Source organism: Erithacus rubecula (genome assembly GCF_903797595.1).
Source record: "Erithacus rubecula genome assembly, chromosome: 26".
NCBI lineage: Eukaryota > Metazoa > Chordata > Aves > Passeriformes > Muscicapidae > Erithacus > Erithacus rubecula.
In genome coordinates, this window is record NC_136678.1 from 6,379,357 (window position 1) to 6,516,792 (window position 137,436).

A 137,436-nucleotide genomic window follows, 5' to 3' on the forward strand; every position below is an offset into this window, starting at 1 on the left:
GATCTCCTTACTGTTCCTGGGAAGAACTTGATGACTGGGAGGGTGTGGATTCAGGGCACCCGGAAGGCTGTGGGGGTGTTGGAGGCTTTTGACAACACTGTGAATGTGACCCTGAGCAGACACGATTACAAACCTGCAGGACTGAACAAAACACCAGAGCCCAGCCCCAGCACACATGGCTGGAAGAGCCAAAGGCTCAGCTCTGGCTCCCAGACAGACAGTGAGTGTCTGCAAAGGGGATGTCTGCACTTGGAGAGGTCCAGAACACAGGCACAGCAGCTGCTTGGCTGCTGCCCACCGGCAGCTGCAGAGTGGTAGTCCATTGGCCACCAAACCTGCAGACTGGGAGCCAGGAAGGAGATGGTGGCAGTGAGAGTGTTTCCCGTGCGTGCTCCAAGCAAGACCTGTGAGCCCTGGCCAGGCCCATGGCTGTTGCTCTTTGGGCTTTGTCACCCCTTTCAAGGGCAAAGTTCAAAGTTCAGTCCTGGTTTGTTGGCTGTGGGATGTGGGGAGGTTAGTGTCCTGCTCCTGGAGCAGGCGCACAGCAGACTGCTGCACTCCGGGGCTGTCTGGGAGAGGCAGCAGTGCCGCCTGGCACTCTTCCCTTCCTCCCAGGGAGTGCAGTGGCCTGGTTACCTGGGCCATGGCAGACACAGCCAGGATCGCCCATCTGCATCCTGTCCCTCAGGGCTCTGGGTGCAGACACCCTGGGAATGGACTGGAGGAGACAGGAATATTCTAAGAACCCCAGCCAGAGCCCGGTCATCTCTGTGCCATAAGGAGGGTCTGTGGGTGAAGGAGTCCTCCCCACAGTGCCAGTCCTCTCCAAAGCTTCACAGGCAAATCACTTCCATAGTTTTAAACATCTGGTTTAAACCATCACCTGAGCATCCCATACATCCCCAATCACTGCCCACACTCAGCATGGTACAAGGAAAGCTGTCTGGGGACACAATGCTGTCCCTCTCCTGCGCCACAGGGGAACCTGCTGCATCCGCCACCCCTGGACAGTCCGTAAATGCCCCCCCCCTCCTTATCTTTCCCTGAGCAGCAGGGTCTTGGCATCTCCTTAGCCCCTGTTTCCTCTCCCAGCTCCTGTTGACACAGTGGCCGTGGGAGAACAATGGGGCCAAGGGCAGCAGAGAGACAACCTGTCTGTTGCTCTGGCTGTCCGCTCACTTTCCTGGGCACAGCCAGGCCACAGGGCCCTGCGGTACAGCTGATGGGGTAGCAGCACCAGGGAGAAGCCAGGGCAGTGTGACCCCACAGCCTGAGCAGTCTGGTACTGCCCGATACCAGCACCGCAGCAATAGGCATCCCACAGCAGTAGGCCACCCTGCATTGCCTACTTGCTGGTGCAGATGTCCCAGTGATCAGGAAAGGGATGCAAAGGTACCTCTGTGTTGATGAGAACAGGGCTGAGAGGGCAGCAGGGGCAGATAGAAAAGTGGCTGTTCAGGGATTTGGGGAAGAGTTCCCATTGAGAGTTATTGGACAGGCTGGCACCCTCTGCCCTCCAGCAGTGCCATTGGCACGAAGAACAATATTAAATAAAGGGCTCGTTTCAGGCCGTGCTTGTCAAGGGCAGCAGGTTTAAATGCCTCCCTGAATTTGCAGACTGCGAGGAGCAGGGGCGTGAGCTCACCCTTATCTGGAGGGAGTGCTGGTGAGGAGGAAAACTGCTCTCCCGAGGAGCGGCCGGACGCGCACCGGAGGAGCGGCAGGCGCTGCTCGGCCACGCTCGGAGTCCCGCTCCGAGCCAGCACCGCCAGGGCTGAGGGAGCAAAGCCGGGGGGCTGCGAGCCCCGGAGCACCTGCCAGCCCCTCCCGGCGCCCCCAGCCCACCGGCGAGGCTCGCTCAGCACCCCGAGGCCGCCCCGGCTCCTCCGCTGCAGCTCGTGTGCCATCCAGCGGCGAAGACAGCTCCAGCACATCTGAGCCTTCCCACGCTGCTGCTCAGCCCCGGCAAGGAGGGAACCGTGCTGGGCTGGAGCCTGCGAAGCCTCTCGCCGTGGAGGGCCCGCCGTGGAGGCTGCAAACAGCAGTGGGATGCGCTGAAACCTCCATCGCGACCCAGCCGGGGAGGCATGCCCATGCCGACGATGCTCCTGGCTGGGCCGGGGGTCTCCTGCTGCTGTAGCAGAATCTCAGGCTTCCCCTCGGAATTCTCAGGGAAGCAATCCAGGTGCTGGGAGAGGAGAGCAGCTCGAGGGGATAATCAGGCTGGGCTCCAGCAAAGCCTCCTGCACCTACCCTAGGGATCTGGGACCCGCCTGGGCTGGAGAACGGGGAGATTCCTCATCTCAGGGAGCTGTTGGAGTCCTTCTATGGCAAGTCCCTGACCACTCCATCCGTCTTGTCCCAGCCAGGGACAGGAAAGGGATCGAGGGCCTCCTCCACACGGACACAGCTGGCTGGGCAGGAATTACCTCCAGCAGGGTCATTCCAGCTGTTCCCCCGGACATGTCACTGCTACCTGCTCTACCAGGGTTTGTGCCCACTTTAGCACGGTCAGCAGGGCTGGGCTTTGAAACACCTGTGGGCAATCCTGGGCACATGGGAGGTGTTCTGTGTATAGCACTAGTGCTGCCTGGGAAAATGGGTTCCAGAGCCTCCCCTTCCCCCGTGTGGGGACACAAACTGGGTCAGCTTGGTAAGGACAACAGTGGGTCATCTGACCCCTCCCATTGACAGAACAATTGTTATGGGGACTGGGTGGGGCCTGAGATCGCCCCACCCTCTCCTGGCCCTGCCCCTTACACCTTGAGACTTAAGGTGGGGGAGGGGCTTGTGGTGGCCCCGCCCGCTCTTCTCCCTGCAGGCCGAGGGTGTGATCCGGGGTGGTGGCCGTGTCTCTGCTCCTGCTAGCCCTTGCTAGCCCTTGCTAGCCCTTGCTAGCCCTGAGCCCGAGAGGACCCCGCGCTGCCGCCGGGGCGGGGCGGGGCGGGCGGGGCGGGGCTAGGGGTGGTGCCTCGCTGCTCTGGCTCCGCCCCTCGCTGCCTCCCAGCCGATTCTCCGCCCCGCGCGCGCCCAGCCCCGTCTGCCCCGCCTGCGGCCGGCGAGGCCCCGCCCCTCGCCGCCTGCGCGCTGCGGTGGCTCCGGGCGGGGCGGCGCGGCCGGGCCGGGATGCGGGGAGCGGGGCCGGCCGTGCGGGCCGCCCGCGGGGCGCTGCCGCGGGCCCGGCCGCTGGTGGTGCTGCTGGCGGCGGCAGCGGCGGCGCTGTGTGCGCGGGCGGGCGGCGCCGAGCTCTGCGCCGCGCCCTGCTCGTGCCCGCCGCGGCCTGCTGGACTGCAGCCGGCAGCGCCTGCCCGGCGGGCCGGGCCCGAGGAGGATTCCGCCGCTGCCCGCCGGCACCACGGGGCTGTGAGTGAGCGCGGCGGGGCCGCGGGGCTCGGCCGGGCGGGGGTCGCGGGCCCGGGGCCGGCAGCGGGGGCGGTGCGAGGCCGGGGCTGAGCGGGCTCGGGGCTCTCTCTGCATCTCCCGGACAGGAGGGTGCAGCCAGGTGGCGGTCGGGCTCTGGTCCCGGGTAACAAGCGATAAGACAAGAGGACATAGTCTTCAGCTGTGCCGGGGGTGTTCAGGTTCGATATCTGGAGGAATTTCTTGGTGGTCAGACATTGGAAGGGGCTGCCTAGGGAGGTGGCGAGTCCCAGTCTCTGGAGGTGCTCAGGAATCACTGGACGTGGCATTCGGTGCCATGGTGTGTGATTGACAAGGTGCTGTTTGGTCACAGATTGGACTCGGTGATCTTGGAGGTCTTTTCCAGCCCCGTTGATTCTGTGAGTTTGTGTGCGGGATATTCGTGCGGTGCCTGGCTCCCGGGGGCAGCGCCCTGGAGAGAAAGGAGAGAAGGAGGGTCTGGCGCCGAAGGCTCCGTGTGCCGGGGTCCCAGGGCGCAGTTCCACGCTTGTCTTGCCCTACTCTGTGATGGCAACAGCTGAGGGGGGGGTGGAGCACGGGCCAGTTGGAGTTAGTAAGTCACTTACTAATGCCATTTGGTCCAGAATTTCAAGTTATTTCTAGTTAGGCTTTAGGACATTATCGTTTAGGATGTGCTTGGAAGTGTTCCTCCAAGCACCAACCTCAGCTGTGTTGTGGTACTTCCTGTTGCTTCTGATTTCCTCTGCATCCCACTGGTGCTGTGCACCTCAGTGATACTCTCCTTTTCCTTTGTTGTGGACTCCTCGTGACATTTTCTGACATTGTTTTTCTAAAGAAATCCCAAAAATAATTCAGATCCACCCTTAGACTCTGCTCCAAGTGTTCAATAAGACAATGTGCTAAATAGTGTTCACACAGGTCAAGCCTTTGTCCTTCCTTGACTTCTGCTGTCACAGTCACCGTTGCTGTTGTCACTTTGGCTACAGCATATTTGGAAGGAAGAGATGCTGGGATACAGGGAGATCAAAACTTGCTTCTGTGCGCAGAGTTCTTAGTCCCTCTTGGAGTTCTCAGTCTTCCTAGTTGATAAAAATGACATTATTCCAGACCAAGAGAAAATCAAGCCTATTGGGAAGGTACTATAAACATACAGATCACTGGAGTTAGCTCCAGGAATTCCTTTAGCAGGACTCAAGAGTCTGACTGATCTGTGTTGAAAACTGGATGTGTCCAAGGAAGCTTGTCACCTTCTTGCCCCTCTTGTGACATTCTGTAGTTCTCTCCTTTTCCTGCACAATCAGCAACTGGAAATGTTTCAGAGAAAACATGTATTTCAGTGTAGAACTACAGCAACTTGTGTGTGAAACCTTTGGTGTTTAGGGAGGTACAAAGTTAGAACTTGTCGGGGAAGTTGTCAGTATCTTGGAAATGGAGTTAGCAGTTCATCAGGAGGCTAAGAAGCAAAATGATATCTGTGCTGTTTGAGGAGCAAGTTTTCAAGCTTCAGCAAATACTTGTATCTTTGTTCAAGCTGATAGAGCTTGGCACAGCATGCAGTGGGAAGAAGCACAGCTGACATCACGCTGTGTTGTGCAATCTGACACGCTGCAAACAATAATAAGGGGATCATAGACTGGTTTGGGTTGGAGGGGACCAAAGCTCATCTTGTTCCACCCCCTGCTGTGAGCAGGGGCACCTTCCACTAGAGCAGGTTGCTCCAAACTCTAACTTGCTATTGAACACTTTGAGGGATGGGGCAGCCACAGCTGTTCTGGGCACCTGTGCCAGAGCCTCAGCACCCTCACAGCCAGGAATCCCTTCCCAAAATCCCATCCAACCCTGCCCTCTGGCAGTGGGAAGCCATTCCCCCGTGTCCTGTCACTCCAGGCCATTGTCCTCAGTCCCTCTCCAGCTCTCTTGGAGCCTCTTTAGGTGCTGGAAGGGGATCTAAGGTCTCCCTGGAGCCTTTTTTCCACCCTCAGCTGCCCCAGCCTGGATCCAGAGCTGAGGGGCTCCAGCCCTTGGACCATCTCCATGGTCTCCTCTGGACTTGCTCCAGCAGCTCCATGTCCTCCTGATGTTGGGTTCCCCCAGGGTGGGAGGCAGCTCTGCAGGTGGGGTCTCAGCTGAGTGGGGCTGAGGGGCAGAATCCCCTACTGCCCTGCTTCTCCTGCTGGGGGATCAGCCCAGGGCTTGGGGCTTGTATTCTGGGCTGCAGATGCACCTTTCTGTTGAGCTGCTCATCCCCCAGCAGCCCCAGAATAGTTCTGCAATCAGCTGCAGTAGTTCTCTTCTCCAGCTTCTCTTGGTTCTATTTTTTAGTTTCCAGATCCATGCTGCTCTTTCTGTATAATTTGCATCTTGGTGTAATTGGCAGAATACATTAATAGCTGCCTGCCTTGCTGTGACACCCAGGATTTTAATAATTCATTGTTAGAACAGAATCTTTACACTGAACCTGAATGACAGTTAACAACTATAACTGTACTGTAGTCTTTCAATTGTCAGTCCATGTTGTCTCTTAGTAGGGTTTTTGGTCTTACAGATCAAAAATCGTCTGCCAGAGCTCAAGGAGTGTTTGGACTATGCTGTCAGGCATGTGGTTTTGGGGTTGACCTGTCTGGGCCAGGAATTGGACTTGGTGATTTTTGTAGGATCAAGTTTGGCCCTCGGTGCATTTGGAGTCAAGCACAGGCCCAAAGTTATTGCAGGAACAGAGGAGTGTGTGGGTGCTGTGCCTTGTCCAAACCTGGTTGTCAATGGAAATATTTTGCACTATACTCATTTACATTTTGATATTAATGGTTTTTGATTAAAACAGAGAAATAAAACTGTTTACACTTTTATTGTGTGTGACCACTAGAACAAGTGCTTTTCTTAAGTGAAGGAGCAGTTGTATAAAATACATAAATACAGTTTCAAACTTGAGATTGCATAAAGTATACATGGTTTGGGTTTGTTGAGGGTTTTTTATTATCATTCCAAGAGCTAAATAACCTTTTTCTCTATTCTCTAGGGATTTAAGTCATAATAATTTATTATCATCCAATTGGAGCATTGATTTGTCTGTCCATACTCTGCAAGAAGTGTAAGTTGTTTTTTATGAGGATAAAGTCTAAAGATATCCTACTTAAGTCTAATTACGTTTTATTGCATGTCAAGATACCTGGTCTGACTTGCAGAAGTATTCAGTGCAAGTTAGTTAAAAATGGATGCTCCATATTGACAGCACATTTTATGTATAAAACTTTTCTGTTCTGAGCAGAAATCTTTCCCATGAAAGATCGGAATACCAGTATTTTTAAAGAGAAATGAGGAGTAGTTGTTTTGGCTATAGCTGATTTTAAATGAAGGAGAAGTAATAGTATCCATGAAAATGAGAAAAGCTAGCATGTTTCACTGTTCAAATTGTTCAAATTTATTAGTGTTTAAGCTCTTGGGAAATCTTTTTTTGTCAACTACTAAGTATTAATAATACGGTAAAACTATGAAATGCATTGATATGAATTCTTTCTACTGTGTACAGAAGAAGTTTTCTCCTCTTTGAAGTGTCAGTAATTTTTTTTGCCCTCTGTTTAAGGAAAATGAATTACAATGAGCTAAGTGAAATTCCATATTTTGGAGAAACAACTTCCAATATAACTCTTCTCTCATTGTAAGTAATAGCTCATCTGCCTTTTTTTTGTTTAACAAATGGGAGAACTGTGTTAGAGTTCTGCTATCAAATTGTAGGAAAACATCTTTTTTCTTGAAGTACTGCTCGTGTAAAGAGCATCAGGGAATATGTAATCACTCTTTAAAGAAACCCAAATCAGACAATCCAGTCACCCTAATTACCAATAAAAGGCGGTCAGCCAAGGCAGGCAGCTTTGCAGGGGTGGGATTCAGGGCAGGGATGGACTTCCCACAGGAGCAGCTCAGCTCTGGGCCTGTTCCTATGTCACTGTCACAAGTGGCTCTGGTTGTAGTATTGCATTAGGGATTAATATTGCTTTAGGAATTAATGGGTTTGGAAGCATGTGATGCATGTGCCATTCGTGAAGCTCACTAGTACTGTTGATATGCAGAATCCTGTTGCTGTTTCAGCTGTGCAACTGGAAGGATGAGATGTTTTGATAATCATATTTATTGCTGGTCTTTTTCAGGGTGCACAATACCATTCCAGAAATAAATGCTGAGCAACTCCAGGTCTACCTTTCATTGGAAAATCTAGATCTTAGTTCTAATCTTATCTCTGAAATTAAAGCCTCTTCCTTTCCACGAATGCAACTGAAGTACCTGTAAGTATGAATGATCTACTGGGATTCCTGGCTCTGCAATGATAATGTTAGACACCACATTTACTCTTGAATTAGTGTCTTAAAGTCAGCATCCTTACACAACTTTGAACTGGTAGCAGTGCTTAATGGAGCTGCAGATGACCTTGAAATAAAATAGTTTTCTGACCAATCTGTATTGTATTTTTCAAATATGGAAAACAACAATTGCTGTTGTCAGAATGCAGGTACATCAGCCAGGGTATAATTTCTGCTCTGTTTGAGTAGGTCACTATGGACATTGTGTTAACCACTTCTAACCAAAGCATGGACGTGCAGGAAAAATTAAGCTCCTCACACTGATTCCTTTGAGAAAAAGGATTTAGCTTGGTATCCCAGAATTCAGATTTCTTGTGTGACTTCACAAGAGTCTTGGAATCTATTAATCAGTGGTTGCTCTGAGGTGCTTGTTCTATTGTGTTTATCAAATTCTCAATCTTCTGAAAGGCCTCTTTCCTTCTTTCCTTCCTTAGGAATCTGAGTAACAACAGAATAACTACTTTAGAAGCAGGTTGCCTTGATAACTTATCTAGCTCACTAATGGTGATAAAACTGAACAGAAATAGGATTAGTTTGATTCCACCAAAGATCTTCAGATTGCCTCATGTGCAGTTTCTGTAAGTAACAATCTTGAAAACATCAAAACAACATTTACAGCTGAGCTTTTAATCTCAGCATGTTCTTGACTTTCATTCATACTGTGGAGCTTGTTGCAAGGAGCCTTAATGTTTGAATGTCATCTTTATGAAAGGGAACTGAAAAGGAACCGGATTAAAATAGTGGAAAGTCTTACATTCCAAGGATTGGAGTCCTTGAAATCCTTGAAAATGCAGCGCAATGGGATAAGCAGACTAATGGATGGAGCATTCTTTGGCCTGGGTAATATAGAGGAATTGTGAGTATGCCTGGTTGTGGTATTTTTTTAGCAAAAAGAAAATGTCTTTGGAGAGTTGTGTCCTGTATGGTTTCCCTTACATGAAGGCTGTGCTGAAATATTGAGGAAATCATAGGAAAAAGAGTATTTTCCCATTATTTTTATGTCATGTCTGGTTACTTCAGAAGTAAAAGGGTACAGTTCCCTATTCCTGGAAGTTTTCAAGTCCAGGTGGAATAAGGCTGAATGGGTTGAATAAAGCAACCTGGTCTAGGGGAAGGTGTCCCTGCCCATGTCAGGGAATTGGAATTGGATAATCTTTGAGGTCTCTTCCAACACAAACCAGTCTTGTAATTCCTTATATTGGTCCTCTTTCCACCTTCATCCCACATGGTGATCAAGAACGTTTGCCTCTGTAGCTGCTTTTTGCTGGTTTTTGTTTGCAGTCCTATAACATGGGATTGTTCTTTCCTCTGTGGCTTTGACAGTGTGAACACAAGGATGTATGATTCAATGTTAGCAAAAGACTTCTTTTTCAAAAAGTTATTTTTGAGAATAGAGATTATAGTTTTGTTTCTGCCACTGGGTCCCTGAAGCTGATTGCTCAGTTGGTTGAATTACTCAGTTCTTCAGATACTTTAGTTAATTTTTAAAATTTCAATGGAATTTAAAGAATCATGCATTTTGTATTGTCTAAGACTTAAAGTTAGTAAATGATTTTAAGATCCACAAGGTGAAATTTTGTAAGTAGATGTTTCATTAATTATCTGTTTGTCTAATTCATTAGAGAACTGGAACACAATAACTTAACAGAAGTAAACAAGGGCTGGCTGTATGGGCTGCGGACACTGCAACAACTCTATGTCAGCCAGAATGCCATCACCAGGATCAGCCCAGATGCATGGGAATTCTGCCAAAGACTTGCTGAGCTGTAAGTCCTGGGCTGCTATTCACTGGGGACTTTTGGAACGTTGCAATGATTGACTGGCAAGAATAAATTACCAAAGTACTCCATTTCCTTGCTAAGCCCATGGTAATGATGTATTTTAATTATAACTATTCTGTTAGAGAAATTAGAACACAATAGTACATCAAGTCAGGCAGTATCTTAATAATTAATCCCCCTGCTTATCCTTAAAGTGTGTGTTGAATGTTTCCAGAGACTTGTCATACAATCAGCTCACTCGCCTCAAGGAATCTGCCTTTGTGGGACTGGGTTTATTGGAGAAGCTAAACCTGGGTGACAATCGCATTAATCACATTGCTGATGGTGTCTTCAGAGGTCTGACAAATCTTCAAACCTTGTAAGTACAGAAAGCTTCTAACAGAAATTTCAGTTTAATGCAGTATAAGCAGAGCTTTTGGAAGTAGAGACAGTGGATATTGCACCGTGGAAACCTGAGATCATCATTAGTGCTGCCTACAGGTGTGGTTGGATTGATAATCTCGTGGTTTGCTAAGATGGCAAAACTGAAACAAACCAACCACTCAGTTTTAGAGGTGGTAAGAAACAGTGACTTAGTGATGCTGAGTGCTCAGATGTGTGTCCTGCCAGTTCGGAGAGATGTCACTACTTTGTGTATCCAGTTGTGGAGAAATAGCCTGGAGCTCCTTATTCTAGAGGATTTCCTTAGGTTTGGAACCTCAGAAACCTCAGAAAGGATTGAACCCTTATGTGTTATAGAAGGTGTGGTTTAGCCTATCCTGCTCTTGTGCTGACCTTACAAATGTAACAGAGGTTGTGGAGTTGCTTCTTGCTGTTAAAGGCACAGCTTTGCACTTGCCATGACCTTTTGTGGCAGATCTTGGATATTTCTGAAAAAAACCCAGTCCTGTCCCAAATAGATCTGAACAGTTGTAATTATCCTAAACAGCAATACTCGAGAAAGGAGTGAAAATTTATAACCCCTCTGTCACTTCATTAAATAAATGCTTAAATAAGCAAACTCACCAGAGAGATTTATGTAAGCAGTCATATTCTGTTAACCTTAATGCAACCTTTTAATGAAATAATTAAGCCTAATTTTTTAGATTTAGAGTAGCATGAAAAAGAACAAGAGCAGATTAATTAGTAGGTTTTCCTGGGCTCTCAGGGGTGTCAACAGCGAGGGCCTGGCCCTTTGCTTTAGGGCTGGAATGTGCAGGATGGGGAGCAGTGGTGATTAACAGGGCTCCAAGCATTGGTGCCCAGCCAGGCATGAGGAACCAGCTCCTCTCTCACACAATGAGGGGCTTTTCTTTTGGGCTGCTCACTCGTTTTGCTGGATGGTCTGAGTAGTGGAGTGTAAAAAAACTTCAAAAACCAAGAGATCCCGTGTGGTTTTAGTTCCATTCTTGCTTGTGTGCTGGTTGGTTGGTGCTACAGCTGGTGCACATATTTCTGTATGTTCAGCTCCTGCCATTCTGCAATGTAGAAGAATAAACTGTAAAATGTACATTAACTGCAAGTTAGGATTACAAATGTATTTAACAATAGCACTGAAGTTTTGAAGTTTTATATACTATCACATTATTTACTTCATAATATTGTGAGCAGTTTGGCATTTGTATTCTCCAGTCTAACATTCTGAAGCAGATCTTGAGATAATTCTAGAAATGTTTTAAATCACAAGAATTAGCAACTTTGAAATAAAATTGGCATATTGTTCCTATAGTCTTTATTAGCTCAGCTCCATGTTGGGTACCTTAGCTTGAATAATTTTCAAAGAGAAAATGATTTAATGTGAGCAAGTTTCAAGGCCATATTTGTTCAGACCTTGTGATGCATGAAATACAAAATAGTTTTCTTTTTGTCCTAAACTTGGAAGTGTGTAAATACAAATTGTGAAAGTGACTGCTGTGTGTGATTTTTAAAATATTTCTATGCTTCAAAGTAAGGAAAGTGAGAAAATTTTATGTTACCACTTGTGTTATTCTGGATTCCAGTCTCTTCCACTAGGGTGTTCTGCACAGTTCACAGTCTCACATAATGGGAAAGTAGAGACTTCATTCCCCCCTCATTAGCACAGGGAAATAGGTGTTGGTATGAGTGATATATACGGCTGCCTGTGTGTGCAACTAGTTTTGTGTCAGTTGACTCACTTGGATGCTTCATCTAGTGTTGCATAGAATATCTGGTAAAACGCAGGGCAGACTTCTTTATTATTGTGATTTCCTTTAAATACATTCCTCTCTGTGCATGGTGGTATCAAAACAGATGCTCTTGGCTCAGTCCATGCCATTCAGGCTAAAAATGCAAGTGAATTTATTTCATCTTCTCTCTGAAGAGCATTTAATCTTCTCCAAAGTGTATTGCTCTATTGCTTTTGCTGTTTAGACCTCTCTTCTCCGTGAGGGGCTGAAGTGCTGTGCTGAGGTCAGTCAGAAATCCCATTAGCTGATAATGAGATTTGTGAGCAGAATATCAAGTTCACTTTGAAAATCCCCCATGGTGTGCCTGGCAGGCCCACACTGTAACCTGGGTGTAATCCCTGCATATGCTAATACTGGTATAAGCCTGTTTCTTGTGAAGATTCATGTTCCTGGTGTGTTGGTGAAATCCCTTACATGAACCAACTTGCTTCAGGAGCCTCTCCCAGCTCCTGGCAAATAGCTAATCACGTGAAAAGTGCTGCTCAGAGTGGGGCTTTCCTTAAATGCCACATCAAGAAGTTGTGCTGCAGAATTTGTTGTGCTGCTGACTGCAGCACTTACCATGAGGTTTTCCCTTTTGCCCCTCTGAAGTGAGAAATTCGTCTCCTGACAAAGTAAAAGATTTGTAAAAGATTTGAGACCTTCCAGGTGATGCTGTGCCAGAGCCCCATACCTAACCTGTCTTCCCCAGCTCAGCACTGGCCCTGGAAGTGAGGATGTTCCAAGGCTTGTTTCTAAGGAATGTCTTCTCTTGCAGGGACTTGCGGAACAATGAGATCTCCTGGGCCATAGAAGATGCAAATGAAGCTTTTGTGGGACTCGGCAGGCTGAATAAACTGTAAGTATTACAAATGAAGGGAACAACAGTGCTTCCCAGACATGCAGGGAGGGAGAGTGCAAAATCCTAAGTAGTTGTAAATCAATGACAGGAGGCAGAAAGCCTTTCTCACATTGTGCCACAACCTCTGGATGTAGTCCTGGGTTCCTTGTTCATGAGCACCAGATGCATGTAGCACTGCATTTCCTTACAGCGCCAGTTTGGTGAGATTAAGCATAAGTATGTATGCATTTATTATTAAATACCCCCCTCCCTCTATATGATGATTGTAATTTTTTTGCGCTTCTTTGATCTGGGTAAAAGTTACTTTGTGTTTTGGGGTTGTTTTTTTGATAAATAGTGTTTTTGAGCAAACTTGAAATGGCACTGCATTAACTACCTTGTTGATACTTAGGCTGTGCACTTTTCATCCAGTACCACGTGCTTTGTAGGAAAAGCTCCATTCTGTGGAGTTACATAAACGTTGCTTATAACAGGTAGCTTGGTATGAGGTTTGTTATTAGGAAGTCATTGCTTCACTCTGAAGTTCTACTTACTGCTGTTTCATCCTCTTGACTTAAATTATCTTCTGACACATTTCTATCCCAAATCTCTTATGTTGAAAATAGAAATGAAGCCCTGTTCTCAGGAAATTTAGTTGAGCCTGTAAGCTAAAAAGAATAGTATTTAGTCCTCTATCTCGGCTAGAATTAGGGAAAAAATTTAGTTAAGCATCATAAGGAGCTTCTTTTGGATCTTGTTTGTGAACTCATATTGACATTCAGACTGGTTTCTGGGCCTTTATTTTCAGAATCCTGCAAGGAAACCAAATTAAGTCAATTACCAAAAAAGCATTTTCTGGTCTTGAAGGACTTGAACATCTGTAAGTATTTTAATTTGTTGACTTCAGTCTTGTGTCCTCTGTGAGATTTTTCAAGAATTTAACTGAAGGCAGCATATGAAATCACACTGACTCATTATTTTGCTCTTTGCTTAACTTACAGAGATTTAAGCAACAATGCAATAATGTCCATCCAAGAAAATGCCTTTGCCCAGGCTCACCTGAAGGAGCTGTAAGTTCATGACAATTTTTTAGAGATTCTTTACAAGGCCTACCTTGGAAAGAATTCTTCAGCCATTATAGGCTTGTTTGAAGTTGTCTGAAGTGTGTCTGCTTTCATCATGAAATATTTGCAGCAATGCTGGTAAATTATCTATTCAAAGTTGGTAGCAGTATATTTAGATTTAAGGTTTGATTAAATCTTCACCTGCATTTTCGTTGTTGCAATTAGTAGGAGTTAACTTTTTCTTGCAGTACTGAACCATTAAGCTTTTCCTATCCTATGATTTTGCAGCAAGCTCAGCACTGCATGTAGGCAGTGAACAAAACAAATAATTTATCAGGAATCTCTCAGGGGGATTAGCAAACCCTGTGTTTTTTCTTCCTATTTTTGGGGACTAGGGAAAGGCTTTAAAATTCAGAGCTAGACGAGATTTTGTTTGTATTCAGCAGATGTTTAAGCTGATAGGGTCTCTTGTGATCTTCAGACATCTGAAGTAACATAATGTGAAGTGACCTTCACACCCAAGATTAATTGTACTGTAATGCAGTCCTTTCTGTGAGATAAAGTCTCTGACTGCTGTAATCTGGTCTAAAACTGTTATTCCATTAGTTAGCCTTGGCCAGATGGACTTAGTCTGCAAAATCTGCCACTGTGAGGAGACAATTCCAGGTGTTAAAGACTTCTATTGCCTTCTGTGATGTATTTTAAAAGTGATGAGTCGTTAATATGTACAGGCAAAGAGCAGGATGGAATCCTGGCTTGTTTGGGACCTCTTTTCTGCCATGGCTGCCTTCATCTTAGGGCAGATCACTTATTAAATGCTGGACTATCTCATGTCAGTCATGCTCATCCTGGAGTATGGCAAACAAAACTCAGCCCCCCCAGTCTTGAAGTCAGTTCAGAGGTGGCGTCTGGAATGAGTAACAGTCCTTGGGAACCTTTGAGAGCAGCTGGTGGTAAAAGAAGAGACCCATCATTGTTTCCTGTTGGTAGGTTTTCTGTGGAGCAGAGAAAACCAGCTGCAGTTGATACCTGTATGAAACAAAGCACTTTTGGCCTTAAATATTTGTCAGCTGGCATTAAAATGAGAGCTGAGCCTTCTACTCATTTCGTAATGACAGTTGTGTTAAGTTTGAAAGCAGCTCTGCAATGTTATGTTCCTTTCAATTGCTTTAAAAAGGAATGAGATAATTGTAAAGACAGGCCTAGTAGTTTTGGGATTGGTTTTTTTTGGAAGTTGAAGCTGAGTTTATATTCTTCAGGATTAAAATGAAATGTAAGGTTTTAATGCTGACATAGAGGGATTGATTCTAGCATAAATAGCTAAGATTTTATAATAAATACGCATACATATAAAATAATACTGTAAATTTGATGGCTTTGTGTGTGTACACTTTAAGTTGCTTTGCTGTCAGATCCCACGTATGCATAATAAATAAACTTCACTGACCCTTTTGCTTTGGCCCTTTTGTTTCTGCAGAGTGTTGAACACGAGCAGTTTGCTCTGTGACTGCCAGCTGAAGTGGCTGCCCCAGTGGCTCCGTGAGAGCCGTTTGCTGCAGGCTGGCACTGTCAGCTGTGCCCACCCTGAGTGGCTGGCAGGACAGAGCCTTCTCAGCGTGCACCCTGATGACTTTGTTTGTGGTTTGTATTTTTAGTGACTTTTGATACAGAAGCATGGTAACACAAGTCTTATAGCTGAAACCAAGCTGTAGTGCTGGGGAGGTACTTGGTCCTGGCTGTGGTGCCCATGTACATCACAGAGTCTGCTGTGAGTTTGGGGTTTAATTCTGCATCTCTTCACTCTGTTTTGTGGTGTTTGAGCACTGAAGTTAACCTCAGGGAGTAGTGCTGTTGGGCATTGTTTTTTACTTAGCTTACTTGTAAAAATTGTTTATGCTTCCATTCTCCCTGCTTAAGGCTACTTCTAACTTTGTAAAGTCTGTGGTCTGCTTGACACTTTCTTCCTGGTTCTTTCCCATACCAGCAGAATATCACAGAATTTTAAAATAGTTTGGGTTGGAGGGGACCTTAAAATATCCAGTTCTACCCCCTGCCATAGACAGGGACACATTCCACAAGAACAGGTTCTCTGGGCAAAAATTAGAGTAGTTCAGGCTGTGGCATATCTTCTGGTGCTCTATATCTGTGATGTTTATGGTGGTCTCAAACTCTGCCCAGAATCTGGGTCAAGTCTGTGGCAGGCTTGGAATTAGTCTGATGTTTCCTTTTCCTGATGAGTAATCTTGAAGCAGTTATTTGTGTATATGCAATTCTTTCATTGCTTTGGTGGCAAAGGCTACAGTAATGATCATGTAGGTGCACGCAGCCACTTTTCCACTCCAGTACCACTCGGGTGGGTGTCTATGAGTGTGTCTGCTGAAGTAATGGATGTGGAAATCACTTTCATTGAGTGGGATGAGATAGTGAACTGCCAGCTCCTTATGCTTTGTGCTTGTAGAGCTTCAAGGCTCTTTGGGATATTTAAACTATCTGAAAGTAAGTCTCACTCCTTCATAAAATGATCTGGCTCTTCAGCTGAGCAGGATTTTTGAGTTTGATCTAAGTATAGCATGTTTCAGACAGTTGCACAAAAGAAAAGGCTGCTCCGCACCGCTCTTGCACACTGATCGTATTCAATGCTGATTCTTCTGCCTCCTTCACAGCTTGATTTCCAACTCAAAACACCTAAATTTGTCAAGCAGGACATCTGTTCCCAAAGTTTTGGTTGTTCTTACATTGTCTTTTGAGTGAGTTTTCTTGCAATATTAATTCAAGCTTAGCAGGAAAGTAGCTAATCTTGGTGCTTTTCTTTTCAGATAATTTCCCTAAACCACAGATCAGAGTCCACCCAGAGAGCACGGTGGCCCTGCGAGGCACAAACGTGACCCTGGTGTGCAGTGCTGTGAGCAGCAGTGATTCACCCATGGCCACGGCCTGGCGCAAGGACAGCGAGGTCCTTTATGATGCAGAGGTTGAGAATTTTGCCAGGTACCAGCAGCAAAGTGGGGAGGTGCTGGAATACACCACTATCCTGCACCTCTCCAATGTGAATTTCACTGATGAAGGGAAATACCAGTGTATTGTCACCAATCACTTTGGCTCCAATTATTCCAACAAAGCCAAGCTGACTGTCAATGGTAAGTAATCATGGTAAAAAAGGAGAAACACTCTAAACCTAAAACTTAATTTAAGTAGCTACAAGTCTGTTTTTCACTAAAGGTGGCCCAAAATAGTCTTGTAAACATCAGTGGGATTTAGAAGTATCACACATAATTTTATAAAGCTGGAAATAAGTGAAATTTTTTTTTTTTTTTCGGTGAATGAAGAGCCCCTGTTCACTTTTTGGAAGTGTCAATTATCTCCTGTGCTTTATTATAGTACGATTATTGCAGGTGGAATTCTTTAAACTAAAAGTTCCCTCCACTGTCTCCTCCGAACTTGGCACCTTCCCACATATTTGTAAAACTTGGGGAGACTCATCTGAAAATAAGTGATAAAAACCCTGAAAAGTCAAAAGTAAAGTATTTTTATATATCCATCATGATTATTTTTATTTTGAGGGAAAGAGAGGTAGGAAGACAATGTTCACATCAGTCAGCAGACCACTGATCACCGCAGTACCTCAAAGCAGAGGTGATGAGATGGAAGTTTACCTTCCCTTTAGCAGGGAAGGAAAATGTGGCAAAAACTTTTCCCTGAATTCATCCTGTGAGAAATCATCATCGTCACATCATCTTAGAGGAATTTAATGGCTTTAAACTGAAGTAGAGTAGGCTTGCATTGGATATTAGGAAGAAATTTCTCCCCATGAGGGTGGCAAGGCCCTGTAGCTGTGGCTGCCCCATGCCTATAAGTGTTCAAGACCAGGCTGGATGGGGCTTGGAACACCCTGGGAGAGTTGGGGGTGTTCTTGCCCTTGGGCATGCATTGTCTTAAGGCTCCATTCCAACCTAAAGCATTCCATGATTCTATGAACAGTGTAGATACCATATTTAAATTTTAGGAGAAAGGCTCTTGGAAATAACCACTGAAATTTTGTGCAGTTCTTCAGAAGAATCTGTTCCTCTTGTCTTACGGAATGTTTCGGACATGTTTTCAAAATTTCTCTCTGCTGTGGAGCTTTTGCTGCATTTGACCTGATACTGCAAGTGCTGAATTGATGTCCCCTTTGATGCAGAGCTGCCCTCCTTCCTGAAAACTCCCATGGACCTGACGATCCGCGCCGGGGCCATGGCCCGCCTGGAGTGCGCTGCCGAGGGCCACCCCCCGCCCCAGATCTCCTGGCAGAAGGATGGTGGCACTGACTTCCCTGCTGCCAGAGAGAGGAGGATGCACGTCATGCCTGAGGACGACGTGTTCTTCATTGCCAATGTGAAGATGGAGGACATGGGGATCTACAGCTGCATGGCCCAGAACGTGGCAGGGGGACTCTCAGCCAATGCCACCCTGACTGTGCTGGGTGAGTGTGGCTGGCCTGTGCTGGCAGAAGGATCCCTGAACATCTGCACTGGAAGTGCAGCTTAGCTGTAAGCAGCAAGTTAAAATGGTGGAGAATGGAGTTAAAATGCAAAGGGCAATACAAGCATTGGTGTGATGTTTATGCAGTGAAGCTCTAGAAGCTGAGTTGCAGAGCTGCCTGGTGAAGCTGGAGTCAGTGTGATCTTTGCAGGTAGCTGAGGGTATATCTTAGTCCAGCAGTGTAGATTAGGCAAGTAATTTGTGTTGTCTTAGAGTAAATTTAGTTACAGATAAGAAACTTCCCAGGAAGAAGACCAGAGGACTCTTGGGATGCATGAGAGAGCATTGCCAGCAGGTCAGGGAGGTGATCCTGCCCCTCTGCTCAGCCCTAGTGAGGCACATCTGGAGTGCTGTGTCCAGTTCTGGGCTCCTCAGGACAAGAGAGATGCAGAGTTCCTGGAGCCAGTCCAGCAGAGGCCCCTGATGAGGGGAGCATCATTCTCACAAGGGAATGGTGAATGATTGGACTATCTCAGAGGCCTTTTCCAACCTAATTGGTTTCATGATTCTGTGAAAGGCTGAGGGAACTGGGCTTAACCCATTTTTTCAGCCTTGAAAAAAGACAGCCAAGAGGGGCCCTCATCAATGTGTGTCTGTGTCTGCAGGGAGGGCTCAGAGGGTGGACTTGGCTGTGCTTGGTGCTGCTCAGCAATGGGACAAGAGGCCATGGGCAGAAACTGATGCACAGCAAGTTCTGCATGAATGTGAGGAAGAACTTCTTTACTGTGCTGGAACAGGCTGCCCAGAGAGAGGGGTGTGGAGTCTTCCTCACTGGAGATGTTCCAGAACTGTCTGGATGTAATCCTGTCCTCTGTGCCCTGGGTCCTACCAGAGGCAGGACCAGGTGACCCACTATGGCCCTTCCAAGCTGACCTATCCTGGGAACTATGCTGACTGATAATGGAAGGTCAGTTCCTTCCAGAGTGCAGCATTTTTTTAAGACACTGACTTTTAACATTATGGCCAAATTTGAAATTGGACTGCCACAGATTTCTCAAAGCAACTGCGGCTGCCCCATCCCTGGAAGTGCTTGAGGCACTTGGATGGAGCTTGGAGCAACCTGGTCTAGTAGAAGATGTCCCTGTCTGTGGCAGGGGATGAGACAAGATGATCTTTAAGGTCCCTTCCAACCTAAACCATTATAGGATTCCATGAGTCTCTGAAGTTCTCTTACAATTCCACTTTTTGTCCCAGAAACTCCTTCCTTCATACGACCCCTGGAGGACAGGACAGTGACCCGAGGTGAAACTGCTGTCCTGCAGTGCATAGCTGGTGGCAGCCCTGCCCCTCGCCTCAACTGGACCAAGGACGACGGGCCCCTGGCAGTGACCGAGCGGCATTTCTTCGCTGCAGCGAACCAGCTGCTCATCATCGTGGACGCGGGGCTGGATGATGCTGGGAAGTACACGTGCATCATGTCCAACACCCTGGGCACGGAGCGGGGCCACATTTACCTGACCGTGCTGGCTTCCCCCAGCTGCGACTCCTCGCAGAGCGCGCTCGGCCACGAGGACGACGGCTGGACGACAGTCGGGATCGTCATCATCGTCGTCGTGTGCTGTGTGGTGGGAACTTCCTTGGTGTGGGTCATTGTCATCTATCACATGAGGAGGAGGAATGAAGATTACAGCATCACTAACACAGGTTAAGTGCAAAATCAACAGTCTCTGGTCCTGTTTTTAATTCAAAACACTTGGAATTTCTAGATTCGTTACAAATGGATAAGATTGAAGAACTGAAGATTTCCTTATAAAATCCCTTCAGGGATTTGCTCAAATTCCTCCATTTTTAAGAGGTTCTTTTAAATACCAGAAGTGTGCTACTTCTATTCCTTATACGTTAGGTTTGCCCAACACTGAGGGAAAACGGTAAAGTTTGGAAGTAAATATTTGAATAAACTTGGAAATGTTTTCAGGGCCTGTAATAATAGATGTAAATTTTCTTTCTGGCCCTGTCAGCATTGAACTGGCCATCTGAATTTGTAATTACTGGGGTAGAACCTATATGCGAGTTGAAATTTTGGATATTCTTGTTACTGTGGGAATAGGCCTGATAATGCCTTGAAATCCTCACACTGTTTAATGTTGTCAATGTTAATTCTGCCTTGCAGAGGAGATGAACCTACCTGCTGACATTCCCAGCTACCTGTCCTCCCAAGGAACACTGTCTGAGCCTCAGGAGGGCTACAGTAACTTGGAGGCAGGGAGCCATCAGCAACTGATGCCTCCAGTTGGCAGCTACATGCACAAAGGCACAGATGGTAAGCAAAGCCCTCAGGTGTGCTGCGGGATGTGAATGCATAGTCTCATCCTCACAGCTTAAGTGTCAAGGTAGATCTTTATCCTGTTTCTTTCCTTTGGCATCTCAAGAGCCCAGGCAGAAGAGTGGAAATAGATTTTGCTTGGAAGATGACTATCTGTGCCTCCTATCCTTGGTATAAAATTACTGCCTGTGCCAGACACCTGGTTGGCTTGTTACAATCTTAACTAAGGGGTCTGCACTATTTCCCTACCTTGTTTGGACAATTTTCCAGACGTTCATGTCATTGGGCTTACAGAGATGCTTTCTTTGCCATCGAAATGCTAAGGACTCATCACTCATTACATAGGCTGGCTTGAAAATTGATCCTCAGTGTAAGCTTTTCACACCTGTCCATGATCGCACTGCACTGAGTCTCAATCAGCAAGGAGTTGAGAAGCAGCTCATCTAAGTGACCGGTTTATCATCAGCTCTGATGTGTGTGGGCATGCAGGGGCAAGTCAGGTCTAAGGTGTGGATGTGGGCAGGTATCCTGGTTTAATCCTGTGTAAGGGTTAAATCCTGGTTTAAGACTGTGTCACCGTGCTGCCCAAGCTGGCTGGACCATGGAACTTTTTGCTCATGAAATAGGGGAACATGTCCATGGTTCCCCCTGGTCAGCTTCAGAAGGACACCTCTGTGGAGAATTTGGATGGGGGAATCTGAGGGTTTTCTCATGTGACCTCTCAAGCCAAGGAGTCTGTTACTCCCTTCAATTTGTGCTGCTGTAATAAATGATCATACAGGACATACAGCCTATGGAAATCTGGCATCCTCATCATTCTTGAGAGTATTTTATTTTGGCATTGTGTTTATCAGGTGGTGCAGCAGCATTAGTGATCTGCTCAGATTGTTACGACAATGCCAACGTGTACTCCCGGACCCGAGAGTTCTGTCCCTACGCCTTCATCGCCGAGGAGGAGTCCCTGGAGCAAACACTCCCCAGTCTCAGGGTGCAGGTGCCCAAGGAGATGTACACAGCGCACACCCAGAATGAAACCTGTACTCTGAGTAATCTCTTAGCAGACACAGATGTGCCTGTCTTCCTTACCAACCATGACAAAAAAAGTGATAAGAAAATCTCTTCCCAGCAGATTTTTGGTGAGTGTCCACTTTTCCTTTTATTGCTTTGTATTCCCTGATAGCTTTCATTATGCTGTCCTTCACTATTGACACACAGCTAATCCTTCAGGTGCCAGTAGTTTGTGGAATTACTCACATTTATTAACCACTTGTTCTCCAAATGCCCATGTTGCATCAGCAAACAGCTTCCATCCAGTACCTGAGATTGAAGAAGGTGATGTTAAAAAGATGGAACTTCTTAATTTGCAGGTTGAAGTTTGTGGAATGTGAGCCTTTGCTTATTTTTCAAGGACATGTATTAACCAAAAGTTTGAGCTTCACATAAGAAATTCAGACAGACTTTATGTTTGAGCTGGCCTGAAGTTCAAAGAACTCCCTAAATTGCTTGTTTTTCTGTTCACTTTCTTCCAGATCACCTTTTTAAAAATCTACACTGAAGCTCTGTGCATTTCTGGTTACTGTAAGAGATTACTGGAAAAGGAGAGCATCTAGTAAACTATACTCTCAAAACCAGAGAAAATCAGCTCAGAATGACTGTAATTGCCAAGTCACAGAGCTTAAATCTGTTTGAAATCTGAGTGTGATTGATCTCTGCTCTTTGTGAGCTGTGACAGCACCTGAGGGAAAGGGCTGGAGCTGTGTCAGGGATGGCTTGGATCAGGAAAAGGTTCTTCCTCCAGTGGGTGGTCAGGCACTGCCCAGGCTGCCCAGAGAATGCTCATGGCCCCAAGGCTGCTGGAGCTCCAAGGATGTTTGGACAATGCTCTCAGGGACAGAGTGGGCTTGTTGGGGTGTCTGTGCAGGGCTGGGAGTTGGGCTCCGTGTTCCTTGAGGGTCACTTCCAATATTCCCTTCCTTTGGATATTTGTTGATTCTGTGAACTTGCTCCTGTTCATCTTCTCATTTTTCTCCCTCAGAGCCCTTCCAGGTTCCTCTGTGGGGGGGCAGCAAAGCCCTGGCTTGCTCTCAGCCCCAGTTCCTGCCCCATCCTCTGGCCCCTGGGACCCCAAATGAGCGGGACCCGGCGTCACCCCCGCCCTGCCCCGGGCTGCCCGCGGAGAGCTCGGATTGCAGCAGGACACGGGGCAGCCACGGCCACAGTGCAACCACGTAAAACACTCCAGAGCCTCAAAGCAAATCTAGACTGACTGTGTTTACTACCTCAGCACCAACCCCAAGCCCAAAGATGTTCGTGCATGTGTCTGCAAGAACCTAACAGTCAGACTCTCTTGGAGGAGCTGGCACATGCCCTTCTTTCTGCAATTTCTCCACTGGAAAATGAGAATGTGCACCAGAGAACATGTGGACAATTAGTGCAGTCTACAAAAATAGCATTAAAACCTGGATTGTGTAATGCTGGAAGCAGCCTTTGTGGTGGTGCGTGCTTTGGGAAGCTCTCGAGAGCATGTGCAGCAATTTCACAGTGCTGTGTCTGCTTGGAAACAGCCAGCAGGGCTTCCTCGTCAAACTCTTGGCCAGCTTTTCCTTCCTTAGACTCATGGCAGGTGTCTGTTGCCAGTCTAAGTCTGGGGCTTGTTTTCTTCTATGAATAATGGACTCTAGTTGTAAATAAACTCACGTTTATAAATATTTTGTATACACTAAGCGTATAAATGTGTTGGCTGTAATGTAAATTATTTTTTATTATGCCAAAGTATATATCATACTGTTAGTCTTGACAGCTGCATATCAAGCCATATGGGGGGACTTAGGTGGACTGAAAACTTGTTTGTGAGGGAATAGAGCTGTCTTTGTTTTGAAAAGAAGTGCATTTACTTATAGATATGTGGTAGAACTTTGATACTGATGAATTTCATTGTTTCCAACAACTGTGTGCCTGGCTGACCTGACTGCAAGCTGATCCATTTCATTATATTAGCAGAATTTCAAGGTTTATCAAAGCTTTTATCTGTAAAAACCCCCTTTGTATTGTGTCTATTGAGAGGATCTCCATATGTTTCCTAGCCGACAGTTAAGTGGACTTTTGAAAAGAATGCAGTGATGAAAAACATGAGATAAATTGAGAGAGGACTTGATAAATACCTATTTCTTCTGCACAGCCAGAGGCATATGGAGTTTAAAACACTGGTCCATTTCTGTTGTAAAATATCAGGCTAAATTGTTGAACTAATAGTTCCCTTAGTGTGGTCAAAATGTTTAAATATTTGACAGGTGAGAAATTATACAATGTGGGGTGCTGAGAGAGTCGTCAGGGCTGGGTTTTCAGCAGGTGCTCTGTGCTCATGCCTTTAGAGTGAGGGGCTTCCTTCCTGGTCACTGCTGCCTGCTTTGGAGCCCTGGGATTTGTACCCAGATAAAACAATCTGTGTGAAGTTTTTATAAAGACACAAACCCCCTTTTGATCCAGCTGAGTTGTAGGTATTTGAGAATTCCCACTGATCCTGATTCCTGGACTGAAGGCTCTGTGACTCACTTGTCAGGTCCAGTCATGCAGAATCATAGCTGAATTTAGAGACTGTGTTGAATATTTGAGTAAATGAGTGGGGAAACACTGGGAATAATAATGCTTTTCCCATGGCTCTTTGGACGGGAATAATAGTCAAATCTTTGCAAATGAGCAGATATTTCAAGGGCTCTTCCCATGCTGTCAAAGCCAGCATGGCTGCTCTGGCAGACAGCATCTTTAGTGGGAAGGGAATCCAATTGTCCTTGACCTTTGGGTAAAATAGAAACATGGGTGTGTGAATTTTTGTACTCTGACAGGTCAAAAAAACCCACAAAACTGAAGTTAATTTCTTTCTGGTTTATTTCCTCCAGACTTTTACCTCCCAGACAACATTTAAGGCACAGTGCTTATTCTGAATCCAAAGTGATCACTGCTGCAGGGACCAGCACTGTCAGTTTAAATCCAGATGAGAAAGGTCACTCCATGAAACTACAGCAGTGGCATCTTATCCTCTTGGGCTGTTCCCTCAAACAGTCACCCAGGCTGCTGGGGCACAGGGCTACTGGCACGTGTGATTCCCAGGAGTGGGAGAACTCGTCCCTCCTGCTGCTTTCTCATCAGCATTTGGCAAATGCTTGTTCCTATTTTTCATTCCTCTCTCTTGGCAGGAGCTGAGGTCACAAAGATCTGTCACAGTGCAGCTGGCATTGTCCAGAACCTGGGACTGCTTGGGGTACAGCTCCCAAAAGCAAGGGAATTCCCTTTAGGTAGGTGAGACCTGCTTCAGCTGGACTGGGGCTTTAAAATCCCTGCTGTCTGGTCAGGAGTGTCAGAGACTGGCTGCTGGCTGTCAGAGAGTGCAGCTAAAGCTGCTCTGACTTCTGTGAGAGAGCGGCCTATAAAAGCTGAATCCTGAGTTAAGGCATTTACATCCTTCCGTGAGCATTTAAAGTCCATAAGCTGGTTGTAAATAGCTGATGCTTGTAAGTAGGTGACACTTTGCTGCACAGTGGAAAAACTTCTTTGGTAGACTTGGAGGAGAAAATTAAATGAATCTTCTTTCCCCTTTGCAGAGGGGACAGAGTGGCCTTTCTTTTTTCAGTAAAAATAAGCAATTGCCTCAATCAATGCCAAAGCACTACCAGTACAGGAACTGAGGGGTCAGAAGCGGCAAGAGCAAAGCTACTTCTGTTCCCTCTTGCTATTTCCTATTGCTTATTTATATTTTTTTCACATCAGAATGTATATTTTGTATAGCATATGTAATATATGTTTGTCCATTGTAACATATGTTCAGACAATAAAATGCTGTATACATCGAGTGTTCAGTGTAACTTTGTAAGTTTGCAAATCAATTCATTATATTTTGCCCTGTGGTATTTCAATTTTCCTAGGGGGAAAACAAAGAGTAAACTTTGCCAACTGGCCAGGGTCCTGGGACTCTGAGATTTGGGCAAGGTGACCTCCAGAGAGTGTTTCCATCTCAACCATTCTCTGATTCTGTGATTCTGATTTCGATTTTCCTGCAGGAAGTACCTGTGCCCTTTTTGGGTCAGTTCTTCCATGGTGGTGCTGACTCTGGGCCAGGAGCCTTGCAGGTCACTGTGCTACCCGCACTTTTCGCCTGCTTTTCCAATGCTGCCCTCCTGCAATCCTTGGATCCTCTGAAAAGGAGGTTTTCTTTCCAGCAAGGAGCTGTCAGCATGAGTTGGTGGGAGCATCTATCGCTTGCGGGCTGCAGGACGTGCTGCTGGCCCAATCCCTCCTGAAAAACCAGCGTGAGCTTTTTATTCCTTTGAAAAACTCCCTCTCTCTCCTTCACTGTATTCTGCTGGTTCATGTTCTGATAGTTCATCACCTTTGTTCTGTCCTGCGTTCTTCGCTCCTGTGCCTGTTCCCAGATCTCAGCTCCGTGGAGCTTTGCCCAGGTTTGCCCATGGAGCTCCTGCAGCTGCCTCATCGCTGCCCCTGCTGCTGGAGGCATTTACGACCAGGAAAGGCTCCCAGGAGCTGCCTGTGCCCTATTCCCTCCGCCCTGGACACACCATAATAAAACTTCCATGTTCATTCTTGAGAGGAACTGTACACAGGGACATGGAGTGACAGGACAAGGGGGAAAGGCCTTAAGCTGATGAAGGAAGGCTTAGAGTGAATATTAAGAAGAAATTGTTCTCTCTGAGGGTGATGTGGCCATGGCTAGATTTTCCAGAGCAGCTGTGGCTGCCCCATCCCTTGCATCCCTAAGGTCAGGTTGGGCAGGGCTTGGAGCAACCTGGTCTACTGGAAGGTGTCCCTGCTCATGGGCAGGGGAAGAAATAAGATGAGCTTTTAGCTTCCTTCCAACCTAAAACATTCTCTGATTCTGTGATTTATCAGTTCACATTCCTGATAACCAGGGATTCTTCCACCTCTCTGTGGGCTAGGACGCTACCTGGCTGGGCAGGGGACAGCAGAGTCACCTGCCACCTCAGGAGGAGCCCCTTATATTTATAAACTATATTGGGGTTTTCCTGGAGCTGAAGCATTCAGAGTATCCACAGCATGCCCGAGATCCCAGCTTTTTGTGTTCTCTTAAGTATTTTCAAGCCACCTCAATTGCAGAAGAATAGCCTCAATGATCCCAACCTGCCCCATAAGCCTTGATTTATCCAGGAGTGTTGTGGAACCCCACCCCGTGATCATTTCAACAAGATGCTCAGGAAAAACCGGCTACTGCCTTCCCTGGCAAGTTCAATTCTCCCTAGCACAGTGTCAGAGCCAACAGCTATTGCAGATAAGATCATGAATAGTTAATGTTCTCAGTTACCCTAGCATCTTTAAAAATTAACACAAACCTTGTGCCGATGAGAGTAAAAAACTGGGCCATTAAATACAGGGAAAAAAACCAGAAAACAATTGCATTTACCCTTGGGCTTCACTAATGACTGGGTTGTTGTAGAGGATCCTAGTCCTTCCCCTCTTTAATCCTTCAGTGGTTTAATACTGGATGCTTCATTAAAGCACCTTCCCTCTTGCCTGCCAGGTTCTCCTCCCCTCCTTCCCTCCCGCAGGAGTCTGTGGCCCCTTTGGATGAGTCTCCAGGCTCAGATGTGATGCTCTGTGCCATGAGCATGAGCACAGCATTATCAGCATAGCGTGGTGGGCAGGGGTCTGTGGCATGGGGAGGTGAGCAGGGGCAGGGGACTGAATGAAGACCCCTCTGGGAGCAGCCCCATGTGTCCCTGGGCTACCTCCAGACACCCCTTTGGAAAAGTTACCCCCTCATTTCTGGGTTGATGTGTTCACCTTCTGCTAAACTGAGCCCCAAGTCCCTCAGGTCTGGACTTAGCAAGGGAATAAGCAAATTGCTGACTTGGAAGGAGAAAACAGTCCTTGGGTCTATGGGGCTCCCAGCCTCGGGGGCTTTGGACCCCAATCCGAAGGCAGTCATGGCTGTCACCTGCACTGGGAGCCCCCTGAACATGTGGGAAGCTGGAAGATACAGAGGGTCCTTTCTCAGAATGAACCCACATATTCATAGGCAGACAGGCGTACCAGGACCAAATAAACTCCAAATCCTAGTTTTTATGGCTTTGGCCCTGAAATGGCTCACTGGGAGCACCAGCACTGGAGGGTCAGCACCCCAGAGAGCATCAGCTGCCCCCAGCCAGGCATTGGCAGCAGAGGAGCAGCAAGTGCCAAGCACAGGGGCAGATGATGGCAGAGATCACACAGAGGTGTCTGCTGCTGCAGGCAGCGATGGGCATGTGAACATGCTGTGAATGCTCCCCTGGGCTTTCCCACCTCAGAAAAGGGGTGGTCAGCTCCCGCTGAGCATTGGAGACGAGATTTCCAACACTCTTTAGGAGGATGGGTGAGCTTGTGCCTCCAGTTTATGGACACCAAGGGAGGAAGAGCCCCCTGGAGCCCTGGCACACACCAGGCCCTGGGCTTCCATCCAGTGCTTCTTTGTGTGTCTGACTTGGCTGGTTCTGGATCTGGAGCTGACCAGGATCGAAATGGGTTGAAACACAGCACAGCAGAGAAGGAACAACAGCAGAGCATGTCCTTTAATCCAAGGGCCTTTTCCCTGCTGTGCCCAGAGGCAGCACTGACTGGGGTGCTATTTGGAGGCAATGGAGTGCTATTAAGGCCACTGTTTATCTTGTTTTCTCCCAGTGAGTTGCCATTTATCTGCTCTTTGCTGGACACGCACTATCGAACTCTGGGTGGTGACTGATAGGCACGGCTGCAGGGTCACTCCTGCTCGACCCTCTCCATCTCCTGGTGATGTTTCACATCAGGATTTCCCTGGCTTCTCCCAAGGCAGAGCTGGGCTGAGGAAAGGGCTAAAGCTCCATGCCAGGAGCCCCAGCCAAGGATCAGAGCATCCTGTCTCTTGGATCAGGGCTTTCATTCTAGCTCATCTCTCTTGGCAAAGGCAAATAATCTCTGAACAAGATCCTCTTGTGCATAACTTGCACATAACACAGGATAACTGCTCTGCTCATCACTTGAAAGGTTTGATTTCACATTAGGTTTAATATATCTTCTGAAGACTTACCCACGTAATTCACCCTAGCAGCTGGAAACATCTCTGCTGTCTTTGCACAGATTTGTCACTGACACTATTTGCTGATGCTGGATGCTGCAGTTACATCTATTGAGCAGAGTGCTGTGATTTGTGATTTGTGATTTGCCAAAGGGGATTTTGAGATGCAGAAATAAATGTGCCCTGCTCCATTAATAGCTAACAGCCTGCTGAGAGTATCCCTGGCAGCATGCATGGCTTGGGAAAGGTCTGACCGAACTTGATGAGGAGCTGTTATGTAGAACAGGACTGATCCTGTCCTGAAAAACTTTAATTAAAATAAATGCTCAGGAAAAGGCCAAACATTTGTGCTGTTGCTTCCTGAGCCTCATCCCTGCTAATTAAGCAGTGTGTCAGTGCAAGTGACCTACAGCTAATGCAGCACCCAATTTGCATTTAAATTAAAAATTGCATTTTTAAAAGAAAGATTTCATTAAGTCCTGTTTGTCTGTCTGTCCAGGCATACACATTAGCACATGCTTCACTGTTTTTTATTGACTGGCAGCAGCTCCAGGAGCCTGCATAACACAGGAGGTGTCCCCTCTCCCTCAGATGCTCCAACATGGCCAGATCCAGAGTTTTGGCTGAGCCTCTGCTTCCAGAGCTCTGGTGTTCATGTCCAGGCTGTAAAACCTCGGGACACTGCTCCTGACAGTGAGGGTGTCTCAGTGCCCTTCCAAGTGGAATGTCGTTTTTGCATCTGGTGTTTTTCCTCCCTGTGTTGGCACTGCCCACAGCTGCAGAGGTCTGCAGCTCCTTGGTGCTGCTGGGGCCATGCCAGCCACTTTCTGGAGAGGTTTTCCCTCTGCTGCTTCCCAGTGCAGCACCCGCCTGGACTGGCTGAGCTGCCCAAAGCAGCTGCAAAGTTTGTGAGTGGATTGCATAATGGGTGTCATGACCCCACAGTGATTTATGCTAAACCAAGAGCATCCAGCCTGGGAGAAACGAGCACAGGGCTCTGCAGGGGCCTGGCTCCAGAGGGGACAGGGACTTGCACAGTTGCTGCCTCCAGGTGCGGGGGAGAACCTCAGACAGACAGCAGGATGTGCTGTTCCTGTGTGACTTCATAATGGGGATTACAGTCAGTCAGACCCCCATTCACACACTGGGGGATCCCCAAGGTCCTCAGTGAGAGTCAGGGACACTCTCTCTGCAGGAGGTCTGTGTGAGGGGATGGGATGGGATGGGATGGGATGGGATGGGATGGGATGGGATGGGATGGGATGGGATGGGATGGGATGGGATGGGATGGGATGGGATGGGATGGGATGGGATGGGATGGGATGGGATGGGATGGGATGGGATGGGATGGGATGGGATGGGATGGGATGGGATGGGATGGGATGGGATGGGATGGGATGGGATGGGATGGGATGGGATGGGATGGGATGGGATGGAAGCATTTCTGGTTAGTGGGAATCCCTCACTCAGCAGAGCCCAATAGCTCATTGAAACACTCCAGCAGCGCTGCCTCTCTCCCAGGCAAGCCCTCTGAACCACACTTCAAGTCATGTTTCTGGTTCTTGTATCCATGTATTCATGTATTTGTGTATTCATATATTCATGTATTCACGTGTTCATGTGCTCTTGTGGTTCATGACACACAGCCTGTATTCAAAAGTGGATCAGATCCTCACTCACTGGGAGGTCTCTCTTTCACACCCCCATTTTAAAATTTTAAGTATTGAGGCATAACAGACTCTTGCTGAGATCCTGTCTGGGTCATGCCATGCTCTGCATGCTTGACAGCAGCATTCCTACGAACTGGAGAGGTGCTGCTTGGTTTCTCTCTGGGGAGGACCTGGGAGCTTTGACTGTGCTGGGTAGATCTCTCCTTGGCAACTCCATTGATGAGACTTGAATTTTGGTGAAATTCTGAACAGGGACTCAAATTACATGCAGAAGGCACATAAACACCCATAAATTCAGTGCTCCTGTTAAGACAAGATCAGGCCAGCCTCATCCGGACAGGTGTCTCAGTGGCTCGAGCCCTGCTGTACTGTGAAATCAGCAGTGACATCTCCCTGCTCCTGAATTTGGGGGAAAGGAGGCTCTGGAGACTGCCCACAGCTGCAATGCTGCACCCTGCTCAGCTCCCATGACTGTACTGAGCTCCAAGGGCTGCCAGCGCTGCTGGCTAAAACACCTTCCCTCTTTCCCCAGTGTCACCAGAGCTGCCCCCATGGGGATAGAGTTCCCTCTTGGCAGAAGGTGCCTGAATCCTTGCTCTGAGCTGCTGGGCTCCAGACCCCTGATTGCTGAGCTGGCATAACCTCATGGAGCCCAGCTCCTCTGGATACCTTTCATGTCTCTAACACCATCAGACATCCTCTGCCTTGTTTTCATAGAGACTGAAGCAGCAGCATCTTGCCTGGCTCCGTCCCCCTCTGCAGCCAGCCTGCAGCAGCTATGCCAAATGCAACCTTGGTGCCTGGCTTCCCCCATGCTCTGGGTCTGCTGTGGGCTCATGGCCCAAGATCCTGCCCTGATGGATGGGGAACATTACTTGTGCCATGCACAGTGGTGCCTTTCCCTTCTGTGGGCTCTGTGGCCATGGAGCTGGCAAGTTACTGAGCTGGCTGAGGTGACAGCAGGGTTCTCTCATCGCCTCTGTGTCCACGTCTCGAAGCTGAGATTCTGCAGTGGCTGGGATGCCCCATGGCCAGTGGTAGCTGGCTCCTTGCTGCACTCCTGCCCTCCCTTTCAGCCTCTGCTTGGGTCTGGCTGTTCTAATTTCTTGCTCCTGCTTAAGGAACACAAGGTTTTTGACAGATGCCTTTGCCATTATTCTTCCTTTAATGCTGTTGTTGTTTTGTGTTACTGTCAAATTGCCTCTTCTTAAATCCTTCCCATCCTGTCAGCTGCAGATGAGGTGCGCGAAGGGCTGAGTAATCTCTTGGCTCTGTCTGGGGAAATTGCCTTTTATTATTGATAAGGCAGTGCTGCCTTTGGAGGACATGACTCGCTTTGAGCTGGAGCAGGAGCTGGGGAGTAGCACTCGTCCCTGCCAGTGCCTGTGGCTGCTCCCAGGGAGCTCAATCTGCCCCTGACCTGAGCAGGTGGGGAAAAGAACCAAGCAGTGCTGCAGCAAGGTGAGTCTGACGCTGGGAAACTTTTGTCAGGCACCTCTCCTAGAGGAGAAGCCTGCTGCAGGAAGGGTGCTGATCTTGCTCGGGGCATCTCAGCTTCTCCTCCTCTGCCTCACAGGGAGCAGGGCACTTATCTTCCCACTTCGTGCTTTTCCCCATTGCAGGTGAGTCGTGTGGCATGGAGGTGTGTGTCCACCTTGGCTGAAAGACAAGCCCTGTGAGGATGGGACAGTGGCCAGGGAAAATGTGCCATCCTGGCTGAATTGGGCTGGGGGCTGCTGTGGACAAAGGCGAGCTGCGCATGTTCACATCCAAACTCCCATTTCATTCAATCCCCTTGGGTCCTGAGACCGGAGACTCAGGGGGAAATAAATCTGGGTCATGACAAGAACTCTCTCTCTGAACATTTAATATTTATGTGCCTTTACAGTATGTTCCTGCACCTGGCTGCACAGGAGGGGCTGCAGAGCTCAGAGCAGTGAGTGTCCCCACACGTGTTGTGGAGTGAAGGCTTAGGTGTGACAAAGTGGCCATGGGCCCCTTGGCCATGTGTGGCCTGGACATGACTGGCCCTGGCCCTGGCTCTGGCTCCTGTGCCCATGGCTCTGCTGCTGCTCATGGTTTGTTCCCACTCAAGATTGGCACTGGCTAATGGTCCAGTGGAGTACCTAGTCCCAGGAGCTGGAGGAAAAGAGTAGAGGCTGCTGGCTGGGAGTGCACAGGGAAGGACACTGCTCCTCTGAGCACCAGTATCCTCTTTCCAGAGCAGATCTTGAGCCACCAAGGAGCTCCAGTTACACTTCACTGCATGAACAGTCCCACTTTTGCGAAGTGCCTGGCACACCATGATGTGCTAAAAAGTCCTTGGCAGCAGAACAGTTCCTGCAGTGTGGTTCAGCTGGTGTGAGCTGTTGCCACCCCCAAAGCTCTGAGCAGACCATCCACTACTGAGCTGCTGCAGAATGAGAGGAGCAGGGCAGACCATGCTCCCAGGTGTGGGAAGAGGCAACTCGGAGATCCATGAGCACAGGGCAGCTGCTGCATTCCAGGATGCAGCTCTACAGGACCTGCCTGGAACTTCCCATGCACATTTCTACCCTGCCGTGCCACACAGGAGCATGGCCAATACTCAGCTGCCCCTTTAGCCTTTCTGCCAGGCAGCCCACAGGGATCTGCCAATAGAGAGCACAGGGACGGCACCCCTGTTGACAGTGCTGTGTCCTGGGATGGAGCCTCCACAGGACCTGCTGCCACCACTGGTACACGTGACAAACTGTGCTGACCCTGCTTTGTGGTGCTGTGGGGCAGGACAGACTGATGGTCTCTCGAGCACAGCACCCAGCTGCCCAAACAGCTCTTTGGGGCTGGAGTTCATTCTGCTTCCATGCATTCCCTTGGTGTGGGAAGGGGCTGAGGGCTCTGTGCCAGCACCCTCTGATGATGAACTGGGCAGAAAACTGCCAAGTCAACACAAGCCCAGCAAAATACTCTTGTTGGAAGCCACCATAGCAAGCTCTACTATTTTTCTGATAAATCTGATTTTTAAATGAGCTGCATGTCAAGATGCTAAATAATGCATCTTGTAAATGAAGAGAACTGGAATCAGGCTGAAACAAGCAGCCACTGCTGCAGGTACAGCAAGTCCTGCACAGCAGGGAGAGCAGCGCCTTCAGTTCTTGGGAGCACATTCCCTGCACTGCTTCTCAAATTGCTTTTTAAAATCTTTAGTTCCCACCGCACATTCCATAAGTTTTTCCCATAAGCATAAATCCAGGAGTAGCACCAATGGGAACAAAAAGGTTTTCTATATATGAACTTCAGAGGGCGATAGGGAAAGTGGGAGGCTCCTGAGTCAACAGCCCTTAGGAGAGATGGATCTTACCCATTTCAGGAGCATTTGCAGCCACAACAGAGCCATTCTGGTGGCCTTCTCACTCCAGATCCTGGCAAACAGCTATTCCTAGCCCCTTAACACCAAGACTTGAGTAGAATAAATTGTTAATTACTATTAAAAGTCCCAGAAGCTACACAGCTATGCAGCTACACAGCCCAGGGGTGGGCTGGAGTTCGCTTTGGTGGCAAAGCTTCAGGAACTGTGACTTCCCAGAAGGCTGCTGCCCATCTCTGGAACAGACAGTGGTGCAGGCTACTCAGAGCAGCTGTGGCTGCCCTGTCCCTGGAAGCGCTCAAGGCCGAGTTAGACAGGGCTTGGAGCAAGCTGGTCCAGCGGAGGATGTCCCTGCTCATGGCAGGGGGTGGAATGGGATGAGCTCGAAGGTGCTTCCAACGCGAACCGTCCTGTGATTCCACGATCTTTGGGCGGGCTGCAAAGGAGCAAAGTTGGTCGGTGATTAATTATGCGCTATCAGAAGCAATTACCGATCAACAAAGTGCCTTGAGGCAGCCTGAGGAGCCTGCGGGAGGGATGTAAAACCAGTACAATGGGCTCCTTGACCACTGCTGAATGTGTAGGGAAGAGTTAGTGGCTAATTAAAACTCTGGATTATTTCCAGGAGCAAACAAAAGGCGCTTGTCAAGGTGCTTGTGAACTGGTGTTAAAAGACAAATTCTTCATTGTCAATCCAGCTACTGTCCTTGTTCAGTTAAATTCTGCAGCAGATCTCCCACAAAGGTAATTTTCTGCTTATCTGGCTTAATTTTATTCATCTTTTAGAGGGTAATTAGCATCACTTGGTGTTCTTTTATGCCCAACTAATTGCACCTTGTTTCAGGAGTGAGAGTTAATGCCACTCCATGTAGGTTAATGCAGCAATTTATGAGGAGGTCTGGGGCCAGGCAGAGGTGGGGACCAGGGGCACCATTGCCACTGCTGCTGCTGCTGCTGCCGCCAGAAACCTGGTGCTTGCTCCAGTGCAAAGATTCCCCAGTTTTCATTAGAATTGTTTTCTGGATGCTGTGGCTGGCAGCAGCGAGCCCACAGTGCCAACGACTCTGCTCAGCAATGGCCAGAGGGGTGCAGGACAGACCCGAAGGATGCCAAGGGCACACCATGGTCAATGTGGTTTCAGAGTCACAGGGGACAGTGACAGGGCTGTCACCTGCCACACAGCAAAAGGGCCTCAGCCAGGACCTCCTCTGGTGCCACCAGAGAGGCAGAAGGGGCTGGATGTGGCAATGCAGCAGTGGTGTGACCCTACAGGGGTCACAGGGACAGGGAAGTCCTACTCTGGGACAGTCACTTTGTGGTGATATCTGTGGGTAAAGACTGCTGCTACAGTCAAATTGTTCTTTGCTCAATTGTGTCTTCCTGTTGCTGCTTCTGAAGGATCATGGAATTGCAGAACGGTTTGAGGTGGAAGTAACTTTAAACTCATCTCATTCCAGCCCTGCCATGAGCTGGGACACCTTCTTCTAGACCAGCCTGCTTCACCCTGGCCTTGAACACTACCAGTGATGGAGCACTTCCAGGATGGCTGTTTGACTTCCTTTCCTTGCAACGGCAAATGCCTTCTCTGGGGTTCCTGTGCTGAAATCACTCCCTAACCAAACCCAACACCAACACCTCTGGGGCAAAGGTCTGGGCTTATGCCAGGCTGCCATCGGCAAAGCTCAGCCAGCAAACAGTGCCCAGCAAATGGCAACTAGGCATTGTGTTCAGAGGCCTCATTTATGGAGCTGCTGATGAGGCATCAGTGACTTTGATAATGTCAAGGACTAGAAAGTAAATGTTTCCACTATAAATCTTGTCTGCTTTAAAAGTAGGTTATACTTTCAAAGTGCTTTAGTTCTTAGGAATTTAATATTTTGATGTCAATTGTAAGACAAGTAATTGGATGGGGAGAAAGTTGTTACTGGAACCTGAGATTAAAAGCAGGATTTGAAATGCTGCGTTGTGTGCAGGTAGATGTTTTTGTTCAGTGCAAATGTGACTCTGGAGGTTTAGCAAACACCATTTGTGTTTGAAATCATGGAAGTATAGCATATCCTGAGCTGGAAGGGATCTGCATGGATCAGCTCCTGGCCCTGCACAAGAGAATCCCCAAATCCACCCTGTGCCTGAGAGCATTGTCCAAACACTTCTTGAGCTCTGGCAGCCTTAGGGCTGTGGCCATTCCCTGGGGACCCTGTTCCAGTACTCAACCACCCTCTGGGGTAAGAACCTTTACCTAATATCCAGTCTAAATCTCTCTGCATCCATGGAATGGCCCTGGCAGAGAAGACCACTCTCCCAGCCCTTGCCATGCCCAGGGTACTCATCCACAGAGTGGTGTGTCCATGGAGGGAGTGACTCCAGACCCAGGCTCAAACCTCCCTGGGAGTAGATTGTTTCAGTCTCACTGCGCAGTTTATATCGAGGTTATCAAAAGCTCTTTCTGACCATGCTGGGAGATAATTGGGCTGCATCTAGCAAAAACTCTCCTCTTCCTGCCCTCATTCACCCCTTCCTGCCTAGGGAAGGAGTTTCCAACTGCCCATGAGCAAAACTTCCCTGGTCTGTCCCTCTCCACATTGCAAGCTGCACTGCTGTGAGCTGGCAATAAACTCCAAGGTGAGTCCAAGCCCTCCCTGTGGGGCTGCAGCTGCACATGGAGCACAGCTGCAACACCATGGCCATGGATTTCCTTGGTGGGATGAAGGAGGACTGGTGGAGATCCTGGGCACTGTCTGTGGAATTGTTCTCCCTGTGCCGTGCTCCCACCCAAGGGGTGCCAGAACCGTGCAGCCCTGTCCCAGAGCTCCATGCCCAGCCTGCCTGAGCTGAGAGGAAAATGGGCTCAGTTTAATGACAAGACTTTGATACTCCAGCCTTAAACTTCCTGTAAACCAGTGGCTGCTAGACAGGTGAGATGGGCTCCTGTGCCTAACGCAGATTGATAGCAGATCAGATTTTCTGTCTTAATTTGCTTATGACCTAGAGAATCAGCAGGCAGGATCTGCTATCCTGCCAGTGCACTAATGACTCTGGCAAGAGAAGGGCTCCCCAGGGAAGCAGTGGTATTTGCTAACCTTTTCCCCGTTTGCTTTACATAATAAAATACTCCTCTAAATGTCCTCAGCATGACTGGCCATTCCCCTTCATCTGCACACACCTTAATATTTTGGTTTTTAAATTTCAAAACTATTGCGCAGTAAGAAAAGGTGCTGAATATCCCATGTCATTCATTTTCCTTCTCCCTTCAGAGGCTATTCTTAGTCATGCCATCAGTTTAGCAATTTAAAGGGAGGTACTTTTCCTTCTCAAGGTCTCTAAAGATTTCCTGTATCCATATGTCCAGCTATAAAAGAAAAACAACCTGAATTTGCCTGCTAGTCTGTCCTTCAGGTCACTGTTTTTCTCCAAAATGGGTTGCAAGGCTGGGAGTACACCAGAGACCCTCTCCAGGGGACTTCCAAAGGCAGTGGGACAGCTGAGCACACAGTGTGTTGAGGATCAGGCAGGACACTCCAATGACACACCATCCCAACGAGTGTCACTGAAAAACATCATGGAATAGCCCTGGAGAAAAGGACCTGGGGATGCTGGTGGGTGAATGTTGGTGTCATCCCAGTAGCAGGTGCATGGTGCGACCTGCCAGGACAGTGCCTGCAGCCAGGCTCCTGCCAAGGACAGGGATGGGGACGGTGCTGTCACCGATGTCCCTGTGCTGGCTTCTGGGTAACAAGTGTCTGCTCTGCTTCACCTGACAGTGTTCCAGAACACAATGCACCTTCCCTCAAGAGCTAGCTGCAGCTGGCAGCCCTTCATCTCTCAGGCTTAAAAATAGTCACTGGCATTATAAACAACCTTGCATGGAACACAACAGAAAACTTGTTTTTCATTCTCTCCATTTTCCTTGTGGGAACAAATGCTTTCATCTCCTTTCTTTGCTTGGTTGACTGCTCTGTGCAGGAGAGAGACATGAAGGATACAGCATATCCAGCAGACCACTCTGTGTAAAGGGAATGATCTTTTTATTTATTTCTGGTTCTGTGATGCTCCAAGTTCTTCAGGGGAACCAGGATGAAGCAGCAGCTTAGCAGCCACTGATTAATTGTTTGGAGACTGGTACCCGCCAACCTCTGAGCTTTCAAAAAAAATTCGCTTACAGAGGGCAGACTTTGGGTCTTTCTCAAAAACTCCTCCCAAATCCAAGGGTTGTCTTTCAGACTCACTTTAATAAACACTTGCATATTGACAGTTACTAAGTTTTTATCTCCTGCTAAAAATGTATGAATTACGAAGCTGGGAAACACGAGTTGGTGGAGCAGCCCATGGATCCTCTGTGCCTCGAGCCCTGGGGCTTTCCTGTCTCTGCCAGCCCCATTCCAGCTGTCGGTTCCTGGGCTCCTGGCCCAGTTTGGTGCCAGCCAGTTCCCAGGATGGCATGGAAGCCTGTGACAATGTCTGGCTCTGCTCTCCTTGGGAAAAACATAGCTTCCGGTGCTAGTCCTGTCCTTGCCATGCTACCAGCTTCACCACATTGGGTTTTCCCCACAGAGCAGAGATAGTGAAAAACAGAGCCACATTACCACGCTGTAATAAGGCATTTTCTGTAGCTCTTCAGAGTCTTCCCTTCACTGCCACAGGGGAAAGCTCTTAGTGGCAGCTTTAAGCCTGGCAGTAAGTATGCTTTTGGGAACCTGACTGTATGAGGCTAGGTGGTTCATCCCACCCACGTGCTGGAGCTGTGGCAGCACTGCCTTCCCGACTTTGTTCCCTAAATCAGCTGCTGTTTAGGCTTTGTTTACAGCTGTGCTTAACAAACTGAGTGCTACATGTAAAGGTTCTTATTTATTATTTGGCAGATGGGAGGGTCTGTTAAATTCCAGTTGGAAATGAGCTGTGGGAAGATCAGGCTGTTTGCAGACCAACTTTGAAGATCAGCTTCTTTGCAGAAGCTTCCTCCTGAAACAATGGAACAGGATCAGGATATGAAACTCATGTACCCCATGGCACTGCCCTGGGAATGAGGGTCAGCAACTAACAAAATTAACTTCATGAATAATGAAATGGTTTGGATTGGAAGCACCTTTAAAGCTCATTCCCTCACCCCTGCCACGGGCAGGGTCTCCTTTCCCAGGACAGGTTGCTCAGCACCATGCAGGATTCTGTGCCACAGCCACCAGGTCCTGTTGTGCCACACACACACATGATGCTCTCCTGCTTTATGTATGCAGTAAATCCTGAAAGATTTCCTGACTTTTTTCTCTTCCTTCTCTCCATGCACAGCCCCTGAACAGCTACCTCTCTGCCTACTGACCTGTATGGAATTTTTACTGGTGTAATGTATATTTTGACAAGGATTGTGAAGGTGCAAAGGTGACAAAGATAATAATTACACACTGAATTTTTCACTCATTACTAGGACAAAGCTTCCCAGGAAATAATTCACAAGTGGAAGGGATGCTGAGGAAACTTCTTCTCCAGAATAGTGTCCAGACTCCCATGAGCTGAAGGAGAGCATTAAAAACAAGCAACAGGCAAACAGTTTGACATAGTTTTATTTTCTCACAGCACCACTATGATCCATAAGTCATAACAGGCAGATCTTTCCAAAGAAGCCATAAGAACCATTAATATTCATGTTGCTTAATCATGAAGCAGCACCGGCGCAGCAACAATACCCAATGAGTTTTGATGCACTGAGCCCACATGTCTAGAGACCAGTTCTGTCAGCTGAGCTGCCAGGTGATGGACAAGATGCTCTGCTCCTCTTGTCTCACTCAAGCTTGTCTCCCACCAATCCAGCCACTGCTGTTTTCCATCAGTCCGCCTCTCTTGGCCAGAGGCTGTGCTGTGGGGAAAACCCCACTGCTGTGTTTATCCATGCAAGCCAATCCTCAGAACCTGCTTCATGGCACCAGGCAGCACTCAATGTGAACCTGCAGTTAATTACGCATTCTTGCTAAAATAACTGAGTAGCCTACATTCTGGTATTTGCATCCTAATGAATTTATGTGTCATCTTGTTACATGCAACTGTGTTCTGCAAATACTAAATTAAGTTCATTGTTCAGTCTTGAGGCGCGTGAGGCACAAGAACTCCACAACCAACCTCCCAAATAGAGAAGGCTGGATTTGATGATCTTGGAGGTCTTTTCCAAGAGCAATGATTTTATTAATCTATTCTATACTTATTCCAGGAACTCAGCTGAAGGAGGGCTCAGTGCCAGACCTTGCCAGGGACAGAGCTGGACTCTGCTGGGCAAACAGTGAGATGTGGCTTCAGTGCCAGACCAGTGCTGGATGCCCCCTGCCACCAGCCCCAGCTGCTGAAAAACACTGCTGATGTTCTGCATCATGGAAGGGGTTCCTGAAGAGTCAGAGAAGAAGCTACAAAACCATAAATTAACCTGGAGAACAGAAAAGTGTAATCCTATCAACTTCAGTGAGAGTTAAAAGCAAACAGTTCTGTTAACTACTAACTGTTATAATTGAACAACATCAGAAGCCCAACCAGTGCTCTATGAAGAAAATCAAAGATTCTATAACAGTTACCAAAATGATGCCATGCTCCCTTTATGGCTCTTTACAGAACATTACTTATTGTCAATGTTTTTCATGTTTGCTACCAAAATAAAAATGATAGCTCCCTACAGAATTGTGCATTTTAGTTAACCTCATTAAATCCTAAAGGATTAGTCAGCTGTTCCTCAAAGTTATGTGGTTTGGAAAGTGATTTTCTAATATTAAAACTTCAAAGGAATTTTCAAATCCTGCAGCGTAAGCAAGACAGACAAATGTTAATCTTCTGGAGTGTGGCTTAATGTCCTGTTTAATTTTTTGTCTTGCTTGGTCTCTGTAAGCAGCTGGACATGAAGACTGCTTGCAATTCAGACTCCCCTTGTACCACACACTCATGGAACACAGATTCCTCTTCCATGTGGATGACAGTGCATGCAGGTATGACCATGTTCCTGTGTCCTTTCCCTGTCCTACAGCTATGCACGGACACAAACTCAGCTAGGGAGGGACTCCCCAGGCCCACTGCTGGCTGATTACAAACTCTTAGAATGGTTTGAGTCAGAAGGGATCTAAAAGATCATCTCATTCCAAATCCTGTGCCATGGGCAGGAACCTCTACCACTACCCCAGATTGTTCCAAGCCACGTACAACCTGGCCTTGGACATTTCCAGGGATGGGGCAGCCACAGCTTCTATGGGCTACCTGGGCCAGGGCCTCAGCACCCTCACAGGGGAGAATTACTTCCTAATATCTACCCTAATTGTTTCCTGTTCTAGTTAGTGTTAGGGATCACAGGGAGTCTGTGCCTGCCCAGCATATCATGTGGAATTGGGAACCATTGCACAGGCTGGTGGGGACTACCCTGATTCAAATAAACAATGCTATTAACTGTGAAGTAATGAAGGAATTAAACACACTGCATTTTAAGAACTGAAACCCAACATTAATTAAGGTTCACAGCCCCCCTGTACAATGCAGAGGTAATTGTTCAGTTCATGTGGGAGAAGAGGGAAAGCGATGTGGCACAGTGGTAGTGGCTCTATAAAGCAATACAAGAAGCACAAGTGGCACTTCAGACCCAAGAAGCTTTGCCTCCTCCAAGAAGCTCCTCCTTCCTCTCCTGGGGCTCACAGGGGACTGGAGGAGCTTGTGCGCTGGCTGTGGCTCCAGTGCTGAGTGGAGTCTGGTCAGAAACCCCTGGCTCTGGTCCCATCCTCCCCATTAAGTCCTGCAGCATCAGCCACATTATGTCAGGACACTCAGAGGAATCTTAGGATCCCCACTTATAAGTGCTGGAGGATGTTTCTGAAATTGAGACAGCCAGCAGTGTAGTCAGCAATCCAGGCTAAATAATGTATTTACTGCTGAGTTATCAGCTGGGGAACCTGTAAGTAATAAAAATACATGAGAAGAAGCAAAAGCACATGAATGTTTAAAGGGACAAGGACATTCTCAAGGATGACACTTAGGCAGGCCCAGCGTGAGTTTGAATGTCAGACATATCAAAAGGCTGTTGTATGGAAGCATTTTGATGCGTCTGACATGCAGGGAGCACATCTTTGCCTCAGGGATCTTATTTCACTCACCTAAAATTGAAAAGCATCACAACATGCTCTGGAGATCAGTGAAAGATCCTGTCATTGGACTCAAGGATCTCAAAAGTCTTTTTCAATCTAAATGGTTCTCTTTTCTTCCAAGTAAAGCAGCAGTATGAGAGGAAATGGCTTCAAGTTGCACCAAGGGAAGTTTACATGAGACGCTAGGGAAAATTTCCTCACCTAAAGGGCTGTCCATCACTGGAACAGGCTGCTCAGGTCAGTGGTGGAGTGACTATCCTTGGAGGGATTGAAAAGATGTGTAGATTTTGGCACTTGAGGACAAGGATTAGTGATGGCCTTGGCAGTTCTGGATTAATGGTGGACTTGACAGTCATAAAGGTTTTTTCTGACCTAAATAATTTCATGATTATATGATTCCTGACCATTATGCCAATAACAGATAGTGTCCAAACCCACAGGAGCCATCTAGCAACAGGACATACTCTTTTCTCTTTGTGAAACTGTGTCCCATCTCCGAGGGTCTCCTCAGGCTTGAGACCTCCCCAGAGAGGGCATGGAGGTGGCAAAAAGTCTGGTTGTCTCGGAGGCGCTGACAAGAAAGCAGCTCGAGACGACCTTGTGTTGTTTTGGGGCTGTTTATTTATCTTATCTTAAAAAAGTTTCTGCCAGCCTGGCACAGGTCCGCTCTGCAGGTCGACCATAGCAGAAAGGTCTCCTGAGAGGGCTGAGCCAAGGTCTTTATACCCTAAACTACGTATACAATATTTACAAATTTTCCCCAATGCCATGCAACCTCTTTGCAATGTCCAGTTCTTTCCCATCCAATCTGTGGTTCCCAGGGTGCAACTTCAGCATGGATGACATGAAGAAGAAGGAGGAAGAAGTCCACCACACCCAGGGTCCTCCATCTTGGCCACATGGCCCGTAATATAAACAATCTAAAAAACTACTTATACTACATTCTAATTTACACTCTACTCATCATTATTTTCTGTGTCTCTTCTCTCAACGTGGGCAGATTTTCCCAAGGAGCCAAATCTAGCCCCTGCAGCTCCTGGGCAGCACTCGGGGGTCTCTGAGGGGTCTGCCAGGGGGGTTTTTGCACCCCCAAAGGAGCCAGGGAAAAACCCTGGACTCCCACAAAACCGTTTTTGAGGGCTGACAGTGAGAGATGAAGCACTGTGTACTTCCTCCCCTCACCCTTCAGTGAGGTTGCGCCCAGCCGTGGGAGTTGAGAAGTGATCTGTAAAACAGATGCATCAGCAAAGAAATAAAAGTCCCTGCTTTGTGAGAGGGAAATTAACTTTGGCATCTTAGTTATAAGTCAGAGGAAAGGTTGGTGCTGGAAGAGTCAGCTTTGAAGATTATCATATTGTCATTATTCATTAATGACTACAAAAGAAGCTACCTCTAAATGATAATGATGGAGTAGAATGGTAAACCTACGAAGTTTCTATTAGATCCATTTACTCCCAGACTGTCCTTTGCTGATAACTTACTAACAAAACCCAGCAATATTAATCAGGTTTTGGCTACAGTGACATGTGTTGCTGTACAAACACTGACAGGAGAGAAAAGAATCAAAAAAACCCTTTTTCCCTCTGTTTAGAGCAATAATTTAATAACCGAATTATAATAGGACAGGAGCTCCAGAATTATGGATATCATAATGTAGTGGGAGGATTTTTGTTTGGCAGATATGGGAGGGAAAAAACACCCAAAAAAATTACGTGAAGGTGCCTCACCAGTGTTCTCTGAGCTGTGACATTGATACATAAGCTCTGGTTCTGAGACTGCCTCTGCAATGTTCTGAAAACCATGGTGAAAGGGAGGAACCCAATCCAGAACTGGACACAGTGAAGTGGGAAGACAACAATTTATTTCTCAGTGGATGCTCAGCCGAGCAGCAAGAATGTTGTGGAAGTCATAGAAAATAAGGAGACTTTTATATCTCAAGCGCGGGGAGCTCTGGGTGAGCTGCCATGTATAGCCCCAACCCAAGGTAACTCTGAACCCAAATTTTTTCCAAAGTTCTGCCGCTGTTGTAGCCACAGTTGGGTGACATCTGCCTTGAGGTGAACTTTTCTTCTGTCAGAGTGCATTATTCTACTTCTTGTACTAAAATGTAAATCAACTTAAAGCCTTTGTAAGCAGCTTATTCAATATGAGCTATGGTTACAGTTTGGGCTGTAAAAAATGCTCTCTGTAAAACTTCTATCAAAGTTATTTTGTGTTATTATTGCTTTCTGTGATGTGTCTGGATTTCCCAAACAGCAAATAATTCTGCACTTATCTTGGTTGCTTTGATAATATTTTTTATGACAGGTCTACTGAGACTGTAGCTACATCATTAACATTCAAAAAGAAGAATGGGAGCAGTCTTTCCTAAATATGTCTGTGCAAACCCTTGCATGTTGCTGCTTCAATACTAATCATGGAAAGACAAGGAATGTATTAATCATATAGATTTGTACAAGTAATGTAACCAGATCTGCGTGAGCTGTTGCTCAGAATAACGAAGGCAGTCATCCTTCAACTGGGCAAGGCTGAACTGCTCAAATGAGGCTTTCTGGAAGGTTCAAGCAAATGGAAGACTGACAAAGTGACAAAGTCAGTGATGTCAATAGCAGTCAAAAAAAGGTTGGCTCTGTCACTCTGAAATCACACCTGGAACACCAGGGAACAATCCCAGGAGAAGGCTGATGCACACACAGGTAACTCTAGTGCTCCCTCCAAATGCAGGGTTTAGGGGAAAAGGAGACTTGGTTTTCACTTCTTAACTTCCTAACACTCCACCACTCCTCCTTCATCTTCTTTTCCAGAAGTCAAGAGAATTGTTAGTGTTTTGTTGCAACTCAGGCCCCCTCTCCTCTGTCAGTAGGACTGGTGGAACTAGAGAGGGCAGGACAACACCTCAGTCCTCTGACACTGGTTCCAGTCCAGTCCACTCAGATCTTTCAAGGTGTCTGTGAAATACAAACTCCGACCTCATGTGCAGGACTCAGGCTGGGAAGCAATGACTGACTGAAGTGGGAATCATCTCTCAAGAAAAGAGATTTTCCTTTTGCGCTCTCCAGGGAAGTTTGTGCAAAAACACAGAGGACTGGTAGTGTTGCTCTATGAGCTTTGACTGGTCTTCCTTGTTATCCCAGCTGCTCAAGCAGCTGATATTCAGGGAAGAGAGAGAAAGTGACTGCTGCAAAGGAATCAGAGAGAAGCTAGGGATTACTTTTATGAGATAGAGACTGGGACAGGCTTTTGGACCATGCCAGCTATCCCAAATCCCTGTGAATAGGGTTATAAAACTTGACAAGGTTGCTACAGGTATTTCAGATCCTATTAAATATGTAAAATCATTGACAGAAATGAGCCACTTACAGATGTTAACTCACTGCTGGTGAAGGAGGCTGACAGCAAGGAGAAGGTCAAGCGAAGCATTTTAGTGGATGATGATCAGAAACACACCCAAATGGGGAGGAATGGTTGAGTGGATGGTAAAAACAGTAAAACATCACCAAACCAACAGCTTCTGCCATTCTTCATAGATGAATGAATGGCTTACTTTGCTAGTCGGTCCCTCCTGCAGAGGAGAGCTGGCCTGAGACACCCATTTCCCAGGGTTTTATCCCAACTCAGGCCATTCCGAGGCATTAAATTTAGAGCTACAAAGTTGATCAAGAGATCAAAGCATCTCTCTTATGAGGAAAGGCTGAGGGACCTGGGTCTCAAGAATGGGGCGACATAGAGGGGGCCTCATCCATGTCCATAAGTGTTTGAAGAAGGTCTGCCAAGAAGATGGACCAGGCTCTGCTTGGTGGTGCCCAGCAATAGAACGAGAGGCAATGGGCACAAACTGATGCACAGGAAGTTCCACGTGAATATGAAGAATAACTTCTTTATATGTGAGTGATACAGCACCGGAACAGATTGCCCAGAGAGGGTGTGGAGTCTCTCTCACTGGAGATAATGAGTGGTCTGTACACAATCCTGTGCCATGTGATGTGGTGTGACCCTGATGAAGCAGAGAGGCAGGATGAAATGATCCATTGTGGTTCCTTCCAACATAACCCATTCTGTGATCTGTGATTCTGTAATTCAGTAGCAGTGGCTTTGCCACTGCAGCTCTTTGTCAACAGTCCCCTGGCCCTGTCATGCTTGGTCCTTGCTTCCCTCACTTCCCAAATACCTCAGTTCTGCTTGCCTCCCTCAGCCACGCATTTTACTGCTTTTCTCCAGCCTTGTTTATTCTTCAAAGCGTTAAGCTCTAGATCTAGACTTAAACACTTCATTACTACTTTTAGGCTCTAAATCCAATATGTAGATTTCAAACCCATGCTGTAATTCTGTACATCCGCGTGACTCTCCACTCAGTGTTTGACTGGGCCTTTATCCCCTCTTTGCATTCATTGACGTCGGCTTGATCACATCATCTGCATCCCAGAGCAAGCAGTGGAGGGTGATTTGCTTAGGCTGCTTCTTTATTCACATTGACAAGTCCTCTTAGTTCATCTTGTTAGCTCTTCCGCAGCATCCAACCGCATTTGAAGCAGGCACATGTGGAGCAATCTCTGTAGTTACTTTTAAAATTTATTCTGGAGGTTTTGACTCCTGTGGGGGAGGCACAGAGGAAAGAGCAAAGAGGATGAAAAGTGCTTGAGAGTATATGACTGTATGTCCTCTACAACATTGCACAACACCTGCTCTTGGAAATGATTCCCCTTGTTTCAGAAGTGCCTTGTTAGCTGCTCTCCTCCCCCTGCCTTTTTTTTTTTTTTTTTTTTTTTTTTGGGCCAGCTTGAGGGTAACTGAACACTGCCGTCATTGTACAAATCAGTACAATACAGGTCAGCAGCAGATTCACCCCTTGCCCAAGTTTTTAACCTGTTGGCAGTTGTTTGTGTCAAACAAACAAGCAAACAAACCATTTTTTTGTCAGTTTTTTCCCATATTCTCTGTCACATGGTAACAGAACTTCCCTCAACTGAGGTGTCTTTCTTTTCATGAGTGTTAGTTTAAAAAGATTTGTGATGTTTCAGGTGCAAAATGGTGTTGAATATGCAGCTGGAAAACTAAGACATACAGAGGATTCATATTTGCTGTCTGATTTACTGTAAAATCTTGGTTGACACACCTAAAATTCCCAGCCCAACACTCTTGCTGTTTACAGGATTACTGAGGAGATGTTCAACACTGATCTCTGTTCTCTGGTGACTGGTGATAGTAGTACTGAAGGAATAACATGGAGCTGTGTCAGAGGAGGTTTAAGCTGGATATTGGGAAATGGTTCTTTTATCCAGAGGGAGACACTGAACAGACTCCTCATGGACAACAGACTGTCAGAGCTCAATGAGTGTTTGGACAACACTCTCAGGCACATGGTAGGATTTTGGGGTTGCCCTGTGCAGGACCAGCAATTGGACTGGATGATTGTATTTTATGATTCTCTGATAGAATTGTATGCAATGATCAGTAGTTCTGCACTGCTCAAGAATGGTTATTTATTTGTGAAAGAGCAAAGAAAGACATACCACTGTGTTGATGCTATTCCTGCTGGTACTGCCTCCCATTTGCCTGCTGAGCTGATGTGTTTATAAAATACAGGGTGACTTACAGTGCAGCTCTGCATCAGTGAAGCATGCATTGATCCCTATCTACAGCCTGCTGGGTTGATACATTCTGCATTCCCAGGTGAGGAGTGCAGACACCAGCGATTACACCATGGAGCGCAGCCCAGGGTGACAAAGACTTCTCTTGAGGCTTGGGTTTATTCTCTGATAAGGTCTGGTTCCATGGTAGCTTCTGCTCTTATACAAGTTAATTTATGACATGTTCAAAAGTTTGCCTTCAGATAAATGTATCTTATAGTCACATAGTTTTCAACTGGATAGTCCTGGATATGTCTGTCAACAGAACAGCAAGTGCCTGCCTTTGAACCTCTCTTATTCAATTGTGATTTGTTTGTGCTTCCTCAGAGGCATGGAGCTTTCTGAATAATTTGTTACCCTGTGTTTGAGATGAGGGGTCTGTTAGGGAAGAACACTGTGCCCACTGCTGCTTCCTATTTTTGTTTTCAGTTGACGCAGTGGAGTTAACCATCACTTCTTGATTCTCCCAAAAGCTGTAACAACGTTGTGGTCACATAATGATGTTGTGAGACAGTCAGAGCTCCTGTGTGCCCAGTCACCAGGAAAATAGGAAAAAACACCCTTCTGCATAAACAAATGCCTGCTCTGTATCAGTGCAACTGGCTTTCCCATCATCCTTGCTGAGGATGAAGATGTTCATATTTTGCATCTGTGCATGTTGTGAGTATTTTGCCTCTGTGGGGGTCTCTTCCCTATAAGCACAGAACTGCTGACCTACACCTTGCACCAAAATTTGCATGGCAGGCATTGAGCACGAGGAAAAGGACTTCAGAGGAACCCAAACACACCACCACAATTCCTTTTCTCTGAGAAAGTGTGTCTTCATGCTCTAATTAAACAGCGCTTTGACATGCTTTTGCTGTTTTGATTGCCTTTGAATTTTGGCAGTGTGATAAACAAACTTTTCTTCCTTTCCTACCAAAAGCTGTGCCGCCTTGAAACCATTTATGTCCTTCATTCTGATGTGACAGAGCTTAACACCCTCTTCTTGAGGCACTCTACATGTGCTGATGCCAACAGCAGAGTGGAATGGCAGCTACCACAGTGTGATGGGTGATGAACCAGGGATGCTGGAGTTCTGATATTTCTTCGATGGCCCCTTTTAGGCCACTGAGAGCTCCAAACATTAAAGATTCCTCAGCCCTCCGCAGGTCGGCACTGGTGGGGGTGCAGGATAAGCCTACTTAAGGAAACTTACCCTTAAGTTCCCTTAAGGGAACTTACCCTTTTGACCACACCCAAAGCTGCACAGACACTTCATACGTGTGGGATCTGAAGTGAGTACTCTGGAACAAGGAATGAAAGCAGGACAAATGGACTAAAACTACCGGCCAGCTCCCAAACAGCCTGTACACATTTCAAAGTTTGTTAATGGAGAACAGTAGAGCAGGTCCCATGGGGTGAGGCCTGCTGTGTGGGGTGGGCTATGCCAAAACCACCATGTGACATAGGGGGCCTGCCCCAACCTCCAGCAGTGTCCAGCCCAGCAGCAGGGACAGCACGGATGCCAGGGCAGGGCCAAGCAGCCCCACAGGCTGTGGTCATCTGAGAGCAGTGCTACACATCTGGATTCGTCTATGGTGCCAGAGCATTCACATGCGAGGTGCTGAAGAGGAGATGGAGGACTGGCAAGTGAAGCAGAGAAAATACATTCAGCAACACTGTGTTCTCTCTTTCAGAATACAATGAGACTGGCAGGTAGACCTGCAGCTCTAGAAGAGGATTATGGTTCATGTAATGTACAATGGATCTGCCCAACCTACTGGCATCATAAAATTTGCAACAATTAGGCAGCTTGTTTTGGCTTTTAAGTTTATATGGAAGCATACTGTTAAAGACAACAGCACTTTCATTGCAGAACAGCTGTTTCATGACTTGTTTTTTTTACCAGTGTCATTAACTGGCACATCTCAACATTTTGGGTCAGCCCCCAATTTCAGGTGGGCATTTCAATCCAAGGTTTGAAGTCTTGACCAGTGAAAAGACTGAACAGCATTTTCCTAAGGTGAGGGCTCTGCTTAGGGGGATGGACAAACTTCCAACTCTGGAGGCAAAAGGACACTCAACTCTTCCCTGAGATGTCCATACTGTCTACACAGGACTCTGCATTCTATGGAACATCTGGCAAAAGCTACTGTCAGCAGCTCATAAATTACAGCTCATGCCTGATGTCACAATTTCCATGTGAAGAATTGCAGGCTGATTTCAAACAATGTGACTCTGTCCCTTTTAATGTCCAGTTCACAAGTACCACAAAGCTTTCAGCCTTCTTGCTTCCATTTTGCAAGTGGGAAAGAAAATTTATCTCTGGCAGTTTTTTCTGTGCCTGTTGGCAGGTGGCTCAATATGCGTCAAATAGCAGCAAATATGATGAGCTGAACTTATGCTTGTTCCAACCCCATTAGTGCTGGAGACACTGCACCTCAAACGTATCAGAAACATTTGGTTAATGTCCCCAAACAAGTTTGGATTACATTGTTTTACCCCAGCAAGCGCAGTTTTATTATAAGATTGGTGTTCTTCTGACTTCTTTGGAAGCATACCTGCGTTTTTGTTTTTTTTTTTTTTTGTAAAACCCATAGACTAACAGGCCTTAATGGTAGAAAAGTCTCTAAGAACTGGAAAAATTCCTGGTTGCAGAAGTCAATGGTTTTTGTTACGAGCAAGTTTCCTAGTGGTTTTACTTGCTGCTATTTAGTGGTGCAAAATTCAGTGTTGAAATCTGATACTTCTAACACACCGTGCTGTCCAGACTGAGGTGAACACAGGGACACAGCAATGGGAACAAAAATCCATTGTTTTACAACTCAGCAAACATTCTTTAGGCTCTGCAGGCACTGGCTTCTTAATTTCCTTCTACAGAAGGGAAAGCAGTATTTGAGTCATACCTCTTTATTTGCAAACAGTGGCAAGGTTATACCTTTTCACGACTCAGGATTTTTTTTGCAGCCCTGCTGCTCTTTAAGGACTGCAGCCCACTGGGCACAGCTCGAGTCTTCACGACACTCCTAAAACATTGTAGACATCACAAGAGATTGGCAGTAGAAATCCAGCCAATTTGAACCAGAAAGCATTCAAAGAATTATTTTCCAGCTTTTATGGCAGTGACGTTGATTTTGAATGAACTCTTCCACGGTTCACACTTTTTAGTATTTCCTTCATTCGTCAGCAGCGCTGTGCACCCGAATGCTGGGTTGTGCATGGCACACATACCTGGCATGTAACTTGCACGCAGCATTAGTTAATTGCTATGCTGAATTACAGCTAAATAAACAGGCTTATGTGAAGAGAAAACCCACTGGATTTGTGTTTTCCAACTGAAAAGTATCTGCATGTTTATTTCTAAATTGTTCCAAGCTCTGCTTTGGCCTGAGGTGCTCAAGCTACTCCAAACCAACTGGTTCCAGGGGCAGTAGCCATGTGAATGGTGGGAATACACAGGAATGGTGTCTGCCTGTCTGGTTGTGCAGGCACCAAGTGCAAATATGATAGTGCATCATGGACACCCCAGCTCAGCTCTCACAGCCATCTCAAACCCAGCTGCCGAGGGGGCTCCTGGCTAAAGGGTGGCTCCGGCTGAAGTTAAACCCTTCGTTAGGTGGGAGCTGACTGAGGGCTCTTAGCTGAGCGAAGGCCCTGGCTGAGGGGGCCTCCTGTCTGAGGAGAGATCCTGGCAGAGTTCCTGGCTGAGAAGAAACCCTGCCTGGCATGGGCACTGACTGAGGAGCTCCTGGCTGAGGAGAGATGTTTCAAAACGCAAGCCCTGGCTGAAAGGGGACCCTGCTGCAATGGGCGCTGGCCGTAGGGCTACCGGCCGAGGAGACGCCCCGGCCTAGGCGGGCATTGCCTGAGGGGCCCTTTCCGGGCGAGGGGGCCACATCCGGGACGTGCCGCGGGGTCCCGGCGAGGCCGGGTCCAAGACCCCGACACGCCCCAGCCGGGCCCGGCCCGGCAGCTCCGCGCCCGGCAGGAGGGCGCGGCCCGTGAGGCCGGCAGGGCGCGGCGGAGACGGGAAGGGCGGGCCTGGAGGGGCGGGAAGGCGAGGCGGAGGCGAGGCGGGGCCGGGGCGGCGCGGGGGGGCGGCAGTCGGGTGGCAGCCGCGGCTGGGGCGGGAGCGGCGGCGGCGCGGGGTGGGTAGCGTCGCCCCGTGTTGCGGCATGTCCAAGACGCTGCGGAAGAAGCGGCACTGGCTGAGCAAGGTGCAGGAGTGCGTGGTGTCCTGGGGCGGCCCATCGGGCCCCGACCCCGATCTGCTGCGCGGTGGCGCCGAGCGCGGCGAATTCCCGTACCTGGCGGGCCGCCTGCCCGCGAGCGGCGAGGGCGCGGCGGGCCCCGCGCTGCTCTCGGGCAAGGCGCCAGCGCCGGGGGATGTGCTGCTGGAGGTGAACGGTACTCCGGTGAGCGGCCTCACGCACCGCGACACGCTGGCCGTGGTGCGGCACTTCAGGGAGCCCGTGCGCCTCAAGACCGTGCGCCCAGGTAAGCGCCCTCCGCCGCCAGCCGCACCGCGGCCCTCCCGCCGCCGCCCAGCCGGCCGCGCGTAGGCCCGGCCGCGCCGGCGCCCTGAGGGGCGGCGGGAGGGCCGCGGCGGGAAGCGGCGCCCGGAGGGAACCGGGGGAAAACCGGGCTGTGGGCGCCGCGCAGGGAAAGTTTCCGCGGGTTCGGGAAGGCGCCGAGGGGGGTGATGCAGGGGGAGAGGCCGTCCCGCAGTTCCGGGGCTGCTCCGGGACCGTGCTCGCTGCCCCGGCCCGTCCCGGTGGCCTCTCCCGAGGGTCCGCATTCCGGCTTCGCGGCCCTGCCGTGCCGTGTTTGTGCGAGTGTGACCCTCGCGGGGCTCCGGGAGACTCAGTGGCCCCTGCAGGGTCTAGTGCCTGCGTCCCCCTCTCGGAGGTGCAGGAGGTGTATTTCGTGGTGTTTATATAATCCGCTGCTTGCATAGGTCCGAGGGCGGGTGAGGAACGGCCGGGATAGAGCACTGGAGTGCCATCGCTCCATCCTGTTGGTTTCCCATTTGGCAAACACAAAAACTCTGAGAACAAGCTCCGACTGTTCTTTTTTTCCACAGATTTGTATTATTCTTGAGTACACTTCCCTTAACTAATGCTTGTGGTAAAATCATGCTTATCGACGTGCCTGTTAAATGTCAAATTAATGCTAAATAGTCGCACTTGCAGCTGCATGGGCTAGTTCATGAGCTCCAGAGGTACCTAGCACTGTCTCGGTCACGCTACCCGGATGTGAGCCTGCTGCCTTATAGGAAGGTGTCTTGAGAAAAAACATTTTTCTTTGAATCCCAATGGATATCAGTATTTCTGTGATTGGGGTCTACAGTGTTTTTCATAGAGCTTCTTTGCTGAACACTTGCCTTGTTCTTTTGTAACTGCTGAGTGTTATTTGACTTGTTGTAACACATATTTTAAGTCGGGTTTTCCTTGTTTGACCACTAATGTAAAGTCATCTTCCATATGTGCTTCCATGTGCCGCTGGTCCTAATTCATGTAACTTGCTAAATTAAAACAACAGTCAAAAAAAATGAAACGGAGTGCATCTTAAAAACAACTGTAGAAGCCTGGTAGGTTTTGAAAAAAATCTTGATTTACAAAATTGCAAATCCTTTCTGGAGGGAGAAAATAGAAAAGAACAAACAGCTACAAGTTAGATGTGAACTAAAAGGATTTTGAACAGAGGGACAAATTGTTTAAAATAGAAAATAATCTCTTTTTAAAAGAGAAAGCTTGTGGAAGATGAAACTACAGTTCAGAGGGATTTCTTGTATTTACTATGGAGGGAAATAGGAATATTCTTGTGCTGGGAATTTCTATAACAGAGATGTCCAACTGTCAAAACTGGCAGAAAACATTTAGAAAAAATTGCTGCAAGTAACAGTAGAAAATGGTGAGACCCAGATGATGTTCATGAGGGCTTCCAGGTATCAACAGTAGTGTGTTATCTGTTCCTTAAATTCTGGGTGATGTGGAAGGCATAGGAGTGGGGAGTATAGAGTGCTGATGGGAAAAGGGTCCAGAAGATCAACAGAGCCTGGCTGGTGATTCTAGCAAGTTGTTTAAAATTTGAGTTAAGAAGGAAAATATTTGGCATGTGAACCAATACCACTTAATGAAGAGAGTGGGCTGCTTTCACTGTCTGGTTTATTCAAATCTGAGTATTTTGGTGAGGTGGATTTTCAAGTAAGCTTTCAGTAAGGTATCACTGACATGGATGAGACTTGCTGAGTGAGCATGATTTGGCAGTGTAGCTGCCAAAATACAAGAGCAGAATTCTCCTGTGGCTTAGTAACTGGTTAAAACACAGGAATGTTTTTTTTTCAACAGAAGAAAACTGCTGCCAGGTCTTGTAAGGACCTGTGCTGCTTAGCATAGTCATCCAGAGCTTGTAAACCCAACACTAGTGAGTTGTACAAAGAAAAGGAGCATTTTTGTGCTGATTTTATGTCACTTTTGGAACAGATCAAACAATCTTCTGATCCAGCTATTTTTCTCATACTGGAACATATGTAACACATCAGATGATTTTTGTAGTAATGTTCTCTGTTAGATTTAGTGTCCTTAAGTATAGTATTTTAAAACATATTGGTCTTTGGTTGTTTTTTTGCAAGGCTGCCACAGCTGCTCAGTGGCAGTTTTCCAGTCAGGGTATATGTAACTGGGAAAGTTGTTGACAAGGCATTCTCTGTGAAGACCTATGACTTTGAATTTGGCTTCCCTTTTGATCCAGAGCCATTCAAACCTGCCAAGTTTTGGGAGGCATCTGGAGAGGTGCATGGGACCACATGGGTGGTTGAGATGAAGGGAGTGAGGGCCAGGAGCTGGTGTTCCCTGGCAGGCTCATAATATGCCTGGAGTCTCAAGGACATGTAATTGTGTCAGTGCATTTCAAGGTCCTGTGTTTCCTGATTTTCCCCAGTCAAAACTCAAATCATGATTTGAAAGGTATGTAGTGCTCTGCCAGCAGATCTTTGTGTGCCCCGTGGCTCTTCAGGCTTGGGTGCCATTGGGACAGAAGTCTGAGGGGATCCAGTGTCAAGGGTTGACGGTGAGGAATTTGTCTCCTTGAATCTGAATTGTAGGGTGTTTGTAAGGTCTTGATGCTCACAGTCTGACTTTGCATTTTATAAGGGTGAGTTTGGTGCTCCATCTTCCAGATGAAGTCTGTGCAGGTGACCTGGTGGCCTTGAACAAGAGGATCTGGACTGTTTTAGTTCAAGTCGTAATATAGTCAGTCCCTCATTAAAGGCAGTAACAGCTTTAGTTGACAGCAGTAAAATCTGTCTGTGATACTTCTTGCAAGCTCATAGAAAATTGAAAGTGGAAATTTCAAGATGCTGTTTAGGCTTGTTTGATAAGACACTTGAAGGATATGAATGTTAATTTGAACACCATCTGTTAACTGCACGTCACAAATGATGGACTATTTTGTGGATGAAGAAGTTTGTCTTTCCCATTCTTGTTCTGTCTTTGTTACAGAAATAAACAATCAACTAGGTTGCATAAGACCTTTGAGATCATCAAGTCGAACTATGACCTAACACCATCTTGTCAGCCAGTGCCATCATGCTAAGTGCCATATCCAGTCTTTCCTTAAACACCTCCAGGGACAGTGACTCCACCAGCTCCTTGGGCAGCCCATTCCAATGCCCAATCACCTGTTCTGTGAAGAACTTCTTCCTAATGTCCATCCTGATTAGCTGAGGAAGGAGACCAAAACCACTGTGCCAGGGCTGAGCATCGTGTCGCAGGTGAGGATGGTCTCAGGTGTGTGCAGACTAGCCAGAAAATCCACAGGTCCAGTCTCAATAGGGATTGACTCAGCATAGTCTGAGGCCAGTGTTGAGTACTCTGCCAGTGGCTCTTGGGACTGGTGCTGGGATCTAAGCTGTCTAAATAAAGACTAAATAAAACTTAAATTCTAGATGAACTTTGAGATGATAACCATTCGTCTGTTTGTGTGTAGTTCATCATTCTCATCTTGATTAGATGAGCAAAGCAGCCATACAGAGAGCTAGGGCAGCTTGTGCAGTGGGATATTTGTATGGATGTGCATGCAAGCTGCCAGGGGCCAGCTCGTCCTAATGAGTCCATTTGTATTTTAGCCATGCTTGGGAAGTGCTGCCTTTCAGCTAATTGCCTGCTTACATGCATTCAAACAACTGCTGCTGTGTGCTCAAGGACCTTCCCTGTCTGGTGTTACTTGGATTAGGGCATTAGCCTTGCAACAGAGTGGTGCTGCTTCAGTGTCTTCTATTTCCATTAGTGAAATAGAATGTTCTAGTCATATCCATGGTATTTGAGTGCTAAGTGCATTCTGTATAGGTATCTACTTTCCTTCCAGTACCTGAAGGGAACTTACAAGAAAGATGAATATTTTTGGAAGCACAAGTAGTGATAGGACAAAAGGGAACAGATTCAAACTGGAAGAGAGTAGGTTTTGGTTAGATATTAGGGAAAAATTTCTTTCCTATGAAGCCGGTGAGGCACTGAAACAAGTTATCCAGAGACACTGTGGCTATCCCATCCCTGGAAATATTCACAGCCAGGTTGGACAGAGCTTGGATAAATGTGGTTTAGGCATAGAACTTTGGTCTTGAAGGTCTATTCCAACCCAAACCAGTCTGTGATTGCATAAAATCTATGGTTGCATGCATATTCAGGGGCCCTGAGCAACCTGAGCTAGATATGGCATTGCTGCCCGTGGTGGGGGGATTGAAGCTGGATGGTCTTTAATGTCCCTTCTGACATAAACCGTTTTAGGATGGTGATTCAGAATTAGGCAGAAAGATGTTTTATGTGCAAATGAGATTGCTAAAATACTCATCAGTACAACCCTGAGTGCCTTCTTTCTTTATAGCAGCATGGTAACCAAAATAGATCAAAATTAGACTGCAAACTTATAGTAAGAAAAACTACTGATATCTACAAGTTCCTCTTTCTGCGGGCTGAGTTGCCACATACTATGTAGGATACTATATGTAGGAAGGAATATGTTCTCCAGACTAAGGAGCTTCGATGAATACAGCTACTCTGTGGCAATTATTATCATTTCATGGCCACTACAAGGGGGATGTGGGAGAAAATGGGCTGAGTCTTATAACTTTCACTTGAGCAGTGTTTCCAGAGCACATAGTTTGGTCCCTTGGTTTTGGAGCAAATGGTTCCATTCTGTCAAAACTGATCTTTAATCAATAAATGCAGCAAGATGTAAATGGATGAAAAGTCTTCTTTGGACTAACTTTTTTTCAGTGCTCTTGAAGCTGTTAAACCATGATTTCCTATAGATTTGTTTCAGAGTCGACTTTGACTCATGGCTGGTGCTCTCCCTCTGTCTGGGGCATTTATTCTGTGTCTCCAGTCAGGATTGCCTGGCCTCTGGTGAGTATCAGTTTGTGCTTTGATTTTTTTTTTTCCCAGTGGAACATGTGGAGGACATCCCATTTCATACTGACAGAACTGATGTGATCTTCTTCCGCTCCTTTGTGCAGTTTCCAATAGGTTCAGTACACCCCAGTCCAAAGCTGATGTGTGTTATTGCTCTGTGTGTGCTCAACCATTGTCTGCAGTTTTGTGATGTGATGCCTCTAAGTGACTCAGATCTCTTGCTTTATTTGAATTATGGAACATTAGTGCAGAGGATTTGATACTCCTACCAAATGGATTTTTTGTGAGTCTGTGGCCTTACCTTCCCCAAAGAGCTTTCCTGATCAAAATCTAATATAAGCATACAATAAGTCTTATTGCTGGATCAGTTTTTCTCATATGATGAATCCCTAACACTTGGATCCCTAAGGCTTCTGTTACCAGCAGGAGTTGATGGGAATGTTATGACTTGGTTTATTCGTGGTGGGGGGGTCCCTCCTCTGAAGCAGAATGAATGAAAATGGTGACAAATCCAGTAACTCAGAGCAGGATTCAGCACTTGAAACACAAAATTGGACACTGAGGATCTGAGGTTCATTTACATTTCCTCTTGTGCTTGAGGTAGGTACAATGCCTCTATGTGGGGGTAAACATTTGCATGTTTAGCAATTAAGGCAGAAAGGACGAGCCACACTCCCTGGCAGTTTTCACAAAATCAGATGGTGCCATGTTGAGACAGAGATCAGAATACATACACTAGGATAATTTTGCCTCTCGAAGGAAAGGCATTACCCGAATTCCGTGTTTGTGGAATCTGGCAGTGGACCAGCTCCACGATGGAGAAGAGGAATGTGTTACTCAGGAAGCCTGAGGAGCTGCGCATCTAGTTCAGGTCCCACAGCCCTTGGTGGGTGTGGGGTAGAGGCTACTGAATGCTGCTGTGGAAAACTGCCATGCCTGATTGAGAGTTCATGGGGAACCAACCTGTTCTGGACTGCAGAGGAAAGATTGAGTTATTTGACCATGCTGTGAAAAGCCCGGAGCATACAGGTCTGCTGTAAGGAATGGATGTATCCCAGTTTAATCAAGTGATGCTGTCTTGAAAAAGAACTGAAGGGGAAATGCATTCTGCTGAAGGCTGTTGTTTTCTCTAAAACTGTCCTGTATCAATTTGGGAACTGCCTGCACAAAAAGCTTTCACCTTAAATATATGGATACAGAGGACTATTAAGCACTAATACCATGGGGTATTAAGATGTTAATGTGATTTATAATCTTGCTTGTAATACTCCTCTTCATATAAATGTACTCTTGACATAGACCTTATTGCCTTTCACATACTTCCTTGTTTAAATTTTACTGTGATGAGTGCTGTGATAATGATTGCACCAGAAATACCCTCTAATGATTCTGTTATTTCTTGGTGTGGTCATTTCAGATGACAAGGAGGCCTCATGTGGCTTTTTGCGACTAATTTGTACTTTTTTGTTCCCTTCAAGAGAACCGTTTTTTTTCTCTCTTTTGATCCTTGATGTCTCTCAGGAGAGACCCTGTAGGATAATGCATTTATCTGGAACTCACGGCAGGGCAGGTGGTGCTGTCTGTGTTTTCCAAACCCACCTTTTTGGATCCCCCGTTTTAAAAGAATCACATTTTCACTGGGACTGTACAATCAAGCACTTGTATTCCAAATATTCCTGGAAATAACTTTTCTTGAGCAGGTAGACAGTTTTGATTGAAATTGTTCCATATATGCTTATGTTTGGTTTTTACTGAGCCCTCACCAACCTGAGGTGTCCATGCCAGCAGAGATATTGCTTAAAATCCCTGAAGAATAATTCTGCTGCTGCTCTGCAGTTGCAGGAGGGTTTTATCTGTGAATGAAGCCAAGAATGAAATGAAGATGAACCTTTATTAGAAGTCATGATTTCAACAGCAGATTTCATCTCAATGATTTTTGTCTGGGCATGACTCTTCAGTTCTTGGCTGGCTTTAATGAAATGCTAGTCAGTTGTAGAAAATGGCCTTGTTTTATCTCAGAAGATACAGTGTCCTTAATTTTTTAAGGGAAGTTTCATTTTGCTTTGATAAAACCGATACTTTGAAACTAAACTGTCTTTTAGGAAACTTCCTGAAGTAAGCAAGGTGTGCTCATATAACTTGCTGTGCACTGTGCTCCTTTGTTATTGAAGCATCTGCTTCAAGTTATTTCTCAGCTTCAAAACTTAAAAAAAAAAAAAAGAATCTTAAAATGTGACAGGGATTGTACATTCAAATTGACAGGTGGAAAAATGACTTAGTTTTCATTGTTGCTCTGTTTTAAGTTCTTTAAATTCATTCTTCTTGTTTTTAACTCACAATGCTTCCTTTTAAGAAGTATCTTGTTGCGTTCATGGGCTGTTGGTTAAATTGCTTCTAGTTTCCTGAACGGAACAATTTTCTTCTTCAACTGTATTCTTGAGAATACTAGATTTGAATTCAGAAAAGTATTCTTTGTATTTGCGAGTAAATTCCTTATGTAGTTCTGCTGAACGGAAGGTGAGGGGAAAAATGTAGCAGGAAGATTGCAGGCTTGAGTTGATCTGTTACATCATCACAAAAATCAGAATTCTTAGTAATTTGTCATCTCTGTTGTTAATTGGTGTTTGAATTTGTGTTAAATTGATTTTTTTGGGGGCCCTCTGTGGGTTCGTGATAGGAATGAGATATTCTCCCTGGTGCTATTTCAGCAGAAGTTGAATACTGTGGCTTTAAAAGCAGGAGCAAGTACCTCAGGTGGAAAGGGCAGTATCTTAGGAAGGGTGTATCAAGAGGACAGTAAAGATGCTAAAGTTGTCAAGGGGATTGTAAAACCGGTGTGAAGCTGTCCCCAGTTGTTTAAGGTGCAGAAGCAAGTAGTTACACACAGCCATGTTCCATCATTAGTCCAGTGCAGCTTTCAATGTGAAACACAATCACAGCAGTCTTTTGTTCAGGCTTATATCACTGTGCTTATGAAACCTGTTAAAGTAATGGTTTTATGTGGAAATGTGATTCTGCTTGCGAAGCATAGCCAGCTTGTTAGTTGTAGCTCTGACAGGAAGCTTTTAAAGTGTGTTCTCAGGGCTACATTTAAAAGAGCTTGCTTAGAGCTACTTTTCAATATGTATGATTCTCAAGTTGTAATTTTTTAATGAACTGGTGATTGCTCTCATTTGAGAGCAACTTTTCAAACTGAAAATCACTAATGTGTTTATTATCCATCCTGTATCGCTCTTCACTTGCTGAATAGTGTAGTTTGTATAGCTTGATCCGTTGTAAATTATTTTCCTGCAATACAGTTAAAAAGTGAAATAATTTTAGCTCTGAATTGCTATGTCTCTTCAGTTACTTGTAAAAAAAAAAAAATTAAGCTTTTTTTTTTAAATTGTAACTCTGTGAGATCAAGGTGCACTTGAATGGTGGTTCTTACTGTGTTCTACTTCAGTGTTGTTTCATTATTACCTTTGGTAATAAATGCAATCAGCCTGGCAGCTGGTGACGGATGAATATGGATTGGAGGTGCTATATAAATACCAGAAGTATTCAGGGTTTTGGAGTCTCAAAATGCATTTTCCATATCTGATGATTCTACTTTTTTGGGATTCTATGATGTGATCTTTAGTTGACTGACTGGTTTGCTGTCTAATTTAGTAACCCATTAAAAATATTTTGTCTCTTCAGTAGTTGTTGTAGTTTAGTCAGACTTTAGGAAAAAACGTGTGTGGTGTTTTGGGTGTGCACTGTGGATTCTGGACACTCAACATGTAGCAGGATATGGATATTCAGTGTAAAACTTAGTGAGTCTGGGCAGGAAAATCCCTCTCTTAAAAATGAATTGAAACACAAAGCAGAAGTGCCTGTTTTCCTTTTCCTTGCAGGAGTTTTTGGAAGATCACAGCAAAAATGTAACTGAAGCAGGAGTGGGGGCCATGTGCTGTGTCTGGCACAGTTCTGGTGTTTGTGCAGCTGGTTTTGCTTGCCAGCTTTGTCCCGCAGCTGAGCATAGAGGTGCATGTATGTAACTTACTTCTTTTGCTGACATTCTCAAAAACCAAAGCATAAACCCATTGATAAATAATTTGGACTTGGTGTAAGTGGATATGCTGATTAAATACTTCCCTTCTGTACTAAGTGATTTCTGTGAGAAATCTATAGAATTTTTATATTATTTTAATTCTTTGGATTTAAAAATTATTTTGACACCATTTTTTTCCTGAATAGACAACAATAACACCCAAATTACTTAAGCCATCCCCCTCTTCAAGGTTTCATTGCCTGTGAGTGCAACTTTGCTTTGGTTGCACACCAGGTTTGCCATGACCTTGTTGCAGCAAAAAGCGGCAGTGTGCTAGTACTATTCATTAAATGCAAGAGGATTAACATCCAGTTTATTTCCTGTAAAACCACAGAACTATCAGGAAATAACTAAGCCCTAAAGTTTTAGGTTTGTAGAAATTATTTCCTCCTAATGCATGTACTTGGGGGGGCCAGGGGAGGAATTTCAGAATCCTGTTATGTAAAAGAGAGGCAGAGGCCTGGGAATTATGTTTAATGGCTTGTTTCATCCTTTATTGGTCTAAATAATTCCTCAAAAATCAGCAGACCAAAAGTGCCAGGGAAGTATTTTTGCCTCTATTGCTGCAACTGTTATCTCTCAGTAATTTCACTAATCTTCTTTGCAGTGAGATTAGATTGGAAATGCTTTGGTGCATGGAGGACTTGTTTGTGAAAACTGCTTGGTACTGTGAATGCCATCAAAGATCTGACATATTCAGAGACCACTTATGCACGTACTTTTTGTTTTACATGGCAATAATATGCCATACATTTTGAAAATATTTTAATTGTATATATTCCCTGCTAGATAAGATATGAACTGTGGATGGGTGTGTTAAGCTGGGGGGTTAAACCACGCAGAACGGCTGAGGTAATAGCTCGTACTGTGTCGTCTTGCACATTTTGGAAAAGGCAAATAGTTATATCCTTGACAGACCTGTGTACTATTATTAAACCCTCTTTACTGGTTTATTTACAGGCAACAGAAAAACAGTTTTACTCAATCCAGGGCCTGAAGTATTGGTCATGTTGTGGAATTACAGACTACACAACTTGACTCTAAATTGCAGGCTTTCCTCTCTGCCCTACTTACTCCGTCTAAAAAAACCTAATCCTGTGGATTTTATTTCCCTCTCTGTAGGGCAGCAGTGAATAATTACTTTTCTGTGGCGAAGGTAGAGATGCTGGTAAAGTTGAATTAATGCTCATTAGGAGAAGCTACTAGTACCTAAAGGAATTAATTAGAGCGGGACTTGTTCATCAGAATAGCAAATAAATGCACTGGAGAGACTGCTCACCCTGTAATGTGTGGTATATTTTTCTGTTCTGCATAATGTTTCAGAATATGTGGGTCCTCCACAGCCAAGGAAGTCTTTTAACTCCTTTGAAGTGTCTGGATTCAATATGAAGTTTGGGTTTATAGCGGAAAAAGCAGAAAAGTTACATATGTCTGTTCAACCGTGAGGTACCACGCTGGGAATGCTTCACTGTCACTTTGTTCAGGTGGCTGAATGGCTTAATTAATTGGAATATTTCATGTTAGTCTTTCTCCCACAGTAAATATCTTGCAGAAGGTGTTGAGAGGATGGTGACAACTTGTTTTGTGCTCCAGGGACCCTCTGTAGTGCCAACAGGAGTTGGAAGCTAATGTGCAGGTTTGGGTGTCTTGTGTTGGAAATAACCTTGAACTTCCTCCCAAAGCAGCGAGCAGGTGAGATGCACTGTGGCAGCCTGACAGCTCAGGTTGGCCTTTGGTGTCTCCCCATTGGTGGATGTTGGTCACATCTGGTGGGTTCAGTGTCTGCCCTGGGTTTATTTAAACTCAAGTTGTGATTTGAACCTGAAGCTACAATGATTTGTAAATCAGAGGTATTTCTATTGTTGAAACAATATTCTTAGCAAGTTTTTTAAAACTTAAATTATTTGCACAGCTTTTCATTTCCAGCTGTTGGCTGTCTGACACTGGAGCTTGGCAGTTGCCTCCTAAAGAAGCATTGGAAGAATTCATGTTACTCCAGCAATTCCTTATTGGAAATATGGAGAATTGGAACTCTGTGGATACTGGAAAACTCTGTTACCATGCAGTGATTTGCATAGCTTGATTAGATTTTGCAACAGTCAGCACAAATTCTGTAACAAAGTACAGGCAAGACAGGTGTAGGTAGGAAGTCTGTAGTAGCCAAGTCTTGTAGAAAGCAGGAGGTAATTTACTTTCTCTAGCCTTTGCAGAGGTAGAGAACCTGGAATGAGCATGGAAACTGTTGTGTTGATGAGGCACTATTTAAACTGCGGTGTTGGACACTGCTTAAAATGGGATTATTTTTATCAGACATTGGCAACAGTTCGGGAGCAGTGGATGATGGGATCTTTAGGGTCTTTGTGAACCTTTTCACTAGTCTGAATTTGTACGCAAGTGTGGTTAGTATGTCCACAGGGAAGTTCCAAAGTATTCAGAACTACCAATTGTTCTCTCAGTGAAAAGTCTACTAAAAATAGCAAGACATCAAAATGCCATCTGTAATATGAGGTGTCATGCTATAGGAATAGAAAAAAAGCTTTTTACTTGAGGAAGTTTTCTGTGAGCTGTTTCTTACAGCGGCTGAAATGCAGCAAAAAGAAAAAAGACTTGAATCACTTTCTGCTTTATTGAATTACCTTTAGGTGGCATAAAATTGGTTCTGAAATCCTTATTTATTGCTTTTGGCAATTACATTTATGTTTTTTCTGTTTGAACTATGTTCTTAAGATGTCTGCTGCTCTCCCTGATGTGGGGCTGCAAAGATGTTGAATATTAGGAAATGGCAAAGAGAAAAACAGTGTTTTCAAAAAAACACCCAGTTTTTTGACAGAACTTTTTGTGTTATCTAAAGAATTTAAAATTTGGACACGAGCACTGGGTGCTTGATTCAGACTGCAATGATCTGGAAAGATTCAGCATTTGTTACCTAGCAGTCTTAAGTTTTAAATGCAGAATGCAAGGCTTTTCTCAAATTCAAAATGCAAGGCTTTCCTTATTTAACGAATAAGTGGAGATAAAATTAAAATCTGCTTTTTGAAGTAATAATGTGCATCTGGTTCAAACGCAAGAAATTTGAGCGATGCCTTCAAACTTAGCTGCACCGCACTGCTGCGGCAGATTATGTTGAGAAGCAGAGGATATTTGAAATGTTGCTGTGCAAAGACTGTTCTTAACTTGCATGCTGGACTTGCACTGGTATTTTTTAGAGTAACAAATTACACAGTTGGCCCTCTCCATTCAGACCCTCCTGGCACCATAAACCTGCCGGCTGCCTGCTGTGCTGAGCGGGTGATAATGTGCTGGGCACACAGCACAGCCTTAGCCTTACCTGGCTGCTCTGATGGTGCCTCTGGGAAAGCCTCATTAGTCTCTTAGTAAGAATTTAATCTGGCAGGTAAAGACAAGCTAATCTCTGTTTCATCCCATGATTTATTTGAACAGCAAAATGTCTGGTTCCTTTTCTTTGCTGTTGCCGTAGAGCTGCCAGTGGGGGCTGAACAATGAATTTGGGAATGTAAATGGATTTATTTAGTAACAATCAAGTGCTCTCTATGTAATCACTGCTTGATTCTGACTCGATATGAAGAGTAAAATTGGGAAGGATCTTGACTGCATTCCAATCACAATTTTGTGAGTTGATTAATGAGGTTAGGACAGGTGCCTGCTGTCAGATTTGCCTGATGTAATTCTTAGGCTCGTAGGTGCAGGGTAGGTTTTCATCATAGGGCTGAATGTTTTATTATATTGGTCAATTGGCATATATCACATACTGGTATTCAGACCAAAATGTAACGTTTTAAAACTCTTACCTTCAGGTTTGTATGTGTCCTAGAAGTGAGGAGAAAAGGGAGTGTTTTAGGTAAGAACCATCTAGTGTGGGTAAAAAACTCTGTGCTCTAGGGAGCATTTCAGAGAGATTACTGCAGAACATATATGGTCAGACAGGGATTATAGAAAAGAAATGATGCAATAAATACAGGAACAAACTCCGTGCCGTTAGTTTGGATGTTCCTATTGGGGTGCACAGCCATAGCTGCCTTCTGCTTAATTGCAAATTGTGAACAGAAACTGGATTTGGCTTTGCCTTCAAAGCTGTCTCTTCATTTGAAGTGCTTTCTTACAAATATTCCATTTCTGTGCCAGTCTTGAATTTAGTGAGCTCTTTAATATATAAATATAAATATGTAAATGACTCCAGCCTTTGCAGGCAGCTCCCTACAGACGCTGGCTGGCGAGTTTCCCGAGTGGAATGCACTGCAGTCTGAGAGCTCTGAATGCATTTAAACTTCTGTTATTGTAACTGAGGACTCTTCCTGTCTCATGACCTAGACTACATTATTATTGCACTTACAACTTTCGCCTTGTGCCAAACTTTGTTGGGCAAATACTAAGTTATAGAATCATGGAATTGTTAAGGTGGAAAAGACCTTTAAGGTCACCAAGTCCATCCATCAAGCAGCACCACTAAACTATGTCCTCAAGTGCCAGATCAACATGTTTTTTAAACACCTCTAGGGATGGTGACTCCAACAGTTCCCTGGGCAGTCTTAATTGAAACTGAAAGCAACTGGTGCAAGTTAATCACTGAATTTAATGGCTTAGCAGCCAGACAGTTGTCACAGACATCTGCTGGGGAGCAGTTGTTTGCCGCCCTGTTCTCTAGACTTTGATTCTTGTTCACTGCTGAAATGTTTATTTTGTCATTTATGGTACTTGGAGAAGGGCTAGTAGGTATCTTTGAAGCTGGCCACGAGTGATTGTGCCATTTGTACCCTTACTACAGCCCTACAGGATTTTCTAAAATCAGATGGTTTAGGCTTTTGAAGTACGTTTGTACATGGCTTATGCTGGAAATCATAAGAGGGAAAATGAAGTTACTGTGGACATGTTCTTTTTCTCTGCTTTGACTAGTTTTAGGTAATTGTATAGAGCAGTGGAAGAAGTTTGCTCTGAAGTTAAAAATAGCTCTGGTGTTGCCCGTGTGGAACGACCTATCCATAGGTAATAATACATGCCAGCTAGAACTGAATCCACTATACAGTTGACCACTTTGAAGAGCAAATTTTCTTCTAATGTTGAGTAAATTCTGATTATGAAAATCAGATTTATCCTTTTAATTTATTTTATCCCTTTAATCGATAGGTTCTTTACCATTTTTTAATCTGTCAGTCTCTTGAATGCAGGTGTTCTGAACACTTTTTTGCAGAAGTGTTTAATGGAAGAAGATCATCATATTGCTGTGATGGAGTGGCTGTGTGCATGGCCAGGAGTTGGACTTCACCATCCTTGTTGGTCCCTTCTGGCTCAGGATATTCCATGATTCTGTGAGTTAGTAATTAATCTGAAGGTTTGTGTTTTAATTGCTGTTGGTTACCAGCTTCATTTTCCACATACTGATGTCCTCTGTTGAGACACTTCTGTTGCTAACTATGGATAGGTAAGAAAAACAAAGAAATCCTGAGAAACAGATGTTGCAGGACCAAGTACCTAGCTGAGTGCTAACAAAATTAATCTTATGGTGATTAGTTAACAATTCCTTGGCAGGCAGAGGCATGCATAAAACAGTAAACACAGCATAGGGAAATAATAATATTGATTAAAAAAAAAAAAGAAATTTCTGAACATTAAATGTTGGCAGCATCAGTTTGACCACCTGTGTCCCTGAAGAGCTGACTGTATTGTGGTAAGTCAGAGTCAAGGTTTTTTTAGAACTGTTTTTAGACATGTATTTCTGCAAAATGGTAGTGGGGAGGTGCATGGATTTTCAACTTAAATGCTTTGTCAGTAATGAAGAGGAGTCTGTCAGCCTCAGCCGGCTGGGTTTGTTAGAAATTCCAGTCACTGTGCCAAACAGTGAAGTGAACACCCCTGGCAGCTCTTTGAATGAGCTGTGGCTGTCAGAGGGATCCTGCATCACTCCCAGAGACGCCTGGAAGCTCATCAGTCAGCACCTCCAGTGCATTTGTGCCAGGCTGGCTGCTATGACCTGGGTCCTTGCAGGGAAGGGCTGTGATGGGATGTGCCAATGCTGCCTGGGCAAGTCCAGCATGCTTGTACTTCCCTAGAAAGCAGCTGGAGCTCAGAGGCTGAGCACTTCTCTGCTGGCATCCAGCTCCTCACTGAGCATTCCTTGGAGAAAGCCCTCTTTCATAGTCCATTGAAAATCCTGGGTTCCATAACTAAAAATAAATCTTATTAAATGAATAGTGGTGAAAAAATAGGATATCTTGTGCAAGCAAAAAGAGAAATTCCTTTCATTTTTAATAATATGTGATGATTAAGTAAGCTTGTAGGGAAATGGTCTTCTTTACTTGATTACTTCAACAACAGCCTGTGATAAATATTGTAAACAGAAGCTTCCCTGCAAAATTGGGTTATAATAGAATTGGAGTTGATGTAGTGACACCAGAGGGATTTGTGGGTGTGACAGATCAACGTGGATGAACATCTCTGCTCTTTCTGTGATGCTGTGCTGCACACTGGTGTACCCCTGGTCCTTGGATGTTGCAGCAGACTGAATAAAGCATCCCACAGTGTAGAATTGCTCTGTGAACTGTGTGAGTCAGGCACTGACATTAGTCATAGCTAGTGCACATCTGGAGTTGCAGTGATTTCACTGACTGCCCATGTTGTGCAGTGAGCACTGTGGGGGGGGTTGTTTTCCGAATAAACTGTGAGATGTCTCTATTCAATACTGCTGTGACACAGCACCTCTGTGGGTTTGATCAGAGGAGTGCTGACCTAGCACATAAATCTTGATGATTCCAGGCTCCTGGGAGTCCTCTGGAGTGTGGTGAGTCCCAGCAGTGCTGCCTGAAGCATCAGCTACCCCTTGGGAATGCTGCAGCCCTGCAGCAGTGCTGGAATTTCCCAGGCTCCTTGAAAAGCAAGTTTCAGGAAGCTCTAATTCCTTCATAAAAGTTGCATGATGACTTGTGTTTGTCAGAGCAGGAATTGCTCCTTTTCTCTTTGTGCTCAGGGGATCTCTGTGCTCATGGGACCTTGGTGGGGGTCTAATGGGAAAGTGGCATTGAGGAGCCACTGAAAAGCCCTTGAGTGACATTTCTGTATGAGAATGATCTGTTACAAGAGGTGTTATACTTGCAGGCAGTGCAAAGCTGATGTTCAGGATGGGGCTGGTATTTAAAAAGCCAGTCTGTTATTGTGTGAATTAGTTTATGGGTCCAGCTATGATGGTCCACACACTGCTGCTCACTGACACAGCTAGAGGACACCTCTGCTGGGAACATTTTCTGTTTTCCATGGTGGATGGTCACCCTGGAAGTTGATCTGCTCTCAAAGAGCAGGCATGCAGCATCTTTGTCGATAGCGTATCTTTGTCAGACTTCTGCCCTGCCAAGCTCCAGACTGAAGTAGGTTAGTGGGCCTGGAAGTTATGTAGAGTATAATTGCACATTTTGCTTCCTATGGAAAGCAGGCTAAAAATAAACCTCTCCGTGATCTACATAAATTGTATTCTGATCTGAACACTCAAAAAAATGAAAAAGGTCTTGGCATATGAACACGTACCCTTCTGTTGGGGAAGCAGAGCCAAGTTCCAAGTAGATTAAATTGCTTGTGTAACAGAGAGTAGCTGCAAGGGCATTTTTCTTTGGGGATGTGATTGAAATATGTCATTCTGTAGAGCTGCACGCTGCTTAAGCAATGAGATATGGTGTGTTAGGCACACGTCACATCTGAAACGTGATGCATTCTCTGGGCAAACAGAAGGATTGGCAGCTTCTGCTAAACACTGTGACAGGTTAATCTGCACAGGTGCCCTGTGTGCAGTCGCTTGTTGGGGTGTGACATGGGATAATATTAAATGTCAGTAAGTTTAAATGTGCACGTAAGCTGGAGATTTCCAAAGGGAAGTATTAATATTAGAACAGTCTGGGGACTCAAGTAACATTTTGTTCAGTTGAATATGTTAATTGTGCTTTCCAGACCAAATGGGTTTGTTTGCTGTCTTAGTAAAGCATTTTCTCTAGTGTGAATAAATTAAAATCTCACATTGTAAATTTAAGGGAATTATTGGAAGATTATTTATAAATTTATAGTTAGCCCTAGGAAAATCATCTCCATGGTTCAGGTTACTTGTCTTTGTTTTGGTGCTCCACTTTTCAATTAAGAGCAGACTAAATGATTTCTGTATTATTGTAACCTGTGGTAACTACAGAGGACTCTTATTTCATGGCTGTAAGCGTCTATATTCGACTCCACAGTACAGAGTGTTGCAGTGACAGATACTACTTACCTAGAATAGCCTTTGTAGTGTGTTGAACTGCATAGTGATTGAAACTCAGCAGTGTCTCGAGTGCATAATTAGGAAGTTTTAATGAAATTCAATTATTGAAACAATTTTGTATTTTAGTTTTTTAAAAATGTGTTTGTGTTACAAATTCTGTTTGTTGTTTTGATGGAGCCCATTGATGTGTTGCTGTATCACGGCAGCTGCGTTGCTTGCCTGATGGTTTGACTAGATCGTGAACAGGAAATGGCCTCAAGTTACTTTGGGGGTGGGGTTTAGATTAGGTGTTGGCACATTCTTTTTATGGGGAAGGTTGTAAAGCTTTGGAACAGGCTGCCCGGGGAAGTGATGGAGTCACTGTCCCTGGAAGCGTTCTAAGGAATGTGCGGATGTGGCACTTGAGGACATGGTTCAGTGGTGAACATAGTGCTGGTTGATGGTCAAACTTGATGATCTTAGAGCTCTTTTCCAACTTTAACAATTCCATATTCTATTCTGGCCAGTGTATTTGATCCATCTGCTGTTGTGATGTTTCCTCTTGTGCTTTATGCCCCTTTCTTGCCTAGAGAGTCATAATTAGATCACCCAAATCACATTTGGTTTTTGTGAGGTGCTTCAAGTGCCTGGGCTGGGCTCAGTGGTTTTTCCAGGCATCCCTGTAAATCTTTTTCTCTGTCTCAAACCTGACAGTGGCAGAGGCTCACAGGGTACAGTTTTATCTGGATTCTTGTTCTTTACCGTCGCTGTCAACACATCTGACTTGAAATGGAAATCACGGATCAGTTTACCCCATTTTTGAAAATACAGCAAATTTTTATAAATAGGCAAAACATGGTTTATTGGTTCAGTGGTTTTTCACTTCTCAAGAAAATATCAAATTAAAGAGAAAAAAGTCTCCATATGTAATAAAAAATACCGAACTTCTCTTGTGTACTTCTTTCCCATTTTGCTTCCCCGCTGTTAAATTGAAAGAAATTGTTATGTTTGCATTTTATTTGAAACCCATTCATTATTTTAAATTACTTGAGTTCTTCTTATATCTCCTCTAGTGTCCGATCTTCTATCAGAAACAGCTGCACAGACCTTTGAGCCTTGCTGCTCTCCTATTTAATAAAGGTGTATTAAAATACTTGGCATTATCAGAGCAAACCCTGCTCACTGGTAATTCTTCTGAGTGTATTTCCATGGTAAATGGATTTTTATGTGCATGCAATGTATGACTGTAATCATATCTGATACTGGTGTGTGAAGCTGGAGTCTGAAAGTTGGAGCTACTTTACTCAAAAGAATTTTCATTTGAAAATCCTTAAGGTTGTAGACAATTCGTTAGGCTATGCTATTTTTGCTGCCTGTGCAGGTCATAAAACCAACTGAAAATGCTGTCTTTCTGTGGAAATCATCCACAGGCTAAGAATGTCTACAGATGTAACAAGATACAGAGAAGAAAAGTAGAGACCCATGCTAGAACCGTGTAACTGAGTAGTATTGCTGCCCTACATATGGGTTTCCAAATGCAGCTGTTCTTAATTTCCTACTTTTTCCTTCGTTCAGAGGTGGTGATGGCCCTGCCCTGCCCTGTGCTGGCTGGGGATGCTTTGTGGGGACATGACCATGTCCCAGGAGCAGATGGGAGAGAAGGGAAGGGGCAGGCATCTGCCTGGAGCTCTGCTTCAGAGAAAAGATTTCAATTACAGCAGTTAGATTTGTATCTTTTTATAAATGTTCCCGGTTGTCTGTTCAGTCTGTCAAGCCTTACCTTATCCCAGTTCTTAATTAATGTTAATTGTTAGTGTTACGTTATTGGCCTCACCCTGTTTTCAGCCCCCAATTGTCTTACCCCATATCCCCTTCCCCTCTTTTCGGGTTATGGCGTCGCTGCTTCCCCAAAATGGCGCTTGTGACAGAGGAGGAGGAGTGACGTCAGTGGAGTACATGCAAATGAAGAAAGATGCAGAGAATGCTGGAACACTATTCAGAACTGAAACCCCTAAGATAACGAGCCCAAATAAAATCTAGGACTGAAAATAGTGTTCCCCTGTCGAGAAAAATAACAGAGAACAGTTTTCTAGGGACCCATGAGGGTGCAAAACCCAGCTCTGCCTGTGAAGATTCAGCTGCCCTCCTCCTCCTTTGTGTCGCACTTCTGGAACTGCAGCGGTGTGCAGAGCCCTTTGGGTTCCCCACCCAGAGCTGACCTCCTGTAAAGGCCTTACAAGAGGAGCAGGTCTCCTGGCCCATTTATTTCATCAGGATTTTAACTGTTGTTTAAATAAATTCCACCAAAAACCAGGGAATGCGATTCCATTTTCTCACCTCTTCACTTAAAATGCGTTTTTGTGCAAAAGGCTGTAATGAAGGTGTAAGCCCAGTGATTCTTTGCATTCCTCTTTTTCTAATAGGAAAGCAGCTTACTTTTAATAAACTGCTGATTTGAAAAATTGCGTTTATAGTGAAGAGTAAAGTATTTTTTGAAATGCTTGAAAGAAAATAATTCTCTGCCTATTGAGTCACCTGTCAGCACTGCAGCTCCTTGGCAGTGTGTAGCTGCCACTGTCTCCATAAGGTGTGGGCATGGAAACTTAAGGCAGGGATGATGCTACCCCGGCAATACCATCTATCTGGAAAGTTGTCACCTGTCTGTTAGTTAACTAAAAACAATTGAAAATTTCCATGTGGTCTTCAGAGTCATTTGATGGGGATGCTGCCGGTACTCTCTATGCCAGCAGCAGTAGCTGGAGGTATTTAGAACATAATTACCAGACAGCAACATAAAACCTGCACAGACTGGATTCTTAGAATTTGTTTGTATCTTTCAGTGTTTGACTTTGCTGTTTTACCAACACTGCTAATCTAGAAATGTGGTTTTGTGTCAAGTTCTAGGGGCAGCATGGCAATGCTCCTCTGTTTGTAACTGCAACGTGTATTCTTGAGCATATCCATGACAGTTTGAATGTATAAATAGCTGGCTTTTGTCCTGTTTAGGTACAGCAGCAAAGACCACTTCACCAGTGCAGTTTGTAAGAGTGACCACCCCCATTTTCATGATACCCGTGACTCCTATTTGCTTCCCTAATTCACAACACTGTGTTTTACTGCAGTGGCACTTGAGCCTTTTTTTTTTCCCTGCAGTCACTTAATTCTCCTTCCCCAGCATCCATATCCTCATCTAAACACTTATTTTTGGTTAATGTAAATTGAAACTGAAAACAAGAGGCTTGTGGCTGTTCATCTGGCAGAACCTGAGTTGCATAAGGTATATTATTCCTTTTGACTGGTCCCTGTGTTGCCTCTGTTATCCTTTAGAGGCAGCTCAGCAGCACAACAAACGTCAGCTCAACATTTATCAGGTCATTTTGGAGAGGCCGATACATGAGCTTTTTCTAAAAGCCTGCGTGAAACAGTATAAAAAAAGCTTCTGTTCAGCTGCTGGAGGGAAGATAATCTGGCTTTTGCCAGAGGTTGCCTAAAGCATCCTTACTATTACTTTATTTTTCTGCATTCTAATGCACACAGTTCTCTATGTGAATTTCTGTGATTTTTCCTCTGCCTACTATTTTGTTTGACTTTGTCTGTTTTCCTTGGGAAATCCTGTCAATCTTCAATTCAGTCATCTTGATCTCAGAGTATGGTCCAGTCTCTAAGCTTTTAATATTAAGATCAACCCCCCAATATCAGCATATCTTTAGTAGCAGCCTTGCCTTTATTTTGTCTTTAAACTGAGTTGGTGTTTATTTAAAAGGGTTTATAAGCTTTTAAAAATTTAAACACTAAGAGAGAAAGTGAGTAAATGAAGTCTGTTATTCTACATCCAGAACAGATTCTCGCATATTGCCTGGCTTTTCCAACGTGCAGTGCTCACCTGCCTCAGTGAAATACAAGTATTGATCTGCCTCGGTGAAATATGCTGGGATTGCTGAAGTGTAGATCTGGCTTTGACAAGGAGATGGCTGGACCATTTTAGCAGCAAAACATATTTTTTAATATTGAGGAACTATCTTGTCTACAAAGTAATTTCTAGTAACAGATGGAAGCACTTTTCTTGCTGGAGATTACCCCATTTGTTTCCATATTCCATGGCACATTTTGCTCATTATGCTGCAGGAAGCAAATCCAAAGTTTTATAAGGAACAGTTCATGCTGGTGAAAGAGGGAATTGAGGAGCGGGCTGCAGAGTTGCTGTGCATTCCTGGGAGGGGGTTGGGTGGAGAACTGCATTAGTGGGAATTGCTGTTGCTTGTGTAACTGCGGGATAGCCACGAGGACAATGCTGAGGTGTTGTCCCAATACTGAAAAATGTTTTTTATGTGTTTGGAAGTAGGTATTAAATAAATGACAGTGTTAAGGCAGGGAAGAAGTTGACTTGCTTTGGAGCTCAGGGCCCATGTCCGGCACAGGGTGTGCTACCTGTTCAGAGGGTGTGCTGGGTTTCTTCTGCCCTTGCTTGAGTATTTAAGGTGCTCTTGTGTGTGGACATATCTCTGGCCATCACTCACCTGAGGGGCCAATATGGAGTCTTGGTTCTACTTTGAAATATTAATCGTGGCATGGTTTTGTTTGGAGGGAAGAGGGTGCAGAGGGTGAGCCCTGGTTGCTGAAGTTAAGCTTGAGAGTTGAGAACGAGGTGTGAAATGCCCTCACCTTGGCTAAAAGGGGAGGGAAAGTATGCACTTGCCAACCAAAACATGCAGCCAGCTTCGCAGAAGTGGCACATAGTTGGGAAAACTTGGTTAGTGGTGGAAAGGTTTTGATGGTTTGATTTTTTTTCCGAATTTGACATATATGCAAGTCTGGTGATAGGTTGAAGGTGTGGGTGAGTGGGCCTTGCATGAGGACTACTGTGGGCTCTGTGACCTGTTTGAGGTGGGCTCCTCAGCAGCCTTGAGCTCACAGGCTTTAGAGGCTCCTGTCAGAAATGCTTCTGGGACATTTAACCTATTGGTTAATAACCTGTTGCTTACATAACCTACATAATCTATTGGTAATGTAATTTAACGGGAGCAGTTGTCTGTTCCAGCCTTTTCCCTGCTGTTGAGCTGTACCAGCATCCATCTGCTGCTGCCCATCTCCTGCTCTGGGTTTGGAGACAAGCCCTCAAGCCCTGAGTGTTCTGCTGTAGTATGTAACTTAAATATACCAGGGTCACTGAACCCTCTTTTATGTGCTTTCTGGGAGGCTAACAGGGTACAAAAGATTGGTTTGTACCCTCCTGTCTGAAGGATGAGGCAGTAATACAAGAGCTCAGTTCTTTGTATGCTGAAAGGGCCATGGTTCTCCAGTGTTGTGACAGATTCACTAATGATACTTGACAGAAGTATTGCAAAGGAGTAATTGTAAAAAAACCCAACTGCCTTCTATTATGCAGTGCTTTTAGGAAGGAAATATTTTCTTTTTATAATTTGAAGAATGCAATTTCCCATGTGACAAAATATTGAACTCAGGTGAGTAGTGGGTGGGTGTAAATTAAATGGAAGCTACTTCAAAATACAGTGAAATAGTTTCTTGTCTGTAGAGACTTTGAATTTTAGTAATAGGTTTTGTATTGATTTTCAACCAATCCCAGAATATTGCCACTGTCTTGTTCAGGAGATGAGGGGGAATGGTTGTTAGTCAGCTCTGCTTAAAATCACTGTGCCAGAAGGAATTCTTCCCTGTGAGGGTGGGGAGGCCCTGGCACAGTGTGTCCAGAGGAGCTATGGCTGTCCCATCCCTGGGGCCTTTCAAGGCCAGGTTAGATGGGACTTGGAGCAACCTGGGACTGTGGAAGGTGTCCCTGCCCATGGCAGGGGGTGAAACAAAATGAGTTTTAAGGTTCCTTTCTGACACTAACTATTCTGGGATTTGATAGCACAAAATGGTATTTTCCATCCAGGTTGTTGATTTAAAACAACCCGACTCTTCTAACTGCTTGCTTTTTCTGAAACTTCTGTAGCAATGAAACACAGTTCTTGTTGTGAGATTCTGCTTTAGAAATTATTCTAATTTATTATTTTTTCTTTTTAAGGAAAAGTCATCAATAAGGACTTGCGCCACTACCTGAGCCTTCAGTTCCAGAAGGGCTCGATAGACCACAAGCTCCAGCAAGTGATCAGAGACAATCTCTATTTGAGAACCATCCCTTGTAAGTATGTAAAGATCAGTCTCATTTGTTCTGTTCCTGCTAACTCCCACATAATTTGTGAGCTTGAAATGCCTTTTCTTTTAATCTGATTTAGAGTTTTACCTGGCAGCAGAGACTTTGCTAGAGTAGTTTCATATCTGAAGTTGCCATTAATTGGTACAGCCAGTATGTACTGAAAACCAGCAAAAACTTGAGAATTCGAAGTTCAGATTGTTTCAGTAATATCTGCATATTGCTCTTCACAAGTTCATCAGTAGTAGTTGTTAGAATGACCCCACCTACCACAAGAAATAAATCTTTTTCAGCATTATCAAGCAGTGCCAAAATGTCCTGATTTTTTTCAATGTGTTAGGGTTTTTTTCTTCACAAAGAGCAAACTGAGACCTTGAGTGTCAAGTGCATTGGGCAGAGCAGGGCAGCTGGAAGGAGGGTGGGAGAAGGGGTTGGCTGCAGAAGGGGGTGGCAGTGGCAGAATGTGCAGGCAAACTGTTTGCTCATCCTGAGAAGACTGATTAAAAAGGCTCATCATTGACTGTTTAAATATTCATTGCACCAAAAACTCGCTTTGTCAAGTAAGGTTTTTGTATCTACAGGAATTCTGCTCTCTTCTCTCTGAACACACCCAAGAGTTTGTGGCTTTCTTCAACTGCAGTTCACTATTATTAGCTTTTATTTACTAGCTCTTGTTCATACTGCTGCCTGAAAAAATGATATATGCCTTAAAAATGCTATTAGGTTGTAGACAGTAATTAATAGTAATGAATCAGTGCAGTTCTTTCAGGAGAGCTGTAATTAAGCTGTTGTAACTATGGGAGGCCTATTTTCATAGACGAAACGCTTTGAGAACCTCTGCATTAACACAGCAATTTACCGATAAAGTTCACCTACATCCAGGGGTTGGAGTGTGGCTGAATTACACTCTGAATTGTGGGTTAAAAATTACATTTTGTGCCTAGTTATGGATTTGGTGGCCCAAAAATCAAATGTGCTTAGTCGTGATGACCTCATTGCAAAGTAGGGAGTTAGTGCTGGTGGAAATTGGGGAAGATGCAGTACACTTACAGCTGGGTTAAAATAAAATATCACAGCTCCAAATGTTCCCAGAATCCCAGACTGGGATTGCCTGGCTCAGGTGTCATCAGCTGCCACAAAAGTTGTTTTTGGTTCATAAGACCATAAGAAAGAATCTTCTCTTAATTTCCACCTCACCCAGCTTCTTCTCTCTTCCTTCCCCAATACCAGAACTGTTGTTCCTATGTAATTTACTGGCTCAGTTTTTATACATTATTTTTCACTTGCTCACCAGTTGTTTTAACTTTTACTGAAGTGACATCATCTTTGTATAAGGATTTGAAAATACATTTTTTTACTGAACTGTACAGCAGGCAGCATTTGTTAACCGGCAGCATTTAAGTATCTTACAAGAGTGTTTTCTGTCTTTGCAGGCACCACAAGGGCTCCCAGAGATGGGGAGGTCCCTGGGGTAGACTATAATTTCATTCCTGTTGAGCAGTTTAAAGCGCTGGAAGAAAGCGGAGCCTTGCTGGAAAGCGGAACATATGATGGTATGTTGGTGGTGTTTCATGGGTTGGGGATAAGGACCCAGTGCTTGTGTCCAGGATCTTAGTCTGGGCAGAGCTCCCTGTGAGGCTGGTTTTCCTGCTCACTTGATGGCCATGACAGCAGTAGAGAGACAATAGTTCCTCTCTTTTTGGATTATCGAGAAGAAGAGGAGCGATCTTGTTGTAAAGCTTTCTGATAAACCACAGATTGTTCTTTCAACCACTCCTAATCCCACTAGATTATTTTCACTGTTGCATTTTTGGGAAACATTCTGAAAAGGCTTGTCTGTGCCTGGTACAAATTTAAGAGAATTTAGTCAATTTTGTGTAAACCTCAGAGAACAGAGCCATGTCCTCTCAGGTGTGCATCAAAAGGACAGAAGGCAAGAGAAATTCTGATCCAGCAGGGAAACAAAATAATTTTTCAATGAAAAGTTGAACAGCACTACACCAGATTGTCCAAATCTGTAGGAAAGTTTGGTTTTTTAAATACGGTGAGGAAAAACATTGTAATGAAGATGGTGAAAAAATAAAGGAAGATGTAAAAAGTAGACAATCCTGTGAAAGCTCTTTGCCTCTTGTTTTCCATATTCCACACTATCTGCTAATATAGTCCCATCTGTGGAAATCTCCTAAGCAAATTTAGGCTAAACTAGTAATTTTTTTTTAATTCCTGAGCTGCACTTTATCTGGCTGTTCCCTCTCTGAGCCTTGCCCTTGCTTGATATTTCCAGAAGGGTTTTCTTTCTTATTTTATTTACATGGTCAAAACCATATCCAGGCATCAAAAGTTACCGCAGCAGGAATTCTGGGAAGCTTCCTTTTTTTTGCTCAATTCCCTAATAAAAATCATATGAGCAGTCAAGAGAGAGGTCAATTGCTGAAATTCTTTTCCAGAAAACAGCAGATGATTCTTTGTGCTTTAGATTAAAATATTAAAGGAAAAATCTTTTTCTGAAGTAGAAATGATTTTTAGATGAAGCCATATCAACATCTTTGTTTTGCAAGTGTATTGCCAGTAGAAAATTGCAAGTGTGAAAAATCAACTACTTGTTAACTGATTTTATGGAAAGAAATACTTTGTTTCTGCACAAAATGAACTTGCTTTTTGACTTGAGTATTTCTGTTGCACTATTAATTAGTATTTAGGGTAAGAATAATTGATTATCACTGTTTTGCTCCTCTAAGGTTGCTCCCTAAGTCTCTTTGTGGAGTGTTAGTGAATTGAAGGCAAAGTTAACAAATCCATCTTTTTCTTTAGAAAACTTATGACAGGATGTCTTGTTTTCTGACAACTGGTGCTGCATTGGCAAGCAGTCAGCATATGAATAAATAGGCTTTGACGTTGATTTGGTTTTGGGAGTGCTGATGTCTTCTTTGAGGCTATAAATGTTCACCAAAATACATTTGTGTGGGCACTAAACTGGTGACAGCCACTGCCAGTGCCTTCAGCTGTATCAGTGCTTCAGTGATCCTGATTTTCGTCTTATTTCCAGGTAATTTTTATGGTACTCCAAAGCCTCCAGCAGAGCCCAGCCCCTTTCAGCCTGATCCTGTGGATCAAGTTCTTTTTGACAATGATTTTGATACTGAATCGCAGAGGAAAAGAACCACGTCTGTCAGCAAAATGCAAAGGATGGAAAGTTCTCTCCCTGAAGAGGAAGAAGAGGAGGAAAAGGACGCAGTTAATGGCAGCGGAGGGATAGGTTGGTTGACAAGGGGAGAAATTCCCTGGAGTATTGTATGAATGGATAAGGAGACTATTCAAATAACATTTGTGCTTCCTTAGTTTTGGTGAAGTATGAAGGCAGTTTCTATTCAGGCTGGTGCCTCTACTTGATTTTGAGATGACCTTTTAAAAAGAACCAGCTGCTCTCCCAGCCAGATGTACAATTGCATCATAAACTGCACTGCTTGGTCAAGAATATCTGGCGCTGGATATGGGCCAGTTACACGAGCAGGAAGGAAAAATTTTTCCACTCTTCAAATAATAGAATCCTTCACAGAGTAGAATTCATACCCTGCAATTGTTGCTATTGAATTTTGAGGCAATTACTGAATCTGTACATAGGAGATTCTAGGGAATTGATTGGTTTAAGGGTCAACATTGGCTCATACTTCAAAATTTTCAGATGATTTTGCGTAAGGGACCTATCACACAAACTCAAACCACCCGAGGGGGAGCTTGTGGAGAGAAATGAAGCCAAGTGTGTTGAGTCTGGAGCACTGTCCAGCAGGACCTTTCTGGGGTTGGCAGGATGCCCTTTTCCTTTTGCTGTCATGGGTACTCATATGGAAGGGGGCAGATTGATGGTGGAGAGGAACTGTCACATTGCATTTGCAGCTGATCCTGTGTGTGACTGTTTAGGACGGAGTTATCCTGACCAGACCTGACCTAATCTTGCTATCTTCAGGCCTGGCAACACCACATAGGGGTCAGTGGTCAGGCTGCTGGTTGAGTGAGGGTTATGAACATCATCGTATCAAGCAGAGGGTATCAAGCATAACCTCGGTTCTGAAGGGTAGGGGCTTCTGTTTAAAGGTTCCTGCAAGAATTTTTGGGATCTTTTTTCTAGTCTTGGCTTGTAGGAAGGTGTTGTTTATTTTACTGGAAGTTTGGGTCTTCTCTGCATTTCCTTCTGATTCTTTGAAGCATATTAGTAGGATTTTTTGATCATTTTATGGCATTACAAACACTGTTGTCTCTGTAGAAACGGCAACAGAGCATAGTCAAGTTGAATTTCTGCCAGCGTTGATTTTTCAGAGAGGGCTCAGACACAATACGAGGTTAATTCTGTTTGGCAGGGGAAGAGCAGAGTTTGGTGTTTTCATGTCAGCTTTTCAAAGTTCACAGTTTAAAAAAAAGTGAAAAAATGCACATCACATAGATGGACGTATTCGACATCCACTTGTAGCCAGATTAAGAGGGTGGTTCTTTGTGAGAAACAACATAAGCATCTGACAAGCACTTTCCCTGAACAACTGCAGAAAACAAAGAAAAACATTCAGATTCTCCTGACTGGATGAAACCTGTTCCCAGCTACAACCAGACAAGCAGCAACATGGACTTCAGAAATTACTTGTCAAGGGATGAAACCCTGGAACCACTACCCAAGAACTGGGAAATGGCCTACACGGACACTGGCATGATCTACTTCATCGAGTGAGTAAATCGCTCCTTGGAGGAGAGAAGTGCTGGTGGCTGCAGTCTGGACAGCTGCTCTTTCACCTCTCTTCTGCTCTTGTTGCTTCTATTTCTTTATGAAATTGAATACGTTCCTAGTATTACATCCCTTACTCGTAGTCCCCAGTGTTGCACGCTCAGTACAATTGCCATTGTGCAGGAAAACCGTATGGTTCCACCTGCGAAGTCAGTTTGTTTATTCTAAGTTTTGTGTCTCCCAAATGCAAAGCTGGCTGGATGTTGCTAAGTGGAGTATAACATGGAAACCTTCTCTATGTCAAATTTCCCTAAAATTTGAGACCTTGTTTTTTTGGGTTTTTTGGCTGGGAATGGATGTTTCAAAATACAAATAGCGCAGATGAAAGTCCAGGATGGGAAAATAGCTCATGTGTCCACGTGTAAAACTGCCTCATGAGTTCTAAGACAAAAATGCAACAGAAACCTTCCTGTGAATTAAGCATATGAGGAGGCTAAATTTTTTTTTTTTCCTATCAGGTAGAAACAACTGCTGTTCTCATCTGAGCTTTTGTGGGCTGGGGAGAGAATCTGTGCCTCTAACACTTCCCATGTGCCCTGGAGAGTCTCCAGGCACCAGTGTGCTGCTGCCTTTTCTTTTTAGTATTTTTAATATGACTGAGGAATAAATAAAGGTTGTATCATCTGAACTCTACACTTTCCTACAATAGTGAATACTTGAAGCAAAGTTTCTTCAGTGTGAGGGAGTTCTCTTACTGGCATGTTCTGCTCCACAGTCACAACACCAAGACAACCACATGGCTTGATCCCCGGCTCTGTAAGAAGGCCAAAGCTCCTGAAGATTGTGAAGATGGAGGTGAGATGTTCAGAATGCATTTGTCCCCTGTCACTGATAAATGTGTGAGCTAATCCCAGCTGGATACCATCCATCACCTCTGTGGTAGCAGCTTCTCCCTGGTAGATGTGACTCTGGAGCTGGCAGCGTAGTGCTGAGTGTCCCCTGTTTGGTGACAGTAGGAATTTACGTAAGACTGGGAAAGTCCATGGTGTATTTTCCCTGAAGTGGTAGAATCTGGCTGAATGGAAGGTTTATCTGCATTCCTGAGCAGAAAATGAGATGTTTTCTTCCAGTAAGTGTCATTCTTAAGGAGAAAACTGCGAGTTATGATCTCCCTGGCAACTGTTGCATAGGTGGCAGAAGCAGAAGGTCCATAAGTAACAGAATATAGAAATAACAGAGAAGGTGTGGCAAAACACACATTGCTAATGATAACTATTTCATGTGACATAAGTATTGGAATGCAGAAGCTAAGGGAGCAATCTGACTGATTTCAATTCTTTCAAGACTTCCAGGTCAGTAGCCTCCACGTGATTCCTGCAACCATTTCCTACACAGTTGAGCAATTTAGTCTGTTAGAAAAGAGTATCAGGTAGCTCTGTCTTCTGCAAATGCCTGACACGTTCCAAAAGCTGGAAAAGGCTCATAACGAGCTGTCATTCTCCAAAATTGCCCAGCCTAACATCTGTAGTCTGTAATGAAGCCAGTTGGAGCAATGGCTCCAACTGCTGCTTATTAAACACACGTGCAGCTCACCAAAGAGCACTTTGAACAGAGATGCAGGATATCCAAATGAACAGTACTTCAAGTACTGTTTAGTATTTTAGTCAGATCCTGTGGAGCAATGCTGGTATTAGTAATTGGTAACATGCTGTCATATGCTAGGGAAATTTCTGTTCTTGTCAAACTTAGGGCAGCCTCAAACAAGATTGCAGGGCAAATTTATCCTTAAGATGTCTGGCTAACTATATTCATTATTCTAATAATTAAATTTCCATAGAACAATGAACTTGATAAGCTGACCTCTGTCGTAACTGCTTATTACCTTCAGTCAGTCAGTCATGAGCTGCTGGCACCCTCTTACAGGTGCTGAATTTGCCATGAAAAGGAGCATTTTGCATATAATTTTCAGTATAAACAGGTTTTTAAGTTTATTATATGTTTAAAGTGGTGTGATTTCATTGAGTACAAGGCCCATTATTTAGTGGAAGAAAGAGTAAGAGTTACAGGGCTTCAGATTCCCTTGAACAGGCTGATACCTTTCATCAGGGAAGAAAATGGGACCTATATTTTCCTCATATTTTTCATGAATCCAGGTGTTCTTTAAGGAAAACTTGAGGATAGTTTTCCCTTATAATGGAGAACTTGGTCTTTCTGATTGCAGAACTGCCTTATGGATGGGAGAAAATAGAAGACCCTCAGTATGGGACATATTATGTTGAGTAAGTGGTAATTATTGATTTGGCATGCTTAAAAATTGAGTATGAAATTCTGAATTTCTTGATTCCCAATAAGTAGAGGTTGTAATGCAGTGAAAGGCCAGGTTGGACAGGGCTTAGAGCAACCTAGTCTAGTGGAAGGTAGCCCTCCCTGCTCATGGCTGTGGGTCGAAGTGGATGGGCTTTAAGGTTCCTTCCAGTCCAAACCATTCTGTGATTCTAAGAAACTGTGAAATATATCCAGGAAAAACAGTTTTGGGGTCACGAACTCATGGCACAAACTTCTGGTAGCACTGGCATATGGGAAAATCCACAGTGTGACCTGAAAGATTCAGTGGAGTGTTTTTCATTTGAGGAAGGAAAGCAAGTTGCAACCAAAATAATTTATAGATGGAAATGAGCTGATGTTATTTTTCTTAGCTTAACAAAAATGTAGTCACTTGACTTAAGACTTTAAAAGAGCAAAAATAACATGCAGATCATCAGTGTCTCAAAAGAGCCAAGTCAATAATGACTAAACTGCTGCAAGAGCAGCAGAGGAAATTAAATCTCTCCTTAACCATGGAGAAGAAAAATGGTAGAGTTGAAAATGTAGCTTTGGAGAACAAGCAGTACTTCTCTAGAATGTGCTAGGAAAAAGATGATGCCTGAGTTTGTAAACAGTATAAATAGATGGGCCAAGAGAAAAAGCAGTTTTGCCCAGTTCTAAACTATTACAAGTCTACCTAGTGATTAAAGGCAAATTTTATTTGCCTCAAAGTAAGTAAGCTGATGAAAGAACCACCTTACTTTCAGTGTTGGTTATGAGAGTTTTTCGTTCATTTCTCCAGAGCACTCATCTGACATAATAAAATATAGTGTTTGGGAAATAGAATGTTTTCTGTTGAAATCCTGACCTACCTTTTGTATGCCTGCAGTCACATTAACCAGAAAACTCAGTTTGAAAATCCAGTATTGGAAGCCAAAAGGAAAAAACAGCTAGGACAGACTGATGCTGGCCCTTCCAAATCAGGTATCACTGAATATTGTGTTCTTTGTCACATACATCTTTATCTGCAACTATGCTTTATAAAAACCCAACTGGAATTCATCAAGTCATCAGCCTTGTCTTTTTGCTAGCTGTTGACTTCTGAGATTTTTGGGGTTTTTGGAAAGATTTTTTCATGTTAAAATTGAACTGAGGCACTAAGATTGCCTTTAAATCTTTTTGATTGTTCTGAAGCTGTTTTGGAAAACATGCAGATTTGGAAAATATGGAGGGTTAGAAGAGCTGTCTGGAAGTGCAGGTAAAACCACACCTGGAGTTTTTATGCTTTTGACCTACTTTAAGCTTGGTATTCAGGGATTAAAATTGGGAATTTGAGGTGGGAGGCTTGCAATAGTTGTGTTGCAGTCTGTTAAAAAAACCCTCTTTTCCATTCACTAAATTCTGCTAGAAAATGAATGTAGCACTTTCCAGTCCATTTGCTTTATGCCTTAAGTGTGCTTCAGAAGCTGACTGATAATAAACAAATCATTAACCTTTGTGACACCTTAAAAACAGAGGAAATCTTACCGGAACTAACCCTGGTTTCCTGCCTTTCTGTCCATGTATTCCATAATTCCAAAGGACCAGGAAGGTCTGTCTTCACTCGAGATCCATCCCAGCTTACTGGAGCACTTATAAGGACATCCCTGAAAAAAAGTACCATGGGATTTGGCTTCACAATCATTGGAGGGGACAGGCCTGATGAGTTTCTTCAGGTGAAGAATGTGTTAAAAGATGGACCTGCTGCACAAGATGGAAGAATTGCTCCAGGTCAAGTATTATTTCCATAAACTTCCATTTCCTGGGGTACTTTGGAGAACACAGCTTGAGGTGCAGGAGGTTTTATGACTCCATCTACATCCTCACTAAATTAAATGTTTTCAGATTTGTGGAAGATCTGTGCAGAGCAGTGGCTGAAAACGAAAAGAAGCAACATTCTAGATAAAAATAACTTTAGGGGCACTTCTGAAGGTTTCAGTACTTCTGTTTTAGTAAAGACACTTGTGTTCATGTGTATTCATAGAATGGTTTCCCTCCCTGTAAGTAAAGTAACAATACTGTGTTTGAATCCTGGTCGGTTTTGCCTTGTTGCTGCCAAAACCCATGACACCGAATATTAAAACTGCAAAAAGACCCACAGCAGGAATGAGGAAGCAAAGTGGTGCAGGTTGGACAAATGAGGAGAGAAAAGGGATGAGGGTTCCTGCAATCCATGAAGACTTGCACATTTTTTCATGGTTATTGCATGTGTGATTAAGTTGCCTATAACTTTACTATAGCATCTGGTTTGTATATTAGAAAGGAAAAAATTCTTCTTTATGTATAACATAAACTCTTACTCTTCAAATGAGTAAAATAATTCATACTTTGAATGATTAGTATTATTTACTTATTGAATGGAACAATTTCCTGTTTTGTTGCCAATGTATTGCTTGAACTTGTTTGTATGTGGTTCATTTTCCACATCTGCAAAAACGAAACCAATCCTGCAAAGCTGTTGAAAGAAAAAGATGTGCAGCTATTCTGACTGTAGTTCATGGAATAAGAGAGGTCCTGTTTTACTGACGCCTGGGCATTAAAGGGATAGGACAGTTTGCAGGGCATATTGTAGCACGCATGAAAAGTTTCATATCTAAGTGATGAAAATACAAAAGTGTTGGGATCTGAAACCCACATCACTTCATTTTGAAAATGCATTCTTAGCCACGTGTGGCAGCAGTGTAAGAGTATGGAGCATGTGTGTGTGCACAATCCTAGCTTTAAGTTCAGCCAGTCCGAAAATAAACACAGGGCAAAAAACCCGATTTATTCTGCATTGGGTTTAGGATGCTGTGCAATATGAATTAAAGTAGAAGGCATCTGCTTGCTGTAGTGTGCGTGCTCTGCTTCATCTCCCATGGCTGTATAGTATAATTTTTTAAAATCTGCTGCAGATTAAACTTTATGCATTTAGCACACTGTGTCCTGAGATGAAATAGAATAAATGCAAAGAGGAAATCCTTTATGCTTTTTGGCAATATTAGCCATGAGGTCATATCCCGGACACTAGTTATTAGTTTGAAGACAGCACTGTGACTTCCTCAAGGTAGGCTTTTGTTGAATGTTTCGCTTCTGTTTTTGACACTGGTGAACTTCCTTTTGTAACAGGTGATGTCATCGTGGACATAAATGAAAGTTGTGTCCTTGGCCATACCCATGCAGATGTTGTCCAGATGTTTCAGCTCATTCCCATCAATCAGTATGTGAACATGACTTTGTGTCGTGGTTACCCTCTTCCTGAGGACAATGAGGACCCGGTGGTGGATATTGTGACAGCCACGCCTCTCATTAATGGCCTGCAGGTAGCCAAGGGAGATGCTTCCATGTCCAGCCAAGATTTAGTAGCAGGAGCAGTTGTGTTGGACCAGAATGGGAAAGTGTTGGTCAGCAGTCGCCTGAACGGCCCTTCCGGGGATGCAGCGGAGCAGAGGCTCTCCCTGGCCTCCTCGGGAGCCTCTCAGCCGGAGCTGGTCACCATCCCTCTGCTCAAAGGGCCTAAGGGCTTTGGGTTTGCCATTGCCGACAGTCCCACCGGCCAGAAGGTGAAGATGATTTTGGACAGCCAGTGGTGCCAAGGCCTACAGAAAGGGGATGTCATCAAGGAGATTTGCCATCAGAACGTGCAGAACTTGACCCACTTGCAAGTGGTGGAGGTGCTCAAGCAGTTTCCAGTGGGAGCAGAGGTGCCCCTGCTTATCTTAAGAGGAGGTACAGACAAAATTGCAGTTGTCGTATTGATTATAAGCTTTTTAAAGTCCTATTTTAGTGTGATGTCTAAATTGTGTCCAGTCTTGACAGCTGAGCAGCAGCTCATTATATCTCTGAGCCATTATGTTCCAAGTTTGATTTATACCCCTGACTATTAAGGGTGAGAGCATGTTGCAGGGGTTTTGTTTGGGGTTTTAGTTAGGTTTTTCTTTTGGTTTTTTTTTCTTCCAAAATTGTATGGTGATATGTTTATGCACTATCTTTTCCAAGTTTCTGGGGAGTGCTAAAGCAAACACGTAGTCTCCAGTATAACGGAAGGCATATGATGGACTGAGTTCGTGAGGTTCTCCAGATGTATTCCAGTAACTGTGTCTGTAATGAGCAGGGGATTACAGGAGATGGGAAGAAGCATTAGCAAACAGGTGGGGCTGATCACCGGGAATAGCAGAAAAAACTCTGATTTCTCTTTTGCGTGTCCGTACCTCTTCCTTGATTGTCAGTCACAGACCAGAATGCGTCTTTTTCTGTAAAAATGCTACTATTCCTTAATCAGCTAAGGAAATAATTAGATTTCTTTGTGACAGGTGAAATTCCTTCAGACAAATTCGTAAGTCTCCTTATCCCATAAACTGAGGGGTGACTTGGTTGACCAATTTCTAGGAAAAAGATAAATAGGTATTTTTCAGTGTTGTACAGCATTCAGTTCTAATTGAGACTTCTCTGAAGTGATGGTTTTGGTCACTTTGCCTTTTAAAAACACAGTGAATCAGTCACTGTTATTTTCACCCCAGGAGCAGCTGATTATATTGCTATAATATTGTTGAAACTTTCTATAACCTGCTATTAAAATTACTTTCTATTTTCTTTAGGTCCACCCTCACCTACTAAAACTACCAAAGGCGTGAGTATTGGTGATGTATTGGTTTCTGGCCTGCTTTGTAATCTCTTTTCCTCTGGATTTTAGTCCCTGTGATAACCTATATGCAAGATGGTTTAGCAAAACCGCGTCTGCTTAGTAGCCATAAATTCTTTGTCTCAGTAGCTGCTGTCAGTATTAAAATACAGTATCTATTTTTTCATTGCTAATTATTAAAGTCAAATGGAATTTCTAAAGGAAGTTTATGATCTTTTGATTCTTCTCTATCCTCACATAGAATTAATGGACTGGTTAATGCTTCTTTCTGGAAATGCTTATCTTCAGATCCATATTTTCAGCAAGTGTCTATGAAGCTGTACATTCCTAGCTCAATACTCATTGCTCTTGAAAGTTGGATCTGTCGGGGCATCTTTAATGTATACTATCTCAGTAAAGAATTCTTGGTCTTAATAAAACAACCTCTGATTTAATAATGCTGATATTAATGCTTATGTTTATTATGATGGTTTCTGTTGTAAATTAGACTGGTCAAACACAGATACTTCTTTAAAAATGCTTCTTGTACGGAACAAATCAGGGCAATTTAGTAAAACCCCATTACCAGAATATAGCTGTAACTTCTCTTTCTGTCTTTATCCTGCTGTTTGAGTACAACCTTAGTTGTATCCTAGCAGTGGGATGACACAAGCACACATGTTCAGCATGCTCAAAGACAACTGTGCTCAATAAGCTCTTCAGATTCTGTTCCTTGCAAGCATTCAGGTGCCCACACTGAATAAAGCAGCAGAAATTCCTGCAATTGGAGGGCCCTGGCCCTGTCAGCATGGATCCTTTGGCAGTGTGCTAAAATTAGTTTGGACTTGGGGACTGGCATTCTATTCCAGCACGCATACAGGAGCAACAGCCCACAGAGCGCTCAATGCTCAGTGGCATTAAGCAGTGTGGCAAAAGAATTCACTTAAAAAGGGCGAATTCTTGTGTTTATAAACACGCAGGAAGTGTCAAACTGCTCAGTGGCTCTGGGGAGTTTCTTCTGCTCTTGGTGAAAGGACAGATCTACATTCTGCTCCTGCTGTGGTTCAGTATGCACTGCCATGTGCCAGTTTTCCGGGCTGCCTTTCAGCCCAGGAGAAGTGTTTTGAGGTATTTTAGTGCTAATTGACTGAGAACTTAGATGAGAGACCGCAAGGATGTTTGGTGTCCTTGCCTCATGAACAGGAGTGTTGCAGCTATCAGATCATGAAAAGGCCAATAGTGAGTTGCTAATACACAGTACTCAGGTGTGTCCTCCTGTCCTGTATGCATATTGCTCCAGCAAACAGCCAATGCTGGGAGCACCTCTGGTGCTTGTGGGGAGGAGCTTGGCAGAGGACAGGAGGCAGTGCCTGTGGAGCAGTGTGTGCCCGTGGTGCTGGACTGTGCTCCAGAGCCTGGCAGGTGCCTGTCAGAGATTTGGTGTCTTCTCCAAGTGTGATTGGTCTGTTACGGCCCACTGCATCCCATGTGTCAGGAACCACCAGCATCTGCCCAGCTTCACTTTGAGCATCAGTCACTTCAAATTTTTTCCGTGCCTTCTCTCCAATAAAAATTCATGTACCAGTGAGGAAGACTTCAGTACTCTGGTCAGACACATCCATTGGAAAAGCTGTAATTTTGTTCCTTTCTTCCTGTGTTTTTCTTCTGCATGGTGTTCATTGTCTTTGCACCCACAAGCATAGTCATGCCTTTATTCATATGGATTTTGTATCTGTGGGCTGTTTCAGAAGGACAGACAGGACAGTTCAGGGAGTTTGGAAGCTGTCAGTGATGCCATTCCACAGCCCATGCCCTTCCCGCCCTCTGCTATGCGGCCAGGCTCTCCTAAGCTGGACCCTTCCGAAGTCTACCTGAAGTCTAAGACAATTTATGAGGACAAACGTAAGTACATCATCTTCAACTTGAAAATACTCAATTATGAAGAAATTTTTTTCTTTTGTTGTATGTACAGTTAAACTACTGGGACTTTGTTGCTGTTTGTTAACGTGCTGCAGATAAAACATTTCAAGTAACGCATAATTCAAACAGCAATCAGAAAAATAAAAAATATATTTCAACCATATTTTCAGTAAAACAGTTAATTGCAGAAATAATCTCAAGGATGGTTCTGAAGTAAACTGGAGTAAAACTGCTTATGAAAGTAGCTTTGGGTTGTGTCACAGACTGGCTTTTATCCTGGTCTACTGCACAGATGTAATTGTGATTTCTGCTTTGAAAATTAATTATACCATTTTGAAAAGAGAATATCACTGTATTTCTGGTTACTAGTGTTTTGTCACTAGAAGAGTCAGAGTGTACCAGCACAGCATAGTCCTTCAGTAATCCTTCAATAATCCAAGATAACCCCTCCATGTTTTGAAATGCTGTTTTTTTTCTTAGCTCCAAACACAAGAGATTTAGATGTTTTCCTGAGAAAACAAGAGTCAGGCTTTGGTTTCCGAGTGCTTGGTGGGGACGGACCGGATCAGCCTGTAAGTGAAGCTGTTCACAGTCATCTCATAGTATTGCTGTTGGAATGATCCTACTCTGTCATCCTCATTTCCCGTCATCTCATCCAGACAGTTCAGTGATGGCCAAATTGATCAATTCACTACCTGCCTTTCAGAGATCAGGAATTAGTTCTACCTTGATTTTTCCCCCTCTTTGTGGGCTTCAGTCTCCAAGTGTGCCCACGCCACTAGCAAGCCCATCCTTGGCCACAGTCTTTGTTGAGCTGTGGACACTGTTGCAGTGTCTCGAAGCCCTTGGAAGGGCCTTGCTGGTGCCCAGCCTTTGCCTATTGTCACCTGATGCCAGTGGTGGCCTCGGCACAGGATGTGCCCAGATTCAGGGATTGGTGTGCTGTGCACAGCAGTGTGTCCTGGGAAGCAGCTGGGCAGAAGGAAGTGGTTGCTCCTTCTGTCAAAATTTCATTAGGCTGTTCCTTTTCTTGCAGCCCAGTGAAATGAGGTTTGAGATGGTGACACACCCTTTTATTCCCTGCTTCTCCCACTGGATTTTTAAGCATGCATTGCGTTGGAGGCAGCTGGGCCAATGCCAGTGCAGACACCCTTGGATGGTCTGTTCTCCAAGGGCAGGTTTTCAAATTTGCCTAAGTTTCTCTCTGGGAAGAAGCACTAAGACTTGTACTATATACTATATCCAGGGACCTTTATTTAAGCTGTTAAGTGGAGAGAAGAAGTTTTTGGAAGAGATCTGCATAGGTTGTTTTTTTGATAACAGTGAAGGAATTCAGTTTTTCCATTCCCAGCTGTCATCCAGTACTAGCCTGTTTTTTTTTTTTTTTTTTCTTCCTCCCTAAGATGCATTTAAAGTAAAGAGCAAAGCCAGAGAATGTTACTTCTGTTGCACTTTATAGCGTTTGTGGTGTTTGGTTTCCATAACTCCCATAGCTGCTAGGAAGTGTGGAGCTGATGGCTTAAACTGCTGTGTACTGATGAGCTGCCCACTATTGCTTAACCTCCAGCAGTAGTAGTTGTAGTTGCCCTTAGTCTTCCACTTAATCTGAAAGTGATTCTAGCATATGAAATAGAGTGTGGTATTCTTCTCTGTTTTATATTTAGTAACACTTTCTGAGGTGGGGCTAGGCAGAACTGATTATCATTATCTAATTACCAAAAGCTGAGAACTGAAGCAACTTGAAGTGTCGAACTGTCTATAAGCAACTTTTCAGAAATAAACTTGAGTTTGTTCAAAATCTTTTATTTCTTCCCCAATCATTCTGCCTCAGTCTTGGTAAAAAAAATAAAATAGAATGAATGTCAGAGGCTTTTGTGTAATTAATGTCTAGGAAATCATATATATAATAAGTACACGGCGTGCGCTCCTTTCAAAAGCTGGGCTTTTTAATAAACTGACAAACATGCTTAAGAGAGAAGTGACAAAAATATGGATTAAAGATTTTTGAAGTATTTAGTGAACACTTTGAGACCGCACATTGTGTCCACTAGATCAGCTTGTGCAGAGTACATTTGCTGGCTCCATTTCTGCTAGAGCTGGAGAGTGAAGTAATCTTTAAAAGAGTCTTCCCAAAAGACCTCATCTGCACAGATTCACCTGGATTCCAACCACTGTGTGTTCTGACGAATTCATGCTCCTGTTCAAACCCCTGGACTCTGCTCACAGATTTATATTGGAGCCATAATCCCATTGGGAGCAGCGGAAAAGGACGGGAGGCTGCGTGCAGCAGATGAGCTGATGTGCATTGATGGAGTCCCTGTGAAAGGGAAGTCACACAAGCAAGTTCTGGATTTGATGACCAGTGCTGCACGGAATGGGCAGGTGCTGCTCACTGTCCGCAGGAAGATCTTCCTCAGTGGTAGGTGTCTGCTTGGTGAGAAGGAGCATGTAGGGCTTGTAATCAAATCCACTGAAGCTGCTCTGGAACTTAATTACTTCACTGAAGCTGAGCAGCCTGAGATTGAGGAGGGTCAGCTGTTGTATGGAGAAAAGCAGAATTTAATAAACTTGGACTCTGTTGCTCTCTAAGGCTGCATGGCTTGCACAGGTAAGGCTCTGAAAATTACGGTGCAGGGGTGATTTCTTCAAACCTTTTTGCAGATGGTAGTTAGAACAGCCATTAGTGTTATGGAAATTACATAATAACGCATTATGGTTTTTTGACATCTCAGAATGATTTGTGATTTGTTCCTTATTTGTTGTTTGTCTGTTCCCTGCAAGGTGAAAAGCAGGCAGAGGAGGAGGAGACACAGCCTGTCCTGACACAGAGCGGTTCTCCCCGGCCGAACCGCGCTGACTTTGCCAACCAGCCATGCCCAGAGGTGTACGACGTCCGTCTGCAGAGGAAGGAGAATGAAGGATTTGGCTTTGTCATTCTCACCTCCAAGAACAAACCTCCTCCTGGGGGTAAGTGCCATGTCCTGGTGGCTCTGCCCCTGCCTGGCCTCTGTGGGGTTTCTCCAGAATTATCTCTTCCTCTGCAGTGCTGGTGTGTCCCTCATAGTCAGCATTCACTCACACTGGCACAGCCCAGCCAGTTGAGTCTTGGTCTGTCTTGCTTCATATTTATGTTCCTGTTCACCCAACTGTGACATAAGGGGGGGAAAGGGAATTTATATCCCTCACAACACACACCCAAGAGTGTGGACTTGTCACGGGGCAGCATTTGGGATGTACATATCGGTCAGGCCGTAGTGATGTTGCATTAATTCATTGGCATTTTAATGGAAGCATAGTTTCAACCTTGGATTTATATTACCTAATCAGGTAAAATGCATTATTTTGGGGTCTGGGGAAGTAGAGTCTACAGTATTTGGTGGAAAGCAATGAAAGTGTTGCCACCATTGAGTGTGTTTCTCTAGAAAGATCATCAAAGTGAAAAGGTAGCCTGGTCTGGTATTGCAGTTGTGAGATATGGACATGGCTCAGGCGTACTTGTTTCTAGTTCTGCCTCTGTGCTTGTCTCTGGGAAAGGAACTGAAATCAGTCTTTCTTCCTTCTACTTCTCATAACATTTCTTCTTTTCTCCATTCTGTCTGTTCTGGCCCCCTAGCTTTGGCTTCTGGAGGAGTATGGGCAGGGCACGCCATCACTCTGGGGTGACCTGAGGGAACTGAGCCAGGAGAGCTGGACGAACTTTGAGACAATTATTACAAGTGCATGTTCATCTCAGAGACCAGGAAAAGTGGTTAGGTCTGTGCAGAGCTGATGTAGCACCTTGCTGGCCTTGCTCAGGTCCTCACTTGACCGAATCAATCCCTGGCAGGAGAAATTTGGTATATTTTTAAAGTGTGTTTAAGGGTTAATTTTTGTTTGCAAGTGGGAAGAGCTTGCCCATGCATCTGAATCTCTTTGTTGCAGTGAATGGCCATAACCCTCTCTGGGCCCAAGCTGTCCATCAGGGCTGATGCATGAAATGGAAAACTACATTGTATGTGGTAAAACAACTGTTCTGGTGCCCTCCAGGGCATCCCTCATCCCTTGGCAGATGTGACCCATTTCCTTCCCATGTTTTACTTCAGGCTCAGCACCCTGTGCATGATAAAGCCATGCTGTTGGGTTGGTATCTCCATTCACTCACAGTGAAGCATTCCTCATAGCAGGTTTGTCCTGAACAAGCAGTGCCACATTTGAATCAGGAAAGGAGGGAGGAATGGTGATCTCTGCTCTGTAATGACCAGTGACAGGACCAAGGGAATGGCTGGAGCTGTGCCAGGTTGCTAGGTTGAATATTAGGAAAAGCTTCTTCCACCAGAGGGTGATAGGGCACTGAACAGGCTCCTCAAAGAAGTGGGCTCAGGCCCAAGGTTGCCAGAGGTCAAGGAGTGTTTGGACAGTGGTCTTCAGGCAGATTTGTTTGGATTTTGGGATGTCCTCTGCATTGCCAGGAGTTGATAATCCTTGCGAGTCCCTCCAACTCGACAAATTTTGTGATTCTATGACTGGCAGTTCTGGGTCTATGTGATGTGCGCATGGTACGATTCTCGAGGTTGCCCTGTGCGGGGCCGGGAGTTGGACTTTGATCCTTGTGGATACCTTCCCACCCAGGATATCCCATAATTCTGTGAATACTTACCGTGTTGCTGTGCCTGCTCTTGTTTCCTAGTGATTCCTCACAAGATTGGGCGGGTTATCGAGGGAAGCCCGGCAGAGCAGTGTGGGAAGCTGAAGGTGGGCGATAGAATCTCAGCAGTGAACAACCAGTCCATCGTGGAGCTCTCCCACGACAGCATCGTGCAGCTCATCAAGGATGCAGGCAATGTGGTGACCCTCACGGTGGTGCCTGAGGAAGGTAAGGAAGGTGCCACCACACATGAAGTTGGAGATCATTGGCTTAAATGGAGTATTTGAGGATGTTTTGAAATGAAGGAGAGTGAATCTTAGAATATCATGAGTTGGGTGGGACCCGTGGGATCATCAGCTCCGGGAAGAGGAATACGTTGGAAGCTCGTGTGCTGAAACAGCGCTGAAGGCCTGTGGGACAGAGAGAGGGAGCTGCCACGACAAGGCGGTTGTAACCAAAAATAAGCTGGGAGGATTAACAAAGCAATAAAGAGAGTAATTCTCGTGTGAGAATGTGCTGTTGACATAGAAATGTCCTGTCCAGACCATGTATCATCCAGCCAAAGAGAAATTCCCCCTCCTCAGGGGGCTGCAGCAGCCACAGGATGATGATTAGTGAGAAAATCTTCTCACCCCAGCTCAGGGCCTGGCTCCTGCTGCTGCTGCAGGTGTTGCCAGAGTTCTATTCCCAATGTGGCAAGTGCTGCTCTGCCCCTGCTCTAAGGCCACAGGGACTCCTACTTTTCAAATCTCTGCATTTAAACCTGTAGTTTCTGCTTTCTCCCGTGTTAAAAAATTCCCTAATGCTGCATCCCTGCAGCAGTAACATACTGCAGTTCTGTCTGCCAAAGCTCCCCTTTGGAAAGGGTCACATCCCACCACACGGGGAAAAACCCTTGACAGGGTTTTCCTGCCAATCTTGCACCTGCAAAACCTGCTGTGTCACCTGAGCAGCAAAGTGAGTCCTAGGGGCTGCAAAGCCCCATCTTCAGAGACTGACTTAATGACAGCTCTCATATATCACTGCATGCACTGTGGTATTGTTTCTAAACAAAAATGTAAATATATAAAATCCAGTAATTTGGAGAGAAAGGCTGTTTTCCCACTCCGAGTTTTTTGTGAATGCAACTTTCAGTTTTAATTAAACTCCCTATCATTATTTTGTCAGAAAGTTGGCTTTCTTCACCTTTTAAATAAGAAATACCTAGAGCCGGTAGGCTGTGAATAAAGGCAGCAGATGATTCTCTAATTTCACATTCATTGCAAATATTTAACATGCCATCTCAGCCTGTAATGCAGAATTTCAAGGACTTACTGTTCCTTTTTGTTAATGCTTGAAGTGGAGAGACCTCTCTAAGTTATTTTTCTATTAAGATTTTTATTTTTATCAAATCTAGTTCATTCCAGTTTGAAGGGACACACTTCAAAACAGTTGCCATGGGTGATGTTTATGAAGCAGCTGAAGTGTGAGTTGGTTGAATTAGGTCTGTTTTCTCTGCAGCTTTTAGTCATCAAATCCAGACTGGTTTGGGTTGGAAGGACCCACTGGGCTGCCATGGCCAGGAACACCTTGACTTGTTTTCAAAATAAGTTTTCTGAATATCCTATTTCTACCCATTTAGGCATGAATGTGCATGGGCTTTGTGTAAAAACCTTTGTTTTTACCTTTGCCGCAGTTATAGATTTGGAGCTGAAATACACAGATAAAACCAGAACCTGGGGAGACTCAACCAAGAGGAAAGAGCCCCTCAGTAGCAGGTGGTAAAAGCAGAGTGAAGATCAGTCAGAAAATCTCGGTGGCTCAGAGGAGCTGGAGTTGGCATGTTTCAATATAAAGAATTTTGTGACAATGAAGCAGAACCGGCTCTACTGCAGTGGGAAGATACTTTCACTTGAAAATTCCCCTTGATGTAGCTGAAGAAATAGAGTTTAGCTCACAGTAGAACCCTGTGTGTAGTGGGGAAATCCAGGCTGCATGTGGATGAGTCAGGGCTTCAGGCACTCAGGAAGAGAGCTGAGCCTCTCAGGGGTGTCTCCTGCCCAGGAAAATCCTGGATACAGCTCAAAAATCAGAAAATGCCCTTTTTGCTGGAAGCTGTTAAGCCTCACAAGGCAGAAAACCATGATAGAGTTTGCTGTTCCCCAGCTTTGTCCTCTGAAAGTGGCAACAAAACCATTGCCTGGTCCCCTTCCCTCCTCCCAGGATTTCACAGACCTGTGATCTTGGCTTTTCATGAGAATAAATGAATTCCCTTCATGCGCCAGAAGAGATTCTTTAACATTTTTCACAAAAGCAGCAGCTTGTCAGCTTTTGTCATGTATTAGCTGGGAACACACAAGAGAAGGCTGCATAGAGGGCTGCAGGATTTGTACAAACAGATGGCGTTTTTCTTTCCTGTGCTTCTAAATTAAAAATGTGAGGATAAACCAGGGGTAAAAGTTGACATTTTTTCTCTAGAGAAAAACCTCTTCAAGGCATATCATGAGAACAGCACCAAGCAGATCTGTGGAGGGCTCGGGAGGTCTCACATACCTGAGAAAATTCCGTGTAGTATGCTTTAAATTTCCTTTCTCTTAACATTCTTGAGCACCCTTTGTGTTTTAGTGGAATTTGTTTGTTCTTAATTAAGAAATGCAGTAATGTGCTGCACCTAATGGGCTGGAACAACTCTAGTTTTGGTGCTGGGAATGGGGTTTTTTTAACCCTTTCAGGGAAAAGGAGTTACTAGTTTATATTTCAGCACAAAAGTCCATCTTAGGCCAACACTTGCCATTCAGGTTCTAGCTAAGAGGCAGCTTTTTGAATAGACTGTGGTTCTTTATTCTTAAGTGAGAGTGTCATTTTTGTGTCATGAAACATGGGGCTTCTTCCCCATGTAAAGTGCACACTAACAGTATTTTCCATGGAGGGGAAAATAATAATAAGTTATTTTAAGTGATTTTATTGAAACTTTTTGTTAAACTTAGCTTTTGGGAGAAAACAAAACACTTTAAAATTACTCTTGATTGCCTGCCAGTGAACTCTTCCCCACACTGTGGCTGTGGGACTGGTTCCTCACCTTGCCTGGAGCTGGGCAGTGGAAAACACTGTTGTGCTTTAAATAGGTTGGCAATTTCCCTTTATTTGATGGGGCCTTGACCTCCAAATCCCCATTTCTCCTGCAGATCCTCATTCCCTTACCTTTACAGAGGAGTATTTCTCAAATGGACATTGTTCTTTATATCTTCTAAAATTTTATTATATTGAATGTCTGAACCAACTTAATGAATCTGTTCAGCCCTGACCCCCTCTGGTGCTTACCAAGTTGCAAACAGGCTAAAACCCTTCAGTTCATGTAGGGATCCATACAATTGTGTTGATATTTCCTGAGGAAAAGCAGAGTAAAAGAATGAAAATAAAGAATAAAATTCCTAGGAATTTATTCCATGGAACTAATGAGCTTTACTTGTGTTTCTGGGTTGGAAACTCTTCTCTATTGTGCCCACATGAGCAGCAGTTCCTTGGGAGCAGTAGTCCCAGCACTTTGGTGTGACCATTGTCCTGGCTGTGGATTTGTGAAATTGTGACTGTTGATTTTGTTTGGATTTTAGAGCAACGTGGTCCTCCATCAGGAACAAACTCAGCCAGGCAGAGCCCAGCCCCACAGCACCGACCACTGGCATTGGCACCAATCAACCCTGACAGGTTTGGAAAATGGACTGGGAATGGTGGGAAAAGCTTGGCCAGAGGGGTTAATGTGAAGGCAACATCCACATCCTTTCACCTTCCCGCAGGGGAGCTACAGAACGTGAAGCTGGAAAGGAAGTTTCTTGTAGTTACCGGCTGTCCTGGCCTGAGCACAAGTACATGGCACAGTTGGATGCTGCTTCAGGTGTTGGCAGCCGTCATTCCCAGGTACAAACAAACCATCCAGAGGGTGTGAAGACGTAGGGAATACTCGTCTACCAAGGCACTGTAGTGGCATTGCCACAGAGTTCTCAAAAGCAGGTTGAAACATTTCCCTGTTGGACCGGTAGAACAGTTGTATATAAAAATGTACTGTAGTGTCTCACAGAATGTTTTTGCCCTAGTTTTAAATGTGATTATCTCCTTAGGGTAGTTGAACACTCATGATAGTTATGAAAGAAACACAAAATGCTTGTAATGGAGCAACTACAGACTGTTTGGCAAAGTTTCTTCAAGAATTTTGTGCCTGTCTCAGACTTTGAAGGAAAGATGTTCTGAATGTTTAGACTTAGATTAAAAACGTTATCCTGAGTCACCCCAGAGTTGGGATGAATGCTGTTCAAATGCTCAAAATACAGAATTACTAAAATGTTTTTCTACAAAAAAAACCAGAAGGTTAAATCTGCCTACAGGTCCTCATCTCTTCCCTCCCCCCCCCCCCCCCCCCCCCCCCCCCCCCCCGATTTCCTGCACAGAATCCTGGCTGTTTCCCAGTGGAGTTGGAAAGGGGCCCTCGAGGATTTGGATTCAGCCTCCGAGGAGGAAAAGAATACAACATGGGCTTATTCATCCTCCGTCTGGCTGAGGATGGGCCAGCAGTCAAAGATGGGAGAGTCCATGTGAGTTTGGCTTCTCTAATCAATTTGTTGATGCAGTTGATCCATTCATTTACCCAGAGTGGCAACAAACTTGGATTTTCACAAGCACAGGGTCCCAGAACATCATCTGTGCCTCTGCCCTTCTTCCAGCTGTCCCTGTGGCCATGGGCTTTTGGGTGAGAGACCCATGAACAACTCTGGCCATCCCAAAGGAACTGTCTGCCTTGCCAGGGTTACAGTAGCAGCCCTGGGTGTAAGCAGCAGCTACTCAGGGGTATTTTAGAAGCCCCAACGAGAGATGGCACAGTGAACTAGAGAGCTGGGAGGAGAATCACTGTCCAAGTCAGTTAATTTTTAAGGAATGTTTGTGTGTACATTGTTCTGGAGATACAATCCTGATTTTTTCTCAAATACTATGTTAATTCTCGCCTTTGTGTAAGGAATTCACTCTCAAAATATTGTAATAAAAGCAAAGTACATAGGTACAACAGAAAGAATGATGGTAGGTGAGGCCCTGTGGCTACTGCCCTGAATTGGATTTTCAGAGGCTGGAGCATGGAGGTGAGCCAAATGCCTGTGAGATGCCATCCCTTGCAGTCATTGTGCTTCCCTGTTTCTAGCACATGGCTCTGCCTTTCTTTGTTCTGTGTTTGTAGAATGGGGCTGGCACAGATACTTGCTGTGAGGCTTAATTGGATATGGAACTGTTAGTATTCTTAACTTCTCTTATCCTGTTCTTCACAGTAATTAGCATTTTTCCCAACATGCTTGAGAGACAACACGAGTGTAGTATTCAGTGGTAATATTTTTTTTCTTATAGTCCTCCTTGAAGTGGTGTCACACTGAGCTCCAGGGCTTTGCTTTTCTGGGCAACCGAAAAATTGTTCAGCCCAGATTTGAGGAGCAGAAGGACGGACCTCACTGGGGTCTGCAGCTTCCTCGTGAGGTGCAGTGGTGGGCCCTGGGGAAACGACTGGAGCTGTGTCAGGGCAGGGTTGGGTTGGGTACTGGGAAAAGGTTCTTCCCTCTGAGGTGGTCACACAGTGGAACAGGGAACGTCCCCAGGGAACGGTTACAGCCCCAAGGCTTCCAGAGCTCACAGAGTGTTTGGACAACACTTTCAGGCACAGGATGGGATTGTTGCGGTGCCCTGTGCAGAGCCAGGAGTTGGACTGGATGGTCCTTGGGGTCCATCCTTGACCCGAGTCCCTCCTAGTGCTGGCATGTGCCAAGTCCCCAGTTCATCCCAGAGGATAGATGGGCTGAGCTCACCCAGCCTGAGGTTATTCATACTTTTAATTTCTTGTCATCCAGATGTGGTGTCACTTTCTGGCTGTACTTTAGCAGTGTGAGGAGGAATTTCTCATCCAGCTAGCTGAGCTGTTCCTGTGTGTCCCTGTCCCAGCCTGTCCATGAGGAGCCAGTAGTGACCTCCTTTGATAGAGTGGCTTCAACAAAGCCCAGGAAACCTCTTTAAGCTGCTGCACACCAGAGACATCTGTTGGCACCTGTGTGCAGTGCCAAATAGGCTCTCGCTCCCTTTTTTTTTTTTCTCATTTCCCTTCCCAAATTCCCCTAACAGTGAACTCTTTTTGGGATATGCTATTCCAGCCCCTTTCCAGCAGCCAGGGAGGTTTTAGCGTGAGCTGAAATTACCTGCCTGGTTTACTGCCTCTGAAACCTCACCACTGATCTCTTGAGGCTGAAATAACGATTGCTTTCCCTCAATCAAAACCGTTGGTGCCGTGTTCAGCTCGGCAGTGGGCGTAGGGAAGGTGCTGTGTCTTCACCTGGATGAGGTGACCTCAGACAGGTATGATGTGGTTGGTCCATGTGCTCCTTCCACACCGTGATCCAGAATGAAAATCCATTCAAGCACATCCTGTATCTGCTTCATTATTTGTAAATTAATAGAAGAGTTCTTTGGAATCTTTTCCTGAGCAGGCAACCTCTGTGCACCTCTGAAGCCCCAGACACTGGGGTGACATCCTGCTTGACATCCATGGAATGGTGTCACTAATGCCCGCTGGATTTTAGCATGAGAAGGAAAACAGAAACACCTGCCTCTGTTATTTTTGCTTTCTAAATTAAAACCCAGTTCACAGTGTCAGAGATTGCCAAAGACTAATCTGCTGCTCTTTTTTCTTCAGGTTGGTGACCAAATTGTGGAAATTAATGGAGAACCTACCCAAGGAATCACTCACACACGAGCCATTGAGCTAATTCAGGCTGGAGGAAATAAAGTTTTGCTGCTGCTGAGACCAGGGACTGGACTGATACCAGATCACAGTACGGTTTTCTCAAGGGCTGTTCGGTGCTGAGGGCGCAAGGCAGGGAAGTGGGATAAGGAGATTCTGCTGCTTGTTCACTGCAGTAGTTAGCTATTTCCTTAGTGACAGCTGTGCATTCGTTATTGAACTGCACTAAAAATTAAAATATAAAAATTGAAAATATCTATTTTCAAATATAAGGAATATTTGGGGTAGAATTAACACATGACAAGTATGTAGGAGTATTGCATAATCTGAAATTATACCATATTTTAATTAGTTTCTCAGCTCTGTCCAAGCTAATCAAGGTTTTCTATAAAAATGTGCTAATTAACCCTGATTGCCTTTTAATTTAATGAAAATTCTCTGTGCTACAGTATTGTTAAAAGTTTTTTTCTGTACATATTTACTTCTGGTTTTAGCCTTATAAATGATGAAGTGCATTGTTTTTCAAAGCCAAAACTTCAGGAAGCAGGGGAGGGACAGCTTTACTCTCCAAGGGGATTCAGTTTGATTCAAGGTGATTTCTGCATCTACAAAGGAAACCACAATTTTGTAGGCCAGAAAAAACCCCGTAAGGACAGCAGCGGAAATGTTTGCAGGAGCCACAGAGTTCAGAACTGATGACTTTGGGTCTGACTCAATCACAAGACTGCAAATCAGAGACCTGTGGCAAGGGCAGCTTTTTAAAGCAAAGAACATTTCATTTCCTAAATATGCCTTTTAGTCTAACCCCTGATGCTGACACCAAGGTGCTGATAGTTAAACTTCCTAAATTGTAGGGTCACTTTTTCTGATAAGGAGTTTTTCAGTCACAATGATGAACCAGAGTTTATCCTTTCAAAATCCCAGTAGTTTGAGCTACCTAATATTTTGTGTGTTCGGTCACTTACTGGCATTCACTCAAAGGGTAAAATCTGCTCAGAACTGTCTCCATTTATGTCCTTCTGAGAGCAAGAAAAGGGTCCTGAGCATCACTCCTGGCCCTGCTGGTCACAGAAATCTGCTGAGCTTGAGGGAGAAACAGAATCAGACAAAAGGGAACCTCTGGAACATGTCCAGGCCAGCCCTCTGTCTAGAGTGGGGCCTGGGATGAGGTGAAGGAAGAGGTGGAGTGGGGAAGGGTTTATTTCCTTTTGCCTTGCAGTTAATCTCACATTTCTGATTGAAATCTTTCTTGCTGTACTCTGTGATTTTTTTTTTTTTTTTGGTATGTACTTCTGGGCTTTTTCTCTTCCTCCTTCAGGTATGGCTCCTTCCAGTCTGTGTCCCTACGTGAAACCTGAGCAACATTAAGGGCTTTCAGTGCTTTTCTTGGTTTTTCCTTAAAGACTTGGTAAATCTGCATGTCTTGTTTCATCTCTTCCTATTTTTAAAGTGCAAAGCTATGAATAACCCCTATTTTTCACTGTTTCAGATTTCTTTAGGTGTAACACTTCTAGTTCATTTGGTTTTATTAAACAATGTAGGTCAGGGACTTCTTAATTTGAATTTTTGCTGTGTAGGCTCTAAAATTGTTTTGATCCAAGACTCTGTCAGTCCTGCAGGGACTGAGCACCAGATTACTTTTTTTTTCCCCCCCAAATCACTTCCTCAGGGTTATGGTAGAACAACACAATACAAAAATCTGACTAAATAAAGCTTTGAAAATACGCCACTCCATAATGTGTCTTGAATTGAACTCAGTAGTGCTGATTATTACTTTTTGTCTATTTAATCAAATGTCTTGCCATTTGCTTCCAGGTGATTGGGATGGCCACAGTCCTGCTTCATCAAATGTGATATATGAAGAACAGTCACCATTATTATCTTCATCTTCCCATTCTGCTTTCCCATCTGAAGTGTGTTATTTAGCAGAACCAGGAGAAGCTTTAACCAGAGTTCAGCTGTCTGAGGAACTGGAACAAGCAGAGAGCACTGTGCCTGACAAGATAAGCACTTTAACTGAAAACCAGTGTGAGAGGAAGCCTCAGCCTTCTCCTCAGAGAACAAAGAACAGATGGGCATGTCCCTCGGGTCCTGGGTTTGGAATCACTAAGGGTAGTTCAGAAGCAGAGATCAGAAGGGGCAGATCCTCCAGTCCAGCAAAGTCAGGGGCTGCTGAAGGATACCCTCACATGGGATACCACAGTCCCAGGAAAGGGGATCCTGAGAAGAACAATCTCTCACATAAATCTGACAGTTCCAAGAGCAAGAGTAAAACGACGGAAATAGAGATGAAGAATAGTGACAATAAGGAGTCTGCCGGTGGAAATCAAGGAAGGTCAGCAAGTCCCCAGATGCACCTCGGCAAGCCAGGAAGCGCAGAAACAGTGAGAAGGATTCAAGGTAGAACATCCTATGGTGATAAAGTAACTGTTGAGCAGTTGAAAGGTGGGAATGGTAAACCAGAAGTCTCAAGGAAAGAAATGAAGCAGAAGAACCCAGAAAAGACAGAAGGGTGTTCTGCAGACCAACATTACCCAGCGTTTGGTGGGAATAACCTTCCCTTCAGGGACTCCAGGAGAAATGCCTCTGAGGATGATATATTAACCAAGTCCAGCTCTGGAGACACAGGTTCCAGCAGATTCAAAACCTCCAGCCTTTCCAATATCCCACTGCTTTCCATGGAGAAACAAAGGAGGGTGGAAACAGAGGAAGCTCTTAGGCTGAACAGACACCATGGAGAGAGACACGTGGAGCTGCCCAATGAAACCAAAGATGGAACTTCCCAACCTGAGAGGAATTCTTCAGTAAGGAAAACAGTGATAACTCCAGGGCCTTGGAGGATGCCCAGTGGCTATAAGGGCACGCCAGCAGCAGGGGTGCCTGGAAAACGGGTGTGACTGACTGACAGACACTATTTTTAGGACATATTTTGATCAATTTTCCAGCAAGGGTAATTTAAAGCATTGGTTCTTCTCACACAGTTGTCTTTTTTTTTTTCCCCTCACTCAATAACTGGTTAGAGGGGGTAAAGTATTTGATTGTTCTTAAATTATTTAAGCTCCATGAAGGACCTTTCAGATTGCTTCAGTGAAACCCTTCCATGAGCTGCTATCCCCATGTCCCTTCACAGGCCACGTCTGCTGCTCCCAGTGTTGCACTGCTGCGGCTTCCCCGAGTGTTGTGAACTCTGAACAAAGTCATTTAATGCCTCTATTGCCAATGTGATCCTGACTCACTTCCTGTTCTTGTGCCAAGCTATCTACTCTATCCAGTCATCTAATCCTACCCACGTGGATTCCAGTCACAAACAAGGCAGACTTGGGCTTAAGTGGGTGTTTTCTCTAGAGCACGTTGCATGTTTACATCAGGAAACCCACATGTTCTTGCTGGGTCAGGGAGAACATGGGCGAGTTGGTTCTGTCAGTTTCAGGGCACCAATTTAGCTGCTGATGCTGCTCAGTTCATTCGTTTCCTGGAATTTATATAACCAATACCAAATCCTGTACCTAAATATAGTACTTGACATAATTTTGCTTTTTCTGACACAGCAAAATAGTTCCTTGATTCACAGGGATTTGGGTTTCAAACATCTGTGAGAGGAAAGAAAATTCTGGGTTCTGTCAAATAACACAATTCCTTTGGTTTCACTCATGGCACCATGACACCCTCAGCCTCAATGTGGAACTGATACTGAAGTCCCATCTTTAATTATTTAATGCTAGTTAGGAACTGGGACTTTTCCCTCTGTAGAGGCAAGAACTGACCTTAGGATGGACTCAGCTGTCAGAGCAGCTGTTTCAGTGAAGTTCTTGCCTGCGTATTTTAGAACTTCCCCCCATTTACCGTGAATGTGCGATCAAGGAGTGTTGACAAACAGGATACAGGAGAAACACTATCTATGGTTTGGGCTGGCAGAGGTACTTTAAAGAGGGATGTTACCACCAGAACCCACTGATACATCAGTTCTGTGGCTGTAAGAACAACAGAAATGGAAGGGGTTTATTTTATTCACAGTTTTAGTGATTATTTCCTGACATCTGAGATTTTTAATGGCTGCAGAAAAGTGGTAAAAGGAGGCCCTTGGTCCAGTTTGCTGGAGAAAGAAGAGGAAATGGTTGAGCTTTACTAACTGAAAATACAAACAGGATTTACTCTTTGCAAGTGAATATCTGTTTTTGGCTTTGAAACATTAAATGTTTTTAAAGGCTAACAAAGCAGAGTGAGGCAGTTCTGAGTGTAATTCTTCACAAGTACAGCTGACTGCTCAGACAGCTTTTAAACAGAGACTTTGGGAATTCAAAAGGCTTTTAAAGCAGCTCTGAACCGTGCTCACCTGCTCGACACTGGGTGAGCCACTGACACCGGGTTTGCTATGTAGTGTAACACGTATGAATACTCCCCGAGTGGAATATGACTGTGAAATATTTAATACTCTGAAGTAGCCTGTGTAGATACTGCCCTGTGTTCTTCCCCAGAGGTTGGTTTATGTGGAGCTGTGTGCACGCAGCCTGACCACTGAGTACAGCAAACCCAGTCCTTCAATTCCAGATGAATTAGCCTCACTGAAATAATTTCCTGACATCAACTCCTCTCTATTTTTCTATATGCTCATGTGACCTGATAATGTCTTACCTGTGTGTGATTTCTCCTTTCAGAGACCTTGTATCTGTACTTCCTGTATCAGACTTAGCCATGTGGCCTTGGAATGCTACGCAGTGTATGGATGTACTGGGTGTAAATGTTTAAATATTGTACAGCACCTTTCTACAGACTTCTGAGGTTCTGACTAGAGAGAGACCTGTAAATCGCTCATTATTTTTTATATAGATATTAAAAACAAACTCTAGTTCATGGCCTGTTGGTTCTGTGCTGTCTAAACCAGGTTCTCCATTGGCTTCCAGGTTTTATCCACAAACATGCCGCTCTTCTGGAACATAAATGCAATTTAATATTGGAAGTCCTTGATCCCCCATTCAAAAACCAAATGTTCAGCAAAGCTAGTACAAAAATAATGAAGTCCTGTCAAAACAGTGCAGCGATGAAGTCCTTGTCCCGTAGGTTCATTTGTACATTTTTCTATATAAAATTGTCATCTTCTTTTACATCTCACAAGTTTTCCTTGTAGGGAAAATAACTGTAAATAATTTAGTACCAGCTGCAGCTCTCATATGGCTTTAGTGTTTGATGTCCCACACCAGTTCCTACTGGTGTAAGTGCTAGCTGCAAGGATTCGGCCCCATTAATCCAGTTTTTTCTGTGCATGCCATGAGGTGACATCTCTGACAAGGCAGATGCGAAGAACAATAAAGCAGAAAGAAAACAACTGATACTTTGTTACCTCTGCTGAGGTAAGGCGACCTGGTTCGGAGCAGACACCGCATTTAAGTAAAAAAATTTACTTCCTGAGAGCCTGAAAGTTTCTACTGCTGCACCAGGCACTTTTTAAAAATTAAATTTTAAAAAATTATTCTTTTTATATATACCATATAGGGACCTTAATCAGTGACCCCACCCCATCAAGGAAGGAGCGCCCCCCTCCAGGAAAAGAGGCCCCGCCCCAAGGGCCAGAGGCCCCACCTCCAGCAGAGGAGGCCCTGCCCCTGGGGGTGAAGCCCCGCCCTCCAGAGTAGGTCCTGCCCATGGGGTGGGGCCCCTCCCTGGTGGGTGGGGCCTCCTTTCCTGGAAGGCAAGGGCTGCTCTTCTGTGGGTGTGGCCTCTTCCTTTGTAGGCGTGGTCTCATTTCTGAGGCAGGGGGCTATTCCCTGGTGGGCGGGGCCACCTTCCTTGGGGGCGGAGGTCTCTTACCCGGTGGACGGGATCTCCTCTCCTGGGGGCGTGGCCCCTTCCCCCGTGAGTGGGGCCCCTGCTCAGGTGTCAGCATTAGGGTGATGAGAGAACTCAACCCTGGTTGAGTTTTTGGGAGGTTTTTGTTTTTGGGGTGGTTTGGGGTTTTTGCGGTTGTGTGGTTATTTTTTGGTTTTTTTCTTTTTTTTTTTTCTTTGTTTTTGGCCTTTTTTGTTTTGGCCGGGATTTTTTTCCCCTTTCCCCACCCCCAGGTCTGTTTTTTCCAGCATCGCTACAAGGAGATGCTGGAGGGCACCGAGACAGTGACGAACCTTTGTGCGAGGAAGCAACTGCTGAACAGTGTGGCTTTGTAGTGGGAACTTGTCGCTTTTCCCTTGTCAATTTTACCTTGCCGCTCCCTCCCTGGTGCCCCCAGAAAAAAATGGGGGCTATGAGGACAAAAAAATTAAATTGAGGGGTCGGCCTGCCCTCCATGTCATCGGGTGAGGCCGGCGTCCCGCATCACCCCGTCGGCCCGACCACGTTCATTGGTGCCGCACGAAATGTCCCCAATCACAAGGCCGAATGGCCGGCGCCATAATCTCCGGCAACACGTGATTATTTAGTCGCAGCCATACTTGTCCTGCACCAAGTGGCCGCGTTGGAGCCGCCATATTTGACCAAAAGCACGTGGCGGCACGGGTACCACCATTTTAAACCGAAAGCACGTTGCGAGCATGAACGCCGTCTTTTTAAGCCGAAAGCACGTGGCGAGCATGGGGGCAGCCATTTTGAACCGGAAACACGTGGCCATCATGGGCGCAGCCATTTTGAACCGGAAACACGTGACGATCATGGGCGCCGCCATTTTAAACCGGAAGCACGTGCCGATCGTGGGCGCCGCCATTTTGAACCGGAAATACGTAAAGAGCAGGAGCGCCGCCATATTGTACGGAAAATACGTACGGGGCACGAATGCCGCCATATTCAACCGGAATCACGACCCTAACGCTTTCTAGCGTCGGAATGGCGCCGGAACACCGCGCCGAGAGCGCAGGGTCGGTCGGCCGGTGTCAGAGTCGTGTCGGGATCAGGCAGGTGACAAGAATGATGCATTTGTGAGGGGCGAGGGCCCTGAAGGGAGCCACAAAAAAGACGGCGGCCGACCGGAAGTCATTTCGGCCACAACAAAGATGGCGACTGAGAGGAAGTGGCATCGGCCACCACAAACATGGCGGCGAGGAAGGGCGGAAGTCGCTTCATGCCACTCCCATGATGGCACCTCGGTCATGCTTCGGCTGACCTTCCAATGATGGCGGCAGAAAGGGCGGGAAATGAAGGTCCCTGCTTGGTTATTTGGCTGCCTGCCTGCGCCCCGGTGCCGTTTCCCCCCACCCGGCGCCGCTTTCCGCGGCAGTGCCAGGCGTGCAGACACGGGCCGTGCGCTCAGCGGCACCGCGGGCACGCCGGAGCCCCGCGGGCACCGGCAGGCAGCTGCGGGAGCGGCTGTCTCTGCGGGGCTCCTCCGCAGGAAGGGCCCTTCCCGAACCGTCCCGGCTCCGCTCCGCGCTCCCTGCCCGCTCCCCTCCGGCCCCGGGGACATGGAGAGAAACACAAATACATCGAGGAAGAACGAACACTCTGCAGAGCTGCCGAGCCATCGCCCTGCCCGCAGCCGGGATCAGCCGGCAGGAGGAGGCAGCTGCTTTCTCAGCCAGCAAGGTGAGAGCTGCGGGAGGGATTTCTTCCTTTGTCCTCTCTGCTGTCACTCCCTCGCTCTGCCTCTCGCCGCCTGTGTCTGCGGGGCTGGGGAACTGTGGGCTGCCCCCTCTTCCCAGTGTGAGCACAGTCCCTTTTTGGGGGGATAGACCGTGGGAAGGGTTCGAATAAAACCCCGTGCTCCTGCCCGGGGCAGCTGCAGCCGTTCTGTGCCTTCTTTGGGAGGTAAAAAAGCTGAGGGGGGGACGGGGTGGGCTGGGTGTAGAAGACAGAAAAAATGTAAATATAAAAAATACCTAACTAAACCTTAAATAAATTTATTATTGGTCTTATTTGGTTAGAGGCAGGATTTTTAATCAATAATATAAATGTAGTTTATATAAACAAAAATATAAATGCACAAATATGCAATATATACAAACATAAAACTGAAAATATATCTGCAATTATGAATATATGTACGTGTAAATATATATAAATTAAAATATAAACAAATAGAAGTATATATGTAGGATATAATATAAATAATATATGTTATAGTGTATAATATACTTAATATATATATATTAAGTATCAACTTAATCAAATCTTTATATATATCAAAGAGTATGATATATATAAATAGAAAAATACATTTAAATATAGTTAAAAATAATGGGTTTTTCTGTTTCTATTAGGTTAGAGGCAGAGCTTTTCAATAAATAATATTAAAAATATAAACATACAAATATATGTAAAGATATATATACATAAAATAGAAAAAAGATCTAGTAATGTAAACATGTACATAATAAATAATAAAAGTGTAGTATATGTTATAATGTAAATTCCATAAAATTTATTGAGTAATATATGTAGTATATATAATGTCAAATATGGATAGGACCAGAAATTAAATATTGAAATAGGTATAAGTTTTCTGTATTTAAAGGTTTCTTTTTTTGTTTTATTTGGTTAGGGGCAGGAAGTTTTTTAGTTGTGGTTGGGCTTTTCTTGGGGCATTCATTTAGGGGAATTTTTTCTAGGATTGGGACTTTCCTTTTTGCCCCAGGACCTCAGGGGTGCCCCAGCCTGGGGCCTCTCCTGCATGGTAGAGAAGGAATCCAGGCAGTGTTCTGGGACTTTGAATCTACACAAATGTTTTCCAAAAGTGTTTGCAGAGATCCAGCTGTGGGGAAGCTATTGTGAAGGTTTGTAACCTTCTTAGAGGTAAAAAAAATATTACTATTGGTATGAATTGATTGTCATTGATAAGCAGCTGAGATTCTCTAGTACTGGAGAAAAAAAACAGTTTTATTTCAATAAAATTGAATAATTACATGGTGATTCCCACATTCCAAACTCTGTTAGTCCTTGTCCTCTCAAAGTGCAAAGAAGTTGAAGTAATGGAACAGAATTATTCCACCTAAAACATTCTGCATGAACCATGTACATTTTTGTTTTAGCCTCTTCATTTAAAATATCTGAGTTCTTTGTCCTTTTCATTTTAAGCAATCTTGCTCTATTTGTGGACACCCTTTTTGCTAAGCTAGTACGAGATGGAAAATAGGAGCAAAGTGTTTTAGCATGATGTGCATTACTGTGTTTCAGTAACCTTCCTGTTTATCATTAGGGCAAAATAGAAGAAAAGAATTTCTTCTGAACCTGGTTTCCTTTTCTAGCATAAATTGTTGGTTTCTAGCTCAAGGAGCATCTTGGATTAGTCAGAAAGCTGAAGGAGCATCTGGAATTTTAGCACCTGTCATATGTGATGAAGTTATGCTCATCCTACATTCATACCTGGTGAAAAATACAGATGGTGCTGGTTTGTATTTCTGAAACCTTCCATTAGCAGTTTCCATCTTTGCAGCAGCACAAGTGGGGGGCAGGGGGAAGTACATGAAGGTTTATAAGCAGGGTGAAATCTCTGTGTGTGCTAGGTAGGTACAATAACACAACTTGCAGGAAGGTACAGCTGCCAATGAAAACAAGTTTCAGCTCTGCTCATGGGTTTTTATCCAGATGGATGCTGATTGTTCAGCATTAATTAATGGCCAGCTTCTTTCAGAATTTGCAAAGGTATCTGTGCAAACTATATTTTAGCATAATATACTCGTATACTTTATTGATGATAAGGAATACATTAATAAAGCACACGTTATACAGTAAACAAGAATAAAAATAATTTCAATGAAGATATTTAGAAGTAAATGAAATTTTAATTGGGATACTTTTGTAACTACTCTCCCTACATGGGAGCTGCCTCAGGCTGGATGAGTGTGAGGATATCCAGTTATTCCTTTGGGCTTGGTGCATGGCAGGGTGCAGAGCTCATGGTAAATCTTGATAAAACACTTTCAATATCAAAATATTTTAAAGCACAGACTTTGAAGAAATAACGTACGAAAGTCTATTGCAAGCCTGGGTGCAAGCTGTCCTTATTACTGATGGGTGTTTTGTCACACCACTCTGAGGACAGAGTATGCCCCAAAAGCTTCACTAACCCTCGTCTTCTGCTGGCAGGGCAGCGTCCTAGCCTCGGTCTCACGGGCTGTGTGGAGATTCCTTCCTGGAGCAGTGTCCCCTGTGAGGATGAGCCAGAGATTGGGACATTGGACCAGGTAAGGATCTTTTTCTCTTTAGTCCTTGTTTTTGCTGGCTTTAATGTCACAGCTGCAGTGTTCCTTCAGATGCTGTGCCCTGCAACAGCAGTTCCAGCTCCTGAGCTGGGCTGGGTACAGTTCTGGAGAGGGGCTCACCAGTGTCCATTTAAATCAATCATTTGTTCTATTTCTGTCAGTCTCTCAGGTTTGCCACCCTGGGTCCCATGGGACAGAGCTGTGCAAAGGCTCTGTCCTGTCTGTACAAAATCCTGGGCAGTGTTTCCAGCAGCAGGGGCTAGAGGCATCAGGGACTGCCTTTTGAGCCTTGTTCTTCCCTTGGGTTTTACAGAGGGTAACAGACTCTGCCCTTAAGGACCCAATGTTTATTTTGAACATTGATCCTGCAGATGGACAGTTCAGGTAACAGGGGTTAGAGTCAGTTCTTGGACCCAACGCAGATTTTTTTTCCCACAAAGACCAACTGAAGTTCTGAGATAGCAGACAGATGATGCACTGGAACTTTGGGATTCATAGTAAGTGTTCCCTCCCTTTGGGAGGTTGAACTGAAGTGATCTCATGGCTGAGAGCTGCATCACCCCTGCTGCTGGCAGAGGAGGCAGAACTGGGACAGGACAGCTCCTCCATTCCTTGGTTCCACAAAATCCTGTGTTAAAATTCCAGGGCTGCGGGCGTTGATTCTGTGATTCTGTTGATTCTGTGAGTTCCAGATAAAGCTTACTGCTGCACAGAGGTTGGTGCCACACAGGACCTGGTCCTTCATCTGGGACATTTTACTGAGGATGTTGTTCCAAGGGAAATGGCCCTTAATGGGGAAGGTTCTGCTGTGGCCCATGTACCAAGGGACCTGATACTGTATGTGGAATGTGTTACCGAGGATGCTACAGACACCTGGGCTTTTATGTGGGAAGTTTTACTGAAGAAGTTGTTACATGGGAAGTGGTCCTTCACATGTGGAGTTTTACTTCCCTGTCAAAAAGCCTTGGGAATGCTCAGGAACACAGTGTGGAATATTTGACCTCTGAAATGGGTCCTGTTTGGTCTAAAATACCCATTTTCTACCAGTTTGTGGTTTTTCTGCCCTTGGAGGAATGTGAGGCTGACTAGTCAGGTTGGAGTCTGAGCAGTACTCCCAGGGCTGCTGCTTTGAGATGTAATATGGAAGCCAGGAATATTCCTGCTTTGCAAACATGGGACAGAGTGGAACAGCAGGTGGCAAAGCTGGGCTTTGCTCCTTGAATCCCACAACACCTGGGTTTAGGTTCCATCAGCCAGAGGAGGGAATGAACCCTGGTTCATTATATGGGCTTACTTTGCCAAGCCTTGTAAGGTGATTGCTTTGTCATGCCTTGTATGTGCCTTGTATGTGCTTACACCCAGAGCTGCCCTGCCCTGGCACACAGTCACAGTTAGGTAGAGCAGCTATGAAACTTTATTGTTGATCTCTTTTCCATGGGATTTTGGGTAGGAAATGTGTGGGGGTATCTCCTAACTGTCAGGTAAACCCTCGTTGACCTCCTCCCATTGTCTCACAGGCCCCGAGGCAGATATCCGTCTCCGCAGCCGCCGATGCTTTTCCCGGAATCTGCCGTTCGGTGTTGAAGACCAGCAGCCAGAAGATGTGTTCAAGCATCCTCTTCAGAGCGTTTCAAGAAAGGATTGCAGTCAGCGTGTCAGCTGAAGATTGTGGGGCTGTTCATGTCTGTCTGTGAGAGTTTGCGTCTGTGTGCCGATGCTTGCGTCACCTGTGCGAGTGTGTGTGCTGACAGGCTCTAACCTTGGCGTGCATGACTTTTACCTTTCAGGTTTTTTAATTAATTTTTACATTTAGAATAAAAATCCCCAGGCAGGGGGGTTGTTTTTTCCCCCCCAGCTGGGTTTTTTTCCTTTCCGGCTGGGTTTTTTTCCCCCCCCCAGCTGGGTTTTTTTCCCCCCCAGCTGGGTTTTTTTCCCCCCCAGCTGGGTTTTTTTCCACCCCAGCTGGGTTTTTCCCCCCCCGGCTGGTTTTTTTCCACCCCAGCTGGGTTTTTTCCCCCCCTGGCTGGGTTTTTTCCCCCCCAGCTGGATTTTTTTTTTTTCCCCTCGGCTGGGTTTTTTTTTTCCTCGGTCCCGGCCGGTCTGTCTGCGAGGCGACGTTCATGGCCAGAGTTCGGGCGCAGACCGACCAGGGCCCGGGGTTTTCGTCAGGCAGGAGGATTTTCCCGAGGCTCCCGGGAACCAGGAGAGCGACGGCGAGTCACAGGTAAGCATAGGGAGTTGCGTGTGGCAGACGAGAGTTTTCTGTGTGCCGATTGTCCTTTGGATTTCCTGTATAAATAAAGCAAACTACGGTGAGCAGTTCTGAAATAGGAGGATGGATATATTGCATTAATATGTATTTGGCTTGCAGTCAATGGTATTGTTGTGCATTTGCTGCTGCATTTCCATGTATTGCTCTGTATGTAAGTTTGCATTTAACAGCATGTATATGGATTGTATTTATAATTCAATTTGTATCTGTACTCGCCTTTGTATACATTGTTTGGCTGTGTTTTAATGAAGTGTAAATAAAAAAAAATCATTTAATAAAGCTGAATATAATAAAGATACCCCACTCCTTCTCCCCTCAACCCCCTCTCCCCCGGCTCCTGTCTTTATTTGGTATGATTTATTAATTTTCTTCACTGTCTTTCTTGCTTTGCCTCTCACATTACTTTTCAGTGTATTTCTGGCTTTGCTCTTTTATTTTGAACTCTCTGTGTCTCTCTGGTTCTCTAAGTTTCTCACTATTTCCTTATTTCCCTCTACCCCGCTTTCCCTCTAAGTCTGTTTTTTCTCTGTTTCTCTAACTGTATCTTACTATTTTCTTTTAACCCCTAAGTCTTTTCCTTTCTCTCACCCTGTTTGTAACTCTCTGTTTCTTTTTCTAACTCTCTATTTTCCTCTCCCTTTATATTGACTCTTTCTTATTCTATTTCCCTCTCTTTTGTGGTCGCAGTGGGCGGGGCCTCCTTTCTTGGGGGCGGAGGTCTCTTACCCGGTGGACGGGATCTCCTCTCCTGGGGGCGTGGCCCCCTCCCCGGTGAGCGGGGCCTCGGCTCAGGTGTGAGCACTTAAGGTGATGAGAGAACAGGGCAGCCCCAGGTGTGAGCGATGAGGGTGAGCAGCCCCAGGTGTTTGCAGTGACAGTAAGGAGGGGCAGGTCCTGCTGGGGGCTGTGTTACAGGGAGGGTTTCACTGCTCTCTTCGGTGTGGAGCTGCTGGGGGAGAGCAGTTTATGGTGGGCTCCCGGGGGTACCTCGTGGAACCGAGGTGAGAGCACCTCACAGGATCTGGGGGAGCGCTGGGATGTGGAGCACTGCTTCAGTGAGGTGCTGAGGGACACTTCTGTGCAAGGAAGCAACTGCTGAACAGGTGAACCAGTGTGGCTTTGTAGTGGGAACTTGTTTCTTTTCCATAGTCAGTTTTATCTTGTCCATCCCTCCCTGGTTCCTCCATAAAAAAGGGGGGCTATGAGGACAAAAGAAATTTAAATTGAGGGGAGTAGCACTCTTCTGTTATTGTGTGTGCTTAAACTGCGGGAAATAACCCTCCAGCTGTGACTTAAGGGGGACTGAGACGCGGGCGACTGAGAACCGTGCAGAGCCGAGCCGAGCGGTGCCGGAGCGGCAGGCGGGAGCGGCGGCAGGAACCGAGCCCGTTTCGGCCGCTCCGGAGGGGGCTCGGGGGCCGCGCCGCTCCGGCACGGCTCCGGCTTCTCTCGCGCCGCTCCGCCCCCCGCCGCTCTCGGCCCCGTTCCCCCCCCCCCCGCCGCGCGCGCCGCTCCCTCGCGGACCCCCCCCCCGCCGCGCGCGCCGCTTCCTCGCGCCCCCCCCCCCCCCCCCCAGCCGCGCGCGCCGCTCCCTCGCGGACCCCCCGCCCGGCGCCGCGAGCGCCGCTCCCTCGCGCCCCCCCCCCCCCCCCCCCGCCGCGCGCGCCGCTCCCTCGCGGACCCCCCGCCCGGCGCCGCGAGCGCGGGGCTGTGCCAGGCACCGAGTGCCGCCGCTGCCGCCGTCCCCTCGCTCCGCGGAGCGACGCCCGCCCCGGAGCGAGTCCCAGCATGCGACGTTAGGGACACCTGGGGCTAGTCAGCTTCAGACTGTGCGTGTCTGAAAGGGAAGAAAGGGGAAGAGGAGGCAGGACGAGGAGCTCATTTTGTTTGTGAGCTCCTGGCTTGGGACAGCTGCAGAGCACTTCGGTTTCAAATAATGCTGCCCCAGTCCCGTGAACCTGAATCTTTTTTGGGCACTTTTGGATCCCTCTGATCCTTTACCTGCAAGCTGTGGGCTCAGAAACACTTGCTCCTTGTGGATGGGTTTTTACACATACAAATTAATTTTCTTAGTGAAGCCAGCAGATGTAATGAAAACTTACTGAAAGTGGGTGGCTGGTACACCAGTTGCTACTAGGTCTTGGTTGTTTCTTCTTTTTTTTTTTTAACCTGTTCTTAAGAGGACTGTTCAACAGGAAAATGGAATAGGGTGGGAGTTGCTTTCCATTTTTTTAAGTATTACTGTGGATTTTGGTATGTCAAGTGACACGACCAAAATAGAATTGGAAGAACTGAGCTTCAGGACTCTGCACTTAATTCTTTTAATGTGTTTGTGTGGGTGCAGGAAATGCCAAAGCAATTCTGCGTCTGTAACCTTAAGCGCAACATCTTTATGACAAGTGCTCGCTTGGGGTTTTCATGTCAGTTTTTCTGGTCTAAAGGCCTTTCCTGTGCCCCAAAAGCCACAAGGAACCTGCCAGAAGCAGGCCTTTATTGCATAGCTGGGATTTAAATTTGCTCTTGGATTCTCTCCAATCTAATTTGGAGTTCTCGTGCCAGAGGTGGGCTCTGACCCCCAAGCCAAACAGGATCTGTTGCCTTGCTAAATGGGAATTAAATTGGCCAAGTCTGTCAGGAAAGCAAAACCAACCTGGGATTTGTTTGGCCAAAGATGAACTGTGAATACGTCCGTACTAGCAGTGGGTGTGAGTGCTGATACTTTTGGGTTGCCTGGTGCCTCTGGCCCCGCAGATGTTTTTAGCAGCAATCCATTTGTTAAAAGAACACAAAGAGCATAAAATGCAGAAGAGTCTTTAGGATATACATCCATAAAAGGGACTCTTCTTGTAGTTCTCCTTCCTGCCTTCACCTGGGCTGGAAGGATGGGCATGGCCTGTATTTATCATATGAAACTGATGTTACTAAATTTGTCCATAAGTTCTGATTATTATTATTACACATTTTCTGACAGAAATCATTTTCATTTTGCCTTTCCCACGTTGTTTTCAGGTCCTGCCCTGGATGGACATGTGTGGTCTCAGACAGCAATTCGCTAGGAGGAAGGGGAATCTTTGTCTCACCTGCACAGCTCAGGTGGATGTGACAGAATTGGTGTGGCCTGACAAGGCATGAACAGCTGTGTTCTGGAGCGCCTCAAAACCTTTTGGAGGGGTTTCTCTTTGGGATTTCTTGGGATGCTGCACCCTGGGTGTCCCTTTGTGCAAAGTCCAGCGGTAAAGGATTGAATAACTGACAAGCAGGGTCTGGGATGAAAATGGTTCTGTTAAAATCAAGCAAAGAATGCAATAAGAAAAATGAGCATCCTTTTAATTTCTGAAATAGTTTGGAATAAAAATGCTGGGAAAAGGCACTTTTGTATTTGAATTGGTGTCACCTGGATAAAACCCCGTATTGAGCAATCAGAGCAGAAATGTGAAAGCCGGGATCCTTTGAATTCTGCAGGGAACTTAATTTTGTTTTCTTTTCCTCCTCTCTTTCAGGACAGGAAAAATCATTACACTGCTCCCGTCTTTGCCAAAAGCTGTGGTGTTTGAGCAGCCAAAGCCAAGAGGCTTCAGCAGCAGGGGTCTGTGCTTGAGGGCTCCTGGTCCTGTCCATGCTGTGGGGTAAGTCACAGGGATGCTGCGTTCCTCTTTTCCTCCCTGCTGGGATTGGCTGCCTAGGGAATCCTGGATCTGGGTGAAATGCCAGCTCTCCTGGTGTTCAGGGATGCAAGGTCTGAGGGACTACATTTACCTGGGGCTTTCCAGCAAGAGGAAATGGGGTGCCAGAGCCGTGTCCCATCAGACTGCGTTTCCCTCTGAGGACAGAGAGTCTGGGCTGAAGCGAGATTGCCACGAGCGCTCGGATGAGCATTCCAGGGAACAGGGAGCTGGGAATTGCAGGTGCTGCCGGAACCATTGCCTTAGGTCTGCTCCATCTCTGTCTGACCAGTGGGATTTGTGCTGGAGAGAGAGGTGGTGTTGGGAACAAAAGCAGGAGTAAATCCTCTCTGGGGATGTGCAGCAAAGGACTGAATAGCATGGAAGGAGAGCATTTATAAACTCTATAGCTCTTTCTCCCAAAATTAAGATGGAGCAGTGAAGGGGGTAGTTTGGTTTGGTCTGGGAATCTTATTCTTTGTGCAATTTTTAATTATTGGACAACATACTGTACAGTATCTTTCAAACAAAAGCGGTCAGAAATTTAGGTTAAGGATTAGAACTTTCTCTGTGAAACACTTCAACTCTTTTGTAATGTCCATTTAGAGGTGGGTTTTGGCAGCCCAAGTCCAGCCAGGGTTCTAAGCGGCGGCATCTTTAGTCTGAGAGAAATCCGGAACCGTTTGGAAATTTAGCAGGCAGAAGCCCAGTCTAAGGCTGCATTTCACAGAGAAATAGGCCCCTGTTTGTGTCCACTGCCCAGTGAGTTAAACGTGGCTTCTGCCTCCTAAAATTCCAAACAGTACAGAGTCTCTCACAAGCACAATCTGGCAACACTTAGAAGCCTGGCTGTTTTTTGAGTGCCAAACACCTGCTATAAACTAACATTACAAAAGTGCTGAAGTGAGCTGTATTTCACGGAGAAATAGGCCATTATCTGTGTCCAGGTGCCAGTGCCTGATACTGGGCTTCTGCCTGCCATAATCCCGAACGGATCAGGATTTTTCCCAGGCACAACCTGGCACCAGTTAGACACCCGGCTGTTCTTTGAATGACATCACCTTATCTAAACTGACATTACGAATGTGGTGGCGGGGTTTTTGTTTCACAGGTTAAAGGGCCAGTATTCGTGTCCAGTGCCCCGGGCCTCAGGATTTACTTCCCCTCCTCAAACAACAAATAACTGAATATTTCACCCAGACGCAAGTTGCCATCACTTAGAACTATGTCTGCTTTTGGAGCGACAAAGGCCTTCTCCAAATGGTGTTGATAAACTGGGAGGGTGAGTATTTTTTCATAGTCAAAAGGCCAATGATCACATCTGTGACCCTGTGGCTGAGACTGAGCTACTGCATGCCGAAGTTCCAAACAGACCAGGATTTTTCCCAAAGTAAAGATGCCACCACTCAGAATCCTGGCTGTTCATTGAGTGCAAAAATCCACCTCTAAATAGACATTACTGAAGTGTTGAAGTGAGCTGTATTTCACAGAGAAATAAGCTCCTATTTGTGTCTGTGCCTGAGACTGGGCTTCTGCCTGCTAAAATTCCAAACAGTTCAGGGTCTCTCACAAGCACAGTCTGGTACCACTTAGAAGCCTGGCTGTTCTTTGAGTACCAAACGCCTGCTATAAACTAACACGACCCAAAGTGTCGAAGTGAGCTGTAATTTACAGTCAAATAGGCCCCTGTTTATGTCCAGGTCCCTGTTCTTGAGACTGGGCACTGTCTTCTGCAAGTATTAACAAGTCTGGTTTTTACCCAAACCCCAGCTGCCACCACTTAGAAGACTTGCTACCTTTAGAGTAACAAAGACCTCCTTCAGACCGGTATGGGAAAACTGGGAGGGTGAGTACTTTTTCAAAGCGAAAAGTGCCAATGTTCTGTCCCAGGGTCCTGCGCCTGAGACTGGGCCTCAGCCTGCTAAATTTCCGAACGGATCAGAATTTTTCCCAGGCGCAGCCTGTCACTACTTAGAACCCTGATAGTTCTCTGAGTGCCAAAAGCCTCCTCTAAATAGACATTAGAGAAGTGGTGAATTCAGCCATATTTCACAGAGAAATGGGCCCATGTTTGTCTCCAGCGCCCAGTGAATTAAACACAGCTTGTGCCTGCTAAAATTCCAAACAGTCCAGGATCTCCCACAGACACACCACATAGAACCCTGACAGTTCATTCAGTACCAAAATGCTCCTCTAAACATACATTACAAAAGTGATGATGTGAGCTTTATTTCACAGTGAAATAAGCCCCTGTTTGTGTCTGTGCGCGAGACTGGGCTTCGGCCTGCTCATATGCCAAACAGTTCAGGATCTCACAGACACCATCTGGCACCACTTAGAACCTGGCTGTTCATTCATTGCCAAACACCTCCTCTAAATAAATCTTACAAAAGTGGTGAAGTGAGCTGCATTTCACAGAGAAATAGGCCATTATTTGTCTCCAGTGCCCAGTGAATTAAACATGGCTTCTGCCTGCTAAAATTCCAAACAGTTCAGGGTCTCTCACAAGCACAATCTGGTACCACTTAGAAGCCTGGCTGTTCTTTGAGTGCCAAATGCCTGCTATAAACTAACACGACCCAAAGTGTCGAAGTGAGCTGTAATTTACAGTCAAATAGGCCCCTGTTTATGTCCAGGTCCCTGTTCTTGAGACTGGGCACTGTCTTCTGCAAGTATTAACAAATCTGGTTTTTCTCCAAACCCCAGCTGCCACCACTTAGAAGACTTGCTACCTTTAGAGTAACAAAGACCTCCTTCAGACCGGTATGGGAAAACTGGGAGGGTGAGTACTTTTTCAAAGCGAAAAGTGCCAATGTTTTTTCCCAGGGTCCTGCGCCTGAGACTGGGCCTCAGCCTGCTAAATTTCCGAACGGATCAGAATTTTTCCCAGGCGCAGCCTGTCACTACTTAGAACCCTGATAGTTCTCTGAGTGCCAAAAGCCTCCTCTAAATAGACATTAGAGAAGTGGTGAATTCAGCCATATTTCGCAGAGAAATGGGCCCATGTTTGTCTCCAGTGCCCAGTGAATTAAACACGGCTTCTGCCTGCTCATATCCCAAACAGTCCAGGATCTCACAGACACCATCTGGCACCAGTTAGTACTTGGCTGTTCATTCATTGCCAAACACCTCCTCTAAGTACATCTTATAAAAGTGGTGAAGTGAGCTGTATTTCACAGAAATAGGCCCCTCTTTGCCTCCAGTGCCCAGTGAATTAAACATGGCTTCTGCCTCCTAATATTCCAAACAGTTCAGGGGCTCTCACAGACAAATCTCTTAGAATCCTGTACCTATACATCGAGCCCAGTACCAAAATCCTCCTCCTAGAACCTAGAACCTTAGAACCTAGACATTTCAGAACTGTTGAAGTGAGCTGTATTTCACAGAGAAATAGGCCCCTCTTTGCCTCCAGTGCCCAGTGAATTAAACATGGCTTCTGCCTGCTAATATTCCAAACAGTTCGGGGGCTCTCACAGACGAATCTCTTAGAATCCTGTACCTATATATAGAGCCCAGTACCAAAATCCTCCTCCTAGAACCTAGAACCTTAGAACCTAGACATTTCAGAACTGTTGAAGTGAGCTGTATTTCACAGAGAAATAGGCCTCTCTTTGCCTCCCGTGCCCTGTGAATTAAGCATGGCTTCTGCCTGCTAAAATTCCAAACACTTCAGGGTCTCTCACAAGCACAATCTGGCACCACTTAGAAGCCTGGCTGTTTTTTGAGTGCCAAACACCTGCTATAAACTGACATTAACAGAGTGTTGAAGTGAGCTTTATTTTACAGTGATGTAGGCCCCTATTTGTGTCCAGGTCCCTGTGCTCGAGACTGGGTACTGTCTCCTGCAAGTATTAACAAATCTGGTTTTTACCCAAACCCCAGCTGCCACCACTTAGAAGACTTGCTACCTTTAGAGTGACAAAGACCTCCTTCAGACCGGTATGGGAAAACTGGGAGGGTGAGTACTTTTTCAAAGCGAAAAGTGCCAATTTCTGTCCCAGGGCCCTGCGCCTGAGACTGGGCCTCAGCCTGCTAAATTTCCGAACGGATCAGAATTTTTCCCAGGCGCAGCCTGTCACTACTTAGAAACCTGATAGTTCTCTGAGTGCCAAAAGCCTCCTCTAAATAGACATTAGAGAAGTGGTGAATTCAGCCATATTTCGCAGAGAAATGGGCCCATGTTTGTCTCCAGCGCCCAGTGAATTAAACACGGCTTGTGCCTGCTAAAATTCCAAACAGTCCAGGATCTCCCACAGACACACCACATAGAACCCTGACAGTTCATTCAGTACCAAAATGCTCCTCTAAATATACATTACAAAAGTGATGATGTGAGCTTTATTTCACAGTGAAATAAGCCCCTGTTTGTGTCACAGCCTGTGACTGGGCTTCTGCCTTCTCATATCCCAAACAGTCCAGGATCTCACAGACACCATCTGGCACCAGTTAGTACTTGGCTGTTCATTCATTGCCAAACACCTCCTCTAAGTACATCTTATAAAAGTGGTGAAGTGAGCTGTATTTTACAGAAATAGGCCCCTCTTTGCCTCCAGTGCCCAGTGAATTAAACATGGCTTCTGCCTGCTAATATTCCAAACAGTTCGGGGGCTCTCACAGACAAATCTCTTAGAATCCTGTACCTATACATCGAGCCCAGTACCAAAATCCTCCTCCTAGAACCTAGAACCTAGACATTTCAGAACTGTTGAAGTGAGCTCTACTTCACAGAGAAATTGGATTCTCTTTGCCTCCAGTGCCCTGTGAATTAAGCATGGCTTCTGCCTGCTAAAATTCCAAACACTTCAGGGTCTCTCACAGGCACAATCTGGCACTACTTAGAAGCCTGGCTGTTTTTTGAGTGCCAAACACCTGCTCTAAACTGACATTAACAGAGTGTTGAAGTGAGCTTTATTTTACAGTGATGTAGGCCCCTATTTGTGTCCAGGTCTCTGTGCTTGAGACTGAGCACTGTCTGCTGAAAGTATTGGCAAAACTGGTTTTTACCCAAACCCCAGCTGCCACCCCTCAGAAGAATTGCTACTTTTAGAGTGACAAAGACCTCCTTCAGACTGGTATGGGAAAACTGGGAGGGTGAGTACTTTTTCAAAGTGAGAAGTGCCAATTTCTGTCCCCGGGCCCTGTGCCTGAGACTGGGCTTCTGCCTGCTAAAATTCCAAATGGAGCAGGATTTCTTCCAGATAGAAATGGGAGCTACTTAGAACCCTGGTAGTTCTTTGAGTGCCAAGATACTCCTCTAAAGTGACATTTCAAAAGTGGTGAAGTTAGCTTTATTTCACAGTGAAATAATCCTCTGTTTTTGTCCAGGTCCCTGTTCATGAGACTGGGCTCTGTTTGCTAAAAGGAGGAACTAATCCAGATTTAGTCCAAACCCCAGCTGCAACCACTTAGAAGGCTTGCTACCTTTACAGTAACAAAGGCCTCCTACAAACTGGTATCAGAAAACTAGGAGGGTGAGTTTTTTTTCCACAGCTAAAAGGCCTAATGATCTTATTCATGGCCTTTTGCCTGGGACTGGGCTTCTGCATGCTAGAATTGTAAATCAAATAGTATTTCTCCCCGACTAAAACTGCCATCACTTAGAGCCCTGGAGGTTTTTCCAGTGCCAAAAGCCTGCTCTAAATAGACGTTACAAAAGTGGTGAAGTGAGCATTATTTCACAGAGAAATAGGCCCCTGTTTGTGACTAGGTTCCTGTGCCTGAGTCAGGGCTTCTGCTTGCTAAAATTCCAAACAATCAGCATATTTTGCAGATGCAAACTAGCACCACTTTGAACCCTGGCTGTTTTTTGAGTGCCAACCACCTCTTCTAAATAGACATTACCAAACTGGTGAAGAGAGCTTCATTTCACAGAGAAATAGGCCCCTGTTTGTGTCCAGGGCCCTGTGCTTGAGACAGGGCTTCTGTCTTCTGAAATTCCAAAGAGTTGAAAAATCTCCCATATGCTAACTGGCACCAGTTAGACGCCTGGCTGTTCTTTGAGTGATATCACCTTATCTAAACTGACATTACAAATGTGGGGGCGGGGTTTTTGTTTCACAGGTTAAAGGGCCAGTATTCGTGTCCAGTGCCCAAGGCCTGAGAATTTACTCCGCCTGCTCAAACAACAAACAAATCAATCTTTCTCCCAGACGCAAGTTGTCATCACTTGGAACTATGTCTGCTTTTGGAGCGACAAAGGCCTTCACAAAACTGGTATTGAGAAACTGGGGGGCTGAATATTTTTTCAAAGTAAAAAGGCCAATGTTCATGTCTGTGATCCTGTGCCTGACTGAGCTTCTGCATGCTGAAATTCCGCACAGATCAGGATTTCTCCCAGACTAAAGATGCCAACCCATAGAAGCCTGGCTGTACATTGAGTGCCAAAATATTCCTCTAAGTAGATATTACAAAAGTGTTGAAGTGAGCTGTATTTCACAGAGAAATAGGCCTCTCTTTATGTCCAGTGCCCCGTGAATTAAACATGGCTTCTGCCTGCTAAAATTCCAAATAGTTCAGGGTCTCTCACAAGAACAATCTGGCACCACTTAGAAGCCTGGCTGTTTTTTGAGTGCCAGACACCTGCTCTAAACTGACCTTACCAAAGTGTCGATGTGAGCTTTATTTCTCAGTGAAATCAGCCCCTGTTTGTGTCCAGGTCCCTGTGCTCAAGACTGGGCACTGTCTTCTGCAAGTATTAACAAGTCTGGTTTTTACCCAAACCCCAGCTGCCACCACTTAGAAGACTTGCTACCTTTAGAGTGACAAAGACCTCCTTCAGACCGGTATGGGAAAACTGGGAGGGTGAGTACTTTTTCAAAGCGAAAAGTGCCAATGTTCTTGCCCAGGGAAACTCTTGCTACCGGGTTGTGAGTTTTATTTCACAGCGAAATAGGTCACAGTCTGCGTCCAGGAGCGGACTTCTGCCTTCCAAAATTCCACACGGATTAGGATTTCTCCCAGGTCCTGCCTGCCACCATTTAGAACCCTGACTTCCTTTGGAGTGACAAACTCTTCCTCCAAACTGGTATCTGGAAACCAGGAGAGTGAGTTTTGTTTCACCGGGAAAACGGCCCAAGTTTATGTTTATGGGTCTGTGGCCACGTACAAGCCTCCACACACTAAAGTTCTGAACGTATCAAGATTTCTCCCAGACCCAAGCTGCTACTGCTTAGAACCCTGGCTGCCTTTGTAGTGTGAAACAGCTCTTCTCTACTAATATCATGGAACTGGGAGGGGGGGTGGGGGGTGTAAGTGAGTTTTTCTTTATAGAGAATTTATTATTTTTCCCTTTCTTTTTGTACCATAGCACTAAGTAGAGTTCCCTGTAAGACTTACACAGTTTTTGTCATTCCTAGTCATCCACCCTACTTAGGCATAGGTGTAGTACTTCTTTGCAATAGCTAATGAATAATTATGTAGCTGAATAAATTATCTAAGTTATCTCACTATGCCGCTGAAACACAAAGTTTTCTTTCTGACCAGATTTCTGCCCTTTTTGTCAAAGTACTTTTGTTATAAAGGATAGCATTTTCATTTCCTATAAAGTTTTCTTTTATATTGAAAAAAGACTCACCTTTCTCTCCTTGCATGCACTCACCTCACTTTCACTTCAGAGGAGCCAAACAGCTGCAGGTCTTCTGAGGCCTTTTATACCTCGTGGAACTTGCTCCACCTTTTCTGTGGGAGGAGGAGGAGGACACAATCAGGGGTATATTAACTCCAGGCTTTGCTAAGGGCCTTCATTCCCTCTCTGGGAATCAGAGAGAGAATCAGCTGAGATAAGAGGTCTTTCATTTCTCTGAAGTGGTTGTTTCACCTTGTCTCAGTTTGTTTTTTTCAATAGATGGTTTTGGGTATCTAAAACAGCAGAGGATTTGAAAATACAGCAAAGGAATTAGCATTAAACACAGGGAGTATTTCAGTTTCTCCTTTTGGGTCACATATTCAGAGGCAACAAGGCACTTTTGCAATTTTTGGCTTTTTTTTTTTTTTTTTTTTTTTTTTTTTTTTTTTTTTTTTAATTTTGTTTTTTTTTAGGAGGAATACAACTTCCTGAAATTCTAGGTTGTGTCAACCTGGCACACGAGATTTTTTTTAAGCAGGTTTGTCTTTTCACAAAAGGCTTCTGCTTTGTCTCAAAGAGGATATTTGAGATCAAGGCTTCAGATGAGTAAGTTGAGGACTGTGACCAGAAGAAGGAGGCTGAGCACGGTATACAGTTAGAAATTACTGGTGGGGGATGGGGGGCCAGTTTTGAAGGCAGCACAGTGCAAAATGTCCTTTTGTAGGTCGCCAATGCTTTTCATGAGAGCAGCAGATGCATTTACACGCCTTATAGGGCATAGATATAGCTGCCTCGCTCACAGCAATGCCCTGTAGTTTTGTCTCTTGCTAACTCAGGTGCCAATCATAATAACAGCCACTGGCTTAAACTTAGGATAAAGCCAGAGATAGAAGGACTGATCAGGAGCAGGTGAGTAGCTGAGTAGCAGGCACTTGCAGCTTGTTATGTGGGGTGTAGTTGGGCTCCAGATGATATCTGCTGATTGAGGTGAGATATCTGGAGGTATTAAGTTACCCTGCAGGGCTTTGACTTTTGTCTTTAATTCCTTTCAGGTATAGCCGGATCAAATCCACGGCAGAGAGCCCCATCCCAGGCGAGGGGCTTGCCCCGAGAAGGTCGGTCACAGTTTGCCTTTTCAGGGCAACCATAAATGGTGATTCTGTTAAGGGAATATTTTTTTGTTGTTGTTAACGAAGCTGGATATTGGCAGTCATGGGGAAGCGACAAGGTGAGTAGTTGCTGGCAGACAGAAGGAGCTGTTATTGATCAGGTCTCAATCTCTGGCGCAACTCTCAGCATTTGTTATCTGCACATTTTATGCGATGCACTTGAATTACACCGAGATCGCTCTCACCAAAAGGCATCACCCTGCGAGGGGGGATGAAGAGTGCGTCCCAAGCACCCGGGCATTTCTGGGAGGCGGTGACTAATGGAATTACCTGATTTTGGCTGTTGTACTGCTCGGAGCAAGTACAGTCGTTTGATTTTCTTTATCGCAGCTGACTAAGAGACTACAGCCTGATGATTGCAGCGATTTGCTACACAGCTGAACTGCTTTTCCTCACAACTGGCATGGATTCCCATCCCTGGATATCTGACAGATAAGTGGAGGGTTCAAACTCACAGAGGGGATGAGAGCGGGATGCTGGGTCCGGACTTGTCAGGAGGGATTCTTAAGGCAGCTTTAGATGCGGGGATGTCCAAGAAGCAGCCCCTTAGGCCCCATAATGGGCAAGTCTCATTTTGATCTCCCTGCTGAGGTGCACAGGGTAGAGCAGTTCCGGTGGGTGTCACCTCACTTGTCTGTGGTGCAGTCTGCGTCTTTTGCGTGTGTTGCATTGTAAGTGTCTTGCCTTAGCCCTTTGATGGGCATATCAGAAACTCTGGAGTTGTTCTTAGCATCTCAGATGTCCGCATTCCTCGGCCCGGTGCCCGTACCACGGAACCTCCCTTCTGGATCTGAGCAGGCATCCGAATAGCATCTCTGCCTAAAAGCCTCCAGTCTGATGTCTATAAAGTCTTGTTCTGCGCCATATTGACCGCTATGCTCTTCAAGGACCCATTACAGCAGATTGGGACTCAGAAGAATGTGAAGATAGGGAGAAGATTCTGCCCACAGTATCCTGTGCCATCTTTCTCTGTGACTGCTAGAAGAAATGCTTCCGCTAGCATCTTTTTCTCGCCTTGTCAGCTTGCTATCAGTCTCCACTCGGTCATCTCATTTTGCAGTCTCTCATCTTCACGGTCATTCATCCAGCCCAGTTTTTTCCTCCTCGTGCCATCCCCTCGTTTGTCATGTCCCGTGTCACGCGTCCCTGCGGGCATTTGTCCCGGAGCTGCTCTGCCCTGCTGCTTAGTCAGGGTGTGGGTGCGATAGGAGCAGTCCTAGGGACTTGAAATTTGTAAAGTGGGGTGTATTGGGCTCGAGAGGATAATATGCAGATTGAGCCAAGAGGTCTGGAGGTGTTAAGTTCCCCTGCAGGGCTTTGACTTTTGTCCTACCTTTTTTTCAGCTGCAGATGGATTCAATCTGAGGCAGAGGGCCCATCCCAGCTGAGAGGGCTCCCCTGAGAAGGTCAGTCCTTGGTTTTTTTTGCAGGGGAATCATAAATGATAAGTGTATTTACAGCACTTTTGTTTTCCTTCTTTTCATAGGAATTAAAGCTGGCTATCTGCAGTGAAGTTGAAGTGGGCAAGGTGAGCAGTGACCTGTTTACAGAAGCAGCTGTTTTTGCCGAGGTCTCCATTTCTGGTGCGACTCTAAGTATCCATTACTGTTTGTGTTTGCTCTTTTATTATGCTGAGATCTCCTCACTGACCTGGCAACAGTCTCTGTTCACCGCTCATGGGAGCTCTCCAGAAGTATCAGAAGAATGTCTGACGAACCCTTTGCCTTTTCCTCTTTGGAGGTGCCACCCGGGCAGCCTTTGGCATCGGCCGAGCTATTTCGGTGAGTCGGGGAGTTTGGGGGGCAGAGCGTGGGTCCGGTCTAGTTTCAGCCCTGCCACATCACCTTGTCTCCTCTTACTGCAGGTCTCTCCTGTGAAGATGGCATCAGGCACTGAGAGCGGCTAAAGCTCCCCTAGGACACGGGCATTTTTGGGAGGCGGTGAGTAGTGGCATTAGCTGGTGTTGGTCAATGTGCTGCTAAGAGGATACACTGATGTTTACTTTTCTTTTTTCTAGCCGACTAAAAGGCAGCATCCTGGTGCTGGCAGGAATTTTCCAGCTTGCAAGAGGCTTTTGATCACACCTGGCATGGATTCTCTTCCCTGGTTCCCTGGATATGAGACAGATAAGTGAAGGGGCATGACTTGCTGAGGGGAGGAGAGGGGGATGCTGTGTCTGGACTTGTCAGGAGGGATTCTTAAGGCAGCTATAGAGGCGGGGGTATCCATGAAGCAGCCCCTTAGGCCCTATAAGGGGCAAGTCTCAATTTGATCTCCCTGCTGAGGTGCACAGGGTAGAGCAGTTCCGGTGGGTGTCACCTCACTTGTCCGTGGTGCAGTCTGCGTCTTTTGCGTGTGTTGCATTGTAAGTGTCTTGCCTTAGCCCTTTGATGGGCATATCAGCAACTCTGGAGTTGTTCTTAGCATCTCAGATGTCTGCATTCCTCGGCCCGGTGCCCGGACCGTGGAACATCCCCCTCTGGATTTGAGCAAGCATCCAAGTAGCATCTCTGCTTAAAAGCCCCCAGTCTGATGTCTGTTATAGTCTTGCTCTGTGCCATATTGACTTCTGTGCACTGCAAGGATCCGTTACAGCAAATTGGGACTTGGAATAATGTGAAGATAGGGAGAAGGTTCTGCCCACAGGATTCTGAGGCATCCCTCTCTTTGATTGCTAGAAAGAAGGCTTCTGCTAGCATTTTTTCCAGTCTTGTCAGCTAGCTATCAGTCTCCCCTAGGTCATCTCATTTTGCATTCTCTTGATCTTCTCAGCCCTTCTTCCACCTGAGAGTTTTTTATTCTGCGAGAGTTCTTTATTCTGCTTAATGTCATCCCCTCGTTTGTCGTGTCACAGGTGCCTGCAGGTATTTGTCCCGGAGCTGCTCTGCCCTGCTGCCTAGTCTGGGCATAGGCGAAGGACAGGTCCTAGGCATTGGCAATTTGTAACGTGGGGAGTAGTTGGGCTCTAGAAGATAATATGCAGATTAAAGCCAAGATGTCTGGAGGTAGTAAGTTCTCCTGCAAGGCTTTGACTTTTGTCCTACCTTTTTTTCAGCTGCAGATGGATTCAATCTGAGGTAGAGGGCCCATCCCAGCTGAGGGTGCACCCCTGAGAAGGTCAGTCACAGTTTGCATTTACCGGGGCTAGAGTAAATGATGAGTGTGTTTACAGCATTTTGTTTTTCTTCTTTTCATAGGAATTAAAGCTGGCTATCTGCAGTGAAGTTGAAGTGGGCAAGGTGAGCAGTGACCTGTTTACAGAAGCAGCTGTTTTTGCCGAGGTCTCCATTTCTGGTGCGACTCTAAGTATCCATTACTGTTTGTGCTTGCTCTTATTATGCTGAGATCTCCTCACTGACCTGGCAACAGACTCTGTTCACCGCTCATGGGAGCTCTCTAGAAGTATCAGAAGAATGTCTGATGAACCCTTTGCCTTTTTCCTCTTTGGAGGTGCCACCCGGGCAGCCTTTGGCATCGGCCGAGCTATTTCGGTGAGTCGGGGAGTTTGGGGGGCGGAGCGTGGGTCCGGTCTAGTTTCAGCTCTGCCACATCACATTGTCTCCTCTTATTGCAGGTCTCTCCTGTGAAGATGGCATCAGGCACTGAGAGCGGCTAAAGCGCCCCGAGGACCCGGGCATTCTTTGGAGGCGGTGAGTAGTGGCCTTATCTGGTGTTGGTCAATGTGCTGCTAAGAGGATACACTGATGTTTACTTCTCTTTTTCTAGCTGACTAAGAGGCAGCATCCTGGTGCTGGCAGGAATTCTCCAGCTTGCAAGAGGCTTTTGATCACACCTGACATGGATTCTCTTCCCTGGTTCCCTGGATATGAGACAGATAAGTGAAGGGGCATGACTTGCTGAGGGGAGGAGAGGGGGATGCTGGGTCTGGGCTTGTCAGGAGGGATTCTTAAGGCAGCTATAGAGGCGGGGATATCCATGAAGCAGCCCCTTAGGCCCCATAAAGGGCAAATCTCAATTTGATCTCCCTGCTGAGTTGCACAGGGTAGAGCAGTTCCGGTGGGTGTCACTTCACTTGTCTGCGTCTTGTGTGTGTTGTATTGTATGTGTCTTTCCTTAGCCCTTTGAGTGCAGTATCAAACATCCTGGTGTCATTCATAGCACCTGCACTATCTTCATTCCTTGGCCCGGCACCGGTGCCTTCAAGCCTTTGACTCAGGAGCTTGGACAGCCATCTGAATCTCATCTCTTTTTTTGAAGCATCCAGTCAGATGTCTTTCAAGGCCTTTTTCTGAGCTGTATTGACAGCCGTGCCCTGCAAAGATCCATTCCAGCAGATCGGGGCTGTGGAAGAATGCGAAGATAGGGAGATTTTCGGGATCCATCTCTGCAGTTCGTGGAGTAAACCTGAATGGCTCGCTTTCAGTCTCCCCCCAGTCATCTCATTTGCATTCTCTTGTTCTTCTCAGTCATTCTTCAGTCAGAGTTTTATCTTAGCTAGCATCTTCCCCTCCTTTGTCATGTCCTGCGTGTCACAGGGTGCCTGCACATATTTGGGCCGGAGCTGTTCTGCCCTGCTGCATAGTCCGGGCATAGGTGGGATAGGACCGGTCCTAGGGACTTGCAATTTGTAAAGTGGGGTGTATTGGATTCTACAAGATAATATGCAGATTGAGCCAAGATATCTGGAGGTGGTAAGTTCCCCTGCAGGGCTTTGACTTTTGTCCTACCTTTTTTCAGCTGCAGATGGATTCAGTGTGAGGCAGAGGGCCCATCCCTGCTGAGAGGGCTCCCCTGAGAAGGTCAGTCACAGTTTGCATTTACCGGGGCTAGAGAAAATTATGAGTGTGTTTACAGCATTTTGTTTTTCTTTTCATAGGAATTAAAGCTGGCTATCTGCAGTGAAGTCGAAGTGGGCAAGGTGAGCAGTGACCTGTTTACAGAAGCAGCTGTTTTTGCCGAGGTCTCCATTTCTGGTGCGACTCTAAGTATCCATTACTGTTTGTGTTTGCTCTTTTATTATGCTGAGATCTCCTCACTGACCTGGCAACAGACTCTGTTCACCGCTCATGGGAGCTCTCCAGAAGTATACAGAGAATGTCTGACGAACCCTTTGCCTTTTCCCCTTTGGAGGTGCCACCCGGGCAGCCTTTGGCATCGGCCGAGCTATTGCGGTGAGTCGGGGAGTTTGGGGGGCGGAGCGTGGGTCCGGTCTAGTTTCAGCCCTGCCACATCGCCTTGTCTCCTCTTACTGCAGGTCTCTCCTGTGAAGATGGCATCAGGCACTGAGAGCGGCTAAAGCGCCCCGAGGACCCGGGCATTCTTTGGAGGCGGTGAGTAGTGGCATTATCTGGTGTTGGTCAATGTGCAGCTAAGAGGATACACTGATGTTTACTTCTCTTTTTCTAGCTGACTAAGAGGCAGCATCCTGGTGTTGGCAGGAATTATCCAGCTTGCAAGAGGCTTTTGATCACACCTGACATGGATTCTCTTCCCTGGTTCCCTGCATATGAGACAGATAAGTGAAGGGGCATGACTCGCTGAGGGGAGGAGAGGGGGATGCTGGGTCTGGACTTGTCAGGAGGGATTCTTAAGGCAGCTATAGAGGCGGGGGTATCCATGAAGCAGCCCCTTAGGCCCTATAAGGGGCAAGTCTCAATTTGATCTCCCTGCTGAGGTGCACAGGGTAGAGCAGCTCCGGTGGGTGTCACCTCACTTGTCCGTGGTGCAGTCTGTGTCTTGTGTGTGTGTTGTATTGTATGTGTCTTTCCTTAGCCCTTTGAGTGCAGTATCAAACATCCTGGTGTCATTCATAGCACCTGCACTGTCTTCATTCCTTGGTCCGGCACCTGTGCCTTCAAGCCTTTGACTCAGGAGCTTGGACAGCCATCTGAATCTCATCTCTATTTTGAAGCATCCAGTCAGATGTCTTTCAAGACCTTTTTCTGAGCTGTATTGACAACTGTGCACTGCAAAGATCCATTCCATCAAATTGGGGCTGTGGAAGAATGCGAAGATAGGGAGAAGATTTTCGGGATCCATCTCTGCAGTTCTTGGAGTAAACGCTTCTGCTAGCATCCTTTTCCAGTCTGAATGGCTCTCTTTCAGTCTCCCCTCAGTGATATGCTTTGCATTCTCTTCTCAGTCATTCTTCAGTCAGAGTTTTATCTTAGCTAGCATCTTCCCCTCCTTTGTCATGTCCTGCGTGTCAAAGGGTGCCCGCACTTATTTGGGCCGGAGCTGTTCTGCCCTGCTGCGTAGTCCGGGCATAGGTGGGATAGGACCGGTCCTAGGGATCTGCAGTATGTAAAGTGGGGTTTAGCTGGGCTCTAGAAGATAATATGCCGATTAAAGCCAAGATGTCTGGAGGTAGTAAGTTGTTTTGCAGGGGTTTGACTTTTGTCTTACCTATTTTTCAGCTGCAGATGGATTCAATCTGAGGCAGAGGGCCCATCGCAGTTGAGGCTGCACCCCTGAGAAGGTCAGTCACAGTTTGCATTTACCGGGGCTAGAGTAAATGATGAGTGTGTTTACAGCATTTTGTTTTTCTTCTTTCATAGGAATTAAAGCTGGCTATCTGCAGTGAAGTTGAAGTGGGCAAGGTGAGCAGTGACCTGTTTACAGAAGCAGCTGTTTTTGCCGAGGTCTCCGTTTCTGGTGCGACTCTAAGTATCCGTTAATGTTTGTGTTTGCTCTTTTATTAAGCTGAGATCTCCTCACTGACCTGGCAACAGACTCTGTTCACCGCTCATGGGAGCTCTCCAGAAGTATCAGAAGAATGTCTGACGAACCCTTTGCCTTTTCCTCTTTGGAGGTGCCACCCGGGCAGCCTTTGGCATCGGCCGAGCTATTTCGGTGAGTCGGGGAGTTTGGGGGGCGGAGCGTGGGTCCGGTCTAGTTTCAGCCCTGCCACATCACCTTGTCTCCTCTTACTGCAGGTCTCTCCTGTGAAGATGGCATCAGGCACTGAGAGCGGCTAAAGCGCCCCCGAGGACCCGGGCATTCTTTGGAGGCGGTGAGTAGTGGCATTATCTGGTGTTGGTCAATGTGCTGCTAAGAGGATACACTGATGTTTACTTCTCTTTTTTCTAGCTGACTAAGAGGCAGCATCCTGGTGCTGGCAGGAATTTTCCAGCTTGCAAGAGGCTTTTGATCACACCTGACATGGATTCTCTTCCCTGGTTCCCTGGATATGAGACAGATAAGTGAAGGGGCATGACTCGCTGAGGGGAGGAGAGGGGGATGCTGGGTCTGGACTTGTCAGGAGGGATTCTTAAGGCAGCTATAGAGGTGGGGATGTCCATGAAGCAGCCCCTTAGGCCCCATAAGGGCAAAGTCTCTATTTGATCTCCCTGCTGAGGTGCACAGGGTAGAGCAGTTCCGGTGGGTGTCACCTCACTTGTCTGCGTCTTGTGTGTGTGTTGTATTGTACGTGTCTTTCCTTAGCCCTTTGAGTGCAGTATCAAACATCCTGGTGTCATTCATAGCACCTGCACTATCTTCATTCCTTGGCCCGGCACCGGTGCCTTCAAGCCTTTGACTCAGGAGCTTGGACAGCCATCTGAATCTCATCTCTTTTTTTGAAGCATCCAGTCAGATGTCTTTCAAGACCTTTTTCTGAGCTGTATTGACAGCCAGTGCCCTGCAAAGATCCATTCCAGCAGATCGGGGCTTTGGAAGAATGCGAAGATAGGGAGAAGATTTTCGGGATCCATCTCTGCAGATCGTGGAGTAAACCTGAATGGCTCGCTTTCAGTCTCCCCTCAGTCATCTCATTTGCATTCTCTTGTTCTTCTCAGTCATTCTTCAGTCAGAGTTTTATCTTAGCTAGCATCTTCCCCTCCTTTGTCATGTCCTGCGTGTCACAGGGTGCCTGCACATATTTGGGCCGGAGCTGTTCTGCCCTGCTGCATAGTCCGGGCATAGGTGGGATAGGACCGGTCCTAGGGACTTGCAATTTGTAAAGTGGGGTGTATTGGATTCTAGCAAGATAATATGCAGATTGAGCCAAGATATCTGGATGGTGGTAAGTTCCCCTGCAGGGCTTTGACTTTTGTCCTACCTATTTTTCAGCTGCAGATGGATTCAAGTGTGAGGCAGAGGGCCCATCCCTGCTGAGAGGGCTCCCCTGAGAAGGTCAGTCACAGTTTGCATTTACCGGGGCTAGAGAAAATTATGAGTGTGTTTACAGCATTTTGTTTTTCTTTTCATAGGAATTAAAGCTGGCTATCTGCAGTGAAGTCGAAGTGGGCAAGGTGAGCAGTGACCTGTTTACAGAAGCAGCTGTTTTTGCCGAGGTCTCCGTTTCTGGTGCGACTCTAAGTATCCATTACTGTTTGTGTTTGCTCTTTTATTATGCTGAGATCTCCTCACTGACCTGGCAACAGACTCTGTTCACCGCTCATGGGAGCTCTCCAGAAGTATCAGAAGAATGTCTGACGAACCCTTTGCCTTTTCCTCTTTGGAGGTGCCACCCGGGCAGCCTTTGGCATCGGCCGAGCTATTGCGGTGAGTCGGGGAGTTTGGGGGGCGGAGCGTGGGTCCGGTCTAGTTTCAGCCCTGCCACATCACCTTGTCTCCTCTTACTGCAGGTCTCTCCTGTGAAGATGGCATCAGGCACTGAGAGCGGCTAAAGCGCCCCGAGGACCCGGGCATTCTTTGGAGGCGGTGAGTAGTGGCATTATCTGGTGTTGGTCAATGTGCTGCTAAGAGGATACACTGATGTTTACTTCTCTTTTTCTAGCTGACTAAGAGGCAGCATCCTGGTGCTGGCAGGAATTCTCCAGCTTGCAAGAGGCTTTTGATCACACCTGACATGGATTCTCTTCCCTGGTTCCCTGGATATGAGACAGATAAGTGAAGGGGCATGACTCGCTGAGGGGAGGAGAGGGGGATGCTGGGTCTGGACTTGTCAGGAGGGATTCTTAAGGCAGCTATAGAGGCGGGGATATCCATGAAGCAGCCCCTTAGGCCCCATAAAAGGCAAATCTCAATTTGATCTCCCTGCTGAGTTGCACAGGGTAGAGCAGTTCCGGTGGGTGTCACCTCACTTGTCCGTGGTGCAGTCTGCGTCTTGTGCGTGTGTGTAGTATTGTACGTGTCTTTCCTTAGCCCTTTGAGTGCAGTATCAAACATCCTGCTGTCATTCATAGCCTCTTGCGCTGTCTTCATTCCCTGGCCCGGTGCCATCCAATCTTGGACTCAGGAGCTTGGACAGCCATCTGAATCTCATCTCTTTTTTGAAGCATCCAGTCAGATGTCTTTCAAGACCTTTTTCTGAGCTGTATTGACAGCCGTGCCCTGCAAAGATCCATTCCAGCAGATCGGGGCTTTGGAAGAATGCGAAGATAGGGAGAAGATTTTTGGGATCCATCTCTGCAGTTCTTGGAGTAAACCTGAATGGCTCGCTTTCAGTCTCCCCTCAGTCATCTCATTTGCATTCTCTTGTTCTTCTCAGTCATTCTTCAGTCAGAGTTTTATCTTAGCTAGCATCTTCCCCTCCTTTGTCATGTCCTGCGTGTCACAGGGTGCCTGCACATATTTGGGCCGGAACTGTTCTGCCCTGCTGCATAGTCCAGGCATAGGTGGGATAGGACCGGTCCTAGGGACTTTTGAGTTTGTAATGTGGGGTGTAGATTATCTCTGATGATATATGCAGATCCCAAGATCAATATTCGGAAGCACAGTAGTAAAATTTTCTCTTTTGTCTTCTTAGGCATCCAGGGGAGGCGTGGAGCCGAAATCCGAAACGCAGTCGCCGAAGGGGTCACGGAGATTATCTCCACGTCCACGGCACCGATTTGTTTCCAGCGTGGATGGATTTTGTCAGATCGTCTACCTAAAGGTAAGTATCGGGGTCAGTGGTGGGGAGAAGGGGAAAAATGTTATCAACATAGGCAATTTGAAATTAGGTTAGAGGATAGGCCCATAGTGGGAGGGGCCCCTCAGAAGCAAAGGGACCAGGTTTCTCATCAGCCTCACCAGAGCCTCGGCAGGGCAGTTCCGACACAAGCACGCGTTCTCCCGCCCTTTGCGTCGTCAGCCTTTTTTTTTGCGTCTCAGTCGTCGCGGATCTTTTCACCTCGGGAGCCCGCCTTTCAGCTCGGAGCCATCGCCACGGTCACTCGGCAGCGCTTCCTTCCTCCGAGCTTCTGGACCAACCTCCTAACAGCTTTGGAACTAACTCGTCTCGGGGCGTCACAGTTCATCATCATGCGCTTACATCGCTTTGTATAACGTTGCTTACTTTGCCATGCCTTGTATACGATGTGATGTTGCCTCCTTTGCCATGCCTTGTATATGTAATGGCTGTTGCTCACTTTGCCATGCCTTGTATATGATGGGATGTTGCCTCCTTTGCCATGCCTTGTATATGTAATGGCTGTTGCTCACTTTGCCATGCCTTGTATATGTCATGGATGTTGCTCACTTTGCCATGCCTTGTGTATGTCATGGATGTTGCTCACTTTGCCATGCCTTGTATATGATGGGATGTTGCTCACTTTGCCATGCCTTGTGTATGTCATGGATGTTGCTCACTTTGCCATGCCTTGTGTATGTCATGGGATGTTGCTCACTTTGCCATGCCTTGTATATGATGGGATGTTGCTCCCTTTGCCATGCTTTGTGTATGGAATGAGTGTTTTTACTTTGCCGTGCCTTGTATATGCAATGGATGTTGCTCACTTTGCCGTGCCTTGTATATGCAATGGATGTTGCTCATTTTGCCGTGCCTTGTATATGCAATGGATGTTGCTCACTTTGCCGTGCCTTGTATATGCAATGGATGTTGCTCACTTAGTCATGCTTTGTGTATGGCATGGGTGTTTTTACTTTGCTGTGCCTCGTATATGCAATGGATGTTGCTCACTTTGCCATGACTTGTAAATGTTGCTTATGCTCAGAGCTGCCCTGCCCTGGTACACAGTTAGGTAGAGTAGCTATAAAACTTGATTGTTGATCTGTTTTCCATGGGATTTTGGGTAGGAAATGTCTGAGGGTATCTCCTAACCATCAGGTAAACCCTCATTGACCTCCTTCCTTTGTCTCACAGGTACCCGAGGCAGATAGCCGACTCCGCAGTCGCCGACGCCGCCACTATTCCCGGAGTCTCCGGTTCAACGGCGAAGACCAGCGGCCGGAAGATGCGTCCAAGCGTCCTCTTCAGCATAGCTTTTCGGGTAAGGATCGCAGTCAGCTAAAGAGCGTGTGACCGTTTGTTTGCGAGAGTTTGAGCCGGTCTGCTGCCGCTTGAGACGGCCAGAGCGAGCGCGTGTGCCGAGCGGGTCTAACCTTGCATGCATGTCTTTTCCTTTTCAGCTTTTTCAATTAATTTTTACACTTAGAATAAAAAATCCCCAGCCGGGGGGTTTTTTTTTTTTTTTCCCCCCCCGGCTGGGTTTTTTTTTCCTCGGTCCCGGCCGGTCTGCGAGGCGACGTTCATCGCCAAAGTTCGGGCGCAGACCGACCAGGGTCCGGGGTTTTCGTCAGGCAGGGCGATTTTTCCCGAGGCTCCCGGGAACCCAGTTCCCGAGGAGCGCGGCGAGTGCGGTCGGGATGAGAGCGAGGGTGCGTTTGGGTGCTGACTGGTTCTAACCGTGCATGCATGTCTTTTGCCTTTCAGGTTTTCAAATCAATTTTTACTCTTAGAATAAAAAATCCCCAGCCGGGGGGGTTTTTTTTTTTTTTCCCCCCCGGCTGGGTTTTTTTTTCCTCGGTCCCGGCCGGTCTGCGAGGCGACGTTCATCGCCAAAGTTCGGGCGCAGACCGACCAGGGCCCGGGGTTTTCATCAGGCAGGGCGATTTTTCCCGAGGCTCCCGGGAACCGAGTTCCCGAGGAGCGCGGCGAGTGCGGTTCAGCAGAGCGGTTGAGACGAGAGCGAGGGTGCGTTTGCGTGCCGAAGGGTTCTAACCTTGCTTGCATTTCTTTTGCCCTTCAGGTTTTTCAATTAATTTTTGCATTTAGAAGAAAAAATCCCCAGCAGATCGACCAGGACCCGGGGTTTTCATCAGGCGGGACGATTTTCCCGAGGCTCCCGGGAACCAGGAGAGCGACGGCGAGTCGCAGGTAAGCATAAGGATTAGCACGCGGCAGACGAGAGGTTTTTCCGTGTGCAGATTGTCCTTTGGATATCCTGTATAAATAAAGCAAACCGAGGCGAGCGGTCCTGGAATAGGAGGATGGATATATTGCGTTAATACGTATTTGGCTCGCAGTCAATGGTATTGTTGTGCATTTGCCGCTGCATTTCCCTGTATTGCTCTGTATGTAAGTTTGCATGTAACATCATGTATATGGATTGTATTTGTAATTCAATTTGTATCTGTACTTGCCTTTGTATACATTGTTTGGCTGTATTTTGATGAAGTGTAATTAAAAAAAAAATCATTCAATAAAGTTCCACCCTGACCCTAATAGATATCCCCCCGCTTCTCCCCACGTACCCTCCCGGCGCCTGTCTTTATTTATTTTCCTCACTCTTTCTCTCTTTACCTTTCAGTCTATTTCTGACTTTGCTTTTCTAAGTCCTCTCTAACTCTACTTTCCTCTATTTTTCCTATTTATTTCCTTCTCCACCTTTGTTTCTCTGTTTTCTCTGCTTCTCTGTCTTTTCTCTCTCTCCTTCTCTGCTTCTCTCTCTTCTCTCTGTTCTGTTTCTCTCTTTTCTCTTGCTTCTTTCTTTCTTCTCTTGCTTCTCTCTCTTCAGAAGAAGAGAGAATCTTTGCTTCTTCTTCTCTT

General features: G+C 45.6%; 2 protein-coding genes across 3 annotated transcripts; both read left to right on the forward strand.

The window, feature by feature from the left end:
• Nucleotides 1–3,059: 3,059 nt before the first annotated feature.
• Nucleotides 3,060–22,600, forward strand: LRIG2 (leucine rich repeats and immunoglobulin like domains 2; the record flags this gene model as incomplete). Its single annotated transcript, XM_079327032.1, has 18 exons — nucleotides 3,060–3,363; nucleotides 6,398–6,469; nucleotides 6,962–7,036; nucleotides 7,527–7,661; nucleotides 8,171–8,314; nucleotides 8,449–8,592; nucleotides 9,359–9,502; nucleotides 9,732–9,875; nucleotides 12,461–12,541; nucleotides 13,332–13,403; nucleotides 13,525–13,593; nucleotides 15,065–15,228; nucleotides 16,404–16,724; nucleotides 17,765–18,046; nucleotides 19,300–19,749; nucleotides 20,216–20,365; nucleotides 21,223–21,504; nucleotides 22,404–22,600. The coding sequence occupies exons 3-18, from the start codon at nucleotides 6,966–6,968 to the stop codon at nucleotides 22,598–22,600; spliced, it is 2,850 nt and encodes a 949-aa protein (XP_079183158.1). The 5' UTR covers nucleotides 3,060–3,363; nucleotides 6,398–6,469; nucleotides 6,962–6,965.
• A 28,630-nt stretch (nucleotides 22,601–51,230) lies between these two features.
• On the forward strand, nucleotides 51,231–104,802 carry MAGI3 (membrane associated guanylate kinase, WW and PDZ domain containing 3). Of its 2 annotated transcripts, XM_079327002.1 has the most exons (22): nucleotides 51,231–51,642; nucleotides 74,883–74,999; nucleotides 76,445–76,564; nucleotides 78,058–78,267; nucleotides 79,550–79,724; nucleotides 80,498–80,577; nucleotides 81,944–82,001; nucleotides 82,916–83,010; nucleotides 83,608–83,796; nucleotides 85,174–85,773; nucleotides 86,643–86,674; nucleotides 88,414–88,567; nucleotides 89,066–89,157; nucleotides 90,812–91,004; nucleotides 91,367–91,552; nucleotides 93,252–93,437; nucleotides 96,800–96,893; nucleotides 96,983–97,103; nucleotides 97,631–97,774; nucleotides 99,904–100,042; nucleotides 101,270–101,359; nucleotides 101,767–104,802. In XM_079327002.1, exons 1-21 carry the CDS (start codon nucleotides 51,321–51,323, stop codon nucleotides 101,317–101,319), a joined length of 3,357 nt encoding a protein of 1,118 aa, XP_079183128.1. In that variant the 5' UTR covers nucleotides 51,231–51,320; the 3' UTR covers nucleotides 101,320–101,359; nucleotides 101,767–104,802. The 2 variants fall into 2 exon arrangements, with proteins under 2 accessions (XP_079183128.1, XP_079183127.1); XM_079327001.1 differs by lacking the exon at nucleotides 101,270–101,359.
• Nucleotides 104,803–137,436: the final 32,634 nt, after the last annotated feature.

Bases quoted from the DNA above. Each gene is read 5' to 3' on its own strand.
- MAGI3 (XM_079327001.1), top strand. From the start codon at position 51,321: ATGTCCAAGACGCTGCGGAAGAAGCGGCACTGGCTGAGCAAGGTGCAG. The intron at 76,565-78,057 runs GTATGTTGGTGG...TCTTATTTCCAG, and splicing joins GGAAAGCGGAACATATGATG to GTAATTTTTATGGTACTCCA. The intron at 93,438-96,799 runs GTAAGGAAGGTG...TTTGGATTTTAG, and splicing joins CACGGTGGTGCCTGAGGAAG to AGCAACGTGGTCCTCCATCA.